At 44.0% G+C, this 144,179-nt stretch overlaps 4 protein-coding genes and 2 long non-coding RNA genes across 7 annotated transcripts in view; 5 read left to right on the forward strand and 1 right to left on the reverse strand.

Moving 5' to 3' along the window:
* Nucleotides 1-22,690: 22,690 nt before the first annotated feature.
* On the forward strand, nucleotides 22,691-25,634 carry LOC123491419 (interferon regulatory factor 2-binding protein 2-B-like). Its single transcript, XM_045222154.1, has 2 exons — nucleotides 22,691-24,080; nucleotides 24,440-25,634. Exons 1-2 carry the CDS (start codon nucleotides 23,294-23,296, stop codon nucleotides 25,177-25,179), a joined length of 1,527 nt encoding a protein of 508 aa, XP_045078089.1. The 5' UTR covers nucleotides 22,691-23,293; the 3' UTR covers nucleotides 25,180-25,634.
* Nucleotides 25,635-37,272: 11,638 nt separating this feature from the next.
* LOC121572393 lies at nucleotides 37,273-78,724 on the forward strand. Its single transcript, XR_006001879.2, has 3 exons — nucleotides 37,273-37,592; nucleotides 52,676-52,815; nucleotides 78,687-78,724. It is a non-coding gene; the product is annotated as an uncharacterized LOC121572393 (long non-coding RNA).
* A 2,280-nt stretch (nucleotides 78,725-81,004) lies between these two features.
* LOC121573064 lies at nucleotides 81,005-91,202 on the forward strand. The gene is made up of 3 exons (XR_006001957.2): nucleotides 81,005-81,252; nucleotides 84,807-84,981; nucleotides 90,358-91,202. It is a non-coding gene; the product is annotated as an uncharacterized LOC121573064 (long non-coding RNA).
* Nucleotides 91,203-127,886: 36,684 nt separating this feature from the next.
* LOC121572394 (mitochondrial import receptor subunit TOM20 homolog) lies at nucleotides 127,887-132,784 on the forward strand. The gene is made up of 5 exons (XM_041884450.2): nucleotides 127,887-128,136; nucleotides 129,405-129,451; nucleotides 130,131-130,212; nucleotides 130,584-130,726; nucleotides 131,849-132,784. Exons 1-5 carry the CDS (start codon nucleotides 128,013-128,015, stop codon nucleotides 131,894-131,896), a joined length of 444 nt encoding a protein of 147 aa, XP_041740384.2. The 5' UTR covers nucleotides 127,887-128,012; the 3' UTR covers nucleotides 131,897-132,784.
* A 3-nt stretch (nucleotides 132,785-132,787) lies between these two features.
* LOC121572396 (RNA-binding protein 34) lies at nucleotides 132,788-139,573 on the reverse strand. The gene is made up of 12 exons (XM_045222157.1): nucleotides 139,525-139,573; nucleotides 139,315-139,378; nucleotides 136,035-136,197; nucleotides 135,557-135,675; nucleotides 135,231-135,447; nucleotides 135,035-135,094; nucleotides 134,813-134,856; nucleotides 134,609-134,692; nucleotides 134,194-134,257; nucleotides 133,962-134,004; nucleotides 133,755-133,873; nucleotides 132,788-133,520 (listed from the first exon to the last, which is right to left on the reverse strand). The coding sequence occupies exons 2-12, from the start codon at nucleotides 139,338-139,340 to the stop codon at nucleotides 133,098-133,100; spliced, it is 1,362 nt and encodes a 453-aa protein (XP_045078092.1). The 5' UTR covers nucleotides 139,341-139,378; nucleotides 139,525-139,573; the 3' UTR covers nucleotides 132,788-133,097.
* Nucleotides 139,574-139,749: 176 nt separating this feature from the next.
* LOC121572395 (tubulin-specific chaperone E) overlaps nucleotides 139,750-144,179 on the forward strand; it is an 11,397-nt gene continuing 6,967 nt past the window's right edge. For both annotated transcript variants that reach the window (XM_045222155.1, XM_045222156.1), the window contains exons 1-11: nucleotides 139,750-139,852; nucleotides 140,121-140,291; nucleotides 140,476-140,560; nucleotides 141,211-141,387; nucleotides 141,787-141,872; nucleotides 142,257-142,356; nucleotides 142,456-142,558; nucleotides 142,974-143,050; nucleotides 143,149-143,241; nucleotides 143,563-143,627; nucleotides 143,868-143,932. In XM_045222155.1, the coding sequence (XP_045078090.1) occupies nucleotides 140,159-140,291; nucleotides 140,476-140,560; nucleotides 141,211-141,387; nucleotides 141,787-141,872; nucleotides 142,257-142,356; nucleotides 142,456-142,558; nucleotides 142,974-143,050; nucleotides 143,149-143,241; nucleotides 143,563-143,627; nucleotides 143,868-143,932 (984 nt within the window). In that variant the 5' untranslated portion in view covers nucleotides 139,750-139,852; nucleotides 140,121-140,158. The remainder of the gene's footprint in view (nucleotides 139,853-140,120; nucleotides 140,292-140,475; nucleotides 140,561-141,210; nucleotides 141,388-141,786; nucleotides 141,873-142,256; nucleotides 142,357-142,455; nucleotides 142,559-142,973; nucleotides 143,051-143,148; nucleotides 143,242-143,562; nucleotides 143,628-143,867; nucleotides 143,933-144,179) is intronic.

The following is a 144,179-nucleotide window of genomic DNA, read 5'->3' on the forward strand; positions in this document are numbered from 1 at the left end:
CAAGACAACGAGGTGAAGAAGCTCATTACATTCAGGAGAAAGTCTATCCGTCTCACCACAATAGACGTTTCACCCCCTGCTACTGTATAAGCCGTAGAGCGAAGTGAACTATGGCCAAGGCTCTAAATTAACATTTTTCATTGGTAGCACTGGTGCTCCCAACTTAAAAAAGCTAGGAGCACCACATGAAATTTAGGAGAACCAGAAACAATTTTTTTTTTATTGATTGAGATACAGCATATATGAATTCTAGCTACTTTTGAAGCACATGTTGTGCTCTAGAAACTAATATGTAACACTGTAAAGACATTAGTTTATTATTAAACAAAACATGTTGCTATGAATACCTATCATTGAAATTAGAAAGTCATTTGTGGAATATTAGATTTCTATATTGTGTAAAAGCACTATTTTCCTACTGAGAAGCATTACATTGAATTGTACAATGTCTCTTTAAAAACGTCAGGTTTATGATGACAACATGCAAGAGATCTGTGATTCATTCATTGCGATGATCTGTCACGCCCTGACTCTGGGGACTGGTATTTGTTGAGTCAGGGTGTGTATTTTCTGTGTGGTTATGTTCTATGTTGTATTTTCTAGGTTTAGATCTAGATCGTCTAGATCTATGTTGGCCGGTTTGGTTCCCAATCAGAGGCAGCTCTCGCTCGTTGTCTCTGATTGGGGACCATACTTAGGTAGCCTATTGGCACTAGTGGGTGGTGGGATCTTGTTCCGTGTTAAGGTATGTTGTGTTGTGTAGCCTTGGACTTCACGTTTCGTTTTGTTTGTTATTTTGTCGTTGTGTTTGATATTAAATAAACATGTACGCATATCACACTGCGCCTTGGTCCGTCCCGTCTGTAAGCGAACGTGACAGAAGATCCCACCAAACGAGGACCAAGCAGCGTGTTCAGGAGCAAACGCCGGGAATTCAACAGGAGGTTACATTAGTAGATGTCCTCCTCGGTTGGGGGAGAATTACGGAGGAGGAGGCCGTCCGTTACCGGAAGGCGATGAAGGAGGATGCCCAGGTAGGAGAGGAGAAACGGTGCCGACGACGGAGACCCGAGAGGCAACCCCAAGAAAATGTTTTGGGGGGGCACACGGTGTGGACGACGAGGCAGCAGGAGGCCGTTAAAGGGCGGATCTGCAGGTTAGGAGAGGAGGCCACCATGTTACAAGGGCTATTGGTTCAGAGGGAGCAGGAGTTATTCGGTCAGAGGGAGGTGCTACAGGAGGCAAAAAGGGAGAAGGAAAGTGTAGAGGCACGGCGAGAGGAGCTGGTTAGGCAGCAGAAGGAGCGGGGGTTAATAAAGGAACCCAGTCCCGCTCCTCGCACCAAGGACGTGGTGCGTGTCGCCAGTTCGGTCCGGCCCGTTCCTGCTTCCCGCACTAAGCCAGTGGTGCGTGTTCCCAGTACGGCCCGACCCGTTCCTGCCACTCACACCAAGGCAGTGGTGCGCGTCGCCAGCCTGGCCTGGCCTGTTCCTGCCCCTCGCACCAAGCCAGTGGTGCGCGTCGCCAGCCCGGCCCGGCCTGTTCCTGCCCCTCGCACCAAGCCAGTGGTGCGCGTTGCCAGCCCGGCCCGGCCTGTTCCTGCCCCTCGCACCAAGCCAGTGGTGCGCGTCGCCAGCCCGGTCCGGCCTGTCCCTGCCCCTCGCACCAAGCCAGTGGTGCGCGTCGCCAGCCCGGCCCGGCCTGTTCCTGCCCCTCGCACCAAGCCAGTGGTGCGCGTCGCAAGCCCGGTCCGGCCTGTTCCTGCCCCTCGCACCAAGCCAGTGGTGCGCGTCGCCAGACCGACCCGTTCTGTTGCTGCCCCTCGCACCAAGCCAGTGGTGCGCGTCGCCAGCCCGGCCCTGCCTGTTCCTGCTCCCTGCACCAGGCCAGTGGTGCGCGTCGCCAGTCCGGTACGGCCCGTTCCTGCTCCCCGCACCAAGCCAGTGGTGCACGTCGCCAGCCCGGTCCGGTCCGTTCCTGCTCCCCGCACCAAGCCAGTGGTGCGTGTGTCAAGTCCGGCACGGCCCGTGCCTGTTCCACCGGTGCCTGGTCCGGCACCGGTCAGCTGCTCCACTCCGGAGCCAGAGCAGTCCGCTCCACCGGTGCCTAGTTCAGCTCCGGTCAGCGGCTCCACTCCGGAGCCAGAGCAATCCGCTTCACCGGGGTCCAGTCCAGCTCCGGTCAGCGGTTCCACTCCGGAGCCAGAGCAGTCCGCTCCACCGGTGCCTGATCCAGCTCCAGTCAGCTGCTCCACTCCGGAGCCAGAGCAGTCCGCTCCACCGGGGTCCAGTCCATATCCGGTCAGCTGCTCCACTCCGGAGCCAGAGCAGTCCGCTCCACCGGGGTCCAGTCCATATCCGGTCAGCGGCTCCACTCCGGAGCCAGAGCAGTCCGCTCCACCGGTGCCCAGTCCAGCTCCGGTCAGCGGCTCCAGTCCGGAGCCTGTGAAGTCCGCTCCACCGGTGCCTGGTCCAGCTCCGGTCAGCGGCTCCAGTCCAGACGTCAGCCCCTCTCCAGGTTCGGGGTCTCCCACACCAGGGTCCAGACAGGGCTTGGTACTTCATGGGAGGAAGGAGAGGGGAAGCAGCGCGCCGAGGTCCAGACCAGACCAGGGGCGCAACAGGGAGGCGGAGAGTAAGTGGTCGTCACGCCCTGAGCCGGATCCGCCTCCGAGGCGGAATGCCCACCCGGCCCCTACCCTGTTATGTTTATGTTGTGCGGTCGGAGTCCGCACCTTTGGGGGGGGGGGTTCTGTCACGCCCTGACTCTGGGGACTGGTATTTGTTGAGTCAGGGTGTGTATTTTCTGTGTGGTTATGTTCTATGTTGTATTTTCTAGGTTTAGATCTAGATCGTCTAGATCTATGTTGGCCGGTTTGGTTCCCAATCAGAGGCAGCTGTCGCTCATTGTCTGTGATTGGGGACCATACTTAGGTAGCCTATTGGCACTAGTGGGTGGTGGGATCTTGTTCCGTGTTAAGGTATGTTGTGCTGCCTTGGACTTCACGTTTTGTTTGTTATTTTGTCATTGTGTTTGATATTAAATAAACATGTACGCATATCACGCTGCGCCTTGGTCCGTCCCGTCTGTAAGCGAATGTGACATGATCATTGATCTCCTGAGGAAGCTATTCCTTTTCCTTTCTTTCTGTGCCCCCAAATGTTTGGATACACTGGTAAAGTTACCTGGGCTCGGTTTCCTGATAGCGATGGATTTTAGGCTTAGGTTTTAACAATGCATCTTTCCTACAATGGCCGAAGATGTAACATGCGTTTCCTAAAACACCACGCAGATAGAATGTTCGCTAAGTGTGTCGTAGAGGCATGTGTTGATACTGATACGAAAAAATACAACTCTTGTCGCACAGCAAAATATCTCATCACAGTTTAGAGCCCTGACTATGGCTCGTGTTGATTGCATTCCTTAGAAAGTATTAAAATATAGACACTTTGCAGCAAAGTTACAGTCAGGTAAAGATGAGCAAAAAAGACAGTATAAAATAAATAATACAAATACTGAGATACATTGTATGCAAAAGAAAAAGCTAAATTACATGATTTTATACTACTACAATTGCTCAGAGAAAGAGATTTTGTTTAACAAGTAATACAAAAAAATCTAAAAAAGATAGGGGTCAAATTATTGGCAGCCATGTTTTCAATACTCTAGCAAGATAATGACACTGAGCCTTTTTCTAAAATGTTTTATGAGATTGGGAAACACGGGAGGGATCTTAAACCTACGGAATCTTTCCAGAACCTTGATATCCTTATGGACTGCCCTTTTCAATTCAAACCACAGGTTTTCAATGGGTTTTAAGTACAGACACTGAGATGGCCATTGCAACATGTTTATTTTGTGGTCAATCAACTATTACTTTATGGATTTTGATTAGTGCTTGGGGTTATTGTCTTGTGTTAGCCTCCTGGCAGAGGCAATCAGGTTTTTGGCTAAAATGTCCTGGTACTTGGTAAAGTTCATGATGCCATTAACCTTAACAAGGGCCACAGGACAAGTGGATGCAAAATAGCCCCATAACATCAAAGATCCACCACCATATTTTACCGTAGGTACAGTATGAGGTACTTTACTGCACTGGTGTGCATGGCCAAATATATCTATTTTCATGGCATCTGAACACACCACTGGTGTGCTGAAGTACTGAAAACAGGGGTGGCAATAATTCACTATCTTTTTATTTTATTTTGTTACTTGTTAAACAAAATCTATTTCTCTGAGCAATTGTATTTATTATACAAAAATATAATTTTCCCATTTTTGGAGCATGCAATATAGCTCAGTATTTGTATTATTTATTTTATACAGTTTTTTTGCTCATCTTTCTCAAGGGTGCCAATAATTATGGACCTGACTGTGTATCGGAGCCATTTCACAAAGCTTGGTCTATTTCTGAAATATGCGCCACCTCCTTGTCCTCCTCCTTGAATGTATTTATGTTTCACTCACTCAGACAATAGTACTGTGTTTACACAGGCAGCCCAAGTCTGATCTTTTGTCACTGATTGGTCTTTTGACCACTTACAATAGAATTCTGTAGTAAACTGTAGTATACTGTAGAATACTATACTACACGCCGTAGTATCCCACAATGATGTCTAGTACATACAATAGAATGTTGTAGTATACTGTAGAATACTATAGTAAATACCACAGTATTATCCACACAAAAACACTGTAGTAAATACTACAGTAATGCCCACCAAAACACTAGTCTGCAAAAACACTATACTTTTTTGTAAACTATATTAAATACTACAGTATTTAATTTGGATATTCCCTTCCCATTCCCCTCCCTCATATACATAAGTGAGAAACCTACATGCCAAGTATAGACCATATATCCCTACAGGTTATAGAAAAGAGCAGAACTTATCTAAAGAGCTAAACTATCTGTTCAGACCCAAGTCCTACCTACCTACAGGTTATGGACAATTTACTCTTTTTGTATTTCTCCAGAAGGTTTCCTCAATGAGAAAGCCTTCACTTCTATGTCAAAGATAATAAAACAAAAACACTATAGTAAATACTACAGTATACTACAATCCGCAAAAACACTACATTAATTACTATAGTATATAATACCGTTTTCTTTTAGTACAGTATTTATACTGTAGTTAACTGTAAATACTATAGTATACTACAGTAAATACTACAGTAAAGTCCGCTAAAACACTACAGTGAATACATAGTATTTTTTCATGTGGGCTGTTCCAGATAAATCTAATCCTCTGGAGTGTAGCGTTTCTCACAAAGCAAACCACTCTATCCTGAGTCCTTTTAAGTCCTTTCTCTGCCTCTCTCCCCCCTCATCCCCCTTTCCCTTCCTCCCTTCATCCCTCCATCCCTCCCTCCATCCCTGCGTGCCACCACATACACAATTGGAGATCTGGGTCAACCCTGTCTGTTCTCCCGCTGTGACGGAAGAGGGGACAGAACGAAAGAAGGGAAAAGAAAAAGAAAATAGAGGGAAGGAAAAGAAAAGCAGAGAAGGGTGAAGTGAACCAAAAGGACGTTGGGGTGACATCTGGTTGTGCTTCCAGAATGACAAAAACAACAACCACTCAAAGCAGCAGCAGGGACAAAGATGGCTGCCCTGATTTGACCTTTGACCTGGGCGACTTGTAAACAATCACGACACACAACAGGCTTTTTTCCCTCCGTCTTCTGCATGGGACTTTTCATTCTTGCCAGCTCTCTCCCTCTCTGGCCTCAAGGCCTACTCTCCCCGCTCCCCCCTCCTTCCCTCACTCTCTTTCTGTCTCACGCCAAGCTTCCTGCTTCCCTGTCAGGCATATATCAGGCCAGTCAGCTGTGAAGGGTCTGACGCACCTCAGGGCTATTCAGTGGGGCTGGCGCGACGCGATCCATTTAAAAAAAGAGTGATTGAAATAAGCCCTGGCACAGGAGTTGCTGAGTAAGCAGGGGCTGTCTGAGTCTCATCGTTCTGTAAACCCCCCCTCGCTCACTACACACACTGCTACACACATGAATGCACACACACACAGACATGCACATACACATACAGTCATACACGTACACACACACACACACTCACCCTGTGGCTGGCCTGGGTCCCCACCCCCATTCTCTCTCTATTGTCCTCAGCAAATGGTGTTGATTTAGTGCTATGTTTGGGGGCTGCCATTCATACACTAGTGTGTGTGTTTCCTCTTCTATTTTCTATTCAATGTTTAGAGAGATAACAAAGCCAGGGAGCTTTGTGTTGGGTCACAACTGATGTCACAAGCCTGCATTGTGGGGGTTGGGGTTTTTCTGTCTTTTATCAAAGGGGAAGTGTGTGTGTGTGTGTGTGTGTGTGTGTGTGTGTGTGTGTGTGTGTGTGTGTGTGTGTGTGTGTGTGTGTGTGTGTGTGTGTGTGTGTGTGTGTGTGTGTGTGTGTGTGCGTGTGCGTGTGCGTGTGCGTGTGTGTGCGTGCCTATACATGCGTGTAAGTTCGCTTGCCAGAAGTCAACCATGACTGACAGTTGAGTTGATGCAATTAGGGTCATGCGGGTCCATTTCATGCCCAAGCCATGGTACATGACATCTATGACTACCCTTTTATACTGTGTAATATGGTCCTCAAAGGTCACAAACTATCAACAACCCCCACTGTATATAAGCCCTCCTTGGAGAGCATATGACTGCCCATATTATAAAAAGAATGTCATTGATTGGGTGCCCTTTTTTTCTTTCTTTCTGCGAATGAATAAAATACTAAAATAAATCAAATTCACATATTTTCCTCCTCTTCTGTTTTTCCTAGAAAAAAAGAGCTATCTGCTGATTCAGGTCAAAACGCAGAACCTTCAATCTCCCACACACGCACAACAGACCACTAAACCCATTACAATTTCACAGCGCTCGAAAAAGGGGAGGCCTACGCTCGGGAGAAAAAAATCTAAACTCTCACCCACACAGTGGCACTGAAATAGCAAAGTGAAGCTCACAACAGGAGCAATATTCTGCAATGCCTTTAGTTTATAAAAAGAAAGTCAGCTTTGCCTTTCTTGATTGGGAAAGTCAGGCTAGATATATGAGTAGCCAGAGCAGAGTCCGTATTCAACTCGTTGCATCATTTCCCATCTCTAGCTGGGGGGCAGCATATGCTAGCAGAGTTGCTAATCTTGCAGGGAATCTGCCAACTGGGGACCTAGCCAAGTGCCTATGGGCACTTCTAGTGGAGTGGAAATGCTGTAGAAGTCGTATAACTCAAAATGCAGTATCAGGCCTTGCATTGTGTATTGCTGACTGTCATTACATGAAGCTGCTCATCAGTGCTTCAACCAAGCTTGCAAACCTAACTGGTGAATGTTCTGCAGCCGAATGATTGGGTGCCCCCCGCACATTGACTCTGTACCGGTACCCCCTGTATATAGCCTCCCTACTGTTATTTTATTTTACTGCTGCTCTTTTATTTTAATTTTTTACTTATCTATTTTTTACTTAAAACTTTTTTTATTTTCTTAAAACTGCATTGTTGGTTAAGGGCTTGTAAGCATTTCACTGTAAGGTCTACACCTGTTGTATTCGGCGCATGTGGCAAATAACATTTGATTTTGATTTTGATTTGATTTGAATGATGATGATGCTCAAGTGTAGAACCTGGAGTTGGATCAGTTCATCTTTATCTCCTGAGTTTGGAGTTCTACCTTGCACCATTTGTTTGGGGACATTAGATAGACATAGGGTCTTCATATATACACTGGATGCACAAACACACTCACATGCTTACACACACACCTCATTAAAGTTAGGCTACATTATGTCACAGATAACGTAGGGTTGTCAAGGAAATGGTGAGGCATTGTTGTCGTAACATAATATGTTTGTGTATTTTTTCACGGTGTATCCAAAGTCGGGAATTTAGCAGATAGAAATCAGTGTTGGGAAGACCGAAGGCCTTGGAAGGCAGCGGAAAAGCTTTTCTACTGCCTTTTCCTGGAATTGTTCCCCATTGTTAAAAACGCAGAGAGCTCGGACAGAACAATCGAGCAGAAAAACAGCTGGCTACCTGCTGTCAAGATGGCAATAGGCGGAAATCCACCAATAAACATTTGGCTTTGTTTAATCTGAGGTCTCCGGTAGGCTATTCAGCCTTAAGATCCTCAACCTATTGGCATTTTTTCAGACTTTCATTCGCCTCAGCCATGAGGTCATCTGCTATGCTAAGCATGGAAAATAATTCCAAAACAAAAGGTATTTTCTGCACCACAGTCACGTTCAAATTCATCAGTTTTCCAGGTTAGGTGTATGTGTATACGAGAACTATAGCAGAAATCACTAGACAATCCAAGGTCTTCAGCAACAACTGGTTAGATAACCCTATCGATTGCACTGTTAACCATTGTGAAATTTCCTACTGAGCGCGTTAGATATTTCACTCGGACCATCTAGGCCACACCATAGTATTTCTATTTACACATCGTAAATACCTTGTCTCGTTGAGATAATGTCTTGGCCCTTGGACTGGCGGGCTTATCGCATTAATGGGGCAATGTAACTTTGGAAGGCGTGACCGGTGCACAGCGCCCTTAAACCCGACATCGCCCCATTGCCCATTGTGACACTCCAAAAGTTCACAGGGTGGCAATTATTGGTTTTTATCTCACGTCAGATACGACCTCTAACTATGAAATTGGTCAGGACCTACTAAAGATTATCACACACAAGAGGCTGTGAACTTTGACGGGGCACTTTGTACAGGGTTGTTGTGCAGGGTAACTCACCAAGGATAACCTTTTTTGTCTAATGTTTATTCCGTACACTCATTGGACTAGTACAACCTAGCTACAGGTTTACAGGTTTGTTTGTTACATGGCACTAGCGAATATCTTTGATAATTTTTTTCTTGACATGGTCAAATAACTCAAGCATAACCTTTTTCTAATTTGGCACACAAATAAATTGGTCAAAAAGAATGGCACCGATTGGCCTAAAAGTGGCACTGTTATAAGCAATCTCACTTAAACCCTCATATCCGCCGCCTCGTTTGACCAAAATACTTGAACTTTGTATGAAGTTCATGCTGAACAAATTTGCCTCAAGGACCCATAAGGTCCATCAGGATAGATTGTTTGCTATAAAATAGTTAGTTGATAGTGTTGTGTTGATAGTTGATAGATTGCTTGCTTTGTTATCCAACTGATCTTGTGTCCTTTCTGTCATCCTGTGAACCCCGTTCATTGCTGCTCGCAGCTATATTTTGAAAATATATTTTAAAAGTATTTTGTATATTCATTGGATAGATAGAGATAAAGGTGAAATGTAGAAGGGTGCTGAAAGAGCAGTGGGACGGATTCAAACCCATGCTTGCAGTGGCACATTATACATGTGCTCCAGAGGCAGCGGCTTGGACTGCTAGACCACCCCAGGCCAGGAATAGTTTCTATGTGCGTGTAGCATGTCTTTTTCTGAGTAAGTCCCCCTTCTTGGAATCATCTATGACCTTTCGACTTGTGTCTATCATTATCTTCCTACTACCTGTAACCTCTAATAGTTTACCTTTGGAGCTAACATTGGGTTAATGGCTAACTTTGACGGAGTGAGGTGAACATGGTCTGATGGATCAGTAACTCAGTTATCCAGCAAATTGGGCAATCTTGTGACACAGAAACAGTCACGGTGGGGCGTTACCCATGAGTACTGATTTTGGCATGAAGGTGAAAACAGTGCTTTGTGGTGATGTAATCCAACCTGGGAGTTGGGTGAGCCAATCAGAGTGCAGTTTGTTTGACAACACCTTATCATACGTGTCACTGAGGTTGCCGCAACAAGGAGACAGACCAAACAAACCGGAAAATTCTGAACTTGTCAGGCTTATGTACACGTCAACATCAGAGATTCGATTTTTGTCTTTTTAATCAATACAAAAAATAAGAAAAGAAAGTAACAATTGATTTCCATCTGGAAAAGTCTTTAAAAAACAATATTACTACACCGCTTCTTGTTCCTAGGAAGAAAAACCTCATTGCTTACTTAGTTAACTATTGATAGACAATTACTTGAGCACGTGTATTTACGTATGCATGTTTTTAATGCCTCAACATTATAATGTGTCCCTGAAATTCACTGTGTCTTGCAAAAGGTCACTATTCCAATAATGAAAAACAATTAAAACATGTAAAAAATTAAATAAAAATGCTATATACTGTAAACATGTGAGTGTATATCAACTGTATATAACCTGCTATTCAGCTTGCTGTCAAGCATTTCTCTGCCTGCCTTGAATTATTAATCTCTGTTTGACCTCCAAAGATGGACAAATTCATGTTTGGACTTGGCTCCCCATCCCTTCTAACATAGGAGCTGGTTGGCTTGGCACAAATAGAAATTGGCAGGGAGCTGAAGCCACTCAAAACTCTCTCTCTCACACATAGACACACAGACACTCTCGCACAGGCTTCCCGCCAAGTTGTTGTCCAATACTCTGACTGAATATGAAGGAAAGCTGAGTGTGTGTGTGAGTGTCGAACGCACTCTTCTCAACCACAAGGTTATCCAGTCCAGCCCAGCCCCTCGTACCCACACAAACGGCTTTACACCCCGCTTCTGTCTCTCAGGGTCGCCTGAGATGTGATTCATTTCCAAATTAATTTCCAAAATGGCTGCCCTGGGCGAAGAGAGGATAAGCCGACCTCTCGCTGCCTTGCCAAGTCTAGCCGAGTGCAATCGGCTTTGATGGAGGAGTGTTACTCATAGGCTTACTTGCTGAACTCTTACTTGTTGTGAAACAAGGCATTTCTGTAATGATTTAATTCCATTGACATAATACTAAATAATAATTTAGATGATGATGATTTTGTGTATTTTTCAGTGCAGAATTTGCTGTTATCAGTCCTCTTGGCCGAACAGCATTCGCTTTTCATCAGAATGTGCGTCACTTATGTGTAAACAAGAGTAGTCAAAATAAACACGCCACTGCGGTCGGCCCATGCATGCTCCAAGTGCTGGTAGCCTCCGCCCCCCGGCTTTACCACCTGTACCCCCCGAACCCTGACCTGCAAAAGCGCTAACCCTCTCCCTCTCGTCTCTCTCTTTCCGCCCACGCTAAAACATGCACAAGCGAGCGCCGCTGCAATTATAGCTGAGTGTGAGTCACGGGTTGCACAATAACGCTGCACCGCGTAATCATATAACACCGGTTTATCTGTCTCGCCAAGGGCACCTAGTGTACTCTGCCCCGCCGCCCAGGGCTGTGTTGTGCTCTGTTATGACAGTGTGACAGAAAGAGATGAAGAGAGATACAGAGCTAGAGAGAGACCAGAACAATTAAGAGGAAGCAAAGGGAGAGAGAAATGGCTTTGGTGGGTGTGAGAGTGGTAGAATGGAGTTAGAGAGGTGTAGAGATAGGGAGGAAGAGGGGGAGAGGAGGGGTGTCGACAGTTGGGCCGTGGCTGGGGAGACAGCTCAACAGATTGGCTAAAGCCACTGATGTTCTCTAGCCCACTCAGCTCGTCTTAGCTCAGAGAATACAGCCTGCCAAGTGCCCTGCCTCACCTCTGGGACACGACATACTAACACACACACAACTCACACACATTCAAGGCTTACACACACAAACACACAACTCATACACACACTAACACACAACTCCCACACACTAACACACACTCATGTAAGCCTTGAATGAGTGTGTAAGGCGTACGTCAGTTGTTTGTTAGTGTGTGTGACTTGTGTGTCAGTGTGTGAGCTGTTTGTTAGTGTGTGTCATTCAAGGCAGTCGCGGTGGGGCTTTACGTCTGCAGGTTATGGCACAGAGCTTTTAGCTACATACATTCTAGCCCAAGGCGGTTAATGCTGTAGCTGAACCTAAATGCTGTAGAATAGACTATAGTAACGGCCTATTATTAAGCATTTTGCAGAGAACAGTTTGAATGTGCACTGACACTCTCTAGCTTTGCTATAGTCTAGACCCGAGGCTATGAACCAAGAGCAAATTAATAACGGACTGATGCATTGTTGCTAAGCGACGCTATCACACTATGAAATGTATGTTTGGAGATCAAATGTGCTCGTTGGGCCGAATCCCAGCTTGAGCCGCACATACGTAAATCCAACATTTGTGTAAACTATGCATTGCTGTTATAGGGAGATTTTTGCAAATATCTGATTTGTAAGTACACTTATCTCAAGCAAGTATTCGACCCTCGTGCCTATAAAAAGGGTTGTATTCTCTATGAACAAAACAGAAGCAAACAGACCGAAACGGTGAAGGACTTGCTACGGTGTTCACTAATAAATACGACCACGGACAACTACCAATTGTATCTATGACCTCTTCAGGACAGGTCAGGACACAGGGGGTGTCGAAAGGTTTAGGAGGTGGCTAAAATAGGGACGGAAAGAGGAATGGGAACTATAAAACAGACGGCAGGAGGAAGAGGGAACATAAAACATCACAGGTATAAAGATAATATGTAAATTCTCCAGAGAGAGTGAGAAAGAGAGCGAGCGAGAGAGGGAAAAGAAACGGTTATTGTTTTCATCCTGGGTTATTCTGATTCTGTTGGACATAATAGAATTCCCCCCATTCATGCGGAAGGCCTTGTGTTCACATGCCTGGTGTATGCCCCAAATCGCACCTTATTCCCTATATAGTGCACTACTTTTGACCAAGGCTATGGTCAAAAGTGCTCCACTATATAGGGAAATTGGGTGCCATTTGGGATGCAGTCCTGGTTTTCGGTGTACACTACGCCCTCACATCTGGTTTGAATGAGACTAGCTCAGATACATGGCTTCTCCGCTGCCGTTGGCGGTTCGAAGGGGAGTGAGAGTTTTAGAGAGGCGGTGACCGCGTGGCGAGGCCTCGCGAGGAATATAGCGGCTGAGGCCGGATTACAAAAACAGAGGGGAATGTTGCACAGATGACGGTTTGATTCATGTGCTAGATGTCGTAAAACCGTTTCCTTGACACAAGGACTAGCGAGGAAGGCCTGTTTTTCTTTTTGTTTTACGATTCTCTCATCCAGACCAGGCAGAAATAGAATGACGTGCACATATGGGCTCTGCTAGCAATTAATCTATTACCATTTAGGATATATAAGTAGCGGAGGTGGTGTGTTAGCTCCCGAGTAAGCTTACCTAACACTACAAATATGTTGTGGAGATGGTTCTCTGAAGTACACTTGCATGATGGGTAGCCTCATCTCAGATGTGAAGACTTAAGTGTTACCTCCCGGAGCAAGGTTTTAGCTTAGTGAGCTAACATGGTCTTCTGTTGGGCAGACAACCTGTTTTTTAAACCTGCTAGTATACTCTAGGATACTGGACCCTCTTGCTGCTCAACTCTCAACTTGCTAGGTGGTTAAAAAGGTAACTGTGACACAGTTGATCACATGATCAACATGTTACATCATGGTCCTACCATTCCTTAATCATCACGTTGTGTCATTTCTGAGTGAGTGGGCCAAATGTACCTTTGGAAGGGGCAATGGCCAACCCAGCACCCTCCCCTAGAATCTGCCTTGTTCCCCCGTGAGACACTTGGAAAAAAGAATGTCAGGAAAAAAAATCTTCATCTCCTGTCATCCACTTCAAATTGATACTTCAGACTGTTAAAAGTTTTGCCCTATTATCTTTTGATGTCAGAAACTCCCCTTTAATGGGCTTGCTGCCTTGGAGTGGCCTGAAAACGCTGTCTGTCTGGACATTAAGTAAGCTGTCATTATTTGCAGTTTCTTGCTTCAGGGCTTAGTTACATCATGGTGAACTTAGCCGTGCGGCGCTGATCTTATTTTTGGCAGCCCTGTGTTACGTACCTGAATGGAGGATAGCTGGCTTAGCACCCTGGCAAACTAACAGGCGAAGAGGAAAAACAGGGAAAACAGGAACAAAAATGTTTTCTCCCGTAACGGCCCGGACCGTAAAAGAATCCATGAAATTTAAGCGGCACTTCGTTGATGAGTTTACCATTCTCTCCCCGAAGATGCATGTGGATATCGGAAAGAGTGAATCTAGGGGAAACTTGCAGAGCGTGGCAGAAAATACCCCAAAACGCAGGGTTGCATCAGAGTAGGGATAACCTACGTGCAATAAATATGTTGCAGATACTGCTATTCAAAGATAAGCAAAACTCAATGGTATTTTGCACCAATGCACAAACTGTTTTGGGTTTTGCTCACCTTTCTCAATCAGGAGAAATGTAAAATGGCCTAGTATTCATTTGATTTGGTTGAGGTATGAAACTGTCCAGTTGAGAAATTTTGGCTAGCATGATCTTTGGAACTTCTTTTTCACATAAATGAAAGCCTTATTTTTGCTGGTGTCCACTAGTGTGGCTTCTCAGTTTGCATATCATATGATTTTAGTCTTCTATCCTTTTAGGAATTTGTGTCCTCAACTGCTTTGCGATTTTCCTCTCTCCATATTTTCCCACACTGGAGAAAATGCGGGGAGATTCCAGCAATTTCCCCACACGCTTGCGAAGAGCGTGCGATCATAGGCTCGGTTGTCTGCTCTTTTTCAAAACGTCCCCTTACAGTATATTACTGAATGCAGACTATTTTTTTATTTTAAGCCCCCTGTCCCCCGTTCCTTCTCTCACCCATCCTGCTTAACTGCTAGTCCTCACCCACCCCTTTCTTCGCCCATCCTCCCCCAACTCCCTCCCCCTCAGTGTAGCGGCTTTGCAGATGTGGCACATCTGGCTCCAGGAGTGACTCATTATTATTCGCTCTGATGTTCCACTCCCCTCTCTCTCTCTCTCCTGCTGCCATGGCAACTGACGAATGTTTGGCAGGAAGCCCTAGTCGGAGGATCCAGGGATGAATAAGAGCCTAGCGATGGGTGTATGTGTGTGTGTGTATGTGTGTGTGAGAGAGTGGGAGGGATGGAAAAAGAGAGAGAGAGGGAGGGTGTAGAGAAAAAAGGGAGGGAGGGAGAAGGGAGTAAGCTCTCAGTAGTTTGGCTTCGATCCAGGGCAACCATAATGCCTGGCTGAAATGAGGCCCTTGGCAGAACACCAGGTCTCCGAGAACAAAGATGTGTGCTTCTAACGCCGGCGACAGGGCCCCGCTTGGCAGCTTCTGCATTTTCCCAGCAGCCTTTGCCTTGGCAGCCCGCCACCCTTTCCCTCCAGGCCTGCAAAGAGGATTAGGGTGGAGGGAGGGAGGGAGGGAGGGAGGGAGGGAGGGAGGGAGGGAGGGAGGGAGGGAGGGAGGGAGGGAGGGAGCGAGGGGAAAAAGAAAGCCTTGTTTTTCTCGTCTCCTCACTTTGCCCCTGTGACATCACCGCCTCTCCTCTCCAGATGCACACTGTCCAAAAGTGTTTTTCCCCTCTCTCTCCAAACGCGCCATTTTATTTGAGTTGGCCTTCCATTTTATAAACGGTGTCGTCAGTCGCTATATTGAGGGTAAGCCTGAGCGCCCAAAATGGCATCCTTCTCGGTTGTCTGACTAACTGCACTTGTAAGGACTAGAGGACTAGAGCTGCACCAAATGCCTATGCAGTTTCCAAGTGTTGACTTGAATGCAAACCCTGCTCTGTGAAAATAATGCAAAAACATCACACCCCTTCCTATACAATAAAGTGCTCGTGCTGTGACATTTCCAGGATATTGCATCACTCCGTACTGCAACACTGCATCAAAGATCAAAGCACTGCAGTCAACGCCGCTTCTCGAGACTGTCGCCGCTTTAAAATAGCTGCAAAGTCGATGCTGCAGCACCCAATTTATTGTTCTTTTTTCAATCAGCATTTGTTACCTCTGCTTATTGATCTGCCAAAGAAGCATTGTGGACAATCAATAGGGTAGAACATTTTCCTTCTGCGCCGTCCAAGAAGCTATCTCTTTAAGTGGCATATGCCTCAGCCACTCGCACCATAACAGGCTGTCAGGGTCAGAGAGTGGATTCATTGCAGCAAAGCAGGAAGTGATTTGGGATTTAGTGCATGCACACTCAGCGAGCTGTAGGCAGTTGTCTGAAGCGTAGACCACACTATTTATTCATGTATGTGTGCACACTGTAACCTAGCTTTAAGTGCTATTTAGAGGAGCAGTGAAAAGGGCTTTAAATGTGGGAATTTTTTCTATGTAAGGCAAGGGCTTTGTTTGTGTCAAGCTCGGATGATTAAGACGGGAGAAAAAAAACACGTCTGTAAACAGGAAATGGTTCATTACTTAGAATGTCCTGAAGGGAGAGTGATCTCCATAGTAACCCTTTCCTTCCTGTACTGACAATAAAAACATGACAGTATAATGATGATAATTTGTTTTCCCTTCCATTGCGCCACACTTAAAGTCAAATGTTGATGACGGTAAACTAAAGTGTGATTTCAGGGAACGGGAATAAGTAATCTTTTGTACATTATTTCTAATAATGTTTTTCGGGTGAGTGTACACAGCATGTTGCTTTCGTGTCTGTCAGAACCAACTGTGACTAAGCAAAATAGCCAACAGTGATTGGTCAGTGCCTCCAAGCTTAGTCACAACACAATGCCATCGAACCCACTCTAAAATAATTCCATTAGTCCATTACGCCTATAACAAGCTAATGGTTTTCAGTTAATAACGTAGAAATAGGGCCTCGAGGAGCACGTTGCAACAACCTCAGCCCACAAGATTAATTCCCCTAAATGGGAGGTTAGGCGCCACTGTAAGCCTACATTTTCTTGGCAACTACGGAAGACATCCTCTGACAAAAATAGTACGAATTTAATTTAGAATGCATTTCAATTAAGTGCACACATTAAATCAAATACCTCGGAAAGGAAATTCCCTTTGGGGCTATAAGGCTAATCATTTATAAGCATTGGGAGCCAAACGGCAATTTATTTGGAACTCTGTCAGTTGCTTCCCGATAGAGGCAAACGTAAAATGCTATTTGTTTTATTTTTACTCTTGAAAGCAACATGCAGCAGCATGCGCTCAATAACTTCAAAGCACAAGTGCTGTGTACAGTAATGCTTAATTCACGAAAAGTACTGTTTAAAAATTTAAAGGCTTTAACACATCAAAGAGAAGCCACTACAAAGCCATTTGTTCAATTATTAAACGACTTCCATGCTGTTAATTTGCCTTAGTCGCATACTGGAAGGCTTGCGCATATAACCACCTAGTTACTGAGTCTGTCTACTGACAGATTACAGAGGAACAAAAGTCCATTGACTGAGTCATAAGGGGGGTTTGCCGAACCGTAAACATTCCTGGTCAAGGGCAAATTGATAAGATTCATAATTTTTTTATCAAACATATCCTCCCTCCCTAGCTTTGGCAAGCAAATGCATGGAGTCATGTGGTTCAGTTATCGTCTTTATTTGTTTTTGTCGTCATTGGATACTTTTGCGAATGGCCAGGAGTCCATCTGAAAAAAGCTGGACACCGTGCTACAGTGTGACCTCAATGTCACCTTCTCCAGTCTGCTTTTCCTGGGTTTCTTTCCCATCGAGCAGACTTCCTCCCATGTGAAACGACTAAGCTGAATAAACTGACTCATTTGACCCTCTTCCTCGCCATGAGGCCATGTCTGCAAATATCACATCTGACTAACTCCAACCTCCAACCAACTGGGAACCTTTTCAAGGGCCCTAGCCCAAGAGTCATGCAGGCAAGGAATGCCTGACTTGAAAGAACTTCCAAGTGACACTTGACTTTAAGCCAACAGGTATAATGCATTATGACGTGGTCATAATGCACGGAAGGACTTGTCATATGACACTCTTATTCATGGGTTGCACATTTAATCACAATATTGATTTTAACGTTCATTTTAGGACTGATGCCCAGCTGAGGATTCTACTCAATGCAGTTTCAATGAATGCTGATGACGATTTAGTCTAAAGTGTATTACTGTGGCTTGGAAACTATATGACATTTCAAAAGGAGGCAAAGAATTAGTAGGACAAGCTTTTGTCATCATTGTGATGTTGGCCGATTTACTTTAGATACAGTATAACTCTAGTTAATGTTAGCATTGCTAGCTATTTCCGACGAACAAGTAAACTTTACGACATCATAATGATGGCAAAGTTGTTTTCTACTAATTGTTTGTCTACTTTAGCAATGTTATCGTATTTCCAGGCCACTATAGTGTAAATTTGACGAAACAGTCATTAGCCCCCGTTCAGAAAGACATCATTAACCATCCGTCAGACATGAATATGCTGCGGCATCTGTAAAACGTTGATAACAATGGCAACGATGCGACCGCATGACGGATGTGCAACCCATGAATAATGTCTTAGTATCATATGTCATAATGATCCTCAGATGTTGCCAAAAACAACACATAAAAAAGACATACAGTAAGATATGAGTTAATAATAAAGTATTATAAGGGTAGCAATGCACCAGTACCTGTTGTCTTTAAGCGAAATGTTACCCTAATTTCACTTTAACCACTCTTGCCACTCTCTTCCTCAGACCATTAAGAACAACGATTAAAAGTAACAATAGCAGGCTCATGTCAAGACACTGTGGCAACCTGTGATTGCCTGACATGTAGTCCTCTGTGTTTGTGTGCGAGCCGCTGTTCAAGCTGCCACCAAGTTGGAGCACCTGGGGATGCTGAGCGATGTCAGCGTGCCACATAAGCCACCAGAGTGCCCCCCCCTCCTTCATCCCTCATTCCATCAGCAGATCAACAGGTCTTAGGGTCTTCCAACCTTCGTGACAAGCCACAATAGATGCTCAGGTGGGTTTTGATGCATGTAGGTGAGAGAGTGCAAGGGAGGGAGGGAGGGAGTGGAGTGTGTGTGTGTGTGTGTATTCTTTGTGTGAATGTGTGTGTGTGTGTGTGCATGTGTCTGTGACTTTGTGTGTGTGTCTGTGACTGACTTTGTGTATGTGTGTGTAAACTGTAATCACACCGCATAAGGAGGATTGTTTTTCTTCACACTGGCCCAGCTCAAGACAAGGCCACCAGCGTAAGGGATGTTCCCACTCTAATTAACCAGCTTACTAAAGAGTCTTAAGTGAACCAAGACGGTTACCTTGCTGCTCTGCAGACGTCTTGGCATGGTAGTGGGGAAATGTCTAAGCTGATTGGCAGCCACAATGATGAAACCCAATATGGTGTTAGCTTGAGTATGTATTTCGTTAGAGTCTAGATACACACACACACACTTGTGCATGTGCACACAATCATTGTGTGTGTGTGTGCATCTGTGTGCACGTATAAATACATACTCAAACGTACATAACACAATGCAAACTACACCACATCCAACCTATCTGACCTCCAGGTACATTCTTATTTTGGATCAAAACTTTTCCTTTCTATTTTAATACCTACAGTTTCTCTCCCTGCCATCGCTTGGGATTAGCTTATACACCGTTCACAGGGGCACATTGTCCTGGATGCAAATAGCCCACACTGCTATTGCTGCTCATTTGCCTGTTCTGCCTCAGGCTGCAGAGAAATAGGACACATTGTTCACTGGTGCACCTACAGTAGCCTACGTGTCCCCCTCGTGTCTCTCTCTCTCTTTCTCTCTCCACACAGCCGACTGGGCGAGCGAGACAGAGCATGTCACAGTGTTGCAACCGAGAGAGAAGGACGAGACAAAATGGGCCAAGGCCACGTCAAGTCAGCTGTCTGGGCGATGCAGATCCACACCGACGTGATACAGTCATACGGACCATTGAGTAAGAGATGTCTGGGTTGCTACTGTTAATGCTGAGTCATTGTCAGTGGTTCACTGTTAGAATGGCTCTCCTGTTGGCCAGCCATCATTCCACAACTAGTTTATTTACATTCAGGGGCGTTTGAGGGGGCTAAAGTACATGAGGATGGCTGGGGTGTGGTCCGGAGAGGGGCTATGCCCCCCATCTGTAAATTTGATAATTTTGCATATTTCTAACACTTGAAACTGCTTTTTCCGGCAATCTATAGCCATAATCATTATGCTTAATTTTATGTCCAAATATGTCAATTTTTCTGCATATCGAAAAATACCTCTTGAGCTGTCTGTATCCTCCTGACTGGTGGTTATTTTTTAAAGAAACTAAATACGCTTCTCTGCATCTCTGCTAAAATCTGGGTAAAACATTTAAGGAATGTGAGTCTTATTCAACATTTAGTTATTGCTTGCTTTTCTAAAGTCTATCAAACATGCGAGCAGTCATGCCAGCTAAGATAGTTAGACAAGCTAGCTACTCTTAAATTGATTGATAGCCTGGAGATTGGGAACCTAGTTGGGATAGCTAAAGCCAACTTCATAAAATTGCTAAGTGGCTAGTCGTATTACAGAGCAGTGGTGGCACCACAGGTCCCGGAGTCCCCAAAATTCTGGGGTCTGTAGTTTTTCCTAATCTGGTAACCAACCTAACCAGGTATAATTCTGGACCTTATATGGTATGATGTGATTAATCTGTTGTAAAAAGGTTTAATATGGGCTATGATGTGACCAGAGTTTTTCTAATCAGGTCACATGTTTTTTAAATCCTGGGAAAAAATCCTGACCTTGGGGATGATGAAGACCCTGTCAAACTGCAGCAACCTTGTACTTGTTCATATTAATTATATTTTAAAGGGAAGGAAAAGGGCATATCTAGTCAGTTGCACAACTGAATGCATTCAACTGAAATTTGTATTAGAACTAGTGGGGTTTCCTATACACAGAGAAAGCAACATAATTGGACAATAAAACTCACAGGGCTGATCTTGCTTTATGCAGGTCTGCATCATGTAGTCTTGTCATATGCAACTGTAGGCCTAATTAAAAATGTACTCATGGTCTCTGTCTGCTATTGATTAATTACAGTTAATAATTTTGGATTGAAAAAGTCTAGGTAGCCTAGTCAGCCCATGTGTGAATATAAACCAAATTTTTGATCCCATTCACATTTTCGCACAAACAAATGGGCTATAAATACACAACATTACCCTGTTACACTGATCAGAGTATAGTAGCCTAGAATATGCGGCTGCTGTTGTTAGTAGCCTACAGTTGATCAGAGTGAAAAATAGTCTCATTTCAATGCAATACAGCCTGTCAGATCGCTAATTTTTAGGTGTATAGTCTGCTACATTTATGTAAGAGTTTTTGGTTGTGTCTGTAGGGAGTGACGTGTTATCACGCTTGCTATATAAATACTGGAGGAAAGTGGAGAGCATGCCTTGAGCGTTGTGCCCCGCACCGCAACCTGCGATTGCCATGAATCTGATTTGTCAAGACACACAGTCTGCAGCAGCACTCTGATGTGAAGGACAGAGAAATTGTGCGCAAATCGGTCTAAAAAACATAGAACTTTGCCCCTCTTTTTAACGCTTTTCTTCAATATATTTTATTAAATTGATTAAATTCGGCGGCCCTGTTACAGGACAAATTTGAGGCTGCTACCATACATTTTGTAGCTTGTTGCTATACAATGATATAGTTGCCATTTTCCATGTTTAGCCTATTAGAAACAAATAGATGTAGCCAAAAATGAAACTATTCATCACATTTAGTCGACTGGCTCTTTAACAAAGAGCATGCTTTTTATCAGAAACCATTTCCTTTGGTATTTTGCTTTAACATGCTGTGACTCGTTCGTCCTACCCCGCATGTCTGTGATCTTTGGCAGCGAGCCAGGATGGGTAGTTTGTTTTTCCACAGATGGGCGAGGTAAGAAGCGGGTACGTGACTAAAATCCACTTCCTGTTTGGAACGTCATCATATAGTAGGCTACATGCTTGCAAAAAAAACCTGCTTTGTATCCGCAGGTCTCCTCTGTGGTATTGCCTCAAACACAACAGCCACCTACTCTACAATTTTGTGGCTAAACGTAACAAAGAGAGAAAGTAAATGACGGAAAACTCCTCGGTCGGTTGGCAATGAGGGCATCATTTTTTGTAAAACCCTACAGTAGCTATATAGGCTACAAACACAGTTCATGCAATATCAACACATTTAGTAGGCCTAAGGCTATTTTGTAGACCTTCCTCACAGTCTAACAAGACCAGACCTGAGTGACATTTAGGCTATGTGAAATTATCAACCAAAGTAAATGAACTATCCACACGAATAGCCCCCAGACTTAAAGAATTGATGGAGCAGTAATTGAAAAAAAGTGCAAAGGATGTCTCGGTTTGTGACTTTGATCTGGGGGTTTCCGTGTTCGCCAGTCAGACAGGCTGTGAGTTGTCGAGTTTACTGAATCACGAGGCGTTGATTGGTGTGTTAGTCATGCTGAATGAACTTTGTCCAATATTTAGACGATGAGGAAATTCACAGTCGCTCTTTGTAAAAACATCGCTCAAACGGTGGTTAGGGGCTATAATCTCAAATGTCGAATTGCAACAATGTTACAGGCACGCGCCACAGCATAATGTGACTGCAACTACGTATCAACTACCTCGTTATGTGATACATTGTTGCATAGAATAAGTGGCGCATGTAGCAAGCGATTGACAAAGTAGCCTAAACATAGTTAATGACGCATATTTGTAAAATGAGAAACATTTCGACGTTAGATTAGAATAGTTACATTATGAAAACTATTTTTATGTCCAAACAAGCCGATTGTGCAAAGCTCAATGCGTAAACTATGAATTGGAAAGAGGCTATCCGATTTTTAAATGGACGAAGGAAGGAGGGTAAAATCTGCCATAGTAACACAGAGTCGAATTGTGTGGTTGGGTGAAAGCTATCCGCCTCGTGACGTTGTGCTGGCAGTGTGACTGGAATGAGGATTTGCTAAATAGGGCTCTAGTGCCAGTCCGGGAGAGCATGCATAGGCTACCTAAAAGAGCAAGATAGGTGACGCCACTTGTTGAGTTGCATGCAAAGGCATTATATATTAATGAGACAATTTAGGAGCCGCAATAATTTTAGCTGTTGCTTTGAATTCTTTGGATGTCGATTCTCAGTAATCAGAAGCCTATCATCAACATTATTTAAACAAGTAACCTTGACTTGAAATAAATAATTTAAGTAGCAGGGCTCAACTGCCTCAAACCAGTTTCTCTTTAGGGCTTGCTGGCAGTTTAACTCCTTGCACAAGTGGTAGGGCCTACAGATAAAGAGAGGAAAAGGTGAGCATGCGCTGGAGGGGCTGTCGAAGAATCAAGTAAATAGAATTGGAGCTGCTAGAAGCACTAGTGGTGTGTCGTCGGTGACGTCACCGCCCTACATTGAGCTCGGGCTGTGAGTTGTAGTGCGAGATAGATAGAGGCGCGCCGTAGTAAAGTACACAACTGCAATGAACTTCTCAGTGTAACTTGGCTGTTTTAAGGCTGCTTGGCTAGAGGGAAAATACAAAATAATTCGCGATTCCTTTTTTTCTACAGAATAAAACGAATCCCAGGGAGATTTGGAGAATTTGGTATCCACTTTTTCGAAAACTATGTCGTCCGCGGCTGTAGCTGCTTCGAGGAGGCAGTCATGTTATTTGTGTGACTTGCCCCGCATGCCATGGGCGATGATCTGGGATTTTACCGAACCCGTTTGCAGGGGATGTGTCAACTACGAGGGAGCCGACCGGATTGAGTTTGTAATTGAGACTGCCCGACAGCTGAAGAGGGCTCATGGCTTCCAGGACGGGAGATCTCCGGGGCCAGGCAAACCTCAGCACTCGGGGAAGGAAATTCAGTCCCACAACCATTCGGCTGGAGACCCCGGCTCGCGTCCGCCTCAGCCTCTGGATCGCTATCCCCTCTCTGACCGGCCGCCAAGGTTGGGACCGGAGTACCAACCGGGGAGGCAAGTTAACGGCATCCCTGTGCCAAATGGATTTCCAAAACCTGACGACCCACCGGAGCTGAACCGCCAGAGCCCTAACCCTCGCAGGACTAGCACGGTTCCTCCCAATTTGGTGCCTTTAGTAAACGGAAACATGGGTCCAGTACACGCACTCAATGGTCGGCCCGCTCAAATGGGTATGCCGGGCGCGTTGAATGCTCCTGGTCAAGGCGACCACGGCAAGCGCGGGGAGGATATGAAAGACAAGCATAGACCGGATAGCATGTCGGACATGTCGGAGAGCCACAAGCGGGCGGAGGAGTGGATGGGCAAGGGTAAAACAGTGAGGGATTTGATGGCTCTCCACACATTCGACAGCAGGTTCAAGAAAGACCATGCGGCGATGCAGCGCGTTATGGGATATGAGACAAGTGCAACTTCTTCAAAACCAGGTAGGATTGTGGATTTTTTTCACACAGGAATGCATTCATTTAGAAGACTAAAACAGGAACTGGCAGTGTTGAAATTCTTAGTCAGCTACTTTTCCACTGTGTTGACGTGGGTTTTCAGCTGAATGGTTGTTTATGCATGTTTACATTTCCTCTAGTCTGATCCCCAGCAGGCTACTGACCATCTTACTTATTTTTCCTCTGCACATTTTGTTTTACATATGAAAGAATACAACTTTGAGAGGAATGTTTCATTATTTACGGTGCATGAACATTTGGTGCTGTGGTGGTTGGAGTGTTTGTTAACCCTGAACTCCTCTCTCTAACCCCCTCCCCTCCTCCTCTTCCTTCTTCTCCAACAGACCGAGGGAAGCACCCGCGGAGCATGAAGAGGAAAGCCTCCCCTGAGCCAGACGGCGAGGGCTCCGCCCCCAAGATGAACGGCGGCGAGGGCCAGCCATGGCTGCCGTCGCCCTCCGAGGTCCTCAAGATGCCCCCGGCCTCCCTGCCAGGCTTCTCTGCCGCTCCACCCTCCACCATCTCCCCTCACAGTCGCACCACCCCACCGGAGGCGGCCACGGCACAGAACGGCCAGTCGCCCATGGCAGCACTCATCCTCGCCGCTGACAATGCCGGCAACACTAATTCGCAAAAGGACGCCAACCAGGTGCATTCCACCACGGCAGCGGGCCGGCGCAACAGCGGGAGCCCGCTGTCCCCGTCCTCTGCAGGCCAGCGGCGGCTGACCCAGAGGGAGGTGGTGGCCACGGCCCACTCACAGGGCATGGACCCTCACGGGGCGCCGCCGCAGAGCATTCCAGACTCGTCGGTGCCGGGCAGCGTGCCACTGTGCTGCACCCTGTGCCACGAGAGGCTGGAGGACACGCACTTTGTCCAGTGCCCGTCGGTTCCCTCGCACAAGTTCTGCTTCCCCTGCTCCCGGGAGAGTATCAAACAGCAGGGGGCCACGGGAGAGGTGTACTGCCCCAGCGGGGAGAAATGCCCACTGGTGGGCTCCAACGTACCATGGGCCTTCATGCAGGGCGAAATAGCCACCATCTTGGCAGGGGACGTGAAAGTAAAAAAGGAGAGAGACCCTTGATTTTACCTTGCGTTTTTTTTTTTACCCACCACAACAACAAACAAACAAAAACCAACATGTACACCATTACAAATGAATATAAATCCTCGTACCATGCATACCATCCAAAAGAAACTGATGGACATGTACATATTGGACACAAGGGAAGTTGTATACTTCGTAAACATGGCTGTATAATATTTTTTTTTTTTTTTTTTTTTTCAATACATTGTGTTTCTATATTTTTTTGAAGATAAAGGTATGTACTCATCATAATAGACTACTTTCCTCCTCCCCCTTTTTTCGATGTCCTATCGATGTACTTTTAGTTCTGGTGGCAGTCCCTGTTAAACATAGAATGTGACTAACTAATATGACTCTACGAGCACTTGGCAAACTGAAATGCTTCTAGCTGTACTTGTATGCACTTGTTTAAAAAAACTTGCCAAATACAATTTCTGACCTTGTAATAATAACTAGTGTCTGGTTTGCTTATTTCCCTGCAATCAGTAATGAGTGAAGCCATAGGGAGAGAGAGTCATGTCCCGACTATGAATCACTCATGGGCAGTGATGCAATACCTTTGAAAATAACAAAATGGGACCCAGGGAGGAGTGGAGGGGGGAAGCAAAGCGAGGGAGGAAAATAAGGGAGGGGAGATTTTCTATACAGCGGTAAACAACATACAGTTGAATATGCCAGCAAACAAAAATTCCTCAGTAAGATGGTTTTAATTCTCATGATTTACTTTGCTTACAGGAACTATGAGGCTATTGTACATTAATGACCACTAGGTTAGTACAATCCACTGCAGGTCTCCTATTGCTGGTAAAGATAAAAGTATTCTAAGTTTCTCATGCTAGAAGTTCAGGTACAGTTAACCCAAAATTACTTAAATGTTCATTTAATCAGTTCACTAAGGTTATTCCACATCACTGTTTATTTGGGGATGTTGATTTTAAAGTGATTCTGCACAATTGAAACAGCCTCTACTGTAAATTATCTCTTGGTACGTCAGCCTAAATGGAGGGAGAGGAGTTGTTTAGTTTCATGTTCAAAGGTAGTTAGGCTAGCAATGGAGCTAAAATGTACTGAAGTCATGTAGATCAATACGATCTACACAATATTCAGGTAAATCTCTTTCAAATCTATTCTCTTGTTGCTTTTCCCCCAGGGGCATTGCCATTGACACATTGCATCCACAACCTAATACAAACCAAAACATAGTACAGATGTGAAGTCATGAATGATTACATCGTGTGACTACTTGTGAACTAGGTACATGTGAGCTTTGATTGGCTGTAATGGCTTTTTCCACATAACTCAACGCTGCATGCTTGTCAAGAAGCATGAATGTGATCTAGATTTTTGCCTCAGATAAATAGTTTGAATACATTCATTGTGGCTACTGTAAAAGCAAACATAGTGTGCACTGTGTGAGAGTGATTCATCAATTCGAGCTGGGTAAACCAGTTTTGGAGTCGTGCATTTATAAGATAATCTCTTATTCATCTGTAAGCCACAGCCAATGCTGACTGGATACATATTTAATTCGGTGATAACCTAGATATCTCCCTAGTAACCCAACAGCATAAACAACAAACAATGCATTATTTGTAGATGTCTATTTTTGTTCTTTTCTCCTCTGGATCAATTGTTTATTGGCAACTATCTGAAAAAGGAATATATAATCATCCCCTCTATAGGCTATAGTGCACACATGAACAAAACACACATGGGCGTTTGACATGATTCGCCATCAGAACATCATCGAGTCAATTGCTGCATTGTAGTCCTCAAGAATATCATCCTCCATAAAAGAGGTGCTTGGTCATGTGCACGCCTCAGTGGAATTCCTGAGTCACCGTCCCCCCCCTCGTCTCTTCTGCTGCCTGCTCGGGGCCTCCGGTGCAATAACACGCCTTCCACTGTTCAAGGTTGATCACATGGTGACGAGATGAATGGGAGGCTTGTGTATTTCTGCGCCTTCGCCTTGCATTCACCCACCATTCAGGGGAGCGGCCAAATCCAGACTTAACCCTTTACTGACCCAGTTTGACGACAACATGGTCCAAGGTTGGTATAGAGAGCAATAGTAGTGCCGTCCTTTTATAGGCACTAACTCTGCCATGGTTCGTTGGACAGAGCCAATAGGAAAATGAATGGAGTTTTTGTATGGTTTTTGGATAATCGCCGAAAATAAGGTCTGGTAAACACAGGCTTAGGGGATCTTATAAATGTTGTTCTATGAGATAGTCTTCATCAGCTAATGTCACTTTTTGTGAATTTTGAAGCATTTATGTAATAATTGTTTTTTAATAAAGGTCATGTTAAATGACTGATATTATCTTATAGAACAAAATGTATAAGATCTCTTAAGCCTGTGTTAACCTCAGCCCTTTATTTTCTGCGTTTATCCCAAAACCATATTCTTTCCCCATTCATTTTCCCAATAGGCATAGCTGACTGAACCACAGGTAAACTCATTTTTTGGTTTTAGGACTACAAGCTAGCAAGCTCTATTTTGGAAGGAAATGGGCCTAGATATAGCCCTACATGGCCACACATTGCAGCTGTACTTTAAATTCATGTCATTTTTAAGAGACTTAGCAAATTCCACCTAAATCAAACATTAGCCCACTGTTGTTTTTGTAGAATTACATTGTATTAGTCAGTAAATGGAAACCGTTCATTCACTGATAATGAGTAGGCTAGGCCTACATTCCCAAAAATGATTTGCACTTATTTTGTATGTTCTCTCTTTCCCCCCAATGTTGTGGCGAGCACTTTAGGCTTATGTAATAAAATGACTGATGCAGTGATTCACCCAATGTGCACTGCAGCTATTTCACAGTAGACCTACACAGACTTGGCCACAGCCGATTTGTCAGGTTCCATTTTGTGCGGATCGATGTTGATTCGTTTGATGTCTAGGGAGGGAGAGGAGCAGACGGTTCGTACCTGACCCGGGCTTTCTGTTACATTGGTGCCAGCTCATCTGCAACGCTGGCTGGCGCTCAGCTCTCTGCTTCGAATTCCAGCCGAGCCAGCTCATTCTTTTTCATCTGTCACCGAAACGCCCCAGAGGGCGAAAAAGCAGCCAGTCGTCCGAGATTAATAGGTTTGCTCAAATTACGGGGCACACTCAGAAAGTATTTAGGGCTTTTTTCCCCTCTCTCTCTTTTTGTTTGCTCAGCTGTACCCCCCCACCCCATCAGCCTTCTCTACTCTTCCTGACTCCAAAATACATTATGGTTCATGTGAAGGAAACAGTAGATGAAGTTGTAAGGCCGTACGATAATAAATACACAAGGAGCATGCACACAAGGTCGGCCATGTGGAATTTGCAACGAGTGAACTTTCCAATACAGGTTTGTTGAACGAATGTTACCTACCTCTGTATTAAAATAGCCTCAGAAGCCTAAACTTCTTTCATTTGTACCACACAGCTTTCAACATAGGCCGTCATTGTAAATAAGAATTTGTTCTTAACTGACTTGCCTAGTTAAATAAAGGTAAAATAAATACAAAATTAGGCCTAGTTAATCTGGAGCAATTCCAAACAGAGCAGCATACTGTATCCTCCCTTTTAACACCTTTATAGTAACTTATTTTGAACCATTGCCATGTCAATGTTTGTCTCTGGAGGTTATATGAGCCTCTACTGCTTATAACTCTCCCACAAACTCCCCTAGAACATTCACCCCTGTATTTTTAGACCTGCAATGTCAGGGCTTGTCTGAAAGGACGGACGTGTCGGATGGCCAACGTTCTTTCAGTTCAACCTTAGCGCCCTTACTGTGCTGCTTCTACCATCTCCTCATGACTACGCAACGAATCGCTAACAACAAGTGCCACTAACTTTTCCATGTTTGTTTGTAAGGCCCCGAGGTTGTTTAAGGTTGTGTTTGCCATGCGCATTTTAGAAGTGATAGCTGTGTCCAAACGACTGCCTAGGCTAACTAGGATAGCATAGTCTCATCTGTTCAAAAGGTCACCCAACAGCCCCACATGACAAATGGCCGCCGGTCGTGGCTGAGCATGTTGCACATGCACAATGGTCTGGGCTCCGGCCTGCCACGTCAGCGATTTGAAAGATCTCGCCTGGGGGCTTTTGGAAATCCTGTAGGGGGCCACTGTGCTTTGCCGGGTGAGTTGTAAAGGGAGGGGTGGGGTGGGTGGGGGGGATACCCGTGCTCACATTCCAGGGTCCTTTGCTGTCCCAGTAAAACAAATAAAAAACTTAAGAGAATGTGAAAGGTGTGTGGGGGAACGCTGGGGAGAGGGGGAGTTAACAGCGAAAGAGGGGAGGGTCAAATCCAGCAGCTGCTCTCACTATAATTAGACAGAAAACAGGCAAGCTTCTGCCACCATTAATCACCCAGCAGCCAACACCAAGAAAGGAACGCGTGTTCTGTTGACTCTCCCAAAGCCTTTATCTGGAAAATAGGTTTTATGGACGGCCCAAATATAGCGATCGACACACAGAGAGTGAACCATGTGTGTATCGTGAAAGTGGGCCCCGTTGCCTAGTTACCGCTCTCTGGCGAAAAGTAAACACCAGGCAATGTGGATGTGCCACGTAAATCCGCATGCGAAGGAAATAGCTACCCGCTAAGTGTGGCCCATATTGGGCGTTTATGATCTAACTGCTGCAGGAAAATGCTGAATTGCTTACCGGGCGAGTGTTCACAATGGTTAGGAGGAAGGGTAAACTGAAGCAAGTACACAAAATTGGCCTTCTACAGTTCTAGACCTTGTTTTATTGAAGGCAAAGTTTTTTTTTTTTTTAAGTACCAGATTGATTCTGCTATAGCTCTTATGTCATTGACTTGTTGGCTATCGGAGAAGCAGAATGGTCTGGAACAGACTTTTATTGTCAATTGGAAATGTTTTATTGAGGTGACTATCAACAGTTGGATGCCTAGAATCTGATGTTACCAATCTGGACTCGCATAAGAAGTGGTCCTCTGTAGCTCAGCTGGTAGAGCACGGAGCTTGTAACGCCAGGGTAGTGGGTTCGATCCCCGCGACCACGCATACACGAAAATGTATGCACGCATGACTGTAAGTCGCTTTGGATAAAAGCGTCTGCTAAATGGTATATTATTATTATTATATTATTAAAAGAAAAATAACCAAAATAAGCATTTGAAACCACTTTTTACGGTTTAATCAGGACAATTTAATGAAATTGCGAGACGATTTTCTATTAGACGATTTTCAATATTATGTTTTAGAAATAATTTTTCTCTATCCCATATTACAGAGCCAAGTTTTTTCTGAACTTTTAGCAATTCATTTGTGGATGCTTTCATGTCGGCCTTGATGTGCTGCTTTTCAAATAACCACTTTGATTAGTCATCTTCTAAAGGGACGACGAGGGCCGTCTTGCTTCAAGAAAGAGGGTGCTCGGATTTAGATGGAGTGTGAAGTCTCGTCCAAGAGACATTTTCAGCTAAGCCTAGTTTCCATCTTCTGCTCTCTGGCAACTTTGAAATGGAGATCCCAGCCCCCAGCCCCAAGGAGTGTGATCTCTGAGATTCTGACTCTTTAAAGTAGATCATTTACATCCTTCCTGTTCCTCTGTGTTGTGTTCGGCTTTGAAAAAGCTTTAAATACAGAGCGGCTTTGACGCTACACGCGCCACATGGGTTTTGCTCCTAATGGGGGGCATGTATTATCTCCCTCAGATCTGTGAAATGAACTGTTTTGTAATTATATATCCCTACACAGCATGGCACACGGATGGTACGTCCCCTTTAAGAAAGGAGAGCTCACTTCCTCCCCCGAACCTCCTTTGGTAAACGTGTTACAGCCTTGTTGGCGTTTGACGAGCGTTGTAAAACCTTTTGTTGTCAAACCAAAATAGGCCTTTGAAATCCATCCCGCCTCTTTTCAGTTTGAGCCAATGATCCAATGATGTTGGATGTGTGTGTATGTGTGAGTTTGTGAGTATTACATTTCTTGGGGGGACCTATTTGGGTTTTTCTGTTGTCTAATTCTGCCACATTATTGTAGGGGCAGAGAAAGCTATCTGGCCATTGGATTTATTTATCTTCCGGATTATTTCTATTGCAAACTGTTGACCTTTGTCCATACAAGTCGGCAAAGTAAAGGAATACAAATGTTATCTATGAAATTACGACATTCAACATTGGGCAATGTACACTGGGGATGATGAGTGTGAGTGGAATGGATTGTTGCAGAGACAAAGTCTGTTCTCATATTTGTTTATGTGCGGGGTCAGTACATTGCGGAATGCATTTTGTCAATCGTCCAACTGTTTATGCCACGTAATTCATCTGTTCTTACATTATGTACTCATAGAAATTAATGTGACTGCAATCATAGCATTTGGAGTGATACTACTTTGGCTGCCCTGGGATGAGTAGGTGGCATATGGTCGGAGCAGCATTACGCATCGGCTACAATCCAGTATTGTTGTGTAAGACCTATAGTAACAAGTGGTTTAGCCAGAAAGAGGGGCGGACAACACAACAAATCCAGATGACCTATGACCTGTGTATCCCGGCCATGGCGGGATGGCGTGGAAGAGATTCCCTCATCCCTGTCCATCTGACCAGAGTCGGCTGATAAGAGCGCTGGGGTAATGGTCACCAATGCCAGACAGGCTGGGTGAAACCAGGTCACCGCTGTTCGGAAAACAAGGACACAGTTTCTCTGATTTTTTTCTCTCTGCTTTAAAAAAAGAATGGAAAACAGGGATTTATAGATTGGGCTATTTTCATTGGAGTCATGCGGTTCCTATCAGTGGTGTGGTTATTCCTACTCTGATTCCAGCAGTGTGTCACCTATTAGGTTCCAGGGGACAAATATGGACGTCACAGAAGTGCTTTGAGGACCTTGAATTGTAGCAACCAGAATGAATAGTCCTGTTTTCAACCTTGTAACAGTATAAGCAATATGACATTCTAGGGTTCAGTAACCTAATTTCTAGTGATTGGTTGAGAAACAGTTGGGAAAAGTGCATGGCCACCTATCTCTTCATGACCTCTTCAACAAGATAGTTCCGTATCAGCCCCAGACGGTATCACAGCTTTCCAGTTTCTCTTATCAAATGGGATAACGTGATACACTCTAAACACCGAGCTCTCGCCAACACGAGACGTGAGAGGAAGCCATTTTGCGCCACCATCAGTGCCAAGAAGAGTCCATCTCTTGACGATTGGATCGTTTGGACCCTTTAATACGTGGCTTAAAACTTAGTCAATTGCTTTTTTCATCCCCCTGTCATCCAACCCCTCCAACCTCTCCATCTTTCCTCCTCTCTTCTTCTCTGGTGCTGGAGGAACCTAATTAAGATGGAAGTGGGAGCTGGGAGGGCTCATTCCTCCACTACCTCTTGTTCTTCTTGTTCTTGTTCTTCTACTGCATGATTAATGTCCTGCAGCGCTGCCACGGCGACGTCTATTTTTAGACCGTGATGTCAAGGGGTGCCAGGATCCTTTGTTGGCCACGATTCACATGATGGATGAAATCATTGCAAAATCCTCTCCCTCTCTCCCCCTCCCTTTCTCTCTCTCTCTCTTTCGCACCATCTCTCTCGCTCTCTCTCACAGATATTGCAGTGAATCGAGGCTGTGAAATTCTCATTTTTTCTCCCACACTTGAAAAAACGACACTGCCTCAGAATGTTTTTCTCTCAGATGTTGGAGCGTCGTCCAATCACAAAACTGGAGCAAGCTGTGAGAGCAGAGATGAAGGGAGTGAGAGAGAGAGAGAGATAGAGAGAGAGAGAGAGAAAAGAGAGCAAGAGACGAGGGAGGGAAAATGAAGGCGACAGCTAAAACAGATTTAAACAACTGAAAGGGAGAAGAAAGTGGAGAAAAAGCAAACCACGGCTGACAGGAGTGCCTTTTGTTGTACGATAGACATTACTCAGGGTTTTCAGCCAGATTGGAATCAGCTGATAAAGTGTGTCGATAAGGTAAAAGCTAGAAGCTTCAGCGTCCCCTGTAAGCCAGACAAAAGCAGAGCAAAGGTGCATGGGGCTTTTTCGCCTGGAGCAAAACGGAGTAGGGTGAAGTTGCCCGTATATGCTGGTCTTAGGTCTGTTTTGCATTTCCCCCACTAATGGTTAACAATAGGGTTGGGAGAGTGGAAGCTGATCCTAGACCTGCACCTTGGGGAAACTTCAACCAGGAGAGCGCAAAACAGGAAGTAGAGCAGCAGCAGCTGCTGACTGCAGTGTGATCCTGGCGTCATTCCAGCACGTCGATGTGTCATTGATTGTGTCACTGCTCTCTCTCTCTCCACAGCCATGCCTCAGGGCATCTGCAGCTCACTGTGCAGCAGCTAGCTATAGCCCCGGAATGCCTGACTCTACAGTTTACTCACACCTCCATATTAGCTCTGCCTCACCACTCCTTACTTAGACACACAGACAGACAGACTCACACACACACACACATAGACACAAAGAGGACACACACACACAGTGGACTGACAAGCACGCATGCAGAGTAGTAGGACATACATGTGCACACACACAGTGTACAGGAACACACATACTCCAGATATGTACAGTGGCTTGCGAAAGTATTCACCCCCCTTGGCATTTTTCCTATTTTGTTGCCTTACAACCTGGAATTAAAATGGATTTTGGGGGGGTTTGTATCATTTGATTTACACAACATGCCTACCATTTTGAAGATGCAAAATCTTTTTTATTGTGAAACAAACAAGAAATAAGACCAAAAAAAAGAACTTGAGCGTGCATAACTATTCACCCCCACCCAAAGTTCATACTTTGTAGAGCCACCTTTTGCAGCAATTACAGCTGCAAGTCTCTTGGGGTATGTCTCTATAAGCTTGGCACATCTAGCCACTGGGATTTTTGCCCATTCTTCAAGGCAAAACTGCTCCAGCTCCTTCAAGTTGGATGGGTTCTGCTGGTGTACAGCATTCTTTAAGTCATACCATAGATTCTCAATTGGATTGAGGTCTGGGCAATGACTAGGCCATTCCAAGACATTTAAATGTTTCCCCTTAAACCACTCAAGTGTTGCTTTAGCAGTATGCTTAGGGTCATTGTCCTGCTGGAAGGTGAACCTCCATCCCAGTCTCAAATCTCTGGAAGTCTGAAACATGTTTCCCTCAAGAATTTCCCTGTATTTAGCGCCATCCATCATTCCTTCAATTCTGACCAGTTTCCCAGTCCCTGCCAATGAAAAACATCCCCACAGCATGATGCTGCCACCACCATGCTTCACTGTGGGGATGGTGTTCTTGGGGTGATGAGAGGTGTTGGGTTTGCGCCAGACATAGTGTTTTCCTTGATGGCCAAAAAGAATGCATTCAAAGAATGATACACACAACCACACACACACACACACACAGGCACCAGACAGATCGGCTTTGTGTGCCGGGGCCCCGAAATAGCCCATATTTTTCTAAGTTGCAGCTCCCTGCCTCGGGGTGTCCATTATCACACATGCCATGTGGCACCAAGACCCTGTATCAAATCCACGTTAATTTTCAACACATACTTTTTACTTGTCACGCGGGACGCGGGACGGCTCGTAAATAAAGTGAAACCGACATGTGTTTCAAGCGGGAAACTCGCATTTGAAAAACAAAATGGATACAGACATGTTCCTAAATCCAACAGCATGTTAAGAGGGGAAATCGTTTGGCTTCACTTTGTTCATTTCAAAGGGATGGACAACTGTAAACACACATAGCAAAATGAAGCAAATGTTGAAATGTTTACCCTCCAGCTCTCTTTTCTTCTTGCTGTTTTGGCCTCTGCTTGTTTTGTCTGGGTTGTGTCAAAGGAAGTAAAAGAAGGGGCCATGGGCTGTGTCCCAAATGGCACCCTATTCCCTATATAGTGGACTACTTTTGATCAGGGCCCATAGGGCTCTGGTCAAAAGTAGTGCACTACATAGGGAATAGGGTGCCATTTGGGACGCAAAATGGATTCAAACATGAATCCAGGCATTAAGGCAACATGCTGTTGCAACAACTGCTGTCTTCGGGAAAAACCTTCTTACCTCGCCCTATAAATGTTCACAAGCCAACTGACTGGATTTTTCCACCGGTGACCTTTGACCTTGCATTTCCCGCCCGGTGACAGCTCTGACCTATTACAGCAAGCCTTGACTCTTCGATCTCCTTTCATGGAAACAATTTTTTTTAGACCTTCCAGGCCAATATATTTGAAAATTAGCTTTTTTTCTAAGCTTTTTTATTCACCAATGGCTGACACAAAGTTAAAGTATTGTATTGAACAGTTAATAGTATAGAATAGAACAGAATATAATTATTTTATTTCCTGCGAAAACGGTAGATTGCTTTGCTGAGAGAGAGAGAGAGAGAGAGAGAGAGAGAGAGAGAGAGAGAGAGAGAGAGAGAGAGAGAGAGAGAGAGAGAGAGATAGAGAGGGGGAGAACTATGAGAGAGACAGGCATGCACTCATTGCTCACTCACCGCTCCTTGCAGTTACGTAACCCTGACTGTGAATAATGCTGCTGATTTCTAACATCCCGGGAGATCAAAGGGCCTTCCCTTTTTTCAAGGCATCTGCTGCTGTGCCTGTTAGAAATACGACTTTATTTTTCTGTGTTCCTGGCAGCTGGTGTGTATGCAATTGCCAGCACTTACTGTAAGTGATTTATCTTTCTTTTAGTTTTTTTTGTTCACATGTTGCAATACAAGCCCACACAAAACGCCCACCAGAAAAATAAAATCCCCCCGGCTATGGATGGGACACCAGAAAATGAAGGAAGAGAGTAGAGACACACAACCACAGTACATTTTTATTGCTTGCCCACAAATAGAACACTTATAAGGAAACATATGCAGACATATACATAACACACACAACCACCCACCCACCCACACGCACCCACTTATGCACTGATGCACACACACACACACACACACACACACACACACACACACACACACACACACACACACACACACACACACACACACACACACACACACACACACACACACACACACACACACACACACAAACACACACACACACACACACACACACACACTCACTCCCCAAAACCGGATCTCTTTGATCCCTGGCTATTCATTCCAGGGGTGGGGCAGGCAGGCTGGATCTCAACCCCAAATCATATCACCCTCTCTCCCTTCATTCCCAAGCCAGGGATTTTTTTAAAATGATAGCCTTTGCATGGTAGCTAAAAACACAGGGAGCATGGGAGCATTCTCTTTCTCCTCTCTATTATTGTTAGTGGAGCATATCTGGTACACTCTTAGAAAAAAAGGTGCTATCTAGAACCTAAAAAGGTTATTTGGCTGACCCCATAGGAGAACCCTTTGGGGCGGCATGTTGCTTAGTGGTTAAGAGCGTTGTGCCAGTAACCGAAAGGTCGCTGGTTCTAATCCCCGAGCCGACTAGGTGAAAAGAAATCTGTCGATGTGCCCTTGAGCAAGGCACTTAACCCTAATTGCTCCTATAAGTCGCTCTGGATAAGAGCGTCTGCTAAAAATTTAAGAACCCTTTTTGGTTCCAGGTAGAACCCTTTTGAGTTCCCTATAGAACCCTTTACACAGAGGGTTCTACATGGAACCCAGAATACTTCTACCTGGAACCAAAAACGGTTCTACCTGGAACCAAAAACGGTTCTCCTATGGGGACAGCTCAAGAACCCTTTCGGGATCCTTTTTTCTAAGAGTGTACACTCATGATTAAAGTAGGAAAGACTCTTCCCTTTGTCTCCCCCCTCTTCCTCCCTCCATTTTGTCTGTACCATTCCACTGGCAGTTAGGCAGGGCTGGGATTTGTGGGAAGAGAAAAGTATCCGATGTCATCCGAAGCCGCATGGAAAGTTGTCCACTGGGCCAAGCAGGATATGTTTAGATGGGAGAGTGGAGGGAGGCGAGAGGGGGTGGGGGGGGGTGGGGGGGGGTCGCATATCTGTGAGAGTGGATGTTTGAGTCTGCCGGGCCTGCTGCCAAGTGGGAGGGAGGGAGGATGAGGGAGGATGTTGTTGGGGGGGTAGGTTAATGTTCTGAATGTGGACTGGCAGTATTTCAGCTCAGCCAGCATGCAGGCAGCAGCCAGCAGGAACCAGCAGCACCTGTTTCTGGAAACTTCTGCTCTTTGGCCCACTTATAGGCATCAGGCATGACTTGGATGACTTGGTTGACAGGGATTACCGAACTGTCAATGTCTGAGTGCTTTTCAAGAGAGGTGTCCAAAAAGGAGTGTGTGTGTGTGTTTGTGTGTGTCTGTGTGTGTGTGTAATTCACAGGATATATCAATAGAGACGAAAGCATTGATGTCAATGTGGTATAAAGGGAAGCTACATTGCAAGAAACAGCAAGAAACATCAAGAGAGTTCACAAGAGCATTTCCGAGGTTAATTTCCCTCAGACATGCGGTAAAACCTCACCAAGAAAGAAGTAACACAACCAAAACAGTTAAGTAATTTCCAAACTGAACTCCGATCCTGATGACATGCAGGCTATTTACGGGTTGAAAGACGTGTACACAGAGAAGTGGAGAGTTAATGACAGAGACTGAGAGAGAGAGCGTGGGAGAGGCTGAGAGAGAGAGAGAGGGAGAGACAGAGAGAGAGAACGGCTTCCTGCATTGATCTCCATCAATGTTCTCTCATCCACTTAGGTCACTGGAGCGTCACAATCAATCTCTGATAGATGTATTCCTGGCCTGGGCACTCATGGAAATTACAGGGATGCGGAATTCTTTTTAATCTAGAATTTCTGTATAAGACAATTGAGAATTTACGAAATTCATATGTATTAGAGAATTGGTGGTAACACGTTACATTAAAGTATAAAATATATGTTAACGAATTAGAAATATTTGTAGTATTAGTAGTATTTGTGGTTCAAATAAAGTAAAGACTTGAGAATTTTAGAATCATGCCTAATGTATGTATTTAAAGGATGCTTCTTGGCACTAGGGCAATCTGTGTTCCAGAAAAATTACAGACTATTGACCCTCTCAGCCTCAACCCGGTCTCTTTTCACGTGATATTCATCGACATAAAAAGTCCTCCTTATATGAATATTGCATGGCATGGCCTCCTTATTGTAGTTTTAAGTTTTTTGGTGCTAATCTTCAGTGGTGGAAACATAAAAGGCAACATTCTTCGCCCAAACACTGGAGTTAAGCCTGATCGCGAAAATGCTCTATATGAGAAGAAGTATCTTGATAAAATACTCTCATTAATATCACATTTGAAATGTTAATTCAAGAGATTTCCCCCATTTTGATTCAGGCTGTCTGGGTCAGAATGCGTGATATTTGTGCTGGGAAAGTTTCAGATGATGTATGTACAGTGCTATGAAAAAGTATTTGCCCCCTTTCTAATTTTCTCTACTTTTGCATATTTATGATACTGAATGTTATCAGATCTCTAATATTAGATAAAGGGAACATAAGTGAACAAATAACACAACAATTACATATTTATTTCATTTCTTTCATAAACAAAGTTATGCAACACCCAATTCCCCTGTGTGAAAAAGTAATTGCCCCCTTACACTCAATAACTGGTTGTGCCACCTTTAGCTGCAATGACTCCAACCAAATGATTCCTGTAGTTGTTGATCAGTCTCTCACATCGCTGTGGAGGAATTTTGGCCCACTCTTCCATGCAGAACTGCTTTAACTCAGTGACGTGTGGGTTTTCAAGCATAAACTGCTCGTTTCAAGTCTAGGCCATTTCAAAACTTCAAATTTGTTGCATTTTAGCAATTTTCATGTAGACTTGATTGTGTGTTTTGGATCATTGTCTTGCTGCATGACCCAGCTGCGCTTCAGCTTCAGCTCACAGACGGATGGTCTGACATTCTCCTGTAGAATTCTCTGATACAGAGCAGAATTCATGGTTCTATTAAGGCAAGTTGTCCAGGTCCTGAGGCAGCAAAGCATCCCCAAACCATCACACCACCACCATGCTTGACCTTTGGTATGATGTTCTTACTTTGGAATGCAGTGTTTGGTTTTCGCCAGGCATAATGGGACCCATCTCGTCCTTTTTGGAATGGCCTAGTCTAGGTCCAGACCTAATCCCAATTGAGATGTTGTGGCAGGACTTGAAACGAGCAGTTCATGCTTGAAAACCCACACGTCACTGAGTTAAAGCAGTTCTGCATGGAAGAGTGGGCCAAAATTCCTCCACAGCGACATGAGAGACTGATCAACAACTACAGGAAGCATTTGGTTGGAGTCATTGCAGCTAAAGGTGGCACAACCAGTTATTGAGTGTAAGGGGGCAATTACTTTTTCACACAGGGGAATTGGGTGTTGCATAACTTTGTTTATGAAAGAAATGAAATAAATATGTAATTGTTGTGTTATTTGTTCACTTATGTTCCCTTTATCTAATATTAGGTTTTGGTTGAAGATCTGATAACATTCAGTATCACAAATATGCAAAAGTAGAGAAAATTAGAAAGGGGGCAAATACTTTTTCATAGCACTGTAGCTATCAATCTTCACCAAGTAAACGACATGTTTATGCTTGTTTTTCTCTCTGGGAACACATTTGTGTAAGGAAAACTGCAATGAGTAAGAAGATAGATTTGGCAAACCATGTAGAAACATTGGGAAATATTGAGAGGATCAACGATGCTATTGCATGTAAAGGTTGAAGGAGTGGATTAATCAGTTCATAAATTTCTCCATACAAAAGTATCTGAAAAGACAAGTTTATTTAATCAGCAACATAAAGTGTCAAGATACACATTTCAGTAGTTATTAATGGTGATAATGAATTTATAAACGATTAAATAAACATTAATTACATAATTAACTTTATAAAGGTTACCTTAATGTGTTACACACATTTCTTCTAAAGCGTGCCACACACACAGAAATATGAAACTGCTTACTGCATGCAGTAACAGAAACATGGAGAAGGTCGCACCAGTTCACATGGAAATATACAGTGAAAATGGATGTGACCGATTGTATGTAATGAAATTGAGAAATACAACGAGGATGGGTGGTGCCAGTTGCATGCCCTGACATGGAGTAACCCACCCTTGGCCTTTAGGCCTCTGCCAAGTGTGTGTGTGTGTGTGTGTGTTACCTTACTGAGACCCAAATAGAGGACCCAGCTGTTATTTTAGGGCCTTTTGGAGGTGAGTCACCTTGGAGGGGGGCATTCTATTGGCAAACTATTGCGCAAACATCACACTGCACTTGACTTTAAAAGCAATTTCCCTGATGTTCGTGGAGATCGCATTCGTGGTAAACTCTGCAGATGTCGGCTCAAAGGTAAACTACCTTTAAAAGTCAAGCACTGCGACGTCTACACATTTTGTGTTTATTGAATCCCAGCCAATGTTCTGTTGGTGTGTCTTCATGCATGTGGATGTAGTGTAAGTGTGGGTATAACAAAGATACTGGTAACTAACCCAAGATACACCACCAGTGTTTCCAATGGGAGCAAATGAAGCATAGTGGGCAGAACAAGCAAGGAGGCGGGCAGAGCCAAGGACGAGCTAGTGAGAGCCTATTGGCGCGTGTCATATTTGGTGGTGAGAAGACGTTCTAAACGGATGCTTCAGATTTATAGGTGAGATATCTGGCTCCTTCTACTATCTGTGGGTATACTGCACAGTGCCTTCAGAAAGTATTCACAACCCTTGACTTTTTACTTACAACCTGGATTTAAAATGGATTAAATTGAGATTTTGTTCTCACTGGTCTACACACAATACCCATAAAGTCAAAATGGAATTATGTTTTTCAGATGTTTTTTTAAAACAAAAAAATTAAAAGCTGAAATGTCTTGAGTCAATAAGTATTCAACCCCTTTGTTATGGCAAGTCTAAATAAGTTCAGGAGTAAAAATGTGCTGAACAAGTCACGTAATAAGTTGCATGGACTCACTCTGTGTGCAATAATAGTGTTTAACATGATTTTTGAATGACTACCTCATCTCTGTACCCCACACATACAATGATCTGTAAGGTCCCTCAGTCAAGCAGTACATTTCAAACACAGATTCAACCATAAAGATCAGGGAGGTTTTTATTGGTAGATGGGCATTAATAAAAAAAGCTGACATTGAATATCCCTTTGAGCATAGTGAAGTTATTAATTACACTTTGTATCAATACACCCAGTCTACAAAGATACAGGCGTCCTTCCTAACTCAGTTGCCGGAGAGGAAGAAAACCGTTCAGGGATTTCACCATGAGGCCAATGGTGACTTTAAAAAAGAGTTTAATGGCTGTGATAGGAGAAAACTGAGGATGAATCAACAACATTGTAGTTACTCCACAATACTAACCTTATTGACAGAGTGAAAAGAAGGAAGCCTGTACAGAATACAAATATTCCAAAACATGCATCCTGTTTGCAACAAGGCACTAAAGTAAAACTGGCAAAGAAATTAACTTTTTGTCCTGAATAAAAAACCTTATGTTTGGGGCAAATCCAACACAACACATCACTGAGTACCATTCTTCATATTTTCAAGCATGGTGTTGGCTGCATCATGTTATGGGTACGCTTCTCATCGGCAAGGACTAGTGAGTTTTTTAAGATTAAAAGAAACAGAAAAAAGCTAAGCATAGGCAAAATCTTAGAGGAAAAACTGGTTCAGTCTGCTTTCCAACAGACACTGGGAGACAAATTCACATTTCAGCAGGACAATAACCTAAAACACAAGGCCAAATATACACTTGAGTTGCTTACCAAGACGACATTGAATGTTCCTGAGTGGCCAAGTTACAGTTTTGACTTAAATCGGCTTGAAAATCTATGGCAAGACTTGAAAATGGCTGTCTAGCAATGATCAACAACCAACTTGACAGAGCTTGAAGAATTAAAAAAATAGTGTGCAAATATTTTACAATCCAGGTGTGCAAAGCTCTTAGAGACTTGCCCAGAAAATCCCACAGCTGTAATCGCTGCCAAAGGTGATTCTAACATTTGTAGTATTGACTCAGGGGGGTTGAATACTTATCTAATCAAGATATATTAGTGTTTTATATACACTACCAGTTAAAAGTTTGGACACACATACTCATTCAAGGGTTTTTCTTTATTTTTACTATTTTTTACATGGTAGAATAATAGTTAAGACATCAAAACTATGAAATAACACATATGGAATCATGTAGTAAACAGAAAAGTGTTAAACAAATAAAAAATATATATATTTGAGATTCTTCAAAGTAGCCACCCTTTGCCTTGATGACAGCTTTGCACACTCTTGGCATTCTCTCAACCAGCTTCACCTGGAATGCTTTTCCAACAGTCTGAGCACTTGTTGGCTGCTTTTCCTTCACTCTGCCGTCTGACTCATCCCAAACCATCTCAATTGGGTTGAGGTCGGGGGATTGTGGAGGCCAGGTCATCTGATGCAGCACTCCATCACTCTCCTTCTTGGTGATTGTCCTGTTGAAAAACAAATGATAGTCCCACAAAGCCCAAACTGGATGGGATGGCATATCGCTGTAGTGTGCCTTGAATTCTAAATAAATCACAGACAGTGTCACCAGCAAAGCACCCCCACACCATAACACCTCCTCCTCCATGCTTTACGGTGGGAAATACACATGCGGCGATCATCCGTTCACACACACCGCGTCTCACAAAGACACGCGGTTGGAACCAAAAATCTCAAATTTGGACTCCAGACCAAAGGACAAATTTCCACCGGTCGAATATCCATTGCTTGTGTTTCTTGGCCCAAGCAGGTCTCTTCTTCTTATTGGTGTCCTTTAGTAGTGGTTTCTTTGCAGCAATTCGACCATGAAGGCCTGATTCACACAGTCCCCTTTGAACAGTTGATGTTGAGATGTGTCTGTTACTTGAACTCTGTGAAGCATTTATTTGGGCTGCAATTTCTGAGGCTGGTAACTCTAATGAACTTATCCTCTGCAGCAGAGGTATCTCTGGATCTTCCATTCCTGTGGCGGTCCTCATGAGAGCCAGTTTCATTATAGCGCTTGATGGTTTTTGCGACTGCACTTGTAGAAACGTTCAAAGTTGTTGAAATGTTCCGTATTGACTGACCTTCATGTCTTGAAGTAATGAAGGACTGTCGTTTCTCTTTGCTTATTTGAGCTGTTCTTGTCATAATATGACACGGGGGGGGGGTAGAACCACGGTTCCAGGTAGAACCATTTTGGGTATCATGTAGAAACCTTTACACACAGGTAGCCTAGCGGTTAGAGCGTTGGGACAGTAACCAACACGAATCCCTGAGGTGGCAAGGTGGAAAAATCTGCCGTTCTGCCCTTGAGGAAAGCAGTTAACCCCCACAACCACTGCCCCCCGGGCGCCGATGATGTCGATTTAAGACAGCCCCCCGCAATTCTCTAATCAGAGGGGTTGGGTTAAATGCGGAAAACACATTTCGGTTTAATGCATTCAGTTGTGCAACTGACTAGATATAACCTTTCCCTTCCCAAAAAGGGTTCTCCTATGGGGACAGCCACGGAACCCTTTTGGAACCCTTTTTTCTAAGAGTGTAGATTATGACTTATGGTGAGTGCTCAGAGTAGCGATTGGATGTCACACTGTGTTTGTTGATCCAATCAAGGACAACCTCCTCTCCCGTCTAACACTCTCTCTCCCCTGTCGTCGACCTAAAAAGAGGGAAGGAGGAAAACCAATCGGCATGGATGGAGGCATTGGAACAAAGCCAACACCTTGACTAAGCAGAGAGAGAGAAAGGTACCCTAGGTGATGGACATCGCTGGCCTGACACCCTATCCTATCTCCGTAACGTGGGATGAGAGGAGTGGTTAGAGCTAGCATTTGCTGCAGTGATCGGAGGCACATTTACGTATAAGCGTTCCAGTACACAAACATACAGACGACACATACATGTGTGCATGCAGCTTACACACACACACACACACACACACAGCTGTTCGCTTATACACACACTCACACTGGCATACACAGCCACTCTACGACAGATAGAAACCCATCATCAATCAGTCCCACACAGACACACTCTGATACATACTGTTACTTTTAGTTTCAAACACCCACCTCATTCTCTCTCTCTCTCTCTCTCTCTCTCTCTCTCTCTCTCTCTCTCTCTCTCTCTCTCTCTCTCTCTCTCTCTCTCTCTCTCTCTCTCTCTCTCTCTCTCTCTCTCTCTCTCTCTATCTCGATACAGGAGGTAGTTCTATAGTAGCTACTCTCAATCCATCCATCTCTTTTCTTCCCTTTGCTACTAGCCTGGTTGCCAGATCCATTCCGGCTCCAGCCAACAGCCAAACCTGACAACAACAACAACCACCCAGCTACCCTGCTCCCATCTCAACCGAACATTGTATCTTACCACTCAAAGAGATGTGGCAGCACATTTCACCTACCTTGATTTCGTCTACACTGGCTCTCACAGTTACACTGTTCAGGGGCCAATGGAAAGGGTGGATAGAAGTGGACAAGTGTGTACAAGTGTGTGTGTGTGTGTGTGTGTGTGTGTGTGTGTGTGTGTGTGTGTGTGTGTGTGTGTGTGTGTGTGTGTGTGTGTGTGTGTGTGTGTGTGTGTGTGTGTGTGTGTGTGTGTGTGTGTGTCTGGGTTTCCTGGAAACCTCCCACCATGTGCTCTAACAGGAACTTTGTCTGACTGTCAGCACAGCAGATCTCCGTGCCATGAGCAGGGAGCAGGGGGGTTATGGAGTCTAAACCAGCTACTGTATGTATTCTGTCCAGCACCCTCTTATTACTAGAGTCCAGGCTGACTGACTGACGGACAACCAGGAGGGAAAAGAAACAAGTTAACAATAAAACATGTTCCAATTAGTTTGCACTAAAGGTTAAAAAATACTGTGTACTGCATTCTATGCTGCCATGCGCTTTATTGACAACGTATCAACCCTTAGGTCTTCATCAAGCTCCCAATTGGTTTGCAAACATTTGCCAAGTTGAACGCACCTCTGATGTAATGTAAAATAGTGATAATGTCTTTGAGACATGGCGTAAAAACAGGGTGGGACGGTGGAAGGACCTGAGAGTTGACAGCTTTAAGATTAAACAGTCCATTCTTGATTAATAAAAGGGAAATCTGTGGCTTTGGATGCGACTAAGGTTGTGTGTGTGTGTATGTGTGTTTTCTACCCAGAAAGTCCCTGATTCCAATAACAAGGTGACAATCCACTGACACAACTTCCTACCATCCATTCCCTTTCGTCTCCTTGGTGACAATGCGCTGCAATCAGTCCCGGAGATCAACAGAACCAATCAATGGTTTGGCTCAAGGGTTAGCCTACCTCCAGAGTTTGTTTACGTCCCAAATAGCACCATATTCCCTATATAGTGCAACACTTTTGTCCAGGCCCTGATAAAAAGTAGTGCTCTAAAAAGGGAAAAGGGTGCCATTTGGGATGCAGACTTTGCCTTTGCTTCTCGCTAATGAAAAACAGGAGTGAACTGGACCGCCATTGATCTCTGCATTGATCTCTCTAAAGTGCAAGTCATCAATGTTTGATTAGTGCGGCTTTACAGTCTCTTACCCTAGCACTGTGTCTTCTTATCCCACTGGTTATTCCTCCTATCCGTTCTTGCAAAGGCTAGTGATGCCGTGCCTCGCAAAGGCTACCTCGTAGCTTGGTGTGATATGCAGGCCGAGTGTACTAAATCGCACACTAGCATGTCTGGGACACACAGCTGTAGACTCTTAGCTGAGTGTGACTTTATTTAATCTCCTAAATGAGAAAGCGGTATCATGGCGATGGCGTTTATGTCATCCCGAAAGAAAAATGAAAGAGTCTTACGCCTCTCTGGATTGCCTCTGCCATTACTTTAATTAAAATGGTGTGGAGAGAAAGAAAGAGAGGGAGAGAGAGAGAAAGAGAGAGAAAGGGCCCTTTCTCTCTTTGTAGGGAGAATAAAATAAAGAGGAGTAATGTTGAAATGCTGAACCTTTTCCTGATTAAACCCACAAGGGGAGATCACAGCAAGGTCCAGAGCGAAGCAGCAGGATTGCTGCATTCTCTGTGTTGTTGTCAGTGGCGGCCATTGTTGCTGTCAGCAGGTTGCAGTGAAAAATGTGTAAACGGTGCTCGAACCCTGAAAAGAAGACACAACTGCAGCCACGGTTGTATATGAGATAAAGGAAAATTGTAAATGAAATTGAAGAGAAAAGGAGAGAGATGAACATGAAACGTCACAAAATACAGTGATATTGTAGCCTACTCATTAGCATTGTCACTGTTTTGTAATGGTATTTTTAGCACTGTTAGCATTGTCTTTGTCCAATGTTTATATGACGTCAGCCATAATGGTTTTCGCGAGGAGGTTAGCAAGTCCTATCCCAAGCTTTCAAACATTACAAAGTGAGAATACCTTATGTCATGCAGTCTACCAGGTACTCTTTGTTGGGTAGCCTCTGTGAGCTAGCGACATGTGCCGTTGCTAGCAACATGGCCCATCACCATGGCTCTGCTCCTTTTGTTTTCTCCACAATGTTTACTTGGAACTCTGGCGTTTACAGGTTTTCCTTGAACAGCTATGAATCGCTGACTCTGTTTAAGCTTCATGTCAGGAACAGTGCCTTCGTGCCAGAGTTGAAATGTCGAGGAGGGACACTCTGTAGCATGTGTTGGGGGACGATTATAGATGACCAAGGCCAAATACCTGGCCCACTGCCCCCCTCTGGAAGAGGTGGTTGCCTGGGAGAGATCAGCTGGAGAGAGCCTGGATACAAGCTGCTGTGGCTGGGATGCTTTTAGGGGGTGAAGGGGGGGTGGGGGTGGCTGGGGGGTGATGACTGGTTAGGCACCTTTCCCCTAAAATAGCCTGTGTCGTCGCTACGGGAGGGAGGCGGATACACTACCATGGTAATGGGGACTTGTTTACGCACAAACACCTCCCTGTGCCTGACGATGACCTTTAAGTCCCCTCTTGATGTATGCACCGAAATAGTTTTGGACGCGCTCCCATTCGCACACAATCTCACACACACACACACACACACACACACACACACACACACACACACACACACACACACACACACACACACACAGCAGCAGCACAGACATACATGTATTGAAATGAAAGCTTCCCGTTCACATGTCCGCATCCAAATATGTAAACATAAACACTTTCCCACGTGTAACTTGAAGCTGTCATATACACAGACCCATTCATGTAAACAAAAAAATCTCACACTCTCCAACGCAGTCGGAAAACATGACTACACACACTGAAGACCAAACACGACACTCAATATTCACGAACAAACCGCTCTCTTTTCCCGCTACGTATCTGACACCTCCTCAAAATACGCTCTTCAGCAGAAGCTCCTCTAGGGGAGAGTGTCTCGGTTGGCCCTCTGCGACACAGCAATCACCCACGACCACCATATCAGGAGTGTGACAATCGCCCAAGAGGTGTCATAACAGCTGCCTCGGTTGCGGCGACGTAAATAACCATGGCGACACGATGAACTACCTCCCCCACAATGCACGCTTCCCCCAACTGCCTCATGTCCCAATAGAAGTCTGCCTGGCTGCCCCCTGTGTAAGCACCTCAACACGGAGAGGGAAGACATAGTACTGTCAGACAGTCGACCCAAGACAGACGGTAACACTGTACTTGAAACAACCGTGCCACAAAGCATACTTTACACGGACACTAGCGAGGTATTACGGAGCTCGTAGGTTGGCACCATACCTGGCATCGGTAGGCTATATGTGAAATAATGGGATCACCGTCATTTTGCATGTACTTAACCATGGCTAGCTCATCTGCTAGGACCCTAAATTGCAGCAAATTAGTATAACTTTAGTTTAGGACAATTGATGTCATGCTATATTTTTGACGAGGTAAACTGAGCTTCATGATGAGATTTTGGAAATAAGGTGACAGGTCAGAGGTCAGCTCAAGCCATATAACTCCTATAGCGGTCAGCGCCCTTCTTTTGATGATCCTGGAATGGGCTCTGGCCTCAAACCTCTGACCTCTGGTGAGACCTCTGAAGGGACCGGTCAATAAATCAAACCCCTGTTATAAAATGGGCAGAGAAGTGTGCTTGAACTGATAAGCTGAGGCCAGAAAAAGACAACAAAATATGTTTTATTTTTCCATAATTGAATTAGAGAACATGTTCAAAACGGCCTTTTCCCACATTTCTGCTATCTGGCTTATATTGGACAAAAAAACGGAGAAAGATTATTTTACTAGTCATGTCATTCAATTGAATAAGGCTCAATGCTTTCATTATTAAAGCACTTTTTCTCAAGTCATTTTTATAACTAGGCCAGATCCTAAGCCTGTCCTGAAGCAAGCATTGGCTGGCACAGCAAGGCCATAATAACTCCCTCAGGTAACAAGAGACGAAGAAGGGAACCTTGAGTCGCTTCAAACTCCTGAGTTTGAGATGGTTACCTGGATTTGGCTTATGAAGAACTCTTAATGTCCCCCACGGGACTGCTAGCTTGAGCATTAAAGCCAGCCCTCTCCTCCACTAACCCTCCCTCTCTCACTCGTCCCCCCTCCCCTCCCTTGCTCCTGTCATCCATCCTGGGCTCTCCATCCGACAACTCCTTATCTCCTCCCAACATCACAGACGTTCAGACAGTGCTGCTTGTCTTCCTGGTGGTTCAGATAAGAGAATCTGTGATCCTTAACGGCACCCTGTTCCCTATATAGTGCAGTACTTTTGACCAGAGCTCTATGGGCCAGTGTCAAAAATAGTGCACTATATAGGGAATAGGGTGCCATTTGGGACGCAGCCAGAATCTATTCTCGGGTAGAGCTGCCAAAGGCCACAGCTAGCTCCTCTCAAAACAACAGCCTCCCTGTAATCGTCCCGCCTCATCTTTACCCATCTTACCCATCCTCTTTATCGCCACCATCCAATCTCCCCGCGTCAGATACTAGTCAGACGGCTTCACGTGCGACTGACATTTGTTTAGACATAAGTAGACCGCGACGGTGCTTCCAAAAACAAAGACGATTGTCGCAGCCAATCGACGGGTATTGAAGTGGCGGCTGGTGGTGTTATCACGGACTAACATAACATCTTGAGATATTGAGCGCTGGTCATTTATGCTCGCACCAGCCAAAAAAGTTGGGTTTAGAGTGGAGTGGTGTTTGATGCGTTGAGATTGACAGCCAAATCAGTTTACAGTCTCAGATGAAACAGTTCTCCAATCTGGTTAAGCATGAAGATAAAAAGAGAGATATAATTTAGAACTCTTGCTAACTCTCGCCCCACTCTCTCTCCTCTCTCTCCATCTATCCATTCGCTGAAACACGTGCTCAAGAAGTGGAGTTGTGCAGTGTTTTTAGTAAATGTTTTCTCTCTCTCTCGCTCTCTCTTAAAACTTTGTGGCCTACTTTCGGGGGCCTTTGAAAAATGTTTTTTGGCGCATGGTGGAAGAAAGTTAGCAGGGAGGAGGGGAGAGAAGCAGCGAGGGAGAGCTGGGCAGAGGAAGCGTGTGAAGGCTTGCCCCTTTATCTTCCAGCCCAGACCCGTCATGTCTGACTTTAGTCTCCTCTCTCACTCTCTCTCTCTCTCTCTCTCTCTCTCTCTCTCTCTCTCTCTCTCTCTCTCTCTCTCTCTCTCTTTGTTCTCTTTAAAGACGGCTTCTCAGTGCTAGCTTCTCATCTGAAGCACTAAAACAAGCAGTTGTTTTATGAACAGCTCTCAAAAATGTAAACATTTTACAGGACAGGGTGCGGTGTTGTTGTCGCAGGCCATCTGATGTTGTCTGATGCAGTTAAGTTAAGCTACTTTCTGAAATTTTGAATATGATAATTGTCAGTGTTGTCCACCGGCTGTCACCAAAGGGTTAAATCACACTGGATTTCTTCAAATGAATCTCATTGGTGGAAATTTCTCAAAAGAGTTTGGAGGTTGTCTGATTAAAGGTACATAACAAGTCCAGCCTTCTGTAGACCAAGCTGTTTAACCCTTTAGGCCACAGATTAACTGTTGTTAATGCTAAACCCTGAGAATAGGCTAATCTAAACTAAGATGGTCACAAACACTGTTTTGCTGGAGTTGAAACAGGCCAGACACTAGACCAGATAGGACTGACAAGATACCGGAAGACACAGGAAGTTTATTAAAACAACAGGATAGGGAATCTATATGAGAGTGCGGAAATGTCAGTCCTTCTACTCGGGGCGGCAGGTACCCTAGCGGTTAAGAATGTTGGGCCAATAACCAAAAGGTCGCTGGTTTGAATCCCCAAGCCAACTAGGTGAAAAATCTGTTGATGTGCCCTTGAGCAAGTTGCTCCTGTAAGTTGCTCTGGTTAAGAGTGTCTGCTAAATGAAAAACTTTAGCTGAGGGGTTACGCCTCAGCCTGTGCCCATAACAGAGTGACCCGAAGCTACTAAGGTGATGAATGTGGCTTGGATCTGTTTTTAGCGGCGGCGGAGTACAAATCTCTCCGCGTCTCTTTTCTATGTGACAGGCCCGGGTCTCTGCGAGTCCATGTGCTCGCTCCGGAGGCTGGCCGCCGGCCGGCACTCATTTATTTTCAGGATCAGCCTAGTTGAGCGGCGCTCAGTGACAGGAATTGGGAGGGAGAAGGGAGAGGGGGTGAAGGGAGAGATTTGCCTCTGTGTCATGTGAGACGCTGTCTCATCAAGCGGGTGAGAGAGGGAGGAGGGAGGGAGGGGGGAGGTTGGTGTTAGTGCGGATTACCCAATCTCTACAGCCATGTGGTGGACTTTGACTCTGTGTGTGTGTGTGTGTTTGCGCGCGCATGCCTTTATTTGAAGGGATGAAGGGTTGCTGAGACAGAAGGGTGTCAAAGGTGATTGGGGGTTTCAAGGCTGGAGAAGAGAGGAGGCATGGCTGGGGCACTCACTAACTGATTGTATCCCAAATGACACCCTATGCCCTATATAGTGCACTACTATATACTGTATATCCCTATATAGTGCACTAGTAGTGCACTATGTAGGGAATAGGGTGCCATTTGGGACACAACACTCACTCGTTCACTCTGGCCTGGGTCTGGACGGGTGAGGGTGAGGGTGAGGGAGGGAGGATCTGACTGGTGGGCAGATAAGCCGCCAGTGATTGGGTGACACCGTCCTAAATAGCTCGGCCCGTTCCTCTCGGCCCGTCACTTTCTGTCGAGCTGTGCGTTTCAGCGGGAGTGGGTGAACCCGTGTCTCGTGATCAGCCGCCGGCTTTACTCACTAAGTCCTCTCTCATAGAATGGGGGGAAGGGGGCGGGAACAAGGGAGGGAAGGAAAGAGGAAAAACAGGCGGAGCAGTTTAACCTGTTGACCAGAGTGTCGCCAGAATGTTTGTAATGGGTTTATGAATCACGCGCTAAGTCCCCTAAGACAGGGGCATGTAAACATTACCTCACTACACCGTCCACCTCCCAGGGACTAGCTTGGGTTGAGTGTGTGTCTGTGTGTGTGTGAGTATTTACTCTGTGCGTGTGTGTATGCTTGTGTGTGTGTGTGTATCTGTGTCTGTTTCTGTGTTAGTGTGTGTGCGCCCGCTTAACCAGTCAGTACTTGCAAAGGGCCAAAGTGAGTGATTAGCTCCTTTGGCCTCCCATGACACTCCACTCTTACCCCTCTGTTCCAAAAGAAGGTCACTTGTCACTTTGGCTAAACATTGTTTTTAAGTAAATATTTTGTCTCAACCAATCACGTGGTTGGGTTTTTAACGTTAACCTAAGTCATACAGGAAGACACTACATGAAAGTCTAAGTGAGAATGTGAAATCTTTGAAGGAACTGAGAAGCCTTGACAGTAAATCAAAGCATTCAAAACCGTGGCTACATATTCTGTCACTCTCATGCTTTACTATAGCCAACTGTTTGGTACAAACGTTGAGGTTTTATGACATTGCATTTAACAATAAAATTATGTTTATTGTCTATTTATCGATGCAATATCCATGCTTTTCAGTGTCTATGACTGCCATGTGGATATAATTAAAAACTTGAACTTGAAAAAAGTATATAATAATCTGATTGTAAAGTCAGATAATGCTTATGGTGGATGTTTTAACATCCTGTAAGTACAGCAGTACTCAGAGCTGCTTGTACTTGCCATCACGACTGTCAGTGTCTCACCCATAGCACTATACTAGTGTGTCCTCCTACTCTTTCCACTGTCCCTCTGTGTCTGTGGGCTCTTATCACACAGACACAACCCAAGAGATATCTGTCCCCAATTACAACCCTCTCTCTCCCTCTCTCTCTCTCTCCCTCTCTCTCCCTCTCTCTCTCTCTCTCTCTCTCTCTCTCTCTCTCTCTCTCTCTCTCTCTCTCTCTCTCTCTCTCTCTCTCTCTCTCTCTCTCTCTCTCTCTCTCTCTCTCTCTCTCTCTCTCTCTCTCTCTCTCTCTCTCTCTCTCTCTCTCTCTCTCTCTCTCTCTCTCTCTCTCTCTCTCTCTCTCTCTCTCTCTCTCTCTCTCTCTCTCTCTCTCTCTCTCTCTCTCTCTCTCTCTCTCTCTCTCTCTCTCTCTCTCTCTCTCTCCCTCTCCCCCCCTCTCTCTCTCTCTCTCTCTCTCTGTCTCTCTCTTCTTTTTTCTCTCTCTCTATCCTTCTGGTATTTTTGGACAGAGGCCTATCTCAAACCCACTGCAGGAGGGCAAAGGCAACATGGAGAGAGGAGAGAAAAAAAGAGGAGAGGAAGGTTGTTTTGGGTCGACGAGTGCTTGAGCATGTAGAGAGAGAGAGAGATCTAAGGACACTGATCTAAGGTAAGTTTTGTCTTTTCCCCTCTTAGTCATAAATGTTAGGATTCAGGGAGAGGAAGCTGCTTGTAGATTTGTGCCTAAGAGCAACTTCTACCCCGAGATAAGAGGTTGAGGTTAAGGCACAAAGGGGATGACATCACTGTCTAGGGTTGCATGCTGTGGGTTAAACTGGAAAAATATTAGAAAAAGAAATGGAGGGAAAAAAGTCTAGACCAAAGGGCATCCAGACGGTAAGTTGCATCCAAATGGCACCCTATTCCCTATATAGTGCAACACTTGGACCCTGGTCAAAAGAAGTACAATATATAGGGAATAGGGTGCCATTTGGGATGCAGACAGTGTTATAGCCTACAGTGTGGGAGATGGCAAGATGAATACAGACTCCCCTCAACCACCACCTGTAGATATAAATCGGAAAGAATAGTCAGCCATTACAATTTTAAGACCATGTGTGTCACCTTCAAAATCTTGGCCTGATAGTGTATTTATTTTTCCATACATGGCCTTTTGTCAGGGAAACATCCTGTTTGTGTGTCTTCTCGTGCTCTTACAAACAGAAACCAAATGCCAGCTGCAGTGTTGTGCTCTTCTGCTCTATACCCTCGTGACCTCCAGCCAGAGTCAATTTCAAAACGAACGTCAGAAAAAACGTTTTTAAAAAATGCGGGAGGCTGTGCAACATCACACGCTGCAAAAAACAAACAACCGCCACTTCCTGCTCAGACAAAATGTGTGTGTGTGTGTATGGGTTGGAGTGTGTGTGTTTGTTTGAAGTGAGCTCAGCTTTTGTCATGCTGGCGGTTTGAAAACAGACTATTTTCTCACTTCCTGCAGTAAGAGCACATGTATAACCGTCATATGGCCCGAAGAAAGATTAGAAAAACAGTATGCAAAGAGGCAGCTGTATATGTGTAGTATAGTATGACACAACATGTTGTTGGTGTTTCTTGCCGTCTTGCATGATACTGATATAGCTAGCAGTTTATATGAAGTTCCTTTCAAACCTGTGTGGTTATTCTGAAATTACTTTAGTCGAAACACAATATGATGTAAATTGTGACTGAATTTCACAGTGAACAATTGTACACAAAAACCATGGTGACAACAATATGTGGCTATCAATCTCTTCCCTTTTAAGTAATCCTACAGTTTTCATCCACACCATAAATTTAGTTTATAGGTAATTGGCTGATTGGTTGATTTATTGGTCAGTGCATCATTTGGTTGGTTGGTTAATTGATTGGTTGATTTGAGGTCCTAGTGTCAACATGTATGGATGTGTACTCTAGGGCTGTGTCCCAAATTGTACCCTATTTCTTATATAGTGTACTACTTTTGACCAGGGCCCATAGAGCGCCGGTCAACATTGTGCACTATGTAGGGAATAGGGTGCCATTTGGGACGCAGGCTATCTGTAACTATCACAATGTGATAGTGAAAAAGGGCATGGATGTTGTCCACATCAGTAGTGTCCATCCAGGGAGCACGGGGTTAACGAAACGAAGTGACTGTTTAGTGTTAACGTGCAGACAGTTGCGTCCTTTGATTGATCAATTTGTTGACCCCTCTCTCTCGTCTCTCTGTCTCTCACCCATGCATATGCACAGACACAGACACACAGACACACACACATATGCGCAGACATGCACACACACACACACACACGCGCACACACACTGGGCGTCTATTCCTCCAGACATGGCTGCAGAGCATCTGTTGGAGTGGCTAATGATGCGTGTTAGTACTTCGGTGCAGACAGGGTGTTTTGTCTCCTCTGATGAAGGTTAACACAAACAGAAAGATGGCCGTAGCACGCACACACCTCTGAAAAACACGATCAGAAAATTGCTTCTGTTTGCAGCCCCAGCCACGGTGGTGTGGGTGGCACATGTTGCAGGTGGATCATGGGAAAAACAAGACGGGATGAGTTACCATGGCGATGCTCATGCACCTAGGACACAGCGTTTAAAGCGGTCACGGGTTGCCGAGGTAGGATGAAGGTTTAACGTGTTGTTACCTCAATGGGGAACAGACCGTAACGTTCGAAGAACGGTCCCAAAATGCACAACGTGGGTTTGAGATCAAATTATCCCAAACAACATGTACAGTGGGGAAAAAAAGTATTTAGTCATCCACCAATTGTGCAAGTTCTCCCACTTAAAAAGATGAGAGAGGCCTGTAATTTTCATCATAGGTACACGTCAACTATGACAGACAAATTGAGGAAAAAAAATCCAGAAAATCCCATTGTAGGATTTTTAATGAATTTATTTGCAAATTATGGTGGAAAATAAGTATTTGGTCACCTACAAACAAGCAAGATTTCTGGCTCTCACAGACCTGTAACTTCTTCTTTCAGAGGCTCCTCTGTCCTCCACTCGTTACCTGTATTAATGGCACCTGTTTGAACTTGTTATCAGATAAAATACACCTGTCCACAACCTCAAACAGTCACACTCCAAACTTCACAATGGCCAAGACCAAAGAGCTGTCAAAGGACACCAAAAACAAAATTGTAGACCTGCACCAGGCTGGGAAGACTGAATCTGCAATAGGTAAGCAGCTTGGTTTGAAGAAATCAACTGTGGGAGCAATTATTAGGAAATGGAAGACATACAAGACCACTGATAATCTCCCTCGATCTGGGGCTCCACGCAAGATCTCACCCCGTGGGGTCAAAATGATCACAAGAACGGTGAGCAAAAATCCCAGAACCACACGGGGGGACCTAGTGAATGACCTGCAGAGAGCTGGGACCAAAGTAACAAAGCCAACCATCAGTAACACACTACGCCGCCAGGGACTCAAATCCTGCAGTGCGAGACGTGTCCCCCTGCTTAAGCCAGTACATGTCCAGGCCCGTCTGAAGTGCATTTGGATGATCCAGAAGAGGATTGGGAGAATGTCATATGGTCAGATGAAACCAAAATATAACTTTTTGGTAAAAACTCAACTCGTCATGTTTGGAGGACAAAGAATGCTGAGTTGCATCCAAAGAACACCATACCTACTGTGAAGCATGGGGTTGGAAACATCATGCTTTGGGGCTGTTTTTCTGCAAAGGGACCAGGACGACTGATCCGTGTAAAGGAAAGAATGAATGGGGCCATGTATCGTGAGATTTTGAGTGAAACCCTCCTTCCATCAGCAAGGGCATTGAAGATGAAACGTGGCTGGGTCTTTCAGCATGACAATGATCCCAAACACACCGCCCGGGCAACGAAGGAGTGGCTTCGTAAGAAGCATTTCAAGGTCCTGGAGTGGCCTAGCCAGTCTCCAGATCCCAACCCCATAGAAAATCTTTGGAGGGAGTTGAAAGTCTGTGTTGCCCAGCGACAGCCCCAAAACATCACTGCTCTAGAGGAGATCTGCATGGAGGAATGGGCCAAAATACCAGCAACAGTGTGTGAAAACCTTGTGAAGACTTACAGAAAACGTTTGACCTGTGTCATTGCCAACAAAGGGTATATAACAAAGTATTGAGAAACTTTTGTTATTGATCAAATACTTATTTTCCACCATCATATGCCAATAAATTCATTAAAAATCCTACAATGTGATTTTCTGGATTTTTTTTTCTCATTTTGTCTGTCATAGTTGACGTGTACCTATGATGAAAATTACAGGCCTCTCTCATCTTTTTAAGTGGGAGAACTTGCACAATTGGTGGCTGACTAAATACTTTTTTTCCCCACTGTATATAACCACTGGTCTCCATGACAACTGAAACGATCGAAGGGCATCGGATACTACTTTGTCGTTGCATCCATGGAAATAATTGGAGGTTGTAAATTCTGCTTAGAATATGGCTCCATACTACTAACTAATATACTAAGCTCTTCCAACACTTTAGAGAAATGTACCTCTCATCTCTGACAGATCTGTTGAGGGGTTTGTGAAAGTAATGTTATATTAATTCATGGTATTCCATTAAATGTCAGTAACACTTCAATAAACATGGTCTGTCATAACTAGGAACAGTTTTTCCTGACCACGTGAACTGACCAGGAAAATGTCAGGGTTAAAATCAAATCAAATGTAATTTGTCACATGCTTTATAAACAACAGGTGAAGACTAACAGTGAAATGCTTACACAGTTAGTCTGTGAAATGCCAACAATGCAGTGAGAAAAAAATAGATATTATTGAACAATTATAACACGGGGAATAAATACACAGTGAGTAACTATAACTTGGCTATATACACAGGGTACCAGTACTGGGTCCATGTGCAGGGGCACGAGGTAATTGAGGTAGATATGTACATACATAAAGTGACTAGGCAACGGGACAGATAATAAACAGTAACAGCAGCATATGTCATGAGTCAAAAGAGTTAGTGCAAAAAAGGGTCAATGCAGATAGTCTGGGAAGCTATTGGTTAACTATTTAACTAACTACAGTATTTAGCAGTCTTATGGCTTGGGGGTAGAAGCTGTTCAGGGTCCTGTTGGTTCCTGACTTGGTGCATCGGTACCGCTTGCCGTGCGGTAGCAGAGAGAACAGTCTATGACTTGGGTGGCTGGAGTCTTTGACAATTTTTAGGGCCTTCCTCTGAGGTCCGGGATTGCAGAGATGGCAGAGAACTGGGCCGTACGCACTACACTCTGTAGCGCCTTGCGGTCGGATGCCAAGCAGTTGCCATACCAAGCAGTGATGCAGCCAGTCAAGACGCTCTCAGTGGTGTAGCTGTAGAACCTTTTGAGGATCTGAGTACCCATGCAGAATATTTTCAGCCTCCTTAGGGGGAAGAGGCATTGTCATATCCTCTTCACGACTGTGTTGGTGTGTGTGAAGCATGATCTTATTGGCAGACTAAATAGCCTTGGTTTCTCAAATGACTGCCTCGCCTGGTTCACCAACTACTTCTCAGATAGAGTTCAGTGTGTCAAATCGGAGGGCCTGTTGTCTGGACCTATGGCAGTCTCTATGGGGGTGCCACAGGGTTCAATTCTTGGGCCGACACTTTTCTCCGTGTATATCAATGATGTCGCTCTTGCTGCTGGTGACTCTCAGATCCACCTCTACGCAGACGACACCATTTTGTATACATCTGGCCCTTCATTGGACACTGCGTTAACAAACCTCCAAACGAGCTTCAATGCCATACAACAATCCTTCAGTAGCCTCCAACTGCTCTTAAACACTAGTAAAACTAAATGCATGCTTTTCAATCGAACGCTGCTGGCACCCGCCCACCCGACTAGAATCACCACTCTCGACGGGTCTGACCTAGAGTATGTGGACAACTACAAATACCTAGGTGTCTGGTTAGACTGTAAACTCAACTTCCAGACTCACATAAAGAATCTCCAATCCAAAGTTAAATCTAGAATCGGCTTCCTATTTCGCAACAAAGCCTCCTTCACTCATGCTGCCAAACATGCCCTCGTAAAACTGACTATCCTACCGATCCTTGACTTCGGCGATGTCATTTACAAAATAGCCTCCAACACTCTACTCAGCAAATTGGATGTAGTCTATCACAGTGCCATCCGTTTTGTCTCCAAAGCCCCATACACTACCCACCACTGTGACCTGTACGCTCTTGTTGGCTGGTCCTCACTACATGTTCGTCGTCAAACCCACTGGCTCCAGGCCATCTATAAATCACTGCTAGGCAAATCCCCGCCTTATCTTAGCTCATTGGTCACCATAGCAGCACCCACCCGTAGTCTGCGCTCCAGCAGGTATATCTCACTGGTCATTCCCAAAGCCAACACCTCCTTTGGCCGCCATTCCTTCCAGTTCTCTGCTGCCAATGACTGGAACGAATTGCAAAAATCTCTGAAGCTGGAGACTCTTATCTCCCTCAATAACTTTAAGCATCAGTTGTCAGAGCACCTTACCGATCACTGCACCTGTACACAGCCCATCTGAAATTAGCCCACCCAACTACCTCATCCCTATATTGTTATTTATTTTGCTCTTTTGCACCCCAGTATCTCTATTTGCACATAATCTCTTGCACATCTAGCATTCCAGTGTTAATACTATTGTAATTATTCTGCACTATAGCCTATTTATTGCCTTACCTCCATAACTTGCTACATTTGCACACACTGTATATATATTTTCTGTTGTATTTTTGACTTTATGTTTTTTTACCCCATATGTAACTCTGTGTTGTTTTTATTGCACTGCTTTGCTTTATCTTGGCCAGGTCGCAGTTGTAAATGAGAACCTGTTCTCAACTGGTTTACCTGGTTAAATAAAGGTGAAAAAAAAAAAAATAATAATAATAAGTGATCTGGACACAGAGGAACTTGAAGCACTTGACCTGCTCCACTACAACCCCGTTGATGTGGATTTGGGCGTGCTCAGCTCTCTATTTCCTGTAGTCCACAACCAGCTCTTTTGTCTTGCTGACGTTGAGGGAGAGGTTGTTGTCCTGGCACCACACTGCCAGGTCTCTGACCTCATCCCTATAGGCTATCTCATCGTCGTCGGTGATCAGGCCTACCACTGTTGTGTCGTGTCGTCGGCAAACGTAATGATGGCGTTGGAGTCATGCGCGGCCACTAATCAAAACACCTGCGAAATGTCACGACTGGCTGCATCAAGTTCAGGACAAGTACACTTTCATACAATTTCTCATCACACACCGTAACATCAATCTTCTTTATTTAGAATGGTAACTAGTCTGACGGGGGGCAAATGGGGACATGGAAGAAGGAGACCTTGGGGCGACTCACCAAAAGACATGGGGAGTTAGAAGCTTTGAAAGGAGTTTATCCGAGTTCTCCACAGATCGTCACGAGAGCATCAGGTGTTCAAAGGGATCGCTCCTCTTCCTTTTTTTGTTCCATTAACATGAAAAGGATTCTCTCTCGCTTGGAGCTTGTTTCGGATATTCATGCGAGGTCTACATTTTAATCACTGGAAAACGGCACTAAAGATTGTTTGTGGTAGTTGGCCAACTAGGCAAATAAAGTGGCCATCTTAACTATTGGTTTGCTATGTGGTGGTTTTGGAGGTAAACTGGTCATTTATGTGTATGATTCATGTTTTGAGCTTATATTGACCATGTGCTTAAATGGTTGGTGTACCATTGAAGATGATGCAATAATGTTACATGGTTGGTGTAACATTTGAAACAAGACAAGGTTACATGAACTGAAATGTAGCAGAACTGAATTTATTTCCATTATTTAGCCAAATATTGCAGAAAACATTGTCCAGCCTCACTGTTTCTATATTCGATTCCATTTCCGTGTTAATACCATAGTTTTTGTTAATCTGTAACTGATAAACATCATAGCACAAGTAATGAACGGTTTTGAAACTCAGAAGTAATTTTTAAGTTCAAAGACAAATAGCAGTAAATCTTGTTTTACCAACATTTGACTATGACAATTTCTAATGAGCCATGAAATTATTTTCTCCAAATTAATTGAGCAGAACTGGCTTTTACTTTTACATGAATGCAATATTCATCTGCATGTGTTTTGAACAGGTTTTTAAATGGCATAATACTGTTATAAACCATATTGTTTTTGTTGTAGCCTTTCAAATAGAGTTAGGTCAAATAAATCAATTGGTTTCTTTGTGTTTCTTGGTTTTAATTTTTAATTTTTATTGTATTCACATGGTTTTGACTCAAGAGATGTCACATAGGTAGGCCTACGTCTTCAGATTTTGTTGAGGTGTTCTTGTATTGTACCTATTAGTACATTACATGTTTCATGTTTAAATTCTGACAGAGCAGAAAGTATTTTAAGTGTGAGAAACGGTAGTATTTTGTTTGGTAATGTATTATCATTCTCACTGACAGTGCAGCAAGTCTTCATTAGGGCACACCGTGAGAAAAACACTTTGAAACGGAAAACGTTTTGCAACAAAAACAATAGTTTCTTATTGGACAAGTTCAGGTAGTCCCTCTCCGTTTCGGTCTGTTTGCTTCCTAGAGAATACACCCCAGATTTCACTCAATTTTAGGTTACACAGAATCCCCCTTCCAGATCTGAGACTCATACCCATACAACTACCCACACTCACTGTGTGACATTGTCATTACAGACAGGTGTTTAAATTCTCTCCTCTCACCGTGGAGGAAGGGGAAGTGAAAGTCATGCTTAAGAAGTGAAAGTGTTCTTAGGGGGGAATTTTGATGCCGTTAGGCAGTTTGAGACATTTTTCCCCTGCCACTTATAAAGTCACATGGCGACCATTGCTACAGTACGCTCTGAGGGTTTGTGGGTGTCAGAAATGTGGCTTCTTCCAAATGCAGAAGGAAACAGCAACATTGCCTGACAAAAACCATGTGGTTGAAATGTGTTACTCATGTTGTTATGGTGTTTAACAAGCCATTTATTCTAGTGCAGTAGTAAAGTAGTAGTAGTACTACAGTACTTTTAAAGTTCACTTTCACTACTTGTTTACTTATCATCTGTTCTAGTTATACGCCAGTGGCGGTCAGTGCCGTTTAAGATGAGGGAGGACGATTTTTTCCCCACACAGTTCAATGTAACAGCGATAGGTTTAGGCTACTACATGATACTCAAATTTTCACTATACCCATCATGAGGTTGCTACAACCTAGCCTATGAATGAAAGTTTACAACGTAGGTGCACACAGGTCGAGAGACAAATTTGATACGACAGACAGTGACACATGGACAGACAGTGACATTCAATACCGCCTTGCACACTCTTGCCTGCATCTAGCTGATATAGGGTGTAATCATTAGTCCAACAGTTACAAACGAGAGTTTCTATCGGACAAATTCAGGTATGTTTATCCCCGTTTTGTTCCGTTTGCTTCCGTTTAAGAAAAGTTTTTCAACAGAATCAGCGGAATGAATACACCCCTGATCATGTGTAAACACAGTTCACTTTCATAGCAGCCACGTTGTATTCCTTCTATGCGCTCTACTCCTCTCACCTTGTCCCTTCGCTTGTGGACTTCAATGCACAACACATCAGCTGTATGTGACCAGGCAAAAAAACCTTTCCAAGCCAAACCGCTACACACAGCCTAGATCGTTGTCACCATATTAGCTAAAGTAATGTCATAGTCAGCATAGCTAATAGAACTAACGCATTTGTAAACCCGCTACAATCATGCAGTAATGTTAGTGTACAGTCAGTAAGCAGTTCACCGGCGGGCCCCGTGGCAATAAATTAGTAATACCAAAAGCTTACCTTGACTTGGAAGAGTTCCAGTGTTGTGTTGGATAGTCATAGCCAGCTAGCTAACATAGCATCCCTCTGTTTGAGCAGGGTGTTTCAGTAAGATAAACTAGCTAGCTGCATTTGCTAGCTAAGTAAGTGAAACTGAAAGTGAAAAAAAAAAAGACAATCTCTCTCTCTATTTCTCTCTTGCTTCTCCTTCATATTGGAAGAAATTAATTTGTTCAAAACTGTTCAACTACTGTCTTTTTCTCTCTTTGAGTCAACTACTCACCACATTTTATACACTGCAGTGCTAGCTAGCTGTAGCTTATACTTTTAGTACTAGATTAATTATCTGAACCTTTGATTGGGTGGACAACATGTTAGTTCATGCTGCAAGAGCTCTGATAGGCTGGAGGACGTCCTCTGGAAGTTGTCATAATTACTGTGTAAGTCTATGGAAGGGGGTGAGAACCATGAGCCTCCTAGGTTTTGTATTGAAGTCAATGTACCCAGAGGAGGATGGAAGCTAGCTGTCTTCATGGTGCTACCCTACAGAGTGCTATTGAGGCTAATGTAGACCTTCTTTGCAAAATAGTGTGTTTTAATCAATTGTTTGGTGAGATGTGATTATTTATATCTAAAAATGAGATCTTTTTAAATGTTTTCCAATTTCAATTTTTATGGTCCTCCCCTTCCTCCTCTGAGGAGCCTCCACTGTTATCCCCCCCCCCCCAAAAAAAAAGTGTCTAAAAAATACATACATTATTTCCTCTTTTGAAAGGCTTTCTTTCCTCAATCTTTTTTTAATCAAGGAAAAAAAAACAATGTCAGTATAGCCTACAAAATAGCCTACTGGAGGGTGGATGAGACCACATTAGCATTCACCCACAGGAGTGGTGTCTTCAAAGGTATGCTAATGAACACTCTGCTGGACAAAATGATCCGTAATCAGCGTCTAATAAACCATGGAAATTCAGATTTTTGTGTGTGTGTTTTTAAGTGGGTGGTGATTAGTATGGTCCAACATATAAAATGTAACTTTTGAGGCAAACTCAAATAAGATACATTTTTACATTTGACAACTTGAGTAGGCTAAATGTGATTGAGAAATCATTTGTGTTCATATTGAATCATCATCATCATATTTGTACGTTTTTGCTTCAGCACAAATAGCAACATTTAGCAACTGACATCAGCTGTCATATCAACCTATGCATGCCAAATGACAGATGGTATTACTCCTAATGACAGTCTTATAACAACCATATGTATGGAGGGTTCAAGTAAAGTGTTGCCAATTTCCCTTTCAGAACTCTACGATATTGACAGGACATTTTGTCCTGTTGGCCTTGGTCTTTCTGTGTCAAGGGGCTCATGTGCCAAAGCGATCGTTGTCGCCAAAATAGGCTATAACCCAAGGTGGATACAAGAGAAGCCTTGGCCGTTGGGGAAATGGACAGAGTCCCTGGCAACTCTATCTGCCTCATGTGGCTTTCAAAAGTGTTTCTGGCTTGGGCGTTAGTGCTCCTGGGGGGCTGGGAAACTGGAGGGGAGGGGGGGGGGGGGATTCAGTGCCAGCAAACTGGGGTAATCCTAGCCTAGTTACTGGGAGTGGATTTCACTGGCCCAGCAGAAAACCCAACCCCAGGCTCCCTCAGTTCCAGTCATCCCCGACAATAGGGAGAGGAGAAAGGAAGATGGAGGATGATTTTTCCGGAATGATGGATAGAGAAATAGCTGAGTGGGCTGATAAAAAATTATCTTCTCACAACACAGTAAGTATCGAACTGCTGTCATGAAATAAACAAAAGCAATATTGTAACCGAAAGGTTGCTGGTTTGAATACCCGAGCGGTGAAAAATCTGTTGATGTGCTCTTGCGCAAAGCACTTAACCCTAATTTGCTCCAGGGGCTCCGTACTACTATAGCTGACCCTGTAAAACAACACATTTCAATGCACCTATCCAGCGTATGTGAGAATATAACGATAGTTACCGGAGTGTAACTCCAGTTCTATGAGTGGAGCGGAGCCCCATAGGGGAGCTCTGCTCCTATTGATTTACCCCGCTGCCTAGGCAGCGAACAGCCTGAGACAAAATTATGCACACACCTGCAGCCAATAGGAGTACAGGTGTCCCTATGAGAGGGGACGCTTCCCCTCAATCAGCCTCCGGAGAAATTATCTTCAGCGAGACTAGAGAGGGTCGGCAGGGCCGTAAGTCCTATGGGGCTCCGCTCCACTCATAGAACTAGAGTTACACTCCGGTAACTATCGTTCTATATCGTGGAGCTCCGCCCCATAGGGGAGCCCTGCTCCTATTGGTTTAAGGCGGAGCGCAACGTTCCAAAATGTACTCCCTGCCGAGCCCAACACTTCCCATTTAAATGAAAAGGTCGGGCCTAGCAATGGCTGCGACCAAGTCCCACAGTACTGTAACACACTGTGTCACAATATACTGTGTCCTCAGTACAATCCGCCCCACCTAGTCAAATGGCATTGCCAATGTCTAGTGGGCAGATAAACAGAATATGAGTCATACTAATCTGAACCAGCAGATAGATGACGTCACAATTCCGTCCAAAATCTATTGCCGGTCTAATAGTAATGTAACCAAAGTTACAAACACTATTTCCCTCATCATTCCGCCCCAACCCAGTCACACTGGTGGGCAGATCAATAACATGCCTTCTACTGTACTGAACATGTCAGACAGGAGTCATGCCATATATGTCTCCTCTATAAGGAGCGGACCTGAAAGAGACCTGTCTCTTCAGTCCTGCATTACGTTCTCCTAGCTCAAGTCCTCCCATCAGCTACACTGAGTACAGACTGAGCCAAAGAGTTAGAAGACATATCTAAGAGATAGAAACGGATAAAAGGAGACGTTGACGACCACGATGCCGCTGCACAAATATCCTCTACCCCTGTTCCTCTGAAAAGGTCAGTAGAAGCTGCTACTCCACGAGTGGAGTGGGCTCTTACACCCTGAGGCAATGGCCGCCACCCCGCCGCCTCATACGCCGTCTCAATGCCTTCATAAAGCTAATGAGACAAACGCTGTTTTGAAAGTGGTCTACCCAGTGCAGCCACACCGTGACATACAAACAGCTGAGGCGATGACCTAATCGCCACCGTGCACTCCACGTAACGTGCCAAAGCACGCACTGGACACAGGCGATGGAGCCTCTCCTCTCTCCTCTCCCCATGAGGAGGGGGAGAAAAAGCCCACAGCTCTACGATCTGTGATCTATATGAGCTCTTAATAACGTTCGGCATAAAAGCCGGTTTAGGACGTAACACCGCTCTGCTCAGATCGCCATTAATGGCGAGGCAGTCGGGTCTCGTCGACAGACAACACAATTCACTGACACGCTTAGCAGTGGTCAAAGCGAGCAGCAGTGCCGTCTTCAAAGACAGCATCTTGAGGGGAATTTGATTCAATGGCTCGAACGGCGGCTCGCAGAGCGCTTCGAGTACCAAAGCCAAATCCCACTGAGGAAGCGTGGCTCTAGGCATCGGCCTAAGCCACCGCGTTCTCGATAGGGAGCCACCAATATGATTGACAGCCCGCCTGATCTCACCCTGGCTAGCAGTGGGAGAATGCAGGACAGCGGTGGAAATGCGCACAGGAGAACTTTCGGCCACGGTCGGTACGCATATGCGTCCGTCCCCTGTGGCGGTTCGTCCTGAGCTCGAAGAGAGAACCAGAGAGGGCAATGCGCGTTCACACGTGTTTGAAGAACAATGTCCAGGTGCAGACACCACTCGTCGTCCCGAGGACCCCATCGAGACATGATGTCTGCCCGTACGTTCAAGTAGCCTGGAATGTGTGCTGCTCTCAACGAGCCACAATTCCTCCAACGACCGGTGGAGTGCAGAAGACCTGACTCCTCCCTGGCGATTGATGTAGGCTACTGTGGTTTGGTTGTCTGACCAGACCAGCACATCGCGACCTCGTAGGGTAAACGCGAAGTGAATCAGAACCAGTAGAACCGTTTCCAACTCCAAGAGGTTGATGTGGCGAAAAAAGAGGCCACACACCTCCTATAGCTTGGGTCTGACATGTCCCTCCCCATCCAGTCAGAGAGGCATCTGTAAACACTGGAATGTAGGAGGACACTCTGCCTATCGGGACTCTGTGCGTGAGAACGCATGGGTCTCTCCAATAGTTCAGATCTGCTCTGAGCGAGAGAGGAACCACCAACAACCGACGACGTTGACGCACTGGGTCTAGTCATAGTTGAGCAAACCATCGCTGTATCCTGCGCATGTGCAGGAGTCCCAGCGGAACACGAAATGGGCCGACGACATGAGACCCAAGAGTGACATGACCGAAAGCGCCGTTACCGTGTGATTCGGATGAAACCTTCATAGGGCTAGCAACAGCGCAGCCCGTCGAGGATCCGAAATTCGAGCCCTCTTCGTCACAGTGTCTAGCTGTATCCCCAGATAGACAATCTGATGACTGGGCTAGAGCGTGCTCTTTTAACAATTCACAGCGAACCCCAGACGCGTGAGATTAATCACTGTCTGTGTCGTGTGTGTGATCGCCAGCTCTGCTGACGGGGCAAGAACCAGTAAGTCGTCTAGGTAGGCTAACAGCCTTATTCCCTGGCGACGCAACGGTTCCAATGCCGCCTCCACACATTTGGAAAACGAGCGAGGGCGTACCCGAATGGCATCCTCGTGAACTCGTACACCACCCCTTGAAAAGCAAACGCAGAAACTTCCTGTGACGCGGCTGCACCGACACATGAAAGTACGTGTCCTTCAGGTCTATGCTCGTACAAAAGTCTCCCTTCTTGATACATTCCAATGTCGTTAGCATTCGAAATGGCCGTTTGGTTACGCTCTCGAACGCATAAATCCAATATTGGCCTCATTCCCCCCTTCTTTTTGGGCACCAGGAAGTAGGGTAAATAGAGCCCCCTGTTCCTTTGCTCCCAGGGAACTACTGTGACCGCCTCCTTTGCCAAAAGTTCTGTAATCTCTGTAACGAGAGCGGCAAAGTTTTTGGCATTTTCATCACCGTCTCTACCACCCCCCTGAATGGTGGGGGGATCCGATGAAATTGGATGGCATAACCCTTCTCCAGCGTCTGGTCTAGCCAAAGGTTTCCGCCGCCCTCCTAGGCCGAGAATAGGGGCCGCCCTCCATCATGTCCACTTCCGGGTCGGAGGGAATGGGGGGCAGCCTAATCTCAAGGCGCTTAGCAGCCCTCTCGATGAGCCCTGGAAAGTCAGAGCGCAGAGAGGCTGTGGCGTAAGACGGGGCTGCTGATAATTCAAAGCCCGTGTCGTCATCGCCCCGGGATGAAAATGACCTCGCACTTCCTAATGGAAAGGGGGTCTTGAATGATTGGGTCAATGAGACAGATTGTTTCAATGGAATATCCATCTCTTCCCCAATATCCCTGTCATCTCCTGAGTCGGAGCCCGCAGATGATGCCTCAGAAGCTGAGGCTAGCACCAATAGCACATCCTCAAGAGGGATATCCTCCCTGAAAAATGCCCAACGCTGCTTCCTCTCCTTTAAATAAAGGAGGGCGCAGCTGGCGCATAGTGGAGGATCTATGAGGCCGTCCCGGGCGTGCTGTGACCCTAAACACATGAAACATAAGTTGTGGGAGTCGACAGCCGCCATGGAGGAACAGTGATATTGAGCTCTGAAAATAGCTTTTGGAGGTGGAAAATCTCCAGGTGTGCTCATTTTAGGACAACGTCGATGACTTGGAAAATCAACGGCGGCTTTCTCGTCCTGAGTCTTGTCTTCTCGGCTTCTTCAGTCCAGTCCAGTCGCTGAAGATAATGGGAGGCTGATTGAGGGGAAGCGTCCTATCTTATAGGGACACCTGTACTCCTATTGGCTGCAGGTGTGTGCATAATTTTGGCTCAGGCTGTTCGCTGCCTAGGCAGCGGGGTAAACCAATAGGGGCAGAGCTCCCCTATGGGGCGGAGCTCCACAATATAGAACATATTTTGTATTTATTTTTGGATTACTCTTGTGCTACAGCCCCAAAATTCATCATCTGTGTATTTTCCTATTCTGATCATGCCAGATTTAGTACTGTTGTATTCACAAGATAGGAAGAATGCTTGCAGCAAAGGGTTTGTTGACAAGCGCAGACTGAAATGAAAGTGCATACTGTATCATTTTGTAGATTATTTGTGATATTTCCTATTATGAGTTGCCAGAAAGCAAATTGGGACACGGAGTCCATTTGATTTTAACAAAATAGGTGATCCAGATTTATGACACACAAATATGCTTGTGATGTTTGTTTTGTGATTCACGTCAGTTGAAACTCCCTTGATGTTCTACTGCGAGGACCATTGCTCTCAAACAATAGAGTAAGTCTGTTAGGCACAGTCACATTATATCCGCTTATCAGGTAGGGTTTCAGCGACCATTCTTATCAATACTATTAAATCAAATGTACTTGTTTAGAAATGTTGCCAACAGCAAAAAGGCTCTTCTTGCCTATACATTGTAAAACAAATGTTGATCCAACGTACAATTGTAAGGCAACCAGCTGCAATATGATTGTGAGTTTGCTCAACAAAATAGTATTGAATTTGATTCAACTTACAATTGTGATGCAACCAGCTGCAATAGGATTTTGAGTTTTGTCAACATTTGGACATACAGTGGGGGAAAAAAGTATTTAGTCAGCCACCAATTGTGCAAGTTCTCCCACTTAAAAAGATGAGAGAGGCCTGTAATTTTCATCATAGGTACACGTCAACTATGACAGACAAAATTAGAAAAAAAATCCAGAAAATCACATTGTAGGATTTTTAATGAATTTATTTTCAAATTATGGTGGAAAATAAGTATTTGGTCAATAACAAAAGTTTCTCAATACTTTGTTATATACCCTCTGTTGGCAATGACACGGGTCAAACGTTTTCTGTAAGTCTTCACAAGGTTTTCACACACTGTTGCTGGTATTTTGGCCCATTCCTCCATGCAGATCTCCTCTAGAGCAGTGATGTTATGGGGCTGTCGCTGGCCAACACGGACTTTCAACTCCCTCCAAAGATTTTCTATGGGGTTGAGATCTGGAGACTGGCTAGGCCACTCCAGGACCTTGAAATGCTTCTTACGAAGCCACTCCTTTGTTGCCCGGGCAGTGTGTTTGGGATCATTGTCATGCTGAAAGACCCAGCCACGTTTCATCTTCAATGCCCTTGCTGATGGAAGGTTTTCACTCAAAATCTCACGATACATGGCCCCATTCATTCTTTCCTTTACACGGATCAGTCGTCCTGGTCCCTTTGCAGAAAAACAGCCCCAAAGCATGATGTTTCCACCCCCATGCTTCACAGTAGGTAAGGTGTTCTTTGGATGCAACTCAGCATTCTTTGTCCTCCAAACACGACGAGTTGAGTTTTTACCAAAAAGTTCTATTTTGGTTTCATCTGACCATATGACATTCTCCCAATCCTCTTCTGGATCATCCAAATGCACTCTAGCAAACTTCAGACGGGCCTGGACATGTACTGGCTTAAACAGGGGGACACGTCTAGCACTGCAGGATTTTAGTCCCTGGCGGCGTAGTGTGTTACTGATGGTAGGCTTTGTTACTTTGGTCCCAGCTCTCTGCAGGTCATTCACTAGGTCCCCCCGTGTGGTTCTGGGATTTTTGCTCACCGTTCTTGTGATAATTTTGACCCCACGGGGTGAGATCTTGCGTGGAGCCCCAGATCGAGGGAGATTATCAGTGGTCTTATATGTCTTCCATTTCCTAATAATTGCTCCCACAGTTGATTTCTTCAAACCAAGCTGCTTACCTATTGCAGATTCAGTCTTCCCAGCCTGGTACAGGTCTACAATTTTGTTTCTGGTGTCCTTTGACAGCTCTTTGGTCTTGGCCATAGTGGAGTTTGGAGTGTGACTGTTTGAGGTTGTGGACAGGTGTCTTTTATACTGATAACAAGTTCAAACAGGTGCCATTAATACAGGTAATGAGTGGAGGACAGAAATCTTGCTTGTTTGTAGGTGACCAAATACTTATTTTCACCATAATTTGCAAATAAATTCATAAAAAATCCTACAATGTGATTTTCTGGATTTTTTTTTCAATTTGTCTGTCATAGTTGACGTGTACCTATGATGATAATTACAGGCCTCTCTCATCTTTTTAAGTGGGAGAACTTGCACAATTGGTGGCTGACTAAATACTTTTTTCCCCCACTGTATAGCTGAACTAACATACATTCTCAAGTTGAATTGTCTGTAAATTCAACTTAGAATTTTAGGTTGAGTGAACATACAATTCAACTTGTGCGTATTCAATGTGTTCTATCTTATTTGCATACTTCCCAGAGTGCCTTGCCTTTCGAGTTAATTGTAGTTACCACCCATGACTGTATTTATTAGTGACAGAGACATGGTTGTTGTATTCAATGGTTTTCAGTACTGTAGCCTTCACCAAGTGAATATGTTATCTTTAAAATTAAACTCTTTATGATAATACATTACATATAGCATAAAACCTTTCTTTGGGGGCCTAGCTACACCCTAAAACAGTGGTCTGAAACTGCGGGTACATCAAGCCTGCAATATACATTATGCATGCTTGCAAATTCCTATTGGAATCCAGCGAGAGGGAGGATATCCAGCAATTGGAACTTTTAATCAGTTTAGAAACATTTATGTTACTTATGTTTGTGTAGCATAAGATTAATCAACCAATCACATACAAGTACATGCAAAAACACAGGTATTGAAACAAACTATTCTGAAAATCAACCTGCAATAGAGCATGCTGGGAAATATGATAATGATGGGCGTGGTTTTGCGTTGTCTTGCGCAAACAAGAGTTTGTAATTGTAATTTCACTCAAAAAGCTTGTTCAAATTCAACTGACTTTGAGCAGAGTTTGTTGAGTCAACACACTTTAACATATTCAAATTTTTGTCCTGAAGTCCACTCAACTCGCATAATAACACTGATTAATCAGTGTAGGTATACAGGATGGAGGGGTGTGGGAAAAAAACTGTGAAAGTTGTCCACCCTTCTTCCCTCCTGGGTTCAAAGACAGCTGTTCAATTTAGTGCTGTCATGCTGCGGCGTATCCCTTGCTAAATGAGCACCCTAAGCAGTATAATAGCTCCCTGCCTGTCCCCTGTCTAACCTCCCTCTCTCTCTCTCCACTCACACACACACACACACACACACACACACACACACACACACACACACACACACACACACACACGCACACACACACATACACACACACACACAACCCGTCCCCATCCCCAAACAAAGCCCTAGGCACATGAGTGACTCACAAGTCTGCAATTCCACCACTTTGACTTCCCACGCCAAAATCACAACAACAAGGTTCCGGGAACAAAATGTCCGCCCCCTCTTGACGCCGTCACTTGAGGCCAATTCCTTTCCCCTGATTGCCTCATTTTCAAAGTAAATTTTTTCAGAACCAGCTAATCAGCCACAGCTACGTTCTGCTTTCAATTTTGCTCCAAGTGCTCAGAGCGCAATAGTAGTAAGGCAGAATGTGGACCATTAGCATACATTTGAAGCGTTATCATTTGAAGTAGGACATTATGCGTGGCTACAATTGGTTACCAGGCACGCCGCAAGGGTCTGTTTCAGTCACTCACTTATATTTTGGGTTTGAATCAACTAGGATTTTACAGAAGGTTACGCCAAGGACATCAGGATTGCTGGAGTAGTACAGTAGGCAAATTGCATGTAGCGCCATATTGTGCACATCCATACAACAATATGCTTTTGACATTGCAAAGCCTTTCTCACAGTTAGATAGAAAATGAACAAGTAATATGACTCCTGTGCGCCAGAGGCACAGATAAATACAGTATGCATCGCTCTGCAGGGTTATCTTAGGAAACGAACACCAAAAACAATGAGAAACACTTCAGGAAGCGAACACTAAAAACTACGAAAAACACTTTAGGAGGCTAACTACAAAAATGATTAGAATCACTTCAGGATGCTAATGCTAAAAACAACAAGTAAGTTAACACTTGTTATCGGTTGATTTCTGTCTATCTGATCAATAACAGAGCAGAGCTAGAGAGCTACATTGCCATGGTATCATATCAAATCAAATCAAATTTTATTTGCCACATGTGCCGAATACAACAGGTGTAGACATTACAGTGAAATGCTTATTTACAGCCCTTAACCAACAATGCATTTATTTTTTTATAAAAAAGTAAAATAAAACAACAACAAAAAAGTGTTGAGAACAAAAGAGCAGAAGTAAAATAAAATAACAGTAGGGAGGCTATATACATGGGGGTACCGGTGCAGAGTCAATGTGCGGGGGCACCGGCTAGTTGAGGTAGTTGAGGTAATATGTACATGTGGGTAGAGTTAAAGTGACTATGCATAAATAATTAACAGAGTACCAGCAGCGTAAAAAGATGGGGTGGGGGTGGGGGGGCAGTGGAAGTAGTCTGGGTAGCCATGATTAGCTGTTCAGGAGTCTTATGGCTTGGGGGTAGAAGCTGTTGAGAAGCATTTTGGACCTAGACTTGGCGCTCGCCGTGTGGTAGCAGAGAGAACAGTCTATGACTAGGGTGGCTGGAGTCTGACAAATTTTGAGGGCCTTCCTCTGACACCGCCTGGTATAGAGGTCCTGGATGGCAGGAAGCTTGGCCCCAGTGATGTACTGAGCTGTACGCACTACCCTCTGTAGTGCCTTGCGGTCGGAGGCTGAGCAGTTGCCATACCAGGCGGTGATGCAACCAGTCAGGATGCTCTCGATGGTGCAGCTGTATAACTTTTTGAGGATCTGAGGACCCATGCCAAATCTTTGCAGTCTTCTGAGGGGGAATAGGCTTTGTCGTGCCCTCTTCATGACTGTCTTGGTGTGTTTGAACCATGATAGTTCGTTGGTGATGTGGACACCAAGGAACTTGAAGCTCTCATCCTGTTCCACTACAGCCCCGTCGATGAGAATGGGGGCGTGCTCAGTCCTCTTTTTTTTCCTGTAGTCCACAATCATCTCCTTTGTATTGGTCACACATAGGTGTTCCTCTTGTCCAGGTGGGAAAGAGCAGTGTGGAGTGCAATAGAGATTGCATCATCAGTGGATCTGTTGGGGCGGTATGCAAATTGGAGTGGGTCTAGGGTTTCTGGGATAATGGTGTTGATGTGAGCCATGATCAGCCTTTCAAAGCACTTCATGGCACCAGACGTCAGTGCTACGGGTCAGTAGTCATTTAGGCAGGTTATCTTAGTGTCCTTGGTCACGGGGACTGTGGTGGTCTGCTTGAAACATGTTGGTATTACAGACTCAGTCAGGGACATGTTGAAAATGTCAGTGAAGACACTTGTCAGTTGGTCAGCACATGCTCGGAGTACACATCCTGGTAATCCGTCTGGCCCTGCGGCCTTGTGAATGTTGACCTGCTTAAAGGTCTTACTCACATTGGCTACGGAGAGCGTGATCACATAGTAATCCGGAACAGCTGGTGCTCTCATGCATGCTTCAGTGTTGCTTGCCTCGAAGCGAGCATAGAAGTGGTTTAGCTCGTCTGGTAGTCTTGTGTCACTGGGCAGCTCGCGGCTGTGCTTCCCTTTGTAGTCTGTAATAGTTTTCAAGCCCTGCCACATCCGACGAGCGTCAGAGCCGGTGTAGTACGATTAAATCTTAGTCCTGTATTGACTCTTTGCCTGTTTGATGGTTCGTCGGCGGGCATAGCGGGATTTGTTATAAGCGTCCGGGTTAGAGTCCCGCTCCTTGAAAGCGGCAGCTCTACCCTTTAGCTCAGTGCGGATGTTGCCTGTTTTCCATGGCTTTTGGTTGGGGTATATACGTACGGTCACTGTGGGGACGACGTCATCGATGCACTTATTGATGAAGCCAGTGACTGATGTGGTGTACTCCTCAATGCTATCTTTAGAATCCCGGAACATGTTCCAGTCTGTGCTAGCAAAACAGTCCTGTAGTTTAGCATCTGCGTCATCTGACCACTTTTTTATTAACCGAGTCACTAGTGCTTCCTGCTTTAGTTTTTGCTTATAAGCAGGAATCAGGAGAATAGAGTTATGGTCAGATTTGCCAAATGGAGGGCGAGGGAGAGCTTTGTATGCGTCTCTGTGTGTGGAGTAAAGGTGGTCTAGAGTTTTTTTCCTCTGGTTGCACATTTAACATGCTGGTAGAAATTAGGTAGAACGGATTTAAGTTTCCCTGCATTAAAGTCCCCGGCCACTAGGAGCGCTGCCTCTGGATGAGCGTTTTCCTGTTGACTTATGGCCTTATACAGCTCATTCAGTGCAATCTTAATGCCAGCATTGGTTTGTGGTGGTAAATAGACAGCTATGAAAAATATAGATGAAAACTCTCCTGGTAAATAGTGTGGTCTACAGCTTATCATAAGATACTCTACCTCAGGCGAGCAAAACCTCGAGACTTCCATTTTGTGCACCAGCTGTTGTTTACAAATATACACAGACCGCCACCCCTTGTCTTACCGGAGTCAGCCGTTCTATCCCGCCGATGTAGCGTATATCCCGTCAGCTGTATGTTGTCCATGTCGTCGTTCAGCCACGACTCGGTGAAACATAAGAAATTACAGTTTTTAATGTCCAGTTGGTAGGATAACCGTAATATTAGGTCATCTAATTTATTTTCAAATGATTGAACATTGGCTAATAGGATTGATGGAAGAGGCAGTTTACTCGCTCGCCGTCGGATCCTTACAAGGCACCCCGACCTACATCCACGATATCTCTGTCTCTTTCTCCTGCGAATGACAGTGATTTGGGCCTTGTCGGGTGTCTGTCGGATATCCTTCGCGTCCGTCTCGTTGAAGAAAAAATCTTCGTCCAATACGAGGTGAGTAATCGCTGTCCTGATATCCAGAAGCTCTTTTTGGTTATAAGAGACGATGGCAGAAACATTATGTACATAATAACTTACAAATAACGCGAAAAAACACACATAATAGTACAATTGGTTAGAGGGCTGTAAAACGGCAGCCATCTTTTCCAGCGCCATCTACTAATCTTGCCCCTTGTCTTGCCCCTTGTCACAAGATAAATGGCCACTTCCCCCATTCCCCCCCTCCGTTCCAGAGTCCAGTTAAGTGTGCATGACAGCGCTAAAAGAAATGTAGAGTAGGCTATAGGGAGGGATGAAGCCCAAATAGAGTTGGGATGAGGTCATCATCGTGCTGTCAGCCTGCTCATTAGCCATGCTTAATATAGTCCGTCAGAGAGAGGAAGCCATCTGGTCTGTCCTGTTCTCAGCCAGCTATATGACATGCCGCATAATTTGTAAACCTTTCTGCTCTCACTTTAAAAGGCTTTGCTTGTTTCCTGTTTTGGAATGGGGTCACATGTACTATAGAGGCTTCCTAGTGGATATGGATGACATCATCGTTGTGAGTTGGGGCAAATGGGAAGACTGCATTAAAAACATATCAGACTAGTATAGACCTGAGTTTGCCGGCACCATCTGTGGTGGCGGTCCACAAATTGAGTTAGGGCAGGAAGCTAATGCACAGGGCGATCATGACCTCACTTGGTTACCCATAAGACCTCTGTCCATCACTCCCATGTTGAAAACGATAACTGCAAGAGTGTGGCGGAGCTCTGCCATAGCTGGTCAAGAGGTTGCAATCGTCTGCAACCCATACAATATTGATAACACTATGCATGCTCTAGTCATGTCTGATGCATGCTCTATTCATCCTATGCATTCCTCTTTCAAGCCTGATGCACCTTCTATTCACGCCTTGTGCATTCTTCATTCATGCCTCTTTATGCATGCTCTATTCATGTCTTATGCATGCTTTATTCATTCTATATGGTTGCTTTATAATGTGTCAAACTGCACAGAGGTGTAATGTGCTCCTCAGCAACCTGCTTGTGTAAACAGTCAGTGTATGGGGAAAACATAAAGCAAAATTGAGAGCGGAGGGTTCACACCCCCTGCACAACCACTCTGTCGGCGATCCTGACATAGCTTGTTGTTGTTAAGCCAGTTTTTCCTGGAAGAGCTCTTCAAGGGAAATTGTGATTGTCCTTGACACGCTACACAATGTTTGCTTTTTTCTCTGGGAGGAACAACAAGCAATTCATGTCTCAGAGAAAGGAGATGGCTGCAGGGGTGGAGGCGCTGGGGGGGAGTATTAAGAATCAGGTGATGGGTTACGTGTCCAAATACGGGCATGCTTCGCTTTCAAATTAAAGGATGACTCTGGGAATTATTACATGCTCTGTTTGGCTGTGTTCCAGATGTCCAGCGAGCCAGCACATTCAGTGAATGGCAATAACATCAGGAATGTTAATGTCGTTATTTGTATATATTTTTTATTGAATCACGATGGCCCCAGATATAGTCGATTAATGAATGTGCCACTTTTGTTAGTTTATTGGTTTGATTCTCACTAACATTTTAGATGATCATTCTGGTAGAGATGTACGGTACCAGCACCCACTGGCACTTACCCCACCCCAGCCACAACCCACCAGACCAGAGAAATCAAAGGATTACCCCGAGTAAGACATCAAAGAAACAGAGAGAGCGGAAATGGAGAGAGAGAGAGAGCGAGTGCTAGCAGGCCAGGCTAAGCACAGTGTCACTGATGAGGACACGTCCACAAAACCTAAATGAGTTCCATGTATACCCACATCACCTCAGCAGGCGCTCTGCTTCCCAGAAATGTTTGTTGTTGTTTGTGGTTGCTAGCATTTTTTCTATAAGGTTTGCATTGGGTAACCCGTCGAGCGTCCGTGCTGGTCTGGTCATCAACCCATACTGTGGCTGCTGAGTCACATGGCAACATCTCTGTATAGCACTTTGTGACATCTGCTGATGTAAAAAGGGCTTTATAAATACATTTGATTGATTGAACATCTCTCTCTCTTTCCCTCTCTTTCAATCTCTGATTTTGTCCCAAATGACACCATATTCCCTACATAGTGCACTTCTTTTGACCAGAGCCCTAAGGGATAAATAATTGTTCACAAAAAAATTAGTTGTGCACTATATAGGAAATAGGGTACCTTTTATAAGATAACAGCTCTCTTTTCTTCCACCAGGTTGTTTTCTTATTTCGCCTCCTCTCCACTCCTCCGTTTCACCCATTTGTAACATAACAGCTCTCTTTTCTTCCACCAGGCCTCCACTCCTCCATTTCACCCCGAGCCCAGGAGTGGGGTCAGAGTCTGTTTGTTCAGATGGTCTGTGTGAGCCGGACACCACGCTGAACCCTTGACAGGGACTTGTGATTCTCGCCCTCTGCTTCACAGCATCTGACGGTTCCAAAAGGACTATGTGTGCATCCGAAATGACACCCTCTTCCCTATATAGTGCACAACAATTAATGTCAAAAGTAATGCACTATACAGGGAATAGGGTGCCATTTGGGGAACATAATTTGTAACAGGGAGGTATGTGGGTCATGTTTCACTTAAAAAGTGACCCATTTATGACAGGTCACAACAGTTAATGACAACTTAAATCACCTTAAAGTGCACCATATGACGTCCAACGTATCACTCTTAGGAAGCCATTGAGATTAAATCTCATTTTACAGTTCTTAGTGTAACAATGAGGTTATTACTAAGTAATAGTTGTGTCAAGCGGGCATAACACAGTAATTACAGTTATACTAGCGTCCGTTCAACTGATGTGTTATTTTGTAACATAATAACATCGTTATTACTTATTACAGAGTGTCATATCAGCTGAAGCGTTTTATCGTAATCTATCATGGCTAAACTGATGATACTGGTGGCAACACCGGTGTTGGAAACTATTCTGGGAGATAAGGAGCGGTCAGGGACTACTTGTCTGATGCAGTTGCAGTCTTAAAGAGCTTGGTTGTTCTTCAATGTCCTCTGCCCGTCTGGCTGTTCATCAAATGAAATGAGCCCATAAATCTCAATGACACGCCGCTCAGCAGGAAGTGTCAAGAAGCAAGGGGCCAAAACGGCTGGCTTTAAATACGGGGCGTATATACTGAGTTAGCCCAGGTAACTTTAATTCATCTAGGGTTTTCGGAACACTCAACTTGCCTCAACGTATTTATGGGTTGTGCAGCGGCAAGCTTCTGTTAGAAGTCTCCGAATGGGATGGAAAAGGTCCACACAAATCAATATGATTCATTCGTCCTCTATTTACATTGGTTGGTGTTACCTTTATACTTCCATTGGAAGCTGTGTAAGTTTGGCCGGATATCGAACACATTCAGTGAAAGGCCAACCTTTTTGCAGATTTTTCAAACTCAAGAAAGTCCAGTTCCCACAATCCCCATTAGCTCTATTCAAAAGTGATTTACAGTTTCAGTGATGGAAAACAGATTTTATTATGGATACAAAGCCAGAAATAATAGCATGTTCCCTGAAATAAACTTGAAATAGCAACTATATTTGTGTTTTTTATGATGAATAAAGAGGAACCTTAGCTCCTGAAAAATGTATCTCCTTCTCCATCTGTCTCGTGTATGTGGTTTCAATAAAAAGCTCTGTTATCTTTACATGGGGGAACCTTTGACCCCACTGTTTGCTGGAACCTCTTCAATTTCTACCCGCAACAAAAACAAAATAACAGCTGTGTCGTATTTCTTAAACCGTGCAAAGCCCAACATTCTTGCAGCATTTATGTATGTCAGTAGGGTGTATCCAAAGGTTGGAAAGATTTCAAAGAACCCTATAAAGTCCTGAGGAGATTGAACGAGGTATGTTACAGGTTACAACTGCCCATGTATTATCGCATTAACCCCTCGTTCCATGTGTCTCTCCTCAGGCCGGTGGTAGCTGGTCCACTCCAGATGAATGAGGTACGAGAGGCTCCTCCGCCCCCGCTGGACATCGAGGGGGCTCCGGCGTACTCAGTCCGGTCCATCTTGGATTCGAGGCGTCGGACGGGGGGCCTGAAGTATCTCGTGGAGTGGGAGGGGTACGGTCCGGAGGAACGGTGCTGGGTCCCCAGGAGGGACATTCTAGATCCCTCCTTGTTGAGGGACTTCCACCGGAGTCATCCGACTCGCCATGCTCTGCGTCCTCCTGGCCGTCCCCGAGGCCGGGGTCGGCGCACGGCTGGGGCCGCGCGTCAAGGGTGGGGGGGTACTGTCACGGATTCAGCCGAGGCTGCTCCTTCTCCCTGCTCGGGCAGGCTTCGGCGTTCGTCGTCCCCGGAGTACTAGCTGCCACCGATTTATGTTTCGGTGTTTGACTTGTTGTGTCTGATTGTGTACACCTGTTCCCCATTATGTTGTATTGTATTCCCTATTTAACCCTCTGTCGTGCATTGTGTGTTGTGTGTTATTGTTTTGTGTCATCGACAGTGTTCAGGTTGTTGGTTTTCTCCGTTGTTTGGAGACTGTTTCTTTCACTGGCAACTTTTATTAAAGTACGGTTTCCAGTAGCTCCGTGTCCTGCGTGTGACTTCGCCTACCGCATTTCACTGTCGCCGTTTCTGACATGAGGACCTGTGAGGCGCCTGTTTCTCAAACTAGACACTCTAATGTATTTGTCCTCTTGCTCAGTTGTGCACCAGGGCCTCCCACTCCTCTTTCTATTCTGGTTAGAGCCAGTTTGCGCTGTTCTGTGAAGGGAGTGGTACACAGTGTTGTACGAGATCTTCAGTTTCTTGGCAATTTCTCGCATGGAATAGCCTTCATTTCTCAGAACAAGAATAGACTGACTTGTTTCAGAAGAAAGTTCTTTGTTTCTGGCCATTTTGAGCCTGTAATCGGACCCACAATGGCTGATGCTCCAGATACTCAAATAGTCTCAAGAAGGCCAGTTTTATTGCTCTTTAATCAGTACAACAGATTTCAGCTGTGCTAACATAATTGCAAAATGGTTTTCCAATGATCAATTAGCCTTTTAAAATGGTAAACTTGGATTAGCAAACACAACGTGCTATTGGAACAAAGGACTGATGGTTGCTGATAATGGGCCTCTGTACGCCTATGTAGATATTCCATAAAAAATCTGCCGTTTCCAGCTACAATAGCCATTTACAACATTAACAATGTCTACACTGTATTTCTGATCAATTTGATGTTATTTTAATGGACAAATAAATTGCTTTTCTTTCCAAAACAAGGACATTTCTAAGTGACCCCAAACGTTTGAACGGTAGTGTACATGTTGACATTGGTGTCACAGCATCTCCTCCTCGAGCAAGAAACTGACAATGACTCAAAACATAATAGGTATCATTAAACTTAGCATTGGCTGATTCAACATGCGCCATGCACTCAAAGTGCTGACTAATTCACCAATCTCCCAACGGTCATTAAGAGCCACCTATACAGTAGACCACGTGACCCCATGTATGCCAGATGGATATCCATAATTATCCTGCCTTATAGATATGCTGAGAGATATAGCTATTAGCCTAATTTCCTATAGGTCACCTGACATCTGACCAAGACATTTTCAATCAGGCAATCTTTCAATCAGCGATAATAACCAGGTTAAATGGTCAGTGTTCTGATGGCAGATGTGCCATTCCGCTGGTAAATGGAGCACCATCTTGTCTGTGACCTTTTACACTATTTTTTACCATTTCAATGATAAAAACAGCATTAGATATTAATCCCCTCAACTCTTCTTTTGCCCTCTAAGACAGTGATAGAGGGCATAAATGTCCTATGTGTACGATATGATTCGTCCTTCGGGCTCAGAGACCCATCTCCAGGGTGTCAACTGCCTCGCGATTGGGTGTGATTCTGGTCAGTAACCATGACGATGGGGCCGGCTGGTGAGGAGCACCTGGTGAGTGACGCACTCAAAGTCAGGACTCATGAAGGACAGTGGGAAGAGGGGGAGGAGGGAAGGGAGAGGGAGGGGAGTTATTCGCGAAAAAGGATGCAAGCCAGCGAGGGAGGATGAGAAGGAGAGAAGAAAATGGGGGATGAGAGAGGAGAGGAGAGGAGAGGAGAGGAGAGGAGAGGAGAGGAGAGGAGAGGAGAGGAGAGGAGAGGAGAGGAGAGGAGAGGAGAGGAGAGGAGAGGAGAGGAGAGGAGAGGAGAGGAGAGGAGAGGAGAGGAGAGGAGAGGAGAGGTGGTGGATTGCCAGCTGTTTCCACAAACGTGTTAGGATGGGCCCGAATGAGATAAAGCATAGGAATTTATCTCAGTGTATTTTTCATAACATCTACTAGTGAGGCAGTCAGTGGAGGGGAGGCGGTTTATTTCGAGGGGCCCATGTGATTTTGCCAGCAAAGTGAGAGAACAGAGAACAGAGTGAATGCTATTATCGGGACTTCTCAAAGCAACAAAACTAGAGCACTGCTCCGAAAACTCTGTTTGACTTTGACCGCTCAAATACGTCTGGCAATCCAGCTAATGCTCCTGAGGGTATGAGTTGTTTTTTTTGTAATAACGATGCAAGGACAATCTAAAGCACAAAACCTTTGTCCATAGTTACACCAAAATAAGGCTAAATAATACAGTGCCTTGCAAAGTATTCATCCCCTTTGGTGTTTTTCCTATTTTGTTGCATTACAACCTGTAATTTAAATGGATTTTTATTTGGATTTCATGTAATGGACATACACAAAATAGTCCAAATTGGTGAAGTGAAATGAAAAAAATAACTTGTTTCAAAAAATTCTAAACAATAAATAACGGAAAAGTGGTGCGTGCATATGTATTCACCCCCTTTGCTATGAAGCACCTAAATAAGATCTGGTGCAACCAATTACCTTCAGAAGTCACATAATTAGTTAAATAAAGTCCCCCTGTGTGCAAACTAAGTGTCACATGATCTGTCAAAGGGACAAAGTTGTGGAGAAGTACAGATCAGGGTTGGGTTATAAAAACATACAGTGAGGGAAAAAAGTATTTGATCCCCTGCTGATTTTGTACGTTTGCCCACTGACAAAGAGATGATCAGTGTATCATTTTAATGGTAGATTTATTTGAACAGTGAGAGACAGAATAACAACAACAAAAATCAGAAAAATGCATGTCAAAAATGTTATAAATTGATTTGCACTTTAATGAGGGAAATAAGTATTTGACCTCTCTGCAAAACATGACTTAATACTTGGTGGCAAAACCCTTGTTGACAATCACAGAGGTCAAACGTTTCTTGTAGTTGGCCACCAGGTTTGCACACATCTCAGGAGGGATTTTGTTCCACCCCTCGTTGCGGATCTTCTCCAAGTCATTAAAGTTTCGAGGCTGACGTTTGGCAACTCGAACCTTCAGCTCCCTCCACAGATTTTTTATGGGATTAAGGTCTGGAGACTGGCTATGCCACTCCAGGACCTTAATGTGCTTCTTCTTGAGCCACTCCTTTGTTGCCTTGGCCGTGTGTTTTGGGTCACTGTCATGCTGGAATACCCATCCACGACCCATTTTCAATGCCCTGGCTGAGGGAAGGAGGTTCTCACCCAAGATTTGACGGTACATGGCCCCGTCCATCGTCCCTTTGATGCGGTGAAGTTGTCCTGTCCCCTTAGCAGAAAAACACCCCCAAAGCATAATGTTTCCACCTCCATGTTTGACGGTGGGGATGGTGTTCTTGGGGTCATAGGCAGCATTCCTCCTCCTCCAAACACGGCAAGTTGAGTTGATGCCAAAGAGCTCGATTTTGGTCTCATCTGACCACAACACTTTCACCCAATTCTCCTCTGAATCATTCAGATGTTCATTGGCAAACTTCAGACGGGCATGTATATGTGCTTTCTTGAGCAGGGGGACCTTGCGGGCGCTGCAGGATTTCAGTTCTTCACGGCGTAGTGTGTTACCAATTGTTTTCTTGGTGACTATGGTCCCAGCTGCCTTGAGATCATTGACTAGATCCTCCCGTGTAGTTCTGGGCTGATTCCTCACCGTTGTCATGATCATTGCAACTCCACGATGTGAGATCTTGCATGGAGCCCCAGGCCGAGGGAGATTGACAGTTATTTTGTGTTTGTTCCATTTGCGAATAATCGCATCAACTGTTGTCACCTTCTCACCAAGCTGCTTGGCGATGGTCTTGTAGCCAATTCCAGCCTTGGGTAGGTCTACAATCTTGTCCCTGACATCCTTGGAGAGCTCTTTGGTCTTGGCCATGGTGGATAGTTTGGAATCTTATTGATTGATTGCTTCTGTGGACAGGTGTCTTTTATACAGGTAACAAACTGAGATTAGGAGCACTCCCTTTAAGAGTGTGCTCCTAATCTCAGCTCGTTACCTGTATAAAAGACACCTTGGAGCCAGAAATCTTTCTGATTGAGAGGGGGTCAAATACTTATTTCCCTCATTAAAATGCAAATCAATTTATAACATTTTGACATGCGTTTTTCTGTTTTTTTGTTGTTGTCATTCTGTTTCTCACTGTTCAAATAAACCTACCATTAAAATTATAGACTGATCATTTCTTTGTCAGTGGGCAAACGTACAAAATCAGCAGGGGATCAAATACTTTTTTCCCTCACTGTATCTGAAACATTGAACAGCCCACGGAGCACCATTAAATCCATTATTAAAAAATGGAAATAATATGGCACCATAACAAACCTGCCAAGAGAGGGCTGCCCACCAAAACTCACAGACCAGGCAAGGAGGGCATTAATCAGAGAGGCAACAAAGAGACCAAAGATAACCCTGAAGGAGCTGCAAAGCTCCACAGCGGAGAGTGGAGTATCTGTCCATAGGACTACTTTAAGCCATACACTCCACAGAGCTGGGCTTTACGGAAGAGTGGCCAGAAAAAAAGGCATTGCTTACAGAAAAGAATAATCAAACACGTTTGGTGTTCGCCAAAAGGCATGTGGGAGACTCCCCAAACATATGGAAGAAGGTAGATGAGACTAAAATTGAGCTTTTTGGCCATCAAGGAAAACGCTATATCTGGCGCAAATCCAACACCTCTCATCACCCCGAGAACATCATCCCCACAGTGAAGCTTGGTGGTGGCAGCATCATGCTGTGGGGATGTTTTTCATCGGCAGGAACTGGGAAACTGCTCAGAATTGAAGGAATGATGGATGGCGCTAAATACAGGGAAATTCTTGAGGGAAACCTGTTTCAGTCTTCCAGAGATTTGAGACTGGGATGGAGGTTCAATTTCCAGCAGGACAATGACCCTAAGCATACTGCTAAAGCAACACTCGAGTGGTTTAAGGGGAAACATTTAAATGTCTTGGAATGGCCTAGTCAAAGCCCAGACCTCAATCCAATTGAGAATCTGTGGTATGACTTAAAGATTGCTGTACACCAGCGGAACCCATCCAACTTGAAGGAGCTGGAGCAGTTTTGCCTTGAGGAATGGGCAAAAATCCCAGTGGCTAGATGTGCAGCTGTAATTGCTGCAAAAGGTGGCTCTACAAAGTATTAACTTTGGGGGGCTGAATAGTTATGCACGCTCAAGTTTTCAGTTTCTTTTCTTGTTTGTTTCACAATAAATAATATTTTGCATCTTCAAAGTGGTAGGCGTGTTGTGTAAATCAAATGATACAAACCCCCAGAATTGTTTTTAATTCCAGTTTGTAAGGCAACAAAATAGGTAAAATGCCAAGGGGGGTGAATACTTTCGCAAGCCACTGTATCTGCTTGTTTCGATCAAAGGTGTATGAATGAATAAATATGTATAGATATTGCGATAGCTTTTTCGCATCGAACTGAGAATGCTCACCATTAGATGTTGCAAAATGTTAATTGTTATGTGTCCTCATTTGAGTAATTTGTTTAATTTCATAAAAAGGAGAGTATAACTGATTCTGTTAATTACTGTCAGTCGATATATTAGAGACATATGATACTGTATCTCAGTAGATATATTAGCGATACATGAGGTACAGTATATTACTGTACATTATCTCAAACAGACAGTTGTATATCTCCGGGAAGGGGGGGAAGCAGGAGCCTTACAGAACGTATGAAGCCTCCCGTCTGAATCATCACATTTCTATCTGCAGAAATCTCCATCTGATTAAAGGGTGGCCATGACACTTTTTGACAGTGACGATTCAACATGGTGCCAAAGCCCTAAGCCCTTGCTGATCTCCTGAATGTATTGCCTGAAATCTGACAACTTCCTAATATGGATGCCGTAACAGACAGCTTTGAAGTGAAAGGGAGACTGGTGCTATGGTAAGCCTTGCTTAAATCCTTAATTTTTTATTGATGTCATGGAGATTTTGATAGTGTCTCTTTAATATGGGCTCATCATACACTTGTCAAAAAGTATCGAGTACAACTGTTCATTTCATTTGGGATATGTCTAAGGACAGCCAATGACTCGAACGCAAATAAATCTATTCCCTCGTTGTGTTTCACGGTTGGTTTATCACAAACGCCCAGCAATCGGAAGATGTGGGTTGTCTTCGCTGTGGCCTTGGTGGAGATCGACCTGTGCCAAGGACAGCTAGAGCCTTACTGTTGCCATGGAAATGACTCGGGTCCACAGGCAGAGAGCAACAGTGCCTGTCTGTCAGCGTCAGCAGATCATGCCAACTGGTGGTTGAGCTCTCAAAATGGCTGCCTGTTTGGTTGATCAATGTCAGGGTCTACAGGGACATTCGTCTCGCTTGAAAAAGACAGGTCAATAAATGAACAGCATTGCGAGATAATTTTGTTTTTATGGTTGGTTCTGGTGCTCATTTTTACATAGTTTGTCAAATGACAGAAAATAGAAAAAACTACCACCAAATGTCATTGTATTTTGATTTGATGGAAAAGTTAAAGCTGCAATATGTAACTTTTTGGGTGACCAGACCAAATTCACATAGAAATGTGAGTTATAGAGCTGTCATTCTCCTTGAAAGTAAGTCTAAAAAGCGGTAGATCTACTCGATGTGAGCTATTTCTTAAGTTTAGCTTTTGCTTCTTTTACTTTTGGTTTTGTACACCAGCTTCAAACAGCTGAAAATACAACATATTTGGTTATATTTCACAGAGGTTTAGATGGTACAATGATTTTCTACACTATACTTGCTTGTTTTGTCACATAAACTGAAATTAGGCGAACTTTTCGAATTTTAGCAACCAGGAAATGGCGGAGCGATTTCTGCATAGTGCATCTTTAACTCTGAGGTTAGCATAAAAAGCTAAAGAACTTGAATGAGATATCAGTTTGTTAGAGCCAATTGGCATTGGGCCGTTTACGTGAAGCCAAACATATGAGATCACGGCTATTATTTTGATGATATAATAATTGCAGGCGACCTGTAATCTTTGGAACAACAACATACCTGATACTATCTCGTCATGACACTGAACCATGTGAGAACCTCCAGTGGGTGTCCATGATAGAATTCCATGCCGGTCTTTGTGGGCGTTATGTATAACATTCAACACTCACCACGTGAAACCTTCCGACCGCCACCTCAGCTCTCTCTCTCCCAAGCTACTGTACCACTGCTGCATATTTTTTTTCTGGTAAGACTAAACACAGCATTTTAAACAATACTGGGCACTCTCCTATGTGGCATAGTTGGTTCAAAGGAATCTAAAAATAGGCACCTGTTGTGTTTGAGTCTGAAATTTGATCTGGGAAATGCTAATTGTTTTGGTTCGGCTTTGTCTTACTTCAACCAAAGAGAAGAATGAAGGTTTTTGAAATGGAACTACAGCTACTATAATCCCCAAGAGAATTTAAAATATTGTGAAAGATGCTTCCTATCCCATTTGTAGGCCACACACACACACGCATGCACACACACACACCCCCACCCCTTTCTCTGACAACAAAGTGCGCTCAAAGCATATGATCACTTTGAAAGGCAATCTTCTATCGTCCAAAACACCCGAGCCAACAGACTGTCACTAACAACTGCTCTAAATATGTCACGGATCATCATCTATCTCGTCACTTATTAAACATTTAGAGTGGAAAAAGAGACCACAGAGATGATGTCTTATTCATGGCCACGTTACGCACCACTGGCGTGGACTGATTATGTCAGACTCGTAGGAGTTGAAGAAGAGACAACAATAATAACCTCCCCTCACGTGACTGGCTGCCCAGCTGAAGCCAGGGGATGTGGAGTACGTCATCGCTGCCCGGTGGAGGGATCAGGTGACCTTGCTTGCTGTCTCGGCAGGAAGGGAGGAAAAGTTAATGTGTTCTAGGTCCCCCCCGATCCGTCTCGCCTTTCATTGGTTAATTATTAAGTGTGGGAAAAAGAGGCTCATATATCAAAGGGCGTGGTGAGGTCTATAAATGTGTGTTCGGGACCCATTGTGTTGCCGGGGAAGATTTGGGTTTCGCTCAGGGTTTGTTTGTGTGGGAGGGTGCCCTATGTGGATCACTGTGTGTCCATAGCCCTGTACACACTCAGGTTGTCCAACTGATGTACAACGCATTTGATGGTTGTGATACAACAGAGAGTTTGTCTGCTCAAAAATGTTTACAGAACTATTGTACGGTATCTCCACAACGCTTGTGTAATTATTTCTGTGCAGAAAAACGCTCAGCTTTATTACAACCGATGTGTCAAATGTGTTGTACATCAGTTGTACAACCTGAGTGTGCATGGGGCCCATGTGCGTGAGAGAGTGCATGCCTAGGGTTTCTATAAACAATGCCTCAGGGATGACGGTGCGAATCGTGCTGTACTGTCCCTGGGAGGCCTTGGGTATTGCTGTCCACATTGTTTGGGACAACTATGCTACTTGTAACTCGACTACACTCCCATTGAGCATGAGAGGCACACCTCTCACATTTGATTTCAGCTTCCCAAAGCTATCAACTTACCACAGGAGGTTGGTGGCACCTTAATTGGGGAGGACGGGCTCGTGGTAATGACTGCAGCGGAATCAGTGGAATGGTATCAAACACATCAAACACATGGTTTCAAGGTGTTTGATGCCATTCCATTTGCTCCGTTCCGGAAATCATTATGAGCCGTTCTCCCCTCAGCAGCCTCCACTGACACTTACAGTATATTTGCCATAAAGGCCAATGAGACTGAGGTTCTTCTTCTTCTTTTATTCATCACCAGTCATAGGTAAAAGGCCTATAGGTCTCAAATGTTTTGGATGCATCTAAATGGCCTGAAGAGGCTGAGTCACCTCATCTCCCCCCTTCATCTCCATTGATCTGAAAACCCAGAATAGGTAAAAGCAACATTGTGGATGTCTATACTGTGAATTTGTTTTCACCTCTCCAGTTCTTTCCTGTCAGTTCAGGTGAAGGAGGGATGAGGAGGAGAAGTAGGCCTAGTCTCTTTGACTATTGAGTTGCACCCATTGTTTCACTTGTCCAGCGCTTTTAGTCTTATAGGACAGGAGACAAGGACAGAATTCCGTGTAAAACTATTAGGAAGTAGCCAAAGAGGCGTAAAGGATACTTTCTCTCTACTGGCTGTTTTTGTGCAAAGGCCCACTGGAGAGAACCACATGGGCCATAGCTAGCACATGGTAAGTAAAGCCTTGTCGTGCAACAGTCATGGAGCCTTCATTAGTTATCTGCTTCGGTATACAGACTGTACGACATGTTGATTGACTCATTCCCAGTGGCATATGGAACCATTTTGTTTCTCATATCATTTGCGTACAGTTGATGAAAAATGTTTCTGTTTTTGATCATTTGCCATGGCATGTTTACTGAAATGTACACAAATTCACAGTGGCCCCTTGAACATTTTGTTGCTCATATGATTTGATTAGTGCACCGTTTACAAATGGGAAACATTGTTTTTACAGCCACCCATATTGTTCTGTTATTGTTAGAAGCACTGGTGCAGTGAGGTTGTGCTTTTCTAATATTTAACATTTAATTAAATATATGTAACTGAACAGCAGGGCAGCTTTGTCAGGGGTTCATATTTCTGGCCTTATACAATATTTGTGATAAAGTTATAAGGTAACACTTTACAATAAGGTACACATTACAAAGGTACTTTACACCTTATTGTAAAGTACTAACATGTATAATTCACCCATTTTAGGTAGATATGGTACCACATTAACACAGGATGCCTCAGCCTATAGAAGAACGCTGTCATTTTTCATCATACTCCAAATTGATTGGTATCTACAGGATTTATTGAAGAGCACAACCATTCACAAGACCTCAAGGTTCTTCAACTAAACTTCCTCTGTCTATCTGGTAGGTACTGATAGGGGGCCAAGTGGAGTTAGTTATATCTTTCACATTGAAGCCCTCAAGGTCGGCATTTTCTATTCAGTCCTGCCTATTTTAGCCACTCAGCACTGTGGAGGTTATTTGATCTGCCGGGGGATAGACACAGATACGACCTGGGAGGCCACATCACTGATTCCTGGGGCATTGTCTTGGCACATACACAGTCCAACAGTTGTCTGTCCACATTTGGCCACGCCCCATCATTCTCTTTACCTTGCCATGATTTGCCTGACTAATGAATTGGAATGTTGTCTGAGTTTGATTCCAATTCATCCACTTTTTTTGCACTATTTGCAAAATGTATGACGTAACCAACTCGACTGTGGCGGTTGATTTGTGTAGTTGTTTGCAACCTGAAGAGGCAATGAAAATGACTCACTTCTCCTCTCACATTTTAAATACGACCAAGGCTTTGTTTGAAAACGCTTCCTGACAACTCCGTAGCTGAACTATCTGTAGAATTTCACCCAGCAGTTAACATGGTGACACATCCTGAAAGAGAGAGAGACTCTGGACTCTGGAGCAGACACACCTGAAAGGCATTATTCAATGCCTGGTTGTTATTTACATAAACATGTCACTGGAGAGTTGGTTGGGATTGATAATGGAGAGGTGCCAAGGGAAAAGGCACAAAGCATCTGGTATTTGGTTGAGTGGTGAGGTCACTGGGGCCATTTAGAGTCTAAATTGGGAGTCCGGTTTGGGTGAACTCGACTGACCTTGCTTAAGTCCAGAGAACTGGTGAGACCGCATGTTTAAAGTGTTTAAGATGTAGTATCAGTCGTCTAGTTGAAAGAGTGAACAAATGTGAACCATGATGAAGGCCAGTGTTTTATTGAATTGCATGTTTTATGGTTGGTGTATTTTGACTGGTTATCAGGCACATTCCTGTTGTCCGGTCATAACATTCAAATTGAGTTGATTAGATTGAATCTGGGTGTGTTGTCCCTGCCTTTTGTTTTTACAAATTACATTTAAATACTTATTGGAAATATCTGCAATTTGTCTTTAGACTGTCACAATACATTTATTTAAAATATAGGGGGTGGGAAATATGTTAACATAGTGTGTAATTTCTAATATTTCTCTTGCATTTTGTAGCTTAGGTTTCTGGCTGTAATGCTAAGGACCTGAATTTGACAGTGTGGCGGATGCTACATTGTATTCTGTCAAACCATCTTGCCATCGCCACAACCTGGTCTGGGGCAGAGCATAAGGCCTGTTTCAGGGACTTGTTTCTAAAGACCATTCTTCACAGAAAGTTTTGATATTATTAAATGTGTTACATTTGTTTTCTCTACTTTTAAGTAAATTCTTAAACTCATGTGTAAGACATTGTCCTATTCAAATCTAACTCAATGTTATTTATTTGTGTGTAGAAGCCATTCGGAAGAACCTACAACCCAGGATGCCATGGATAAGGGGGTCCAGATTCAGGTCACCCTTTAGCTGAAAGCGGTCTCCGATTGTAAAGGCGGGAGAAGACGGCGCACAGGGGAGAGGTATCCGCTGCAGTGAGGGTCAGCATCAAGTCTCGGACCACCTTCTCAAAGCCAGCCTCTACCCCCAAGCCACAAGACTGATCCAACAGCTGAACCCTGGGCTGACTCCTGCACCATACCACACACTATTCGGTACACACTTAAATCACTTTAGTCTACCGTACCAATGAAATAGTTATGTCACCTAACTGCACTATGTAGATATACTTTAATTATAATTATATGCTGCTACTGCACTGTATTTCTTCCACTCTATGCACATTGAGCAAAAAATATCCATACTATATGAATATAGGCTAATTTGGTTTTATCTGAATGCTTCTTTTGTACTTGATTTAGTTTATTTTTATTGTTTTATTGTTTGTATATTTACAATGTCATTTATTTGATTACTTTACTATGTCACATTGATTACTGTCTGTTTTGTTGCCATTGTACTGTGTGAGAAGCCTGTCAATAATTTATTTTTTGTTGATTTTACTGGATTTATTTGTCATCATCTGTTGATCCAGGGAACCAGGACTAGCCCTCATTATCTGATATATTTTGCACACACTGTCACGCCCTGACCTCTAGAACTCTAGTTAGTTTGGTCAGGGTGTGCATGTTGAGTTCTATGTTGTATATCTATGGTTAGAGTCTAGTTGTTATACGTCTATGTTTGGCCGGGTGTGATTCCCAATCAGAGGCAGCTGTCGCTCGTTGTCTCTGATTGGGGATCATACTTAGGCAGCCAGTTTTCCTGTCTGGGTTGTGGGATCTCGTTTGTGTTTGGCTTGTTTGTGTATAGCCTTCCGACGTCACGGTTCGTTGCCTTTTGTTGTTTTGTCAGTGTTTATCCAGTTTAATAAACATGTTCGCATACCACGCTGCACCTTGGTCTGACCCGTCTCTCAACGATCATGACACACATAATCATTTACGGTACTTGTTAATACTTATTGGAAATCACAAATCGTGTTTCAAATGGACATGGCATCCAACATAACTTAAATAATTAAAGTAAATAAGTGATGAAAGGGAGTAGAGGCACGCCGCTGGCTTGACGCTGAAAAAACGCCTTGCCTCCGACTGTCAGCTGTAGTGTCGCCGGTCGGGAGAAGGGTGGGTGGGCTGTGTTAGGAGAACGGCAGGAGCACGGCTGCCGCTTGACAGAGTGGCCTATCGCGGGCGCCCCATGAACGAGGCGATGGGCAAACAAGCTGTCGCACAATGTGCGACCACTCTGGATGGACGCCGGCCTCCCGATTGCTAACTGGGTAGCAAAGAAATGTTAATTCAGGTTATGGGGATTTTCTGCTTGAATTTGGTTAAAAGGGCAGTGAATTTGCTCATACTTTGAGAACTTGTTAGCAAGCTCCTGAGACGCATCATTTTTCTCTCAGATATTAACTGAAGACACGTGTAACCACTTGAAGTCTTATTTAGTAGATAGCCATTTACTCTGTGTTACTCTGTAATGTATCATGTATTTCATGTACACTGTAATAGTTTGAGTGTCAATTATTTAATGACTAATAGATCCTATTAGTTGAATTGAGTGAATGCATTCCTCGTTTTACAGAGTAATGCTTTGATGAACTATACGTTCATAATTTAGTAGGTCGATTGGTAAATAAAATTCACACTACACATAGCAATATGCTTGTCCTCTAACTGTGCATCTCTGAGCTAAGGTTAACTCAATCATTTAATGCTAAGACATAGCAAGATATTAGCTCTTTGTCTTGGACACATGTAACTTGTAGTATTCCGAGTGGTGATACAAGGCTCGCTATCTTAACTAGACCCAATGAATACGCCTATGGGCCTCTAGCAATTATTCACATAATAATAGAGTTAGATTGATGAATGTAGTTTATTACATTCAACATCATTTTCATTCAACTACAGTCGGAGAGATTGCTTGTTTACATAAGAGGATGTAAATAATAACACAATATCTCAAGGAAAAGCCAAGAAACGGCAACATATTGTTAAAGTTGGTGTATGTTGTCCTCGGCTATTCCTGTGCTGTGGAGTTGTGGAGACCAGTAACATAAGAGCATTCAATGGCGCTTGTTTGAGACCTATATTGTTGATGTGTCTATGTTGTGTTTGGGTAGGTTTAAAAACTCCTCAACACAAGCTAAATGTAAACAAGAGGGGTCCCGACCCTTGTGTTACACAACTCTCAACAAAGTCATAGGATAAAAGCGTCCCCTGTCACCTCTTTGCTATCAACAATCTGATATCACTTCCTTTTTCATGAATTACTTTACAAAACAACCTCCATTGTCATGTCTCCACACATTGGTGATGTGATTGACTTTTAAAATAAATGATTGACTTTCCTTGCTTGCGTTAAGCTCTTTCTTTTCACCCTGTTAGCAATGTGTACTCCTCCATGTTGCAAGCTGCAATTACTCACATTCCACCCCCACCCCACTACAACCCACCCATCCCAACCAGAGTTAGTATATCCGGGTATCTATGCTGCGCTAGGTTGCACTTTGGAGGGGGGCGGTGTAGTTGATCTGGAGTATGGAATTCCCCTCCATCAGCAGACCACACAGTCAGACCCTCCAAAACACACACACACACACAGAGAGAGAGAGAGAGAGAGAGAGAGAGAGAGAGAGAGAGAGAGAGAGAGAGAGAGAGAGAGAGAGAGAGAGAGAGAGAGAGAGAGAGAGAGAGAGAGAGAGAGAGAGAGAGAGAGAGAGAGAGAGAGAGAGAGAGAGAGAGAGAGAGAGAGAGAGAGAGAGAGAGAGAGAGAGAGAGAGAGAGAGAGAGAGAGAGAGAGAGAGAGAGAGAGAGAGAGAGAGTTCCTGTCCCTCCCTTCCGCTTACCTATTCGCCTCTCTTTTTGTTATTGTGTGTTTATGAGCTGTATACCATTGTCCCTCTGATCAATGACTCACATTGACTCAAAGTGACTATTTTATCAATGGTTTGAAGAAATATACTTGACCTCAGTTGCCTTGAGGGCCACAATTATTTTGTCATCTGTCAAGGACGGAAAAGCTTTTTAGCTCTGGACTCTCTGGGCCAGTTTCCTGGACAAATATTAAGCCTATAGTCCTGGACTTAAAAACACTTTAAATTAAGAACCTCCAGTAGCCATCTTTTTAAGGAACATAGAATATGCTTATTTTTCCAGGACTAGGTTTAATCTGTGTCCAGGAAAACAGCGCTCTGTGTGCAAATATAAAATATGTTTGCCTGAGATGTCCAGTTGTAGGCCAGTCTGTCTGTGTTTGTAAAATCCAGTTTGAGTCTGTCCAGAGGCTCCCTCATGTGTAGTTAATTGCCTGCCTGAGGGGTCTGCTCTGGTCAGCCAGTGTGAACACACACCAACCTGTTTTTCAAAGAGGGCCCTGTTCTCCCCTCAGCGTTACCTAGCAACACCAGAGGTCAAAGCCAGTTGAGATTTTACAGGGTTCCGGCGAATCAGAGGGCTGGTTGGCCGACACGCCCCCGCAGACTGTCAGAGGTGCTAACCATGATTCATGGAGGGGGGACTGAGAGAGTCAAAACATGGGGACTGTCTAACTGTCCTGTTCTGTGCTTACATTGCAATGACAAATGCATATGCACTACTTATGTTACTTGTTTTGAGTAAATGCTTTCATCTATATAATTACTTGTTTAAACTTTTGTAGGGCTATAAACTGCCAGTTGACTTTCAACTTTAAAACATTCAAATAAAAAATTAGTGCAATGTGATGGTCTATGACTTTTACCTTAAATGATGGCTTTGCTGAAATGCGTATGCATGTTGTGTGCAAATGTGCATGAATGTGTGTGTGTGTGTGTGTGTGTGTGAGTGTGCGTGCATGCGTGTTTTCCAACAAATACACGTAAGAGAGTTATAACATTCACTCAACTAAGCCTTAGGGCTTATGTCGTTTCCTGGTTTCCTGGTTTCCTGGTTGCTAATGTTGTTTTTGTTTTGTCCTGAAAGACGCTTAAGCGGGCGAAATATTCCAAGATTTCCGGTAACAGCAGCAAAGTGGTGCCTCCACCCCGGTAATTACTGAACACTGGCTTGGCACAAGTACACTGGAGGTTATATGGAATGTTTCAACAGCAGTTATCATTACGATAACGCATCGGAATGTGACCCCCCAGACCCTCACACACACACACACACACATACATGTATATGCACGCACATGCACTAATGCACACACACATAGTTCTAAATATGCATGCACGCACACTCACACACACACGCACTCACACATGCACGCATACACACACGTATATGTATGCGTGCACGCACATACACACACACACCGCTATCTAGTGATGACCACAGAGAAAACGTATATTTGGTTCCTACAGTAAATTGTCCCTATTGGGTTGCAAGGAGCAGAGGGGTGTGGCTTGGAAGTTAGAAGTAGATTGGAGATCTGGGCTGAGTCCCAAATGGCACCCTATTCCTTATGCACTGTCCGTATGTCCTTATGTGAACTACAGAGCAATTTTCTTTGGGGGGGGTTTAAATGGTTTAGGTAGTGTTTTTTTAATCAAGTATCCTAATCCTGACTGTCATTCTGAAGGCAGGTTGTGGGTGAATAAAAATTCAAACTGTTGGATATCCTAACTGGCTGGATTCCAATAGGAATTACACATCACTTTGCAAGCCAGCATAATGTGACTTGGAGGCCTGATGTGGCCTGTAAACCAGGGGTTTCCTAACACCACTGTGTTAGGGTAAAACTAGGACATCAACTAGGCCAATATGTAAGGCCTTAGGATATGTAATGTAATGCATTGTCATAGAGTTGAATTTTAATTGATAACGTTCAATTAGCAACTCACTTGGTGAAAGCCACAGGCCTTTAAAAGGAAAGAATTCAACAACCATGTCTCTGTCACTAACAAATACATTCATAACTCTACAATTTACTCAAAAAGTAAAGGCACCCTGAGAAATATGCAAATTATGCTTTACACCATACAGTGTTAAAACAACACCCAAAACGGATTTATTGTAATACTACAGGTGTTAATTTCTTACACTGAGAAAGTGTAACAGCGTCAGCACTAAGCAAAGTGTGTCCAGTTTACTCTAAATCAACTGTTATGTTTTACACTGTGGGTGTTGATATTACTCTATATTAGAGCTATGAAAACACCACAATCAAGTTCCTCAAGAGTTAAAAGGGAACACTGCAACATAGTTAAATCTTTAACACTTTAAAAAGTGTTATTTTAACACCAGTACACTGGGACTCATATTTTCACTGAAAGTAGTGTACATTTTACACTTTCAGAGTTAAATATACACCATTTATTTTGCTGTGTACTTTTGACCAGGGCCCATAGGTCTCTCGTCAAAAGTAGTGCACTATTTAGGGAACAGGTGCCATTTGGGACGTAGCCCTGGAATATTCCAGCACAACAACATTACAGTATGGATGACCTTCGTGTTACGGTTTTCACCTTTTTTCCTGACTTTTTTCCCTCCGTTTTTTTTCTAATTTTTTTCCTCAGTTACAGTAGTTTGTGTTACAATAATTATTAAAGGAATCCAGAGTAAGGCAGAAATCTAGATGTTAGTTACAGTAACTGATCAAATCCTCTGTAGCTCAGCTGGTAGAGCACGGCGCTTGTAACGCCAAGGTAGTGGGTTCGATCCCCGGGACCACCCATACACAAAAATGTATGCACGCATGACTGTAAGTCGCTTTGGATAAAAGCGTCTGCTAAATGGCATATTATTATTATTAGTTACAGCCATAATGTACTTACTCAATAGCAATGCTATAGAATGAGATAACATGACAGTAAAAAGAGACAGAGAGCTGGAGAGAGAGAAATTAGGGGCCAAATTCAATCCAATCGCGTTATGTCCGCTATGCACGTTCATGGAGACCACATTCACGGTAAACACTGCATATGTCGATCGGAAATGACCTTTAAATATCAATCACGCAATAACGCAGATCTTTCGCGGTCCGGATTGAATCTAGACCAAAGAGAGGCTCTGGTATATTTATAGTTCGTCCCCGGGGATACATGCCGACATCGTTGGGGATTTCCCTTTCACACAGGAGGATATTGCAGATGTTTACACCCAACAAAGATAAGGGTTAGGGAGGAACGACTGTGCCATGTTTCCCTCCACTCAATGTTAGCCTCACCCCTGCTCACCTGTGTAGGCCCCTCATCCATAAAACATATTGTGTGTGTGTGTCTAGTTGTCTATCTGTCTGTATGTGCATATGAACGTGTGCGTGTGTGTCTGTGTGCGTGCATCCGTGCATATGCTGCCCCAGCAAGAGGGGGGAGGGTCATTCAGCGGCCAGCTCTGAAATTAGAAAGGCCAGCTGGAGCTTTTACAAAAGATTACTGCATTCTTCTGAACAAACGGGAACCCTCCACACACACACAGACCTGCTGAGTACAGTGGAATGCTGAGAGGAGAACGGGAGGCCTTGGAGGGGCTTAATCGTTTTCTTTCCTCTTCCTCCCTCCTAAGTTTCTCCCTCTGCGTTTCTACTTTCACACTCTGTTGTTCACAATGAAGGATATTTGAATTCCACCTTTTACAACTTTTCATGTGTACCAAAGTGAAACGTCCATGTTTTGCTGCCCAGTGTTGTTAACTTGATGTTTTTTGTTGTTTGGTATTAGTATTAGTAGATATAATTTATTTATTTATTTAAAGGGTGGATGGATTGCAACATAAACCAAAACAAAGATGGTCATCGATGGTGGTGATATAGTCAATGATGACAGTCATTGTAACTGAACATGTTAGTTGTCCAGGCAGGTCCTCGCTGTTTCAGTAAGTTTACTTCTGTTTGGTATTTAAAAAACACGACCCAGGGTTTTTCCAATGCATTTCACGTGAGTCGGTGAAAGCCAATACAACAACATTGAATATTCCCTTCAGACATTGGGACCCAAGTCCAAACTGCTGATGCCACTCTATTTCCACTGACCCCTGTTCTCTCGCTCTCTTTCTCTCTCTCTGTGTATGAATGGGACCGAGAGGGCTTTTCAGAGTCGCCGACCAATGGTGAAAGAGAAAGAGAGAGAGATGGAGGGAGAAAGAGATAGAGAGACTGATGACATGGCCTGTCTGTTGGCCCCGTCTCAGTGGAGCCACTGTGGTGTGTAGCCCCCTGTTCATTTGCAATTTATCAGGGAAAGGATAGATAGAGAAGAGAGAGAGAGAGAGAGAGAGAGAGAGAGAGAGAGAGAGAGAGAGAGATAAATATATTTTGTGTGTGTCAAGTCCATTAACATCAATGCACTCAGCCGCGGCAATATTAATTGTTCTATTTTTAAACCTGTTGGGTTTGCGAAGGGGGCTGGGGTCCCTCCTTGATGCTAATGGCCCAAGCAAGTGAACTCATACAACACCCCCCCCATATGGCACCACTGCGTCCTCGCTTATTGGGGTCCTATAAGTGGGGGGTGGGGGGTCATGTCCGCTCACTTTAAAATCACCCCCAGTCATCAGAGAAAGAGAGGCTGGTGCTTTGGTCTCCCCCCTACAACACAAAGATCTTTGTCAGTGAACCCGTACCTGGATTTTCTGAGACCCCACTTCCTCCTCCCCCTTTATTCCAGAAGGGGCTTTCAGCAGTATTAGGGGAGGCTCTTGGGTGGTCTTCTCGAGTTTAAGGGGGCAAGGTGCCAGGAAAAAGTTGGAAAAGCAACAACAACAAAAAAACACAGACACACATGGGGGCTTTTAACGACGAACATCCGAAGCTGTCTGTGTTCGCGGACGTTGGTATTTTCAGGGGATAAACCCCTTATAGTACAGTGGACTTGTGTGTCTGCAACTGGGAGCAATGAAGAGCTGCAGTTTAGATGGAGTACATTTAGCTCACTCAGTTTAGGAACGGTAGACAGAAGCCCTTAGAATAGATCATACCAGGCTTACGTAAACAGTGTTGTGAGGATTTGGGCTGTGTTTGATGTCTCTTCCTCTCCTCTCCTCTCCTCTCCTCTCCTCTCCTTTCTTTTTTTTCTGTTCACTCTCTCCTTTCAGAGAGGAGAGATAGCAGGTTGTGTTTCCGTGGATACTAGGCCTCTGTGGATGTGTTTCTGGTAGTAAGCTACTGATCGATGTGCTCTGGTGAGGAAATTCTGCTCAGTAACTCGTCGTCATGGCAGAGACCCTGCGTAGTGATTGGAGGAGAGCCGTCGCCTGGGGGGCTCGCTCTGTGATTGCAGTGCATTTTTTATTTTCTTCCCCCCAAAACCCTCCCCTCCCCTCCCCTCCCCTCCCCAGCCAGACCAAACAGAGCTAGCGCTGTGGAGGGAGCCGCCGTTGCATAACAGTCCCAGTTTCATCTCTTCCTCAGTCTTTATTTCTTTCTCCTCACCTCTCTCTTTTTTCTGTATATTTTCCTCTCTCTCTCTCTCTCTCTCTCTCTCTCTCTCTCTCTCTCTCTCTCTCTCTCTCTCTCTCTCTCTCTCTCTCTCTCTCTCTCTCTCTCTCTCTCTCTCTCTCTCTCTCTCTCTCTCTCTCTCTCTCTCTCTCTCTCTCTCTCTCTCTCTCTCTCTCTCTCTCTCTCTCTCTCTCTCTCTCTCTCTCTCTCTCTCTCTCTCTCTCTCTCTCTCTCTCTCTCTCTCTCTCTCTCTCTCTCTCTCTCTCTCTCTCTCTCTCTCTCTCTCTCTCTCTCTCTCTGCTTCGACTCTCATTTCTCTCTCCTGTCTTTCGCTCTCCATTTCACATCTCTCCTCCAGTCTCTGCCCTGTCTTTCTCTCTCTCCCTCCTCATCCCTCTCGCTCCTCTCTTTCCATTCTTGCGGTGTCCTCAGGGGTCGTCCAGCGGAGACTTTTATACAATTACCGGTAGTGGAGCAGTATAATTTCATCGGGAGAGGGGGAGGATGGAGGGAGGAAGGAGACTAAAGTAAAGGGGGCACGACAGCTCGAGAATACATAATGGATCAAAGGGAGAGGAGGATAAAAATAGAAAGGATGGGGTAGGTGGCGGAGGAGGGGAGGAGAGAGAAAGGATGGAGGTAGGTGGCGGAGGAGGGGAGGAGAGAGAAAGGACGGAGGTAGGTGGCGGAGGAGGGGAGGAGAGAGAAAGGACGGAGGTAGGTGGCGGAGGAGGGGAGGAGAGAGAAAGGGAGTGAGGGAGGCAGGGATAAAGATAAGGGACGACAGGGAGACATAAAAAGGGAGAAATCCTTAGTTATGGCGGTTGTTGCGCCGGTTTATTTGAGTCTTGTAAACCACCAGTCCGCCACAGAAGTGTTTTTGGACGGTGGTTCATCCTGGTAGCCATTACTAAAAGCTCACTGTTGGCTACCTTACGAAAACATCACAGAGCTTAGAAGCACTACCTCATGTTGAAACCAGATGTGGTTTGAAGATCTTTGCCGAGGCCAAATATATAATCAAGTTACCTCAACCACTTCAACCGAAGTTGATACAGAATTAACTATGTCAACGTACTGTATGAATCGACATTGGGATACAGAATGTTCTTAGAAAGCTGCTACTTAAAGTGCCGATATTCAGTATGCTAGCTTGTAGGCTACATATTGGCCTTAAGCAGGGTGAGACATATTTTATGCAAAGAAGACGTGGATAGATATCATAGTTTGTGTCAAAGGTTTGAGCCACCACTGTTAGTCAATGTCTGTAAAAATACAGTTTCAACTCAAACCTAATAAAAAATAGCCCTTAAAATAAAGATTTATTTCATTAACCTACTGGATTTTAACTAGTTTCCTGAGTTTTCACTTGAAATGGAATTGACACCAACCCTGCACCGAATATCAATAATCAAATATTCTCTATCCTCCAATGGTATTGTTAATAACAAAATTGCTCAGTAGCAAGAGGATTTCTGAGTGATTTGGGTTCGCCTCATGTCCATATTTATTTATGCTATCATTTTCCAAAGTAGCAGAAAAAGGTGAGTTGATGGTACAGGATTATAGAATGGAGGCTTGTTGAAGAGCGGATGATGAGAGCTGACAAGGGAATAGCTAACACCATTCTATTTTTGAACTGCCTCATTAGCGAGCGCTGGATTCCACGTCACAAATGACTGAGTGTTAATGATGGTGAAATTTGAAGTGACACATTTTTAAAAGTAAAAGGTGGCCTATCTTTGTAACATCTACAGTATATAGATTATGCTGCTGTAAGAAGCCTGCTATGGTCCTTTCTACCAGTTCACGAAGCTGCTTGAGTCCGATAGTAGGATAGCAGAGAAGTAATTTCAGTTTTCTCTAATAGTGTTATTGCTCAAAGGGGGATTTTTGTACAAGACTGGAACTTGGCACATCCCACATTGACTGGAGCAGCCTCAACCATAAAACCATAAACATTTTCATACGCCAACATAGCTCCCTCAGTCCAAATCCAAACTCTTTTCCCCCTTCTCTCTCATAAGTAATGGTTCACTTCTGGGTTTCATTTTTGTGTGGCCTCCAGTTCTCCATCATTTGGAATACAGTGGGGAGAACAAGTATTTGATACACTACCGATTTTGCAGGTTTTCCTACTTACAAAGCATGTAGAGGTCTGTAATTTTTATCATAGGTACACTTCGACTGTGAGAGACGGAATCTAAAACAAAAATCCAGAAAATCACATTGTATGATTTTTAAGTAATTCATTTGCATTTTATTGCATGACATAAGTATTTGATACATCAGAAAAGCAGAACTTAATATTTGGTACAGAAACCTTTGTTTGCAATTACAGAGATCATACGTTTCCTGTAGGTCTTGACCAGGTTTGCACACACTGCAGCAGGGATTTTTGCCCACTCCTCCATACAGACCTTCTCCAGATCCTTCAGGTTTCGGGGCTGTCGCTGGGCAATACGGACTTTCAGCTCCCTCCAAAGATTTTCTATTGGGTTCAGGTCTGGAGACTGGCTAGGCCACTCCAGGACCTTGAGATGCTTCTTACACAGCCACTCCTTGCTGGAAGACCCAGCCACGACCCATCTTCAATGCTCTTACTGAGGGAAGGAGGTTGTTGGCCAAGATCTCGCGATACATGGCCCCATCCATCCTCCCCTCAATACGGTGCAGTCGTCCTGTCCCCTTTGCAGAAAAGCATCCCCAAAGAATGATGTTTCCACCTCCATGCTTCACGTTGGGATGGTGTTCTTGGGGTTGTACTCATCCTTCTTCTTCCTCCAAACACGGCGAGTGGAGTTTAGACCAAAAAGCTATATTTTTGTCTCATCAGACCACATGACCTTCTCCCATTCCTCCTCTGGATCATCCAGATGGTCATTGGCAAACTTCAGATGGGCCTGGACATGGGCTGGCTTGAGCAGGGGGACCTTGCGTGCGATGCAGGATTTTAATCCATGACGGCGTAGTGTGTTACTAATGGTTTTCTTTGAGACTGTGGTCCCAGCTCTCTTCAGGTCATTGACCAGGTCCTGCCGTGTAGTTCTGGGCTGATCCCTCACCTTCCTCATGATCATTGATGCCCCACGAGGTGAGATCTTGCATGGAGCCCCAGACCGAGGGTGATTGACCGTCATCTTGAACTTCTTCCACTTTCTAATAATTGCGCCAACAGTTGTTGCCTTCTCACCAAGCTGCTTGCCTATTGTCCTGTAGCCCATCCCAGCCTTGTGCAGGTCTACAATTGTATCCCTGATGTCCTTACACAGCTCTCTGGTCTTGGCCATTGTGGAGAGGTTGGAGTCTGTTTGATTGAGTGTGTGGACAGGTGTCTTTTACACAGGTAACGAGTTCAAACAGGTGCAGTTAATACAGGTAATGAGTGGAGAACAGGAGGGCTTCTTAAAGAAAAACTAACAGGTCTGTGAGAGCCCGGAATTCTTACTGGTTGGTAGGTGATCAAATACTTATGTCATGCAATAAAATGTAAATTAATTACTTAAAAATCATACAATGTGATTTTCTGGATTTTTGTTTTAGATTCCGTCTCTCACAGTTGAAGTGTACCTATGATAAAAATTACAGACCTCTACATGCTTTGTAAGTAGGAAAACCTGCAAAATCGGCAGTGTATCAAATACTTGTTCTCCCCACTGTATAACAAAACGGGACAGACTGTGTAACTAGAGAAATTTGAGTATCCGCTCTGGTCATTAAAGCTTGCGGGCCAAATCAGAAACAAATGTTCCTTCTTAGCCATCTTTGGCCCGCTTCCCGGAGCCCTTGTCCTCCGGAGTCTGGCGTCCATTCCCTTCAGAAAAAAAGGAGCCGGTAAGAGCACTTCCGTTCACAACATATCAGATGGCCCGTCTGGCTTTATCAGGTAGGACCCATCTCCCTGATGGAGGTCGCTTGCCAAAAAAAAGACTGTAGAGTGCAAGGTTTAGCGGAAGGGGGGAAAGTGGGGATGTCTCAGGTATTTTATCTCCTTGTAGCCTTTAGCCTTTTGTTTAGTGGGCTAAGTTGAATTGGCGGTGCAGTGAGTTTCATTTGTCGGGGTGTAGTAGTGGCGCTTCTTCCAAAATGTTGAAAAAGCCTGCAAGGGGGATTTGTGGGCGAAAGCCTATAAGAGGGTGCACTTTGTGTAAATTTTCAGTCAAAAAGTGAGATGAACTCAAACCGGTATACCAGATAAAGTTAAACAGTTATCAGTATTATCCAACGTTGGCCATTTTACACCGGGGTCGTGTTCAGGCACATTTTCAACCTTGCCACAACTTTCTGAGAATGTTGCCGGATAATTGGTTGGCTTTGGAACATTCTCAGCACCTTTAAGACACCTTTAAAAAACTAGATTTTCTCTGTATTTCGTTACTTTAACAGAATGTTTCCTGAAAGTTCAAACATGATTACATTTCATTTCAATTTTGGTAATGTTCTAGGAACATTCTCCAACTGGTTTGACATTGGGAATGTTCTCAAATAGTTCAGAAAACGTTAAGCAACAACATTCTTCTGTGGGAATTTCAGTACTTTAGCATAACGTTTCCTACAGGTTTCCTCATGGTTCTATTTAAAGTAATGTTCTTAAATTGTTCTGAGAATGTTAAGGAAACTTTCCATAAGAAACACTTTAGTAACATTTAAAGAACATTCTAAGAAAGTTATTTAAAAACATATACATACCGTTCTCAGCATCAACAAAACTCTCTCTATCCTCTATCTTGTTAAGTGTGTTCAGGTGTGTTGGCCGCGCCCACTAATTGATCTTAATGAGTGCTTGTTTCCTTTGAAATGAGGTCTGTTTGTGGACTAATTCCATGGATAGAGAACAGACGAGCCGTGCCATAATATAAAATAAATCTGTTTGCGTGATTAATGAATTTCCATGTGTTCTATCTGTGCTTGGAGTTCAAAACAGTTAACCCAAACTAAGCTAGCAGTGTTATTAAAAGTCTTATTGAAACATTTTCTCAGAACGTTATTTAATTACCTTCAAATAAACTATAATTTTTGTTCTCAGAACGTTAATAAAACCTCCAAGGCAAATATTCAAAGGTTTTCAGAACCTCCCTGCAACTTTAAAATGAATGTTCCCAGAACAACAAACTTTAAATTTTATCGGTCAGGAAACATATGGCTTCGTTCCCAGAACCAATGGAAAACCAAAAATGTACGTTCTCACAACTTCCAAGGAACTAAAGGTGCTAGCTGGGTTTTCTCTCCTATAGTGCATGAAATACAATCCAGTGATTCTATATCTGTGATGTTTCCACCGTCAAGGAGTCTTTAATTCATGACGCATTGTAGGGTCATTTGGGACAGGAAACTGAACAAAAGACCTCAAGTAAGAGGAAATGGACTTCACGGGAGGCCCCACCTTTCTTCGGCCGACACGAAGTGAAAGTTCAACCGTCCTACTGTCCCTCAATATCTCAGCGAAAACTGGATTCGCTATCTTAGCCTAATTCTGTTTCTCTAACCCCGAAACGAAAGGAATTGTGCGATAAGCGAACCCAAGACTCTTTCATCTATTTGGGTCCGTGCTCGCCCCTACTGTGATCGCCTGGCAGCAGAACCGAGTTTTCGCTCCTCTCTCCTGGGAAACGGCATCAGGAGGATTACTGGGAAACGGCTCTGCCCCGCCGTTTCCCAGTAATCTTCCTAGTGCAGTCAGTGGCGGCTGGTGGCTGGCTGGTCCATTTGCAACGGGCCACTGGGGTTTATCGATTCACTGTTTGCCACAGGGTATTACTATTACCCAAGATTACTTAGTGGACTATGGCCTACTTAGACGCGCATGTGGCATGTGGCCATTCATGTTCTTGACCAGGGACGGCTTGTTCAATAGGGCGATATGGGCGACGCACTGCCAAACGGGAAAAGGAAGGGATTTTTTTTCTAATCAATTATATCACGGCAACAGCAGTTATCAGTGTTCACGTCTGATCTGCCAGCCACTAAATGTCAAATCAGGCTAAAGTCGTGCTTCAAATGGCCCCGCCCGTTTTTGGGGCGATTTCAGTCAAGTTGAAAATCGCCCAGAAGTCTCTCATAGCCTGTCATGTAAAATCTATTTTTTTCACATTTCAAAGCTTTCAATACATTCTCTATGGGTGTCTGTGGGCTTGCACTTACGCGCTTTCGTCATACGTGACGTAACGTTGAACGTAACTAAGACAATGGCGGCTAGCAGCGTCTCTGTTGCGACCTGCAGTGCAGCGTTATTTTATGTTTTTAATTTGTAGACTTAGTTTACAAACATTCTGCCAACCATGGATTTCCAGTGGTTGGTTTTGGACTGATCTTGTTGATCGTGTACATACCCGCTACGAACGGACTAAATAATGAAAACGCTGCTGGCAGCTGAATCCCAATACAGCTGGGAGACTTGGCTGGATGAGTCCCGGACAGAGAAGTGGAGCCGGCCACCTTCACCCTGGTCAGAGCGGACCGCGATCCTGGTAAGAGAGCGACTCTGTACCCCGACATTGAACTGCTTTCTGTGTCATTGCGACCTTACTATCAATTCAATTCAATTTAAGGGCTTTATTGGCATGGGAAACGTGTGTTAACATTGCCAAAGCAAGGGAAGTAGATAGTAAACAAAAGTGAAATAAACAATAAATATTAACAGCAAACATTACACTCAGAAGTTTCAAAAGAATAAAGACATTTCAAATGTCATATTATGTATATATACAGTGTTGTTACAATGTGCAAATAGTTAAAGTACAAATGGGAAAATAAATAAACATAAATATGGGTTGTATTTACAATGGTGTTTGTTCTTCACTGGTTGCCCTTTTCTTGTGGCAACAGGTCACAAATCTTGCAGCTGTGATGGCACACTGTGGTTTTTCACCCAGTAGATAAGGGAGTTTATCAAAATTGGGTTTGTTTCGAATTCTTTGTGGATCGCTGTAATCTGAGGGAAATATGTGTCTCTAATATGGTCATACATTTGGCAGGAGGTTAGGAAGTGCAGCTCAGTTTCCACCTCATTTTGTGGGCAGTGTGCACATAGCCTGTCTTCTCTTGAGAGCCAGGTCTGCCTACGGCGGCCTTTCTCAATAGCAAGGCTATGGTCACTGAGTCTGTACATAGTCAAAGCTTTCCTTAAGTTTGGGTCAGTCACAGTGGTCAGGTATTCTGCCACTGTGTACTCTCTGTTTAGGGCCAAATAGCATTCTAGTTTGCTCAGTTTTTTTGTTTGTTCTTTCCAATGTGTCAAGTAATTCTCTTTTTGTTTTCTCATGATTTGGTTGGGTCTAATTGTGTTGTTGTTGTTGTTGTTGTTGTTGTCCTGGGGCTGTGTGGGGTCTGTTTGTGTTTGTGAACAGAGGCCCAGGACAAGCTTACTTAGGGGACTCTTCTCCAAGTTCATCTCTCTGTAGGTGATGGCTTTGTTATGGAAGGTTTGGGAATCGCTTCCTTTTAAGTGGTTACTATCTGCCCCGTGAGTTCCCCCAATTGTTTGTTACCGTTGTGTACTGTTGATAATCACAAGTTTACTGGAGAACTGAGACCAAGTAGAGACTTTGGACAGGGTGGATATGGTATAATAAAGGCAGTTTATTCAGAGGTAAAGATATCTGGAATCGCGTGCACGGACTCGTGCACGTGTGTAGGTCACCTAAATCATCAGAAAAATTGCCCCTCCTGAGAATTTTTTCAGGAGCCGCCACTGTTCTTGACTGTTTGCGATGGCAGGAAGAGGAGGAGGAGGTTTGAACCATCCTGTTCTCTCTCTCTCTCTTTCCCTTTCTCTCTCTCTCTCTTATTAAGAGCTTAGCCTACCTATCCTGACCTTTAACCCCTTAACGAGCACAATCCCTTGAAGGCAGTCTGGTAAACATACTGTAGGTGTAAAGATGCTTACGGTCGCCACTTACGCTCGTACCCGTATACGGGTTGAAAATGACAGATTTGTGCACTAATAAGTGCCTAAATTAAACGTAGTGGCTGTACACGATGTTAAAGCTCTGGCTCTGCACTTCACAGCACTGTATGGGTTTTGACTGACAGCAGGTGCACGACAAGAAAATGCCCCCATCCCTCCAGGTAATTGGGCAACTTTAGCAAATGTTTTGTTGTCTGAGTGAGGGAAATTATGTCAATTAAAATGACTCAATGTATTTTGAAAGATGAGACATGAGGATTATAATAAATACCGCTTTGATGTCATACAAGCAAGCCAAACACCCAAATTTGCACTTCACATCTCCAAATCATAAAACTCATATCATTTACAGTGTCAACATTTATGATCACTATGTTTGATGTACAGTCACAAGATGACATGTCGTCATACCCTGGGTTGTTCTGAACAGAATGAGCCTATGTTTGTTTATTGTGAAGAGAATTTGCCGCTGCACACACACCTGAATGCACTCATGACTCCTTTCTATACGCTCCAAAATTACGATCTATTTCTCTGAATTGCCTTGTGAAAGCCTAACACTGTAAGATCGTATTTTATAACTTAGCTAGTAATGTTGGCAATAGAACAAGCTTTCAAATCATGCCCACCTGACCCAGATTGGCATTTATAATGGACAGTTTCTGGATTGCGTAAACAACAACAGCAATTGTGTGAGGGCGGGGATGCAGGGATGGGATCTAAACGAAACTACAAGTGTGCTTGCTCTAGTTCCACAACGGCACAGCTAGGAGAGCTCAAAAAAGTACCTTATAGTTGAAGACTCTTCTTTGAGTCATAAAAGTGCATTGAAATTGCTTAGGAACTGTGCACACTTTAGAGAGGTGTGTGGCCACTTGGAGACACCAGTTAGTCCTCTCACTCAAACCCTTGTCATTTCTTTGTCTTATGTTGCACCTACCGCACATTTTCCAGGAATAGTCTTATCAAGTTACTCAATGTATCCACAATGTATTTTCAGATTTCGTTATCAATAAATGCAGCGAAAAGTAAAGTAAATGTAAAATGCAGATAAGGTCAACAGAGTAATGGTTGGATTCAGTCTTGTGTCAGGGGAACTGTTGTGTACTCACCTTTGGTCTAATAATTTTCCCATAATCTCCAAACTCATATTTCTTCTGTATAAACATTTCAATTTAGCCCTATCCATATAGGCCAATTCCCACGACTCAAGTTCAAGGGCCGGTTCACCTATAACTACAAAATGACCTATACTGTTTTTTTTTTTCTTTAGCTGTGAGAGTTGTCTATGGGCCTGGGGAATTGTTATTCACACTCTTTGGGTTTGTAAACATAACACAGTCGCTACGTGCTAACATTAACCTACGTTTCAAATCACTTTAAAGAGTGTGTGCAGCTACTTAATGTAGCGATTGGAATCTTTTACCTTTTTTAGAAATAAACTACACCACACAGAGGGACATATACTTCCTATATAGACTGATACTGATTCAAAATCATAAAATAAATTAAACAATCTGCAAAAAGTGCCTGTCAAACATCACGAGCTAAAATCAGTTCAAATCTCTGTTTTCACCATAAGGCTTGACCTCTGCTTGCTTGCACAAAAGAAAACAACACTTCTGTCGGTCTCCCAAGTAGGTCCCTCTACATAAAAATGAAAATGCAGAATTTGTTCAGGTCCCAGATGATATTGACTGCAGGGGGCCCGAAGAGGTAAAGTAAAAGCAATAGTGTTGTAGGCTGCGTCCCAAATGGCACCCTATTCCCAATATAGTGCACTACTTTTGACCAGGGCTATGTTGGGAATAGGGTGCCATTTGGAATGTACACTTAGACTTAATCGCTGCTCTGGGTTTGCGGTCAGCCAAAGCCCTGAAGAAAATGTAGCGTGCGTGAGAATGATTACACGGGCCGCTGTTGTGGCTTGTTTCTTAGCGTGACCCTCCATGCACCATGGATTAGCTCCAGTTACCATTAATGGAAAGTAGAGCAGACTCCTGGCTGGACTGTTTGTGTGAGAGGCCTGCCTCTCTCTCTCTCTCTCTCTCTCTCTCTCTCTCTCTCTCTCTCTCTCTCTCTCTCTCTCTCTCTCTCTCTCTCTCTCTCTCTGTCTCTCTCTCTCTCTCTCTCTCTCTCTCTCTCTCTCTCTCTCTCTCTCTCTCTCTCTCTCTCTCTCTCTCTCTCTCTCTCTCTCTCTCTCTCTCTCTCTCTCTCTCTCTCTCTCTCTCTCTCTCTCTCTCTCTCTCTCTCTCTCTCTCTCTCTCTCTCTCTCTCTCTCTCTCTCTCTCTCTCTCTCTCTCTCTCTCTCTCTCTCTCTCTCTCTCTCTCTCTCCTGAGTGTCCCCCCTTCTTCTCCTATCTCATGTACTCAGTGTGAGTGTGTGGGTCTGTGTGTGTGTGTGTGTGCATGTGGGTCTGTGTGTGTGTGCGTGTGGGGGGGTGGGGGGGGATGACGGGGGCCCACTTAACATCAAATCTCCTCTAATCTGGGCTCTGTTTGGAGAGGGGTGAGGCGGCTGGAAAACAACCTCTCAGACACCTTGCTCAGCTCCGTCTTACCAACCCGCCGACTAACTGGGACCTTGACTGGGGGGCACATGTTCTGTTGTGCTAGCAGTTATGGCATTACGTGTGCGTTCTGGTGGTGGGAGGGGGAAGCTTTTGTGTGTGTGTGTGTGTGTGTGTGTGTGTGTGAGTTGGGGGCTAGGGAGTACGTGTGTGTGTAGACCGTGTCCATGTCTGTGGCCCCCAGACAAAGTCCAAATGAAATACCAACACAGATCACCAGGGAGAAAAGTAAATGTACAATTTCCTGGAGACACACATTCTCAAAATCCCCAAAAGCCTTAGCCGCAGACTGTGTGTGTGTGCTTGTGTGTGTGTGTGTGTGTAATTGAAAAAGCAGTTATATCAGAGCAGCTGAAAAGGGCAGATATGCAGACACAGCCACACACACACCAGACACGCAAATGCACGCACATTAACCCCCCCCCCCCCACACACACACACAAAAACACATTAAACCCGTTTTACCCCACCCCCCGACAAACACAACGCATACCATGAGGCTTGTCTTTTGAACCAGGGCCTCAATTAATGCTGTCCTGCCTCCAAGAAACTCCCTCTCAGCACCAGAAACCCAATGCCCTCAGGGATGGATGGATGTGGAGAATGTGTGTTTGTTGGGGAAGGAGGGAGAAGAGAGGTGGAGGGAAGGAGGGAAAGAGGGGTGGAGGAGTAAGGGAGGCCCATTGAGAAGTAAGCCCCAAACAAGGACATCCTTTGTGCGAGCTAGAGGCTCATGTGATGAATTAGCACTAGCTCGCTGCTGCTGGAGAACATTTTTCCCCTCCCTCCCTCTCTTTCTCTCTCTTTCTCTCTCTCGCTCTCTCTCGCTCTCTCTCGCTCTCTCTCTCCCTCTCTCTCCCTCTCTTTCTCTCCCTCTCTTTCTCTCTCTCTCTTCTCTCCCTCTCTCTCTCTAAACTGTGTGTATCTGATAACTAAGAACTTGTGTTATGCTTTACAGTGAATGAATGTGGCCCCCCATTGATGACTATGGGAAATTATGAGAGTACAGTGTGTACACACACACACAGTACACACAAGGTACACACGGTACACACGGTACACACACACACACACACACACACACACACACACACACACACACACACTGTGTATGGTAAATAAATAAATAATAAATTGGTCATTTAGCAGACGCTCTTATCCAGAGCGACTTACAGGAGCAATTAGGGATTAAGTGCCTTGCTCAAGGGCACATCGACAGATTTTTCAACTAGTCGGCTTGGGGATTAGAACCAGCGACCTTTCGGTTACTGGTACAACGCTCTTAACCACTAAGCTACCTGTCGCCCCCTGGTACACACACACAGTTTTGTATTGCTATCCTTGTGGGGACCAAATAATTGATTCCCATCCAAAATCCTATTTTCCCTAACCCCTAACCCTAAATCTAACCCTAACCTTAAACCTAAGCCTAAAATAGCACTTTTCCTCGTGGGGACCGGCAAAATGTCCCCACTTGTCTGAATTTTCCTTTTTTTATTGTCCTTGGGAGGACTTCTGGTACCCACAAGGATAGTTAAATAAAACACACACACACAAGGTATAGAAACCAATGCTGGTACAGGCACCCCAATCTTTTAGACCGACACCTGACTTGTCAATTTCTCAACAAACATCCTGACTCGTGGGGCCTTGATTGGGTGAGGGGGAAACACGAACTGTGACCTAAATAAGGTATTTAGAAAAAGTCCTCCAATGACATTCCTGGAATAGCATTTACAACCATGTTGTTTTTCAGGGGATGTGTGCCAAATGGCACCCTGTTCCCTATATAGTGCACTACTTTTGACCAGGGCTTTTCCAATATAGGGCGTATGGGCCCTGGTCAAAAGTAGCTCATAGGGAATATTGTGCCATTTGGGACGTAACCACGACCTATTTAGGCGAAACAAAACCTCTCTCACTCCCATGACATACCGTCGACACTATGACACTATGAATACGCAGTACCATTTTGTGTCGTGATATGATAGACAAATATCACAGGGATTAGGCTTAAGCGTATATGGTTGCAGTTTACTTTTATGTGTGTGAGTGTGTGAAAAAAGTATGGGAAATGGATGTACTCTACTGTAAGTCGCTCTGGATAAGAGCGTCTGTTAAATGACTAAAATGTAAATGTAAATGTGTGTGGGTTTGTGTGTGGACCCCTTTTGTTTGTGTGGGTGAATATTGCTTAGCTTTCCGTTGACATAATCTCTTTGCCAAGCCCTTGGTGAAACAAATCCACAGATCGGGATTCCACAGAGAAGGCCTTAGAGATGTTTCTTTTTCAGGCATCTGCCATGCATGTCTGATTAGACAATTATGGGTATTTTGAATCATTGATGTGGGCCCCGACCAGGGGAAGGATACAGCTTGCGATGCTGTGTGCTGGCAGGGGTAACGGCTCTACTTTTGTTTGTGCGTGTGTGTGTGTTAGTGTTGTCACGATACCAGAATTTTGACTTACCGATACCGATACCAGGTTTAGTATTACGATACTCGATTCCATCACAATACTTGACACCAAAATGATACCAAAATGATACCACAGCAAAAAAAAGAAGGCGTATTAGTCAAAGTCACAGAATGGTACTTGACAGATCGTTTGAGTTCAATATCATTACATTGTGTATTTTAGATTTTTGAATGTATGCATTAATGAATCAATTATCGAATCATACAATAAATTATACTTTTTTTTTTTATTACCCATCTAACTACATAAAAACATAATGGTAATCCTTTATTTGAATGGTGAATCTCTATTGATAAACTGGGTAAATCAAGATGTAGCCTAGGCCTAGTAACAATACAGGTGAATGCATATTCAATGTCTGTGCATGCATGAGTTATTGAGCTGGTTTTGGCTGATTTCATGAGGCAACAAAAAATGTTTACCTGTTTACCTTCTATTTGGGATGCAGTTTTTGTTACTAATTTTATACAAAAGCTGGATCCCTTCTTTATTTAAGTAGGCAAGTCTTATTTACAATGACAGCCTACCAAGAGGCAAAAGGCCTCCTGGGGGATGGGTGCTGGGATTTAAAAAAACAAGTAGGACAAAACACAAGACAACAACACAACATGACAGCAACACATGACAACACAGCATGGTAGCAACACAACATAACAACAACACGGTAGCAATACAACATGGCAGCAGCACAACATGGTACAAACATTGTTAGTCACAGACAACAGCACAAAGGGCAAAAAGGTAGAGACAACAATACATCACGCGAAGCAGCCACAAGTGTCAGTAAGAGTGTCCATGATTGAGTCTTTGAATGTAGAGATGGAGATAGAACTGTCAAGTTTGAGTGTTTTTTGCAGCTCGTTCCAGTCGCTAGCTGCAGCGAACTGAAAAGAGGAGCGACCCAGGGATGTGTGTGTTTTGGGGACCTTTAACAGAATGTGACTGTATGTGGAGGATGAGGGTTGCAGTAGGTATCTCAGATAGGGAGGAGTGAGGCCTAAGAGGGATTTATAAATAAGCATCAACCAGATGGCCAGTTTACAAAGGAGTACAGATTGGTGGAAATTCTGATGGCCAAATGGTAAAGAACATCTAGCTGCTCGAGAGCACCCTTACCTGCTGATCTATAAATTATGTATTCGTAATCTAGCACCCAAGAACTTGTATGAGGTGACTACCTCAAGCTCTAAACCCTCAGAGGTAGTAATTACACTGGTGGGGGGGGTTCAGAACAAGGTTAAGGGCAGAGAAAGTTTGTTGGACACTAAGAAAGCTTTGTTGTAGAGTGTTTAACACAAATTCCGGGGAGGGGCCAGTTGAGTATAACATTGTATCATCTGCATATACGGTAAATGGATGAGAGAGCTTCCTACTTCCTGAGCTATGTTGTTGGTGTAAATTGAGAAGAGCGTGGGGCCTAGGATCGAGCCTTGGGGTACTCCCTTGGTGACAGGCAGTGGCCGAGACAGCAGATGTTCTGACTTTACACATTACACTCTTTGAGAGAGGTAGTTAGCAAACCAGCCCAAAGACCCCTCAGAGATGTATGATTTTTAAGTTTGCAGTGAGGCCACTGTGTTCTTGGGGACCTTCAATGCTGCAGAAATTGTTTGGTACCCTTCCCCAGATCTGTGCCTTGGTCACAATCCTGTCTCGGAGCTCTACGGACAATTCCTTCGACCTTATGGTGGGACCTTATATAGACAGGTGTGTGCCTTTCCAAATCATGACCAATCAATTGAATTTACCACAGGTGGACTCCAGTCAAGTTGTAGAAACATCTCAAGGATGATCAATGGAAACAGGATGCACCTGAGCTCAAGTTTGCGTCTCGTAGCAAAGGGTCTGAATACTTATGTAAATAAGGTATTTATGTTTTTTTATGTTTAATACATTTGCAAAATGTTCTAAAAACCTGTTTTTGCTTTGTCATTATAGGGTATTGTATTTAGATTGATGAGATGTTTTATTTTTTAAATCAATTTTAGAATAAGGTTGTAACGTTAACAAAATGTGGAAAAAGTCAAGGGGTCTGAATACTTTCCGAATGCACTATCTAGGCTATGCCATATGTATTGGTTAATATGCTTATGCAGCTGTTGTTTTTAAACCTCCATCCTAGCATACATGACACACATCTTTCTATCTACATGCTTTTATTTGGGTTTCTACGCGAAGTATATGATTGAATGTTTCTTTAAACCTGCAGCTAGTTACTTGAAATGAGACATATAATCATGCCAAAACATGATTAAAAAATGTAATTCACTGACAGAGAGATAGCTATTGAAACACTAATTTGCATCTACAGTAGCTGGCTAGGCTAGTCAAACTGTAACATTGTCTAGCTTTCAATAAATTGGCTAAATGGTCTCTCTTCATACAATCAAAAATTCATTTATATTGTATACTTCATATTTCAAGTGCACTCGAAAACAGCTACAGTATGTATCTTATTTCAGTCTTTGGGAGCTAGATATATCTGTATATCTTCATCAGACAGCAGCTCGCGTTTTCACAACAGGCTGTGTTTACATTGTAGATAGAAGCAGGCCATTGGCTGCCTTCATCATGAGGGGTATGTACGGAAGTTCTGATTGTTTCCAAGTTTAGCAGTTTGTCAAATTTGCCTGAGCAGATAGTGTTGAAATATACTTTTTATGAGAAAATGTGCAAGAATTGAAGGTGCCAACACATTTTTGAGTCATCATAAGAATGTTTTACTGTCATATACAAAAAATCTGCTCCTCCCTCGATGGGGATCGTTCAACTTCACTATTTTCGGCTACGGCCGGCAACCTATCAAGCAAAGATGATCTTGACTGGGAGAGATGTGAGGCGTGGGAGATGAAGTGAATGAATAGCTGTTTTGCTGACAATCAGCCATGTAATCAGCAATATTTTGTGTTATTGTTTTCATATTATCACAAACAAGGTACTAGGGTAGTGAAAGGGATGTTGGCTTGAGCTGTAGCTAGCAAGGAAAGTTAGCCTACAAAGCTGAAAGCTACTGGTATCATCTTGCATTGTAATGTTCTAGCCTGTACTGGACATTGTTTTGGAAACAGTAATTAGCAGTTTCAACATTTCTACATGCCGTGTTGCATTATTCAAGTGTGTTAACTTCTGTGAGTTCAGTGGTTCCTCATGGCAGACTAGAGCTAGGAATGAGTAAGTGGAGCAGGCACAGTGCTCTCGCGCTATAAGGGGACATCGACTGTGCTGATAGACATACTTGATCCTCTCTCAATCAGTAGAAGATGTGAGATACATTTGACAGAACTAAGTACCGAAAGTAACACAAATTCTAGTACCGAACTGTTTTTCATGTTCTAGTATCAAAAAAGCACAGAAGTTTTGGTATACCGTGCAACACTAGTGTGTGTGTGTGTATCCATCTCTGTTGTTCTTGTGTGTGTTTGTGCAAGTGTATATTTTTGTGTGTGCATGTGTGTGTGTGTGTGTATCAATGCATGCATCTGTGTGTACATGCCAGCAGGGCTTTCACTTGGCCGTGGGGCATGCCGGGCCTGGAGGATCATGGGAAGCATTGTGAACTCAGGATGATTCAATTAAACACTGTAAATAATTGAGCTAATGGAGAAACTCTAGCCGGCGACTGCATGGGAGAGCTGACATCATGAGGTAAAGAGAAACCATACACCCCTCTAACCGATCAAACCACCCTATCTGATTACTCACACACATGCACGCACACACACACACACACATACACACAGTGGTATATCCCCATCCCAAGTCAAAATAAAAGTAAAAAGACAGTGTACAATCGCTACACTGACTGAAATAGCAGGGTTTATTTCGGGACCTGTACAGAGGGCAGGTCAGGCTCCAGGAATGGAACTCTCTGATCCTCACAAACAACATGAAACCCTAACATGAGTCCCATATCAATAAATTATCATTCACTTTAACATTATGAAAAGCTTGATATCTCATCCAAATGATGTAAGCTCATATAATATATGATATATTGTAATTATTAAATTCAACTATTTCCCAGAAATCGAAAAGCATTGGATTGATGGAGGTCTGGGCTAGAGCAGGGGTATCAAACTACATTTTCCAAGATGGCGAAGTAGTGCAGTTGTGTTTTTATCGTCTGTCTGTAAATAGCCTGTAAATACCCTATTTTCGTACATTTTTCGTACATATTTCCCTATCCTACCTATCAGACTTTTCATCCTTCTACAAGATATACTTTCCTGCAACCCGCCTCACTCAATGTGGAACGGATTCTATTATTGACTTACCTTTATCTAGAATCTAGAATCTCCAGTTGAAACTAGCTAGCCAGCTAACTAGCTACTTGCTATTTGCTATTAGCCACAGCTAGCGGTGTTTTCACCCAGAACATTGGATTTTTTCCGCGGGATTAATTTTAATCATTGGACATTGATCACCGGATATTCGGCCAGTCTGCACAGCGCGTTATCGACCCAGAACATATCAGTTTTTCCGCGGAATCACTGATTCACTGGACCTTTAACTCCGGATTAATCGCTACCAGCTGGCTACAACAAATCGGACGCTGTGGTCTGGCTAATCAACCTGAGCTAGGCCCATCTCCCGGCTATCTACCTCTCTATCAACCGGACGGGACCACATAGTATTGACACGGAGCCCCGCCGATCCTACACGACTGGTCTGCCGACGAAATCGTCTGATGTGGTTACGACGTAACCACGAAGATTCCATCCATCTGCTAGCCCTGGCCCGTTAGCACACGCTTACTCACTAAACTGAACTAGCTACTGGACTAGCTACTTGCTATTAGCCACAGCTAGCAGTGTTTCACCCAGAACATTTGATTTTTTTCCAGCGGGATTAATTTTAATCACTGGTCTTTGATCACCGGATATTCGACCAGTCAGCACTGCGCGTTATCGACCCAGAACATATCAGTTTTTCCGCCGGAATCACTGGACCTTTAACTCCCGGATTCTTCGCTACCAGCTGGCTACAACAAAACGGACGTAGCACACGCTAGCCGTGGCCTCTTACTCACTAGCACTTCACCACCGGACCTTATGATAACTCAGCTATACAGCTGATATCTGCTGGACTGTTCCTTTTTTTACGGTACTACATCCTGTTTATGTTTAGCCTCAGCCCAAACATGGTTAGTTTATTGTTGTTTCGGTTATTTCTAATTGTACTATATCACTGTAGACCCCCCAGCCTAGCTAAACCTGCCTTAGTTAGCTCTTTTGTCCCTCCACCCATACACTCAGAGACCGACTCAATTGATGCCTCTAGAGATACTATCTCTTTCAGTGTTACCCAACGCTTAGGTTTACCTCCACTTTACTCATATCCTTCCATATCCTTGTCTGTACATAATGCCCTGAATCTTTTCTATAACACCCGGAAATCTGCCCCCTTTATTCTATGTACCCAACGCACTAGAAGACCAGTTCTTAAAGCCTTTAGCCGTATCCTTATTCTAGTCCTCCTCTGTTCCTCTGGTGATGTAGAGGCTAACCCAGGCCCTGTAGCCCCCAGTATCACTCCTACTCCCCAGGAGCTATCATTTGTTGACTTCTGTAATCGCAAAAGTCTTGGTTTCTTGCACATAAATATCAGAAGTCTACTTCCTAAGTTTGAGTTATTCACTGCGTTAGCACACTCTGCCAACCCTGATGTTCTAGCAGTGTCTGAATCCTGGCTCAGGAAGGCCACCAAAAATTCTGAAATTTCCATCCCCAACTATAACATTTTCCGTCTAGATAGAACTGCCAAAGGGGGTGGAGTTGCAATCTACTGTAGAGATAGCCTGCAGAGCTCTATCATACTATCCAGGTCTGTGCCCAAACAGTTTGAGCTTCTACTTCTAAAAATCCACCTTTCCAGAAATAAGTCTCTCACTGTTGCCGCTTGCTACAGACCCCCCTCAGCCCCCAGCTGTGCCCTGGACACCATATGTGAATTGATTGCCCCCATTTATCCTCTGAGTTTGTACTGCTTGGTGACCTAAATTGGGATATGCTTAATACCCCAGCCATCCTACAATCCAAGCTAGATGCCCTCAACCTCACGCAAATTATCAACGAACCTACCAGGTACAACCCTAAATCCTTAAACATGGGTACCCTCATAGATATCATCCTGACTAACATACCCTCTAAATACACCTCAGCTGTCTTCAACCAGGATCTCAGCGATCACTGCCTTATTGCCTGCGTCCGTAACGGGTCCGCGGTCAAACAACCACCCCTCATCACTGTCAAACGCTCCCTAAAACACTTTAGCGAGGAGGCCTTCCTAATTGACCTGGCCCAGGTATCCTGGATGGATATAGATCTCATTCCGTCAGTAGAGGATGCCTGGTTGTTCCTTAAAAGTAATTTCCTCTCAATCTTAAATAAACATGCCCCATTCAAAAATACAGAACTAAGAACCGATATAGCCCCTGGTTCTCCTCAGACTTGACTGCCCTTGACCAGCACAAAAACATCCTGTGGCGTACAGCATTAGCATCAAAAAGCCCCCGCGATATGCAACTTTTCAGGGAAGTTAGGAACCAATATACACAAGCAGTCAGGAAAGCAAAGGCTAACTTTTTCAAACAGAAATTTGCATCCTGTAGCACTAACTCCAAAAAGTTTTGGGACACTGTAAAGTCCATGGAGAATAAGAGCACTTCCTCCCAGCTGCCCACTGCACTGAGGCTAGGAAACACTATCTCCACCGATAAATCTACAATAATCGAGAATTTCAACAAGCATTTTGCTACAGCTGGCCATGCTTTCCATCTGGCTACCACTAACCCGGCCACCAACTCTGCACCCTCTGCTGCAACTTGCCCATGCCCCCCCCGCTTCTCCTTCACACAAATTCAGACAGCTGATGTTTTGAAAGCGCTGCAAAATCTGGACCCCTACAAATCAGCTGGGCTAGACAATCTGGACCCTTTCTTCCTAAAACTAGCCGCCGAAATTGTCGCAACCCCTATTACTAGTCTGTTCAACCTCTCTTTCATAACGTCTGAGATCCCCAGAGATTGGAAAGCTGCCGCGGTCATCCCCCCTCTTCAAAGGGGGTGACACTCTAGATCCAAACTGCTACAGACCTATATCCATCCTGCCCTGCCTTTCGAAAGTATTCGAAAGCCAAGTTAATAAACAGATCATCGACCATTTCGAATACCACCGTACCTTCTCCGCTATGCAATCCGGTTTCCGAGCTGGTCACGGGTGCACTTCAGCCACGCTCAAGGTCCTAAACGATATTATAACCGCGATTGATAATAGACAGTACTGTGCAGCCGTCTTCATCGACCTGGCCAAGGCTTTCGACTCTGTCAACCACCGCATTCTTATTGGCAGACTAAATAGCCTTGGTTTCTCAAATGACTGCCTCGCCTGGTTCACCAACTACTTCTCAGATAGAGTTCAGTGTGTCAAATCGGAGGGCCTGTTGTCTGGACCTATGGCAGTCTCTATGGGGGTGCCACAGGGTTCAATTCTTGGGCCGACACTTTTCTCCGTGTATATCAATGATGTCGCTCTTGCTGCTGGTGACTCTCAGATCCACCTCTACGCAGACGACACCATTTTGTATACATCTGGCCCTTCATTGGACACTGTGTTAACAAACCTCCAAACGAGCTTCAATGCCATACAACAATCCTTCAGTAGCCTTCAACTGCTCTTAAACACTAGTAAAACTAAATGCATGCTTTTCAATCGAACGCTGCTAGCACCCGCCCACCCGACTAGAATCACCACTCTCGACGGGTCTGACCTAGAGTATGTGGACAACTACAAATATCTAGGTGTCTGGTTAGACTGTAAACTCAACTTCCAGACTCACATAAAGAATCTCCAATCCAAAGTTAAATCTAGAATCGGCTTCCTATTTCGCAACAAAGCCTCCTTCACTCATGCTGCCAAACATGCCCTCGTAAAACTGACTATCCTACCGATCCTTGACTTCGGCGATGTCATTTATAAAATAGCCTCCAACACTCTACTCAGCAAATTGGATGTAGTCTATCACAGTGCCATCCGTTTTGTCTCCAAAGCCCCATACACTACCCACCACTGTGACCTGTACGCTCTTGTTGGCTGGTCCTCACTACATGTTCGTCGTCAAACCCACTGGCTCCAGGCCATCTATAAATCACTGCTAGGCAAATCCCCCGCCTTATCTTAGCTCATTGGTCACCATAGCAGCACCCACCCGTAGTCTGCGCTCCAGCAGGTATATCTCACTGGTCATTCCCAAAGCCAACACCTCCTTTGGCCGCCATTCCTTCCAGTTCTCTGCTGCCAATGACTGGAACGAATTGCAAAAATCTCTGAAGCTGGAGACTCTTATCTCCCTCAATAACTTTAAGCATCAGTTGTCAGAGCACCTTACCGATCACTGCACCTGTACACAGCCCATCTGAAATTAGCCCACCCAACTACCTCATCCCTATATTGTTATTTAATTTGCTCTTTTGCACCCCAGTATCTCTATTTGCACATAATCTCTTGCACATCTAGCATTCCAGTGTTAATACTATTGTAATTATTCTGCACTATAGCCTATTTATTGCCTTACCTCCATAACTTGCTACATTTGCACACACTGTATATATATTTTCTGTTGTATTTCTGACTTTATGTTTTTTTTTACCCCATATGTAACTCTGTGTTGTTTTTGTTGCACTACTTTGCTTTGTCTTGGCCAGGTCGCAGTTGTAAATGAGAACCTGTTCTCAACTGGCTTACCTGGTTAAATAAAGGTGAAATTAAAAAAAATTAAAAAAATTAAATGTAGCCCCGGGGATCACATTCGGATTTCACTGAGGTCAGGAGATCGCTTTTTTTCTATGCTCCCTGACTGTCTAGCTTTCATTTTGATGACTGTTAGCAAGCTGGACATAGTGAAGAGACTATACGTGTAGGTCCATTATCATTTCTACCCTGTTTCGAATTGATTTTAGTCATTTCATTGTCGATTGAGATCATTAATTTACTCAAACCACTCCCTGGCTGGATTGAATGGGATCGCGGGCAAATGTTACAAATTTTCCAACATACATTTTCCAACATACATTCCCCTTCTTTTGATGGATGTTTCTCTTCCCCGCACATGTGATGTGGGAAGCGGTGGCCCGGTCATCTGGAATCCACCGAAGCTCCCCTTTAAGTCTGGGGTAACCACCAGAGCCCTCCTTTAATGCGGTGGGTAATCATTGTCATGTGCTAACGGGAGGTCGGAGGGCACAGGAAATGTTAGCGCACTCAAGGCGGCCATGAGGAAAGGATAGAGAGATGGTGGAGGGAGGGAGGGATGGGGGTGACTGTCTGAGAAGAAGGTATTTTATTTATTGTGGAGGAGGGGATGTGAGTGGAAGGGAAATGTGGTTAGGGGAGGCTGGGCTTTGCTGGGATGTAGAAGTCAACCAATGACTTCTACAGAGACCATGTGACAGTCAAATGAAAGGTGTCAAGATCAAAAGAGAGGCGGACCAGTCCAATTGTTTTCTTTCTTTCTTTTGAGCACTCACTGGCTGGCGGTGCCCCTTTCAAAAAAGGTCACTGTCCCAACCTTTAAAGTAGGTCTACCTCCTTGGTATGTACTCTACACCTCTCAAGCTCTCTCTTCTTCTCTTCTCCCACTTTTTCACAGGAGTGCCGTCATGCTCCCATAAAGCCTCTTTTATTTTCTTCCCCCACGATCCCGATAAATCCGAGTGGGAGGTTAGGGGTCAGACTCTGACATTCCTGAGCACCTGGTTAACCCCTCTATTCTACCCCCCCTCCACCTACCACTTCATTGCTACATATCCCAAGCTATGACTGGGCTATTACACATGTTAGACATATACATTCATTTCTATTGGCCACAAATGTAGTCTGATGACCCATTTCTATTGGCCATCGGTGGACGCTATTGCTCACATATCACTCTGAATCGAATCATGTCTACACTATTCTGAATCATAGTTATGGGTACGGTAAAAATGACCTTGCATTCGGATAGGGGGGTGGGGGGGTGACTCTGGGTCTGCAATATCCTTTTGCAACAAACCATGTAAAAGCTTTGCATTCCTGTCACCAGTAAATGAACACATGCTCATGACTAAGGTAAATAACATTATATGACCCCAAGCAATATGGCCGCCTCCGTCACTACACAGCCACAACCATGTTTACATTTTTCTCCTGCCACTGAATCCCACAGAAAAGAGAGCGAAAAACAGTTGCTGGGGAATCCAAACAACAGCTTGGCATGTGTGTTGAGAAAGCCCAGAGGTCCGTCATAATTTCCTGAACACAGCCTCTCTTTAACACCCCTCTAGCACTCCTCCCCCTCCTTTCTCCTGGTTCAGTGTGCTAAACTAAAGGCAACGTGTCTGGCTACATCCTTGACGACAGGAAACTCTGCTAAAAGCTCACAGACAACCTCATTAATCCCCCCAGCATCTTATCCCGGAGGAGTGCAGAGATTCGCTGCAAGTGACTGCATGGTGGGTTTCCCACGACGATGCTAAGGCCTACTCTGGTTTTAAATAGTCATCTACTGATCCGTCTGCTTGTTTGTTTGGTTTACCCGCCTCCAGGCAGGCTGGGACAGGTCACCTTTTCACATGCCAAGCTTCCCGACACACTTCCTCCTCTTGTGCCCAAATGATTTCCTTTGTTTGATGACTTCTCGACACAGAGAGAAGGAGGACATTTGTGGACAAAACATTTGTGGACGTCAACCTATACTCAGTCTTCTCACCACAAAGCAAAGAGGTTGAATTTAAAGAAGATTCCCTCTTAGCCGTGTGCATTTATTCAAACCTTCCTTCCAAATATGGCTGATGACCCGACAAAAACTAAAAATAAAGTTCAACCGCTAAGACAAAAATAACACTATAGCTACATTATATAGCGACAACATGATAGCTATAATTCAAAGAAGGGTGGGACCTCCAGGCCAATTGGTATGCTGAGAGAAGAGCCTCCATGTAAATGGATGTCTATCTCTTTCAAAGAGGGTCTAATCATCAGAGACATCTAAGGCGGAGGCGTCACACTGAGCTGCCATCCCCGGCCATCTGCACAGACAGCGGACGCTGCCAAGGCCTTCCTACGGGCGTGCTTGGCCAGGCAGCTGTGATGGCAGAGAGACGATATAGCTAGCTAGCTTGCTAACCAGGCTACAGCAGACAGGGACGTTATAGCTAGCTAGCTTGCTAACCAGGCTACAGCAGACAGGGATGTTATAGCTAGCTAGCACGACTAACCAGGTGCCGCAGAATAGGGTTGAGGGTAGACGTATGCTGCCACCCAAGAGCAGATCTAGGAACAGCTTACCAGGACCCAATCTTTGTTCTGACCATAGGAGATGAAAACTAAAATGACCATAGATCAGTGCTTAGGAGAACTGTCTCCCTATAGGTCCTGCAGCTACAGTAGGCTGTCATGGAATAGACAGCCAAGAAAACAAACAAACATACACAGATTGACACTGAAAGTGGCTTTATAGGTTGAGCTGTGCTAGATGGCAATTACCCAAGTGTAAGAATCTGTATTTTGTACTAAACTGCAGCAATGACAGAAAATCATCTACTGTACACAAGGAATACAATCCTGTTTAGTTATCAACACTAACTTGTTTTGTCCACTCTTACACTTCCCACTGGGCAAAAACGGGTTGAATCAACGTTGTTTCCACTTCATTTCAACCAAAAGATTCTATGTGATGACGTTGAATCAAGATGGAAAACTGATTGGATTTGCAAAAGTCATCAACTTAAGGGAATTTAGTATTTTTTTTTCACCCAACTTTTAACCTAAATCCAATGACATGGTAAAATGTTTTGTTGATTTCACGTTGAATTCATGTTAGTTGACAACTCAACCAAAACTAGACGTTGAACTGACGTCTGTTCCCAGTGGGTTGTGTGTATTGATATAACCTACTCGTAGACTACTATTTTTTTAGTGTCATTCATCCATTACTTCAGCTGAAAGTTAGTTGTTTTGGGAGAGTGTGTGTTTCTCTGAGTGTGGGTGTGTGTTAGTGTTTGAGTGAGCGAGTGTGTTTTTCTGTGTGTGTGGGGTGCTGTGAATGTTGTGCTGGAGCAGCAGCTACCCCTACTGAAAGCCGAACGGTGGTGGGCTGTCTGCCTCGGCTCAGCAGCCTCTTCTCTCTCAGTGTGCCAAATAGCTCCCTCCATCTTCCACTCTTTTATCAAATCCCTCTCTTCCTCCCTGGCTCCCTCACAGCTCAAACCCTAAACTATATAATATGTAATATAATATAATAAACTATGTCTCAAGTTCTACAACCAAATTATAATCCTAGAGCTAACTCAGAATATAGAGGTAATTCTGCCAACCTAATGTTTGAAGATAAAATGTTAAATAGCCTGAAAGCTAACTCTTGGTACTGGAACTAACTCAGCTAACTTTTGGAGATAAAATGGTAGCCAACTCTCACTGGCCAGAACTCTGTTGCACTCATATCCATCCAGAGATTCCACTCACCCAGAAGGGTGGGGGAAAAGGGAAGGAAACTGGCTGGAGCTGTAGCCAGCCACCACCACCGGCGCTTACTTTCCACTTACTGACCCCAGAGGGAGGGAGTGGTGATTTCAACATGGAGGACTAGTTGGAGCACTGCAGGGAGGGAGACATGGTTCACTTACAGCCGCCGATAAAACCTCCACCCCCAATGCCGATGCCAAGAGCTGAAGAGAGAGCTAGCTAATGGGGTCCTGGGGCGCAACGCCATGCTAACACAAGCGGTCCTCTTTACCTCTCTCTCTCACTTCCCTCTCTCTCTTACTTTCCATTCCTTTTCAGTCAGCACTCTCTCCCCCATTCAGACAACCTAAACAGAAAAGTCTCTCTCTTTCTCCACTTGGCTCAGAGACTTGTCAATCCTGCCATCTTACCTCCTCCCTCCCTCCATTCCTGGTTCCACTATGTGTTTCTCGCTTGAAAACACATCTAATGACATAGCCTTTGGAATGGGGAGAGCACAGGGTTCATGGAAAATACAGGGTAGGCCTGCCATTTCCAGTTTTATGGGACGTTCCTGGGCCGGGATTCAAAACATTCTGTATTTTATTCCAATAGTAAGAGAGGGGGATTTTTTCAGTTCCTGTCTCTCTGCTGCTGGAGCCAGGGCTGCCAAGACACACAGAAAAACAGCTGCAGCCAGGGTAAAAATAATTACTTCTCTGTTTGTCCCTGCAAGCTTTATTTCACTGGAGCCCTTGTGCAAATCTCCACTCAAAAACGCTTGCTTGGTCTGTGTGTGTGTGTGTGTGTGTGTGTGTGTGTGTGTGTGTGGGTGGGTGTGAGCGTGCGTGTGTGTAAAGCATCAGTGGGAAAGACCTGTGGCAGTGTGTGCATATCTGCCTTCTTCAGCTGCTCTGAAATAACCGCTTTTTACAAATTCTGTCATGTTTGAACAGCTTTCTCTCTCTCTTTTCTCCCCCCCTCCTCTCTTATCGCTCTCCACCGCTTTGGGGAATACCAACAGTGTTGCCATGGTTACCTCTCTGATCTGAAACCACGGCAACGGAGCACCATTCCAAGGAAGATGACAGGGCAGAAGAAGATAATTGCTTTTGCACTCGCAGACGCAAGTCGCCGTGCCAGGTTTTACAGTAAAAGTGCCGAGTCAGCATGGCTGCAAACGTCATACAGCGATGAGCTCACCGTGCAGCATCATACACACTGATTGGATTATGAGCCCAAGCATGCTAATTACCTAGCCTTTATGGAGCATGCTTAATTGATTTAATACTGCTATGTGCACAGCCAATAAAGGTATACAGTATGGCTCGTATACTGCACAATAAGCAACTGCAGGGTGTCTCCTGTCCTTTTGCCAACCTTAGCACACCCAGGAGAACAGTAAAAGTTATACCCATATAAATGGTTTTAAGAGAGATATGTAGGAATCAGTCGGTAAAGCATCCACATTGGTTGGTTCTCTTTATAAACCCTAAAGTCTTACATAATTCTACTATCTGATTGAAAGATAGTTTTGCAACAACCATTATTTGTACTAAACAGTCTCTGATGTGTGTGTCATAGTCTCTCTATCCAAACCTCCAACCCACATTGACACAAAGACATGAGATCTGTCTGAGTCCCAGCAAATGACAAGTGTACTTGTTTTCTAGGGAATCGCTACCGACATGTATAATGTGGCCTGGGATGACAGCATGGATTAGGAGACCTCAAAACACGCACTGGGATCACATTCAGTAGGGCTTCTAAAGCAGCTTCCAGGAACGATTGAGTAAGGTTAATAATACCCCACCGCCGCGAGACGACGAGCCTTTGGCTAAGCCGCCTCACATCATGCCCGGGCACCGGCGAAGCTAGATGTCCCTGAGGGGCGGATTCTAAGCCAACCCCCAGCCAGCTGCATGCCAGGTGCGAGCTGCTAAGCCGCTGGCGAGAGAGACGACAGGGCAGACGGATAATCCTCCTACCATGTAAACTGTCCACAGACAAGTGTACACACGTACGCACGTACACATGCATGCCAGTGGAGGCTGCTGAGGGGAGGACGGCTCATACTAATGGCTGGAATGGAGTGTAATGGCTGGAATGGAGTGAATGGAATGGTATCAAACACATGAAAAGCATGTGTTTGATACCATTCCATTAGCTCCATTCCGGCCATTATTATGAGTCGTCCTCCCCTCAGCAGCCTCCACTGATACATGCACACACACACACACACACACACACACGTAGGTTTGAAGAAGAACACATGCAATGCATGCTCACATTCACACACATAGAGACATAAATAAGGGTATGAAGGTGTACACACACTTGTTCAAACACATTTGCACACACACAACCACTCACCCACAGCTTAACTGGAAACCCCCCAAAAGCACACACACCCTTCCAAAACCCTGTCAACCGGCGACTGTGGTCAATGACGCCACTCTCTAAGGTTCAGTTTTCCCTTTAATAAACTGTAACCACAACAACCACCCACAGAAATTGTGCAAGGGTGCAGAATGGCTTGGTTGCCATTTAAAGGCAAAGGTGCACATAATACCAGACACAGTCTGGTGATGATGTAATCCATGCAAGGATGTGCATGCCTGATGGTTTGCATTACTGCAGGTCTGAGCATGTGCCCTCAGAAGCCTAATAGTCAAGGTGGTATATTTTTGCAGCAGTCTGGCCTTGCACATGTAATGGATAAAGTAATCCTTCTACCCCCCCACAGCGGAGTCACTCACCACCTTCCGGAGACATTTGAAACCCCACCTCTTTAAGGAATACCTGGGATAGGATAAAGTAATCCTTCTACCCCCCCCCCCCCCAAAAAAAAAATTGTAAAGTGGTTATCCCACTGGCTATAGGGTGAATGCATCAATTTGTGAGTCGCTCTGGACAAGAGCGTCTGCTAAATGACGTAAATGTGCCCTTGAGCAAGGCACTTAACCCTAATTGCTCCTGTAAGTCGCTCTGGATAAGAGCGTCTGCTAAATGACTAAAATGTAAATGTAAATGTAATGTAGCTGACCATCTGTTCTGTTGAGCAGCACTTCTAGGAATTAGCTATCATCTGGGAGATGAGAAGTGCCAACTAAGGCCAGACAGGCATATGAGCAAGGCTCAGAGCAACTTGCATAATTTTTTGTAAATGAATTGGTCATAGTGAAAGCAAAATTGTACATGTTTTCTTACTAGTCTAGATGATTGTGCCACTCACCATGTAGCCTAATGTTCTATATTTCACTTGGCCATTTATTGCTGCTGTGTGGTCTACCCCAGATAGTCAAAATACCTAGAGATGTAGCTAAATTGTTTCTATTTTTGTTACTTTGGGGAAAATACTGTTAAATTGTATCAAACGTTATCACTAGCCTGCTGCTTCTTTTTTTATGAATTGCTACTGCCCCCTTGTGGCACTTACATTTCAATGCGATATACTCCTACTTACATACATTTGAAGAAATATTAATACATTTCTTTTTTTTCGATCTGAGTTCTACAACATCGAACATATGCACTCAAAATACATACGTTATCGGCGATATCATGTGATTGGAATTAAAGTTGTATTATTTTTAAATCAGGCGTTCAATGCGGACACCCTAGCTTTCAAATTTGCCAGTCCTACTGGTCCTTTTTGCTGCGAATTTGCGCCTATGTGAGGTCATGTACCGCCGCTGATAAAAACCAACATTGAAATATTATCTTTGTTAATACAGAAATATCAACCATTTCGGAAGTGATGATGGGCGGTAAATCGAGCACGATAGCCGCCGGTGTTTGCGGGGCTCTGTTCGTCGGCTACTGCATCTACTTCGACAGGAAAAGACGGAGTGACCCCAACTTCAAGAACAGGCTGCGAGAACGTGAGTGTTGTCCGCTACCTGGCTGTACACCCTGATCCGGTCTCTGTTTTGGAGACCTGAGGTGCAACAAAGTGCCCGAGCCAGGCCGAACTCGTTTAACTATTCCCAATTGGCGAAATATGAAAGTTTGAATGGTAATGGTTTGTGCAATAGATCTAATTAATTCATTGTCAGTGCACTGCTAACCCATAAAGCCTTGAAGCTAACTAGCCAGTGCTAGCTCCTAGCGTAGGACCGTTCAACTCTGTTCGATTACATCGCGGAGTTGAGCGTTTCTCAGCTAACTCGCTCCTATATCATGTGTTAATGTACTTCATACTCACTCACAGCAAGCGTTCAGTCAGTTGAATTCAGACATGGAAAGCTGCACCTACCCTGATATATTCATGATAGTGTGTTTTGATCTGTTATGTATCCAAAACCAACCATTCTAGGCTACTAGCCATATCAGACATAGAGCTTGCCAAACAGGATTAAAAGCAACCTGGATATCCCTGGTGTTACTCTATCCAGGCCTACTACTCATGTAAGGCCGTGGGTTGTAGGTATGAAGATGACGACACAATGCGCCTTCAGTGCATTAGACTGCAAACTTCAATGATGAGACAGCGTAACTCATAAGGGGATATAAAATAAATAATAAGGGGAGCAGGAATGTCCACACACTACATCATGGCAACTCTGCCTTGTCTTCTACCCATAATCCCTCGCTTTAATAAAGGAGCCAATTAGAATATAAATATGGATGCATGTCACAATTAAAATCCTATACATATAACATTCCAGTCCCACATTAACTAGACTACAATTCTAGCTGGACTACAGTATGAAAGCTGGACTTTGGCAGTCAGCTGTCCACAATGCTTTATACACCTGCTTTACTGCAATTGAATGAGCCATGTTCCTCTGTTAGCCTTTTTGTCATTCACCTTCCACTGTGGTAGTTCATCACCCTATCAGAAAAAAATAACTAGGATTGTTTGGCTAGTTGTCTCTTGCTACTTAGCAGCTACACTTAAATATTTCCTGATTCTGACCCGGGTAAACCACTTTATCAAGGGATATCAGAAGGGGTGGGGATTCTTTTGGAGCTTTGTTCAAAACAGAAGTTGTACTTCAGGGTGTCAATTTTGGATGTTCATGTGACTTCCTTACTGTTCATACTCATAGTAGGATTGCCTAATGAGAAACTAAGTTGTCTAAGTACAAACAGGAGCAGTCCCCAAAGCTATTTATGTTAACAGTGATTGTGTTTACCTCTGCCCTAGGTAGGAGAAATCAGGCAGTTGCAAAACAGGGGACAGGACTGTCAAAGGTGAGTAAAATCCCCTCAAGGTACTATTGAAATTCTTCCTCAATGAACACACGTCTAAAGAAGTAATGTCTAGTACACGTCAGATGGAACCATGTGGAAAATAATCTTCAATGACCTCCAGTGTAATAAACAACTGAGACTGATATCTCAGGATATCTTCACTGGCATGTATTGGGACACGGCAAGGTGATGGCTGGGTATGACTGATTTGAGACTGGAATTAGTGCATTGACTAAACTCTTTGTCTGTACAGTGGTACTGAATTTCAGTCAACACCACAACTGAATAGCTCCCCAATAGAAACAGACTGACTCGACTACACTCTTCCCTCCAAAATCTGTTACTTACTTAAGGCCCATTCACTTCACTCGCACAAGAACGGTTCTGTGATGAACAAGCCATAGTTTCCCAATGGAGGAAGTGCAAACTCAGCAAGAACTGCGGTGCGCACCGCAGCGCTTTGGGTTCAGCACCGTTGCGCTAAAAGTTCACTTAAATTGAACTCTGACCTTGCACCTGACGAAGTGGCACGCCTCGGCGGATTGCCCGAATCATGTGAATAGGCCTTTCATTCCTCCAGGAGCGTAAGCCATCTACAACAGCTTTTCCACCAGTCTATTATGTTTTAGTTATGTCTTTACCTATGGAAAGTAAAGTGTGTGGTGTGGGACTCTTGCAGCTCCCAGACCTGAAGGATGCTGAGGCGGTCCAGAAGTTCTTCCTGGAGGAGATTCAGCTGGGAGAGGAGCTGTTGGCTCAGGGTAAACCAGTCTTGCTTACATTGACATCACTTAGGCTGTGTGTGACACTATTCCCTATATAGGCCTGCTAGTGCACCACTTTTTACCAAGCGATGACACCAAATTCCCTGTGTAGTGCACTACCTGTACTAGTCTTACTTTTACTGGCATAGACTTGTTTCAAATTACGCCCTATTTCCCATATAGTGCACTACTTTGGACCAAAGCCTTGACATCCTCCCCCACTACCTTCGACCAGTGCAACGACACCTTGTGCCCCATAAAATGCACTACCTAATTTACTTTTGACCAGAGTAACGACGCTGTTCTCCATATAATGTACTACTCGTTTTGTCGATCTAAACCTCTTTGCGCTTGGTGTTCCGGTATAGGAGACTACGAGAATGGCGTGGAGCACCTGACCAACGCCATCGCCGTGTGCGGCCAGCCCCAGCAGCTGCTCCAGGTGCTGCAGCAGACCCTCCCGCCACCAGTCTTCCAGATGCTACTCACCAAACTGCCCACCATCAGCCAGGTACAGTCCTTTTCTCCACTTCAAGGTCATTTAGCAGACACTCCTACCCTGGGCTGCTTACAGTAAGTGCATACAAGCAAGGAAGCTAATATATGTAATATGTAATGTATCTAATATGTAGTCAGGACTGCAATCCTATTCAAAATGGAGCTTATGCAACAACCCCAACACTAACCATCAACCAGGTACAGTGCCTCTCTTACATTTCAGGATCAGTTGCAGGTACTGAAAAGTTCTGTTGCGCTGTGCTATTAGCCGAACCATTGCCACAATGTGTGTGCAACACTGCGCTCAGTCTCCTACAGATAGTTTTTGTGACAAACATTTTAGTGCCCTCAACTGCAGCAGGTACGCTTCTATTCAGAGCAACTTACAGTAAGTGTATTCAAGCAAGAAAGCGGAAACCAACTAGGGTTGGTTGATATGGCCTAAAAATCATATCTTTATTTTTAAACATGGGCGATTCACAATATACCTAGATTTTCTTTTTAAACATTTTCACTAATAAGCTTTGTTGCACAGTTAAAGGTCAATACACTGCATTTCAAATGGTCAGCAATAATCTAATGAATTCAGGGCTTGTAAAATTATACCTAGGCTAAATATAAGCCTTCCACAATCATAAGACTGACTAATAATTTAAATTTTTTGATCAAAATAGTTTAACCAGCTTTTTTGAAATAATCATTGATCTGGCTTTCAAGTCTGGCTATGAAAATGAAATTTTTGTTACAAATTTAACCAGAACCATGCATAATGACCAACTTCTTGTAGCAGGCATTATAGAAAATTAACACAGGTCTCATAAACAAGGAACCAGGATAATTTTTTACAAGGCAACCATCTTCAGTCCTTTCAGGGGCTGCATGTCTCAACCATAGAGTAGGAGTGCTGATTTAGGATCAGTTTTTACCTTGAGTAAGATAACATGGACAGGTGACCTGAGCCTGTATTCATAAAGCATCTGAGTAGGAGAAGATGCTTTTTGAATACGGGCCCTGATCCTAGATCAGCACTCCCATTCTGAGACGCTTTATGAGTATGGGCCCAGATCAAATGGGACACATTGCTAAAGCATGTTTATGGCTTTAGAATTTGACTATTTCCCTCTCTTTCCTGCAGCGTATTGTGAGCGCACAAGGTAGCTTGAATGAAGACGACTTAGAATGAGGATCGTCGATGGAAATTTCCCCTCGGAACGCTCTTCCTCTGGACCCTCCTATAACAGAGCAGGGTGAAGTTGCCCCTAGATGCTGATCTTGGGTCAGTTTTGTATTTTCCCCACTAATGGTTAAGGTTAGGATTGGGGGAGGGGAAGGTGATCCTAGATCTGTACCTAGAGAAAAGTTCATCCCGGAGCTCCTATAACCCCTTATCCTGACTAGTCTAGAAAATTGGTAAACTTTTTTTTTTTGTTACTCACTTTTTGGAGGGTATTGAAGATATTATTTCGCTTCTGTCCTAATCAAAGAAAGAAACATGAACCCGTCCAATTCCCACACGTTGTGTGTAACTATTATTCGCATCAAATGACCATATAATCTTGATTTGCAGCCAAGCTGCGGTAACTGCAACCAATCAAAAATGCCTATCGGGCAGCATTTTATTGGATTCATGTGCAGTTAGAAAAATAAATAGTTTTGTTCTCTTAGATGTCTTTTGTCTCTGAAAGGTGTAGCAAAACATTTCTCAGCATTTACAATACCATCGCTGCAATCACTCCCATGTTTACACAAAGCTCTGGGACCATATGTATTAAGCGTTTTGAGTAGGAGTGCTGATCTAGGATCAGGTCCCCCTCTACCCATGCATTCTTATTAATTGTGATCTAAAAGGAAAAACTGATCCTAAAAAAAGCATTCCTACTCTGAGGCTTGATACATATAGCCCCTGTATTAACCTCTTTCTACAAACTTCTTAGTTGCTTCAATGTATTTAAGTTATTGTTTTGTTTTCCGTCTGACATGGAGATACTTTTTAAAGTGATTGAATGTTGTTCAGTCATTAAGAGGTTGGTCCTCTTTGTAAGGAATCTAAATAAAAAGGTAAATGATTCAAGACTGTTGCTTCTTCTAAAAGTTTATTAAGACTCTCAGATGTTAGATATCCAGAATAGTTCATGAACAATGTTTTCCCGACCATTAGGTGGGACCATAGACATACATCATTGGGTGGGACAGCCCCAACCTAAAAAAACAACCATGTTTCAACTGGAAATGATGAGGGTAGGACTGGATGTTACGTCAGGAACATTTACACACCATCTCATGATATAGCTCCTCACATTTTAATTGTACAACATGTTATCTGCTTGTGAATGATATCAAATAAATGTACATTACAACAGTCGAAAGGCGCAAAGCACAGACCATCAAATGTGTACAACCTGATTCCTTTTCCTCGGTTTGAGTTTCTTCTTCAGTGCTTTTGCCTTTGCTTTTTTGCTGTTCGGGTCAGCCATCTCACCTTTGAAGGAAGCAGGGCCTGTGGTGGCTTTCGGTGCCTCGCCTGGACTTTTCTTGAATGGCTTCCCCATCGATTTGATTTGGGGCCCCTTCCCCTGCGACCTCCCGAAAGATTTGTTTTGGGGACCGCCCTGGCCCGGTCTCCCCTTAAAGCCCCCTTTGGTAGGCCCCTTCCCTGCACCCTTAGTCTCTCTTTCTTTCCCTCTGGGACCTCTGTGCACCACTTTCTTCTTCTCTTTCTCCTTCTTCACTGACCTCTTCACCCGGACCGACCTACCAAGGAGTTTGGAGCTGTCTAGTTTCAAGGCCAGCTGGACAGAATCAATGCTCTACAATAAAAACGTTAGCCGTTAGCGTTGATGCAGGTACGGATGGAGGGGTGTAGTTAGGAAAGAGGTGTCGTAATACTATAATACGGATTAGTAGTAGTCTACGGCCAAACTGTGTGTTGTTGCTATGCAACGCGTTGGCTGCAGTATGGGACTTGGCCAGCTCAGTAGTAGGAAGCCTGCTGAAAAGCATACATAGCTGCTTTACATGAAATGTGTGTTCTTTTTCCTCACCTCGAATAAGATGTAGCCAAAACCCTTGCCCATTCCAGAGTTCTTGTCCCGTACCAACCGCACCCCCTCCACCTTGCCACACTCCTCAAAGTGCTGTCGCAGTGGCAATTCGTTTATATCTACAAGTTAATACAGTATGAAATTTTATTGTGTTCCTTTTGACTGACAAGTTCACAGGAAAGTAAACCCTCTTAAATAGTTACTCACCGAATGGTAGATTTCCAATGAATATTGACCTCTTGTGATCGTGCTGAAAGACGAAACGATTTTATTCAATAGATGTGTAGCAGCATCCTTGCTCAAACAAGTTTATACAAATGTCAATTTATCACCGTAACTTTCTCAAACTGTCAGCAAGTGCATTCTATTGCCACCAAGTATACCGGTCTTAACGCTAGGCAGGTGCTTTGTAAAATATCAAGTGTTATGGGAAACTTACCGATGAACTTTTGGAGATCCTGTCCACCCGGATGTGAAAGTCTTTCTCAATCTCCATGCCGTTCCTGCAAGAATTAAAGTAATACATATTAACCCACAAGGGCCTAAAGATAACACTTGATATATTCATCTCTCGGACAGTCGCACGTAACACATGGTATCGTAGCGTCTGTCAACAGACTGGGGGATGTGACGACTAATGAGGAACTTTGTTCTGGTACGCTGATTTTTTTGACTGATAATTTGGTCAAATCACGATTTTGCAGGTGCTCACATCTTTAGAATTTCTGAAGGGAAATGTAATACAGCATCTGACGCAATTAAGCAATACTTTAATTCTGGGTTTACGAGATTATGATATATAACTTAAAACAGTCACGGTAAAATTCAAGTTGAATGCTTGCCAGTTGCTGTACCTTTCCAATGCCTTCTCGGCTCCTTCTTCAGCTTTGAACACCACGTAGGCATTGATGCTCTGCTTTTTGGGGTGAACCTTACGTCTGGAGAGGGAAAGCAAAAAAATAAAAAGTACTCGAATGCATGCGTCATGTTACCATGGATAAACTCCCATTCAACCAGTGTTAGCATTTCTCATGGTAAAAAAAATCAGGGAAACTTACTGAATAGCTGCTACTTTGCGTGACATAGATGGATCCTCTCTTACCTGCAAGGAAAAATGACATGTTTTAGCTTCAGTCTTCAGAAAGCGTTGTATCACTAAGATCATCTTTCATCCATTACTATGAAGCATTCAGGAAGCTCAACCCTAGTGGAAATGAGCACTCTCACATTGTCTGATGATGGGAATTAGATTAATCTAATACAGTGAATGGAGTACTTACCACTGATCGAAATCGAATGCTTTCAATGGCTCCCTGATCCTTGAAGACAAGCTGTAGTGTCTGAAAAACCACACACAGAAACAACATATAAGCAACATAACAGGCATATATGCTATTTGATCCCAGGTCTGCTTTCAACATACCTAATCAATGAGATTATGTTCACTGCTTATAACACAACTGGGGCTGCTGTTACCTTCTTTGTGCAGCTGGCAGGTAGGTTGCCGACAAACACCGTTCGTTTCTGTTTTACTCTCTCCTCTGCCATTTGGGCTCCAGTCCTCTGTTTTTTTGTCTGCCTCTCCTCCTCCTCTGTTGCACCCCCTTCTTCCATCTCAACAGCTTTCCTTTTAGCCTTCTTGCGCATCTTTGGGACCTGTTCATCTTCGTCAGCATTTTGTAACGCACTTTCTCTGAAAGCGGGAGAGGGAGAGAAATAAAGCTTTGTTATCTATCAATCTAAATCTCTTGCATCACAGCACTCTTTTGCATGTCACATATTGGTGAATTTTTATCGCTCACCTGTTTTCTAGATTTAGGTCTGCAGCTGATTTGTCCTTTGCGGCTTTCTTTGTTTGTTTCTGGTTGTTCGGGCCTTTTGTGACCGCGCCTTCGTTCACCTCCACGCTCCTCGGTTCAAGCTATGCAGGGAAGAACCACACAGAAAAGAACAAACGTAATTTCACTCAGTTGGCAAATACAGAAGATTCTAGCAAGGGTACACAACTCAGGCCCTCAAGCTCTGTAGTCCCATTGGTTTTGCAGGTAATACCTCCCCATTTCAAAACATTATCTCCCTACTGGACACTGATTATCATTTTGCAACGGAAAGGGAAAATGTGTGTTTCGTAGTGAACGGATAGAAACTCCCTGTTTCACATTATTTCAAAACCTTTTCTCTACTGAACATGGCCTTGGTTTCCTGGAAAACTAAAATCAGCTGGGCTGCAGCATTAAAAGACCCGAGCTGAGCACCCTTGCCTTGGACTAATGGGCTTACCTTGGGAGCAGGAACAAAGAACAGTGTGTCAACTACTGGTGCAGCTTGGAACAAGGCCGATAATGATCCGGAGCTGGATGCAGACTCCTTTGGAAACAAGCTGCCTGATACTGATCCCACTACATAGTCCATTGACTGTTTGTCCACAGATGGCCCCTCCTCACTAAGGAAAAACAAAGACATTGTTAGACTTATAATAGATACAGCAGCAGTTTGTTCACTACAACAGTGCTGTGTTAGGTAGCTAGATGTGCATGAATGCCAAGGTATGTGTAATATTTATTGCTACAAAGACATCACATAAGGGCAGCATGCTATCTTCATAAGCATTTCCTCAACATCCATAGAGGTAACACACAATCAAAGGTAGGCTATCCAGTGCCAATGAGCTGCCAACCTAATTGGTTGCTAACAACCAGAAGCAATTTACTGAACAAAAATAGAAAACACAACATGCTAACATTTCTACGATTTCACTGAGTTACAGTTCATATAATGATAGTCAATTGAAATAAATGTATTAGGCCCTACTCTACGGATTTCACATGACTGGGAATACAGATATGCATCTGTTGGTCACAGGTAGGGGCGTGGATCAGAATACCAGTCAGTATCTGATGTGACTTCCATTTGCCTCATGCAACGCGACACATCTCCTTCGCATAGAGTTGATCAGGCTGTTGATTGTGGTCTGTGGAATGTTGTCCCACTCCAATTCAATGGCTGTGCAAAGTTGCTGAATATGGCGGGACCTGGAACACGCTGTCGTAGACGTAGATCCAGAGCATCCCAAACATGCTCAATTGGTGACATGTCTGGTGAGTATGCAGGCCATGGAAGAACTGGGACATTTTCAGCTTCCAGGAATTGTGTACAGAGCCTTGCGACATGGTGCCGTGCATTATCATGCTGAAACATGAGGTGATGGCAGCGGATGAATGTCACAACAATGGGCCTCTCGTCATGGTATCTCTGTGCATTCAAATTGCCATCGGTAAAATGCAATTGTGTTCGTTGTCCGTAGCTTACAGTGGGGGAAAAAAGTATTTAGTCAGCCACCAATTGTGCAAGTTCTCCCACTTAAAAAGATGAGAGAGGCCTGTAATTTTCATCATAGGTACACGTCAACTATGACAGACAAAATTAGAAAAAAAATCCTGAAAATCACATTGTAGGATTTTTAATGAATTTATTTACAAACTATGGTGGAAAATAAGTATTTGGTCAATAACAAAAGTTTCTCAATACTTTGTTATATACCCTTTGTTGGCAATGACACAGGTCAAACGTTTTCTGTAAGTCTTCACAAGGTTTTCAAACACTGTTGCTGGTATTTTGGCCCATTCCTCCATGCAGATCTCCTCTAGAGCAGTGATGTTTTGGGGCTGTCGCTGGGCAACACAGGCTTTCAACTACCTCCAAAGATTTTCTATGGGGTTGAGATCTGGAGACTGGCTAGGCCACTCCAGGACCTTGAAATGCTTCTTACGAAGCCACTCCTTCGTTGCCCGGGCGGTGTGTTTTGGATCATAGTCATGCTAAAAGACCCAGCCACGTTTCATCTTCAATGCCCTTGCTGATGGAAGGAGGTTTTCACTCAAAATCTCACGATACATGGCCCCATTCATTCTTTCCTTTACACGGATCAGTCGTCCTGGTCCCTTTGCAGAAAAACAGCCCCAAAGCATGATGTTTCCACCCCCATGCTTCACAGTAGGTATGGTGAACTTTGGATGCAACTCAGCATTCTTTGTCCTCCAAACACGACGAGTTGAGTTTTTACCAAAAAGTTATATTTTGGTTTCATCTGACCATATGACATTCTCCCAATCCTCTTCTGGATCATCCAAATGCACTCTAGCAAACTTCAGACGGGCTTGGACATGTACTGGCTTAAGCAGGGGGACACGTCTGGCACTGCAGGATTTGAGTCCCTGGCGGCGTAGTGTGTTACTGATGGTAGGCTTTGTTACTTTGGTCCCAGCTCTCTGCAGGTCATTCACTAGGTCCCCCTGTGTGGTTCTGGGATTTTTGCTCACCGTTCTTGTGATCATTTTGACCCCACGGGGCGAGATCTTGCGTGGAGCCCCAGATCGGGGGAGATTATCAGTGGTCTTGTATGTCTTCCATTTCCTAATAATTGCTCCCACAGTTGATTTCTTCAAACCAAGCTGCTTACCTATTGCAGATTCAGTCTTCCCAGCCTGGTGCAGGTCTACAATTTTGTTTCTGGTGTCCTTTGACAGCTCTTTGGTCTTGGCCATAGTGGAGTTTGGAGTGTGACTGTTTGAGGTTGTGGACAGGTGTCTTTTATACTGATAACAAGTTCAAACAGGTGCCATTAATACAGGTAACGAGTGGAGGACAGAGGAGCCTCTTAAAGAAGAAGTTACAGGTCTGTGAGAGCCAGAAATCTTGCTTGTTTGTAGGTGACCAAATACTTATTTTCCACCATAATTTGCAAATAAATTCATAAAAAATCCTACAATGTGATTTTCTGGATTTTTTTCTTCTCAATTTGTCTGTCATCGTTGACGTGTACCTATGATGAAAATTACAGGCCTCTCATCTTTTTAAGTGGGAGAACTTGCACAATTGGTGGCTGACTAAATACTTTTTTCCCCACTGTATGCCTGCCCATACCATAACCCCACCATGTTCACAACGTTGACATCAGCAAACTGCTCTCCCACACGATGCCATACATGTGATCTGCGGTTGTGAGGCCGGTTGGACATGCTGCCAAATTCTGTAAAACGACGTTGGAGGCAGCTTATGGTAGAGAAATTAACATTAAATTCTCTGGCAACAGCTCTGGTGGACATTCCTGCAGTCAGCATGTCAATTGCACGCTCCCTCAAAACATCAGACATCTGTGGCATTGTGTTATGTGACAAAACTGCACATGTTAGTGGCCTTTTATTGTCCCCAGCACAAGGTGCACCTGTGTAATGATAATGCTGTTTAATCATCTTCTTGATATACACCTGTAAGGTGGATGGACTATTTTGGCAAAGGAGAAATATTCAATAACAGGGATGTAAACAAATTTGTGCACACAATTTGAGAGAAATAAGCTTTTGTGCATATGGAACATTTCTGGGATCTTTTATTTCAGCTCATGAAACATGGGACCAACACTTTACATGTTGCGTTTACATTTTTGTTCAGTGTAATACACTGTGTGCGTTTCCCCAACTACCTTGTATTTCCAACAATGTACAAATTCAACATAATTATTATTAGTTACATGCAGATACTCGTGTGAAGGGCGACTAACCTCTCTCCAAAACGTTTATTTTTCATGGTCAGTTCACTTCAATGCTCTCGATGGTCGATTCCAGCTGGTTTGAATGATGAGACAATCTTATAAAAGCGTGCTTTTTATCATGGAAATAATTAATCAAATAAATTGGACGCGAAGTTATATTGAACACATCTCATTAGAACAATTTGTTAATGCCAAAAATAAATGTAGTTATTTACTCACGTTTTACTCCATGAAGACCTGTCCTTCACCTAATTATGTCCTACCATGCACAACGCAATTGTAAATAGTTCCTAGCTTTAACATACGAATGGGCTTTCATCCAGTTATCTAAATATAGATGCATTGATTGTTACGTGATAATAACGATGATAGCTATTTAAATAATTATACTAAAATAACGTTTATTGCTGATAACTTAATCATTAATAATCTATCAAATTTGTACGGCAAACGTGTGCATCATCATATTCGGTTACTTCCTGTCAGGGTGTGTGAGCTGTGATTATTTACGCTGCTGCGAAATATGACCAAAATTCTCTGATTTAAGGTAACTTTCAAAGCAATATTTGGAAATAACAGCATATACATTCTGTGGATAAGTGGTCCTCGTGTTTAGTTGACAGTGAAGATATGTGTTGTAGCTCATCTAGCTAGCCAAGCAAATCAAGCTAAACAACATCACCGTTTCTTGGGAGTTGACATGACAGCAAATATTTTAGCTAGCTATTACCTAACGCTTTCTTAAATAGCACTGTCAAAGTACAGTAAGTACAGAAGGCTTTAGTTGCTCATTATTTTTCATTGTCAATATATAGGTAGACTTATAGCCAACGTTATAGATACAGTGAGTTCAATGAGAGTCCCTGACCAGACACAACCCACCACCATGAACGAGGGCCTTCCATCAGACGCAGTGGGCAGACGTGTGGCTTGTGAGGGGGAGCGTGGCACGGTACGGTTTGTTGGCACTGTACCACCAACTGCAGGTAAGCTATTTAGCTAACTAGCTACAGACCGCGTGGGATATGAATATAATAGGCAAAATAACATAAGCGTTATCCACAGTGGGTGTGGCAGCACTGTTTGATTGAAATTCTCCAATATTCTTGGTGATGCACTATAACCAAGTACTTATTCAATGCCTGTGCTTACCAATGCCTCTGTGCTTAGGGTTGTGGCTTGGTGTGGAGTGGGACAACCCTGAGCGTGGCAAACACGATGGCATCCATGAAGGTGTCCACTACTTCACGTGCAGGTAAAGTAAACCCTATCTAGTATCTCCATGATGGTAGCATGAAATGAATCTTGTGTAATTTGGTCAGCTGCGTGTTTACATTCTGTGTTCATACGTGTTAGAAATTGAGAGTTCTGGCAAAAATGAAGTCTCCACCCTCGCAGAAGGACCCCCCCAAAACCGGAACTTATGCTGCTCCGATCTCACACATCCCATTCCGCCCAGGCAGATTCTCTTGGTCTACACGCAGAATCTGCGCATGGGAAATTAGTGTCATCCTTCCTCTGGAGATCCTCAGGTCCAGATCTACACCAGGCAGCAGGTTATTTTTTGCAGTGAGGGGGAGTCATCAAGGAGGAACGGGGAGACGTTTTTAGTTTGAAATCTGGCCATTATGAGTACTTCAAGTGCTGCTCTCAGACCAAGGACATAGGAAAAGGGACACGTTTTTAATTTGGAATGTGTCCTTAAAGTGCTGCTCTCAGACCAAGAACATACGAAATGGGGGAGACATTTTTTAGTTTGGAATGCGGCCATTAGGCCTATGTGTTCTGCTGCTCTCAGACCAAGAACATGGGAAAAGGGGGTACATTTTTTTTGTTTGGAATGTGGCCATTATGTGTTTTGCTGCTCTCAGACCAAGGTTCTCTACCCCCTCCACCCCACCTAAGGCACCCGAAGGGAGGCTCTTTCGTCCGGCCCAAGAAGGCCAGCTTTGGGGTGGACTACCTGACGGCCATCAGGCGGCGTTACGAAACGGAGGTCCAGCAGGTCTTGGGAGAGGAGATCCAGATCTCCACGAGGACGGTGGAGATGGTGGGCTTCGAGGCCATCTCAGAGAAACAGAAGTAAGGGGACAACAAGGCTTTGGAGCCCGAGAGTGAGAGTGCATTTTAGTCCAGGACTAGGCTTTTGACTCAGGGAATCTGTTCCAAGGTGTGCTTATTTGTACGCTCAACTCCGTATGTACTGTTTGAAATAGTTAAGGAATATTGTGAAAGTATACCAGAGGATGCCAGTATCAGGTCCCCCTCGCAAAAGAGGTTTCTAACCTAAAGGTTATTCCCTGGTTAAATAAAGGTTAAATAAATAAATATTTAGTAAAGAATGGTTACAAAAAGTAGGCTAATGCACTTGAATTGGGACTGTTGAACTGCACCACACTCCAACAGAGTTTGCACTTATCCGATGTGTAGTCATTTGTACTTATTCAGTGATGTGTTGTTGTCATCTGTGCTTCTCCGCAGGGTGGAAAACCTCACCGATGTTTCACTGAGGTTGCGTGAGGTTTCCAGCCCGGGCCCTGCAAACGAAATCCGAAACACCACTCCCCGTATTCTTTCATTTAGTAGCTTTTAATTAGTTAAATAAGTGCCCATGTAAAAAAAAATACAACTATCAATCATATGAAATTGTTCATGTTAATAATATTTGAGTGCACTTCTCTGACCTGGACTTAATGTGATATGTAGCTACATTACACCATGGTTGTGTCCCAAATGGCACCCCTTTTCCCTATATAGTGCAATACTTTTGACCAGGGATCTGGTCAAAAGTAGTGCACTTTATGGAATATATGTGTTATTTGGGGCATAGCCCATGTGTCTTGTTAGTAAATGTACGGTCCAGCCACCCAATTGAATTAGCTTGGGGGAAGCGTTGATTGGACATTTAGCTGATGGTGCTCTACTACTACATCCTTAATGGCCACTGTCAGACGTGCTGATGTTGGACCTGTGTGGGAACCTGCTGTGCTGCTGGGACGACGTGATGGCCATCACGGAGCAGATGGAGAAACTCAAAGAACTTCAGCTCAGGTAGATCACACTGAATAATGGTGTGTGTGTTTTTGTGCCTCACTTTTCTCAAACTCTGATCCCCTCACTGAGCGTCTCTCTCGTCCTCTGTCCCCTCAGCCACAACAGACTGCGTGTGCCCTCCAACCCTACGGTGCGACCCCGGGCCTTCTCCTGCCTCAGGGTCCTCTCCCTCACCAACTGTGCCCTCACGTGGCTTCAGGTACCCTTCCCTTAGGCATTATGGGGCTTTTTCTCAATTAATCTTTCCTCAATTCCTCGCATCCTCTATCCTTCCATCCTTCTCAAAACCCATTGGAGAAGAAGGCTGGAGGGGAGGAACCTTGGACCTTATCCTCCAATATGGTTGAGAAGGAGGCGAGGCGATAAGATGCGAGGAATTGATGAAAGATTTAATTCAGATCGATTCCATCTAAAGGAAATACAATTTTGTAGGCTGATTTTAAATATGTTTTTGTACCAGTTAATATGGTAATAGATCATTTAAGTTGCAGTGCACAATATTTTAATTAACGAGCTGGTGCAAACCTATGAATGCCTAATGAAATTAGAAGAACTTATGTAGATGCTGACTCTCTTTACATTTCTCCCCACTCCATTTGGTGTTGGTCTGTTAGCTGCTTGAGTGCGCCCCCATGTGGCCACTGCTGGAAGAGCTCTACGTCTCTGAGAATGATATCACTGAACTGCAGAGGTAAGATTTTAGCCATTTTGGGTCTACGTTCCGATGTAGTTTTTTTTTTTCTAAAACAACATATAGAACTGACTTGTATTTCCGCCTCTTTCGCGCAGGCCAAACAATGTCTTACAGTCCTTGACAGTTTTGGATCTCTCAACAAACCCTCTGGTTGATGGAACCGTACTGAGTATTGCCGAACTGCCTAGGTAAGTACGGACATAACCGTACCAACAAAGACACTTTTCATAACCGTTCACTACGTCTTATGACATAGCCCTGTCGTTAGCTTCGACTAATAGTGTAAACACTACTGTTCTTGGGAGTACTTTACTTTCATGAGCATTAATCGACAACAACAAAAAATTGGATACATACTATTGTCCTAATAAATACATCTAAACATTATTAGCGTTTCAATGAATAAGCATTTGTAACATTTATAATAACATATGTAGCATTTACAAGCATTTATAATGGAATTTACCAAAAGTGTAAGCTTTTACATCCATGCTTTTCATGAATTTCAGACTGGAGAATCTAAATATGTCTAAGACTGGTTTGTCAACCTTGCGGTTTGATGATGCGCTGCCTGGTAAAGTTTACGTCCGACATTGTTTCGAAAACGTTACATTTAAAAAATATTGTTTGTTAATGGAGGTCAAGTTGAATTAACATATCAGTAGATGTAGTTGAACAAGATTTCAGAATGTGCATGTGGATATGTGTTTTGATGACAGGCATTTCACAATGTGTAAAACTGTGAGAGCAAAAGATCGGCATTGAGTATACTGATAAGAGTCTGTAAATGATTATTTTCTCATGTCTTCTGTAGGTTGCAAAACAGCAATGTTTCCTGCCCTGAAAGGTCTCGCAGTTAATAGCAACAACATTTCAGAGGTGAATATTGTCTGTGAGTAAGGTCTCTCTTCTAAGAGAGATTTTATCTTAATTAAATGTATCTGGATATATAAATTATGAATTACTAAACAAATTTAATGAATATCACTAGTCTGCAAAAAGTGAATACTTGTTCTGTAAAAGATAGATAGTAGGGGAGAATATGTGAAAGCTTTCTTCTAACTCAACCCTTTATCTCTCTCTCTTTCTCTAAACCCTACACAAACACTCACTTGTGCTTACATAC

This window comes from Coregonus clupeaformis, chromosome 8 (genome assembly GCF_020615455.1).
Source record: "Coregonus clupeaformis isolate EN_2021a chromosome 8, ASM2061545v1, whole genome shotgun sequence".
Classification (NCBI taxonomy): Eukaryota; Metazoa; Chordata; class Actinopteri; order Salmoniformes; family Salmonidae; genus Coregonus; species Coregonus clupeaformis.

Coding starts and splice junctions, on each gene's coding strand:
- LOC123491419 (XM_045222154.1), top strand. CDS start 23,294: ATGTCGTCCGCGGCTGTAGCTGCTTCGAGGAGGCAGTCATGTTATTTG. Junction 24,081..24,439: donor TGCAACTTCTTCAAAACCAG/GTAGGATTGTGG, acceptor CTTCTCCAACAG/ACCGAGGGAAGCACCCGCGG.
- LOC121572394 (XM_041884450.2), top strand. CDS start 128,013: ATGATGGGCGGTAAATCGAGCACGATAGCCGCCGGTGTTTGCGGGGCT. Junction 128,137..129,404: donor CAAGAACAGGCTGCGAGAAC/GTGAGTGTTGTC, acceptor CCTCTGCCCTAG/GTAGGAGAAATCAGGCAGTT. Junction 130,727..131,848: donor AACTGCCCACCATCAGCCAG/GTACAGTCCTTT, acceptor TCTTTCCTGCAG/CGTATTGTGAGCGCACAAGG.
- LOC121572396 (XM_045222157.1), bottom strand. CDS start 139,340: ATGAAAAATAAACGTTTTGGAGAGAG. Junction 135,448..135,556: donor GACCTAAATCTAGAAAACAG/GTGAGCGATAAA, acceptor TCCCGCTTTCAG/AGAAAGTGCGTTACAAAATG. Junction 135,095..135,230: donor CTGCCAGCTGCACAAAGAAG/GTAACAGCAGCC, acceptor GTGGTTTTTCAG/ACACTACAGCTTGTCTTCAA.